General features: G+C 46.8%; 5 protein-coding genes across 11 annotated transcripts; 1 reads left to right on the top strand and 4 right to left on the bottom strand.

Moving 5' to 3' along the window:
• Window positions 1-6,118: 6,118 nt before the first annotated feature.
• MEAF6 (MYST/Esa1 associated factor 6) lies at window positions 6,119-26,489 on the bottom strand. Of its 5 annotated transcripts, none has more exons than XR_012079272.1 (8): window positions 26,311-26,489; window positions 25,029-25,144; window positions 22,576-22,663; window positions 22,381-22,426; window positions 11,683-11,875; window positions 8,120-8,177; window positions 7,450-7,483; window positions 6,119-6,945 (listed from the first exon to the last, which is right to left on the bottom strand). XR_012079272.1 is itself a non-coding variant. In XM_072974741.1 (7 exons), the coding sequence occupies exons 1-7, from the start codon at window positions 26,425-26,427 to the stop codon at window positions 6,937-6,939; spliced, it is 603 nt and encodes a 200-aa protein (XP_072830842.1). In that variant the 5' UTR covers window positions 26,428-26,489; the 3' UTR covers window positions 6,119-6,936. The 5 variants fall into 5 exon arrangements, 3 of the variants coding, with proteins under 3 accessions (XP_072830842.1, XP_072830843.1, XP_072830844.1); XR_012079273.1 differs by having other exon boundaries at window positions 26,338-26,489; XM_072974741.1 differs by lacking the exon at window positions 8,120-8,177.
• A 7,586-nt stretch (window positions 26,490-34,075) lies between these two features.
• On the bottom strand, window positions 34,076-47,530 carry SNIP1 (Smad nuclear interacting protein 1). Its single transcript, XM_006212674.4, has 4 exons — window positions 47,228-47,530; window positions 45,841-45,943; window positions 36,521-37,119; window positions 34,076-35,564 (listed from the first exon to the last, which is right to left on the bottom strand). The coding sequence occupies exons 1-4, from the start codon at window positions 47,452-47,454 to the stop codon at window positions 35,300-35,302; spliced, it is 1,194 nt and encodes a 397-aa protein (XP_006212736.1). The 5' UTR covers window positions 47,455-47,530; the 3' UTR covers window positions 34,076-35,299.
• A 774-nt stretch (window positions 47,531-48,304) lies between these two features.
• DNALI1 (dynein axonemal light intermediate chain 1) lies at window positions 48,305-56,487 on the top strand. 2 transcript variants are annotated; one of them, XM_006212673.4, is made up of 6 exons: window positions 48,306-48,484; window positions 49,023-49,168; window positions 50,944-51,113; window positions 52,105-52,283; window positions 52,602-52,766; window positions 54,675-56,487. In XM_006212673.4, exons 1-6 carry the CDS (start codon window positions 48,404-48,406, stop codon window positions 54,708-54,710), a joined length of 777 nt encoding a protein of 258 aa, XP_006212735.2. In that variant the 5' UTR covers window positions 48,306-48,403; the 3' UTR covers window positions 54,711-56,487. The 2 variants fall into 2 exon arrangements, with proteins under 2 accessions (XP_072830840.1, XP_006212735.2); XM_072974739.1 differs by lacking the exon at window positions 52,105-52,283 and having other exon boundaries at window positions 48,305-48,484.
• Window positions 56,449-76,736, bottom strand: GNL2 (G protein nucleolar 2). Its single transcript, XM_006212672.4, has 16 exons — window positions 76,543-76,736; window positions 74,819-74,903; window positions 73,811-73,905; window positions 72,066-72,205; window positions 69,282-69,466; window positions 68,700-68,766; window positions 67,628-67,786; window positions 66,961-67,074; window positions 63,595-63,723; window positions 62,758-62,862; window positions 61,815-61,973; window positions 61,442-61,555; window positions 58,403-58,869; window positions 57,970-58,052; window positions 57,301-57,386; window positions 56,449-56,637 (listed from the first exon to the last, which is right to left on the bottom strand). Exons 1-16 carry the CDS (start codon window positions 76,604-76,606, stop codon window positions 56,485-56,487), a joined length of 2,205 nt encoding a protein of 734 aa, XP_006212734.2. The 5' UTR covers window positions 76,607-76,736; the 3' UTR covers window positions 56,449-56,484.
• A 14,605-nt stretch (window positions 76,737-91,341) lies between these two features.
• On the bottom strand, window positions 91,342-116,088 carry RSPO1 (R-spondin 1). Of its 2 annotated transcripts, XM_072974738.1 has the most exons (7): window positions 115,784-116,088; window positions 115,300-115,443; window positions 105,758-106,145; window positions 95,454-95,645; window positions 93,365-93,514; window positions 92,875-93,063; window positions 91,342-92,128 (listed from the first exon to the last, which is right to left on the bottom strand). In XM_072974738.1, exons 3-7 carry the CDS (start codon window positions 105,855-105,857, stop codon window positions 91,965-91,967), a joined length of 795 nt encoding a protein of 264 aa, XP_072830839.1. In that variant the 5' UTR covers window positions 105,858-106,145; window positions 115,300-115,443; window positions 115,784-116,088; the 3' UTR covers window positions 91,342-91,964. The 2 variants fall into 2 exon arrangements, with proteins under 2 accessions (XP_072830839.1, XP_031539905.2); XM_031684045.2 differs by lacking the exons at window positions 115,300-115,443; window positions 115,784-116,088 and adding an exon at window positions 110,778-111,079.
• Window positions 116,089-119,801: the final 3,713 nt, after the last annotated feature.

The raw sequence follows: 119,801 nt of genomic DNA, 5'->3' as shown, positions 1-119,801 counted from the left end.
TGGTGACTCCAAAGCCCCTGAGAGGGACGGAGACGGTGGGGGTGCCCCAGCTCCCCACCTCACAACCACGTAAGTTTACAACATCTGCATGGGGACCCTCCAGCATAACAGCTGGCCTGACCACCCCACCCCGCTGCTTGGCAGCAGGTGCCCCAGCAGCCCCAGCCATCCAGCCACCTCTGTCTGCACACCGCAGTGGGGCCTGAAGGCCGTGAGGCCCCGAGGGAGGCCTGGAAGGCGTGGTAGGGTGCCTCCACCCCTCTGCCCATCCCACCAGCCTACTGTCTATATAGACTTGAAGGCTCACACTTCGTCCTCGACCAGAGCTGAACTCTTTGTCATTTGCTGCTTCAGCTCTGTGGGAAAGGGAGAGGGAGGCTGATTGTACAGGCAGGTGGGCTGTGGGCCTTGGGCAGCAGGTCTAGGCTGGCTGTGGGACCATCTGGAGGCCGTGTCTGGCCTTGCTGGCCCACTGGCAGACAGGGACCAGGGCAGCAGAGCCCACACGGCAGGTGCTGGGGCCAGGCTCCCGGAGGACTGAGTCAGTTCAGTGCCTTGTCATCTGTGCCTTCCCGGCAGCCTTGGCCTGGCTGGGCTGGCTGTCCAGGGTTTGGAGCCTCCCCTCCAGGCCTCTTTCTCAATCTGGCTTCCAGGCAGAGCCACTCAGAGGCGGCCAGGCCCAATGCCCAGGATTTTCCTTTCCCACGACTTGGGTTTTAACTGCAAAATTCTGCCCACCACCTTCAGCCCCACCCGCTGAAGCATCTTTCTTCACGAGGCCTCAGCATCCCCACCTGTGAAAGGAACACGACGATTCCACTTCTCCCTGGAGTTGACAAGCGGACACCTCAGTTTGTGTGGTGGCAGGATGAGAGAAAGAAGCCCTGGGTCTGGGTCCCCCTCACTGGCAGGGTGGCCCTGGGCAGCTCACTTCCCCTCCAGAGGCTCATGGCAGGGTTTTTAAGTGTGAAGGAGAGGGTGGCCAGCCCGAACGTGACCCTGAGACTGGAGCCACTGCCACAGAGGTGCTGGAGGTCATGCCCTGCCTGCACTTTCCTCCTTTTGTTTTCCTGGTTCCAGGAGCTGAGAAGCCAAAGGGGAAAGCAAAGCATATGCAAATCATGCCTGATTGGGAAAGGATCCTGGGGCACTCACGGAGGAGGGCCTCCTGCCAGCCCTTCCTGGAACCTCCACAGGCCCCCCAACCCCACCCCAGGGCCCTCACCAGTAGGGGCCTGACACTGAGTCTTCTCGCAAGTTCTGTCCTGCACATGTGTTAACCACGCTCTGGGTGCGGGATGACTGGAAACTTCGGCCTCCCTGGAAGAGAACGAACTGGGTGAAATTCCCTGCCTTGGATGTCCATGCCCACTCTGTCCCCATCCCACTGCACCAGCCTGAGGAAACCCTTAAAGACCTGGAGAACTAACCTAGGAGGAGGAGGGCTTTGGGGGCCCCAGAGGAGCAGCTCCCAGACCAGCCTCCACCCCCACCCAGTGCTGCTAACACCCCAAACAACGCTAGTCTCTGGCAGGGTGGTGTGGGGAAGGGGCTGGGAGAGGCCACCAGTCACTGCACAGCTCTCTCCATCCTCCTCCTAAGCCTCCTGGAAAAGCCACAGTTTGTCTCCCTGACTCAGAAGGGCAAGCCCCCTGCCCTGAAGGAGGGGCTGGACAGCTCTCTATGGAGACAGTGAGTGAGCCCCAGAGAAACTGGGATTTAAAGAGATTCAAATCTAGAGTTGAGGGGAGGGGTGGAGTCCCCAGCGCAAGTCCTGGGCCCAGTTGGTCCCCAGGGGCTCCTGTCCCTAAAGAAGGCAGTCCTGGACCCTAACACTTTTGTCTCAGGGCTTCTCAAACCTCTGGCTCATTTTTTTTTTCTAGACCATCTAGCAGAGTGGGTGGAGGGTGGTGAGTAAGAGCCTGTTCTGGGGACCTCCTAGTTCATGGGAAGGGTGTGGAAGAGTTGGCAGAAAGGGACAGGAAGTAGGGCCCTGCGATTAAGGAAACCAGAGCCATCCCAGGCCATGGTATGTAAATCCTTCCGGCTAGTTCCTGGAGCAGGGGGAGGCCCCAGGCTGTCATCCCGGGGTGTGGCCTCTTGAAGCCCAATTCAAGGCAGCTGCTGCTGATCTTAAACTGCTCACCCACGTAAGAAATGGCTGCAAAACTAGAATTGGGCAACCCACCCCACCCCCCAGCTAGGCTTGTTGCTGGGAGGCAGGTCACTGGGAAGGGCCCAAAGGCTCTGATTGTGGCTGCTCACCAGCAAAGAGCCTCGCTAACAGCCAGGGGTGCTGCGGTGCTCTGCCTGCCACCTGCTGACGCCTTCTGGTATGACTGTCAGGGGAACAGGGGGCTGGCTTAACTCCCAGGCCTGAACGCAGGGTCTAAGGACCAGAATGTTCTGCAGGATCCGAACAATATGGAAAAGTGATAGCAAGCAGAAACTGGGAATTCTCAATGGCATTTGAAGCTCCCCCTGGAAAGCAACACCAGAGGTGCCTGCTCCAAAGTTTAGAGTTCCAGGAAACTGCAAGTGTTCTGGGTAACACATGACCCTAGAAAAACTCTCAGGAACTGGAGGGATGGGGAGGAAAGGAAAAGGAGAAAAGAAAGTACACATATTCCTATTTTTAATGTGATCTGGAAGACAGTCATGAGGAGACCCATGTATTTTTAACCCTTTGGCTCAGCAATCCCACTGCTAAGAATTACATTTGCAAAATGATGTGTGTAAGGCACCACGACACTGTCCAGAACAGCAAAGATGGGAAACAACATAAGAACCATCAACAGAGGACTGGGTAGACGGATTCTGGTACCAATGGATTAGGCAGCCAATAGAAATCAGGCCGCGGCACTTACAGAGCATTTCCTAAGCTGTATTTCTAGTCGAAAAAAGTATGCTACCATACATGTGCGTACTGCTCGTACACATCCAAGGTTCATCTGGAAGGCCGCACAAGAAACTGTCCCTGAGGACAACTGGGAGCAGAAGGGCAGAGGGACTGACTTTTCATTGACTGCACTTCAGTACCATTTGAATGTACGTCATGTGCATGTATTTCTTATTCAAATTTGCTATTTTAAAGCCTCCTTGGCTATAGAAATAAGTTATGAGGGTGGGGTTGGGGATCAGAGGAGGGCTGTGTTGGCCAGGGGTCTCTAAAGTTTAAACTTGTACAGGAACAGTAAAAACTTGGGGCATACCGACCCGCAACGTGTCCATGCTGTTCAGTTATCCTAACTGCCGTTTGAGGATCAAAATAGTTGACTGTTAGGGGTTCAACCCACTGTCATCTATAAATTACCTGCATGTACTAATGAACTAATATTTTTGTCTATTATATAACACAAAGCGGGGAAGTCAGTAAGCTTGAGCCTGAAAGTAAACATAACAAAGGCCTGGTCTGTTCTCCCCACCCCCCTACCCCTTCCCCCTTGGGGACCACTACCTTTTGAAGCGAGGATCAGAAGCCACTCCACCACAGCCCATCTCAGTGTGGAAAACTGTAGTTTGTCAACTGGAAAACTGTTTCAAATCACGAAGCTTACTGCTTATAAAATTTAGGCCTGATAACATTAATTTAGGTGAACATGGAAATGAGAAGCCCGGTCTCTTCTTCTTGTCTCTGCATCTTCCATGCACATCACCCTCGCAGGCACTGACCACCACCCCAGCCTGGAGAAGTAAACGTGTACACAGCACAGTCCCGCTCCCTCTCCACACTGCACCCCAACCAGGGCAGCACTCCCCGAGTCGGGCCCCAGAGGTGAGTTTTTTAGCATAATATTGCCTCCTGTAATTCGGAGTAAGGCTAAGGGGTAGAGGAGTCAAAATAAAAGCAAAAACTAAGTCACAGAGCTTCAGAACAGCAAACTTACTGCTTTTAAGCTTAGGCCATTTAGTACTTGATTTAATTCCCTTATTTAGCACAAGGGTCCCGATGTCAAGAATACCCCTAGAATACATACAGAGGACTCAAGCCACCCCAGCACCCAAAGGCTCAACCTCACAGTCAGAAATAACGCTGATGCCTGCCTCCTCCTCTCACAGGAAGGGATTTTATTCTAAGAAAAGAGTGTAAACTCCGTTACAGGGAGAACTAAACTACTTACGGATCAATTCCCTAAAGTGCTCTGAGGGCCCCAAGATGGGGAGACAGCAGCTTCGACAGTCTGTGCCACCTCAGCCCACACTGGCCGTGTCCAAGGGCACGACCCTTCCCTCAGGCCCTCCCCGAGGCCCCCGAAAGCTTCTTATCTTCTACTTGTGGGTTGTTCCTGTGGGTTCTCCATGTTCAACTCTCAGGGTCTGACGGTGTTTCGAACACTCTGAGTTTGAACAGAATAAACTATTTCTTCAGCCCCTGGAAAGTGTACTTGAGACTCCTCGTGAGGCTCTATATAGGCACCATCCTCCCAAAATAAGACATAAAGGGCTGGCCTTTTTTAAGATGTCTTATAATGACCAAAAGGAGCAACGAACAACCCATTACCACCTTAGAGATGAGAAGGTTAAAGACTGGAAGCCAAGTACTACTCCAAACCCTAGCAACCTGGGGAGGGCTTCACCTCCTCAGTGCCCCCGCAGTCCTTCCAGGTCAGGGTTGCGGGTGGGGGCTGCTAAGACAGGAGGACGCTGGCCACCCAGCAGACCACCTCCACCAAGAGTTACCATGCGAACTGCAAGGGCAACTGTCAGTAAGTGTGTCCCTCCGTTGGTCCGGTTGTTCTTCTAGTCAATAACTTGACCAAAGTCATGACCTTATCCTCTTTTAAAGTTAAGCAAAAGTAAACTTAGTTTATAACCAAAGTTACAAATATCACAAGCATGGTAAGCAGGGTCCCTTGGCCATTTTTTCCCCAAACCACCCCAATGTAGGGAAAACATTTTTTCCCTAAGCAACATTTCAAGACTCTCGAGACTTGAGGATCTCCAGCACACCTGGCCAACTCACAGGAAACTGGGGGGAGGGCCCCTAAGCAATGATTACACTTTATACAGAAAATAAGTATAAAGCAAGCAGCCTGTCTCTAATCTTGAGTATATGTACACACAGGTATTCACACACATAGATATGCTTTTAAATAATACCTGAGTAGTCCTAACACAGCTCTAGCAAATGTCACACTATGAGAGTCAGGAATATTTTCAGATCTGCCATATGCTTTCCTCAGAGTTAAGGAAACTGCAGGGATCCTACCTCCCTCTCCCAGGAAAGGAGACAAACTAACAAAAAAGTATACAGAAAGCTCCTTGTTTTCACTGTTTTTAGTTTACAGTTTTGTTGTTGCTGTCCTAAGGAACAATCTATACATAAGAAATCATTTCCTTAAAAATCCCTGACATTGAAGCTCTGCTACCAAAGACACAGCCAAAAACATCTAAATAGGCAGAGTCCAAAAAAAAGTTTATTTGAGAACAAGAGTGAAAGCTTTTGCACATCTGACAAGGTAGATGTGTTCTGATAATAGACACCATCCATATTTCAGTTCTACCAATATTATCACAAACGGAATGTATTTTTTCTAACAAAGATACGGGCATAAGTAAAGGACTACGACTAAGCAGAATCAAAGGAAAGTTGAGGCCCCAAATCTTATCCCTTAAACGGATTCACAACATAGGATTTAAATTGAACCACCCAGTCTCCTAATGCAACGGTTCTCGACTTGGCTTCTTACCAGAATCCCAGGGACTCCTTGAAAGAATGCCCCCACAATACTAGACTGTACCCGAGTCACAATCTCAGGGGGTAGAACCCAGGCATCAGTACTTTCTTAAGCATCCCAGGTGATTCCAATGTGCAGCCGAGGTGGATCACCACTGCTCCAGAGGCAGGTAACAACCATCAGCCGGTTCGTAGCCCATCCACCCCTGTAAGGAAAGGGCATCCGTGGGCATCGCAGCCTCTCGTAGATCCTGTCACTCACTCTGCTCAAGATCTCCAGACGTTATCGGCTTCGAGGACAATTTGGGGCCTTTCCATGTGCCTTAGTGATTTTTAGAGCAATTTTTAATCAGGCAAATACCAGCAAAGAGAGAAAAGACGGAAAAAGAGAAATTTCCATAAGGCATGATACGAATAAATAAGTGAAAAAACAATCTCGGGTTTAAAAGTAAAGCATGAGAAGACAAAGCCTGTGAAATTTTATTTATACAAAAGAATAAAAATATCTATTTTAAAAAGACTGATTTAAATTTATGTTTTTCAGCTTTTCCTGTTCCTTGAACATGAAACTGCTTCCAACTCAGAAAGATTTAAGATAGGTAAATATTAAATAAACATTCTTTACCTTCCCCCTGCAGAAAAACAAAAAGCCAAGTCCCCATTTTACTTATGGTAAACCAGATTGTTTTCAGTTAAGAGTATTGGCAACTGCACGAAACAGATGATCAGATATGTCAGCAGGAAGATATGAGCTGTACAATGGCATTACAAAAAGTCCCAGAAGAAAATAAGATGGTAAAAACAATAATAGAAAAATGATAAAACACGAACAAAATAAGAAAACACCAGATATTTACAGCCTCCCTCTGAAATGTGACCTGCGTTCTAGTTTCAGGAAGCCCAGAGAACACTGCTTGATGCGTATCACGGACGAAGCTGGTGCCAGCCAGTTTTAGGGGGGAGACATTCATTCTAAGAAGGGAGAAGCGCACGGTTAGCAACTTGCTGGGATTATAACCATGTCTCGGGCCTTTCTGCAGTTCTGTTACTAAAAATGACACAAAGTAAATGATCCGATGTGGTCTTACAGAAATGACTTGTTTGTCACATTTCAGAAGAAACTACTCAGAGTCACAGGCGCCGGGTCTGGGGAAGCAGCGGTGGACGGTCACGCACTCGGGTGAGGGAAGCTTCTCTCTGCGAGGTCGGAGGAGGGGAGCAGGGCTCTACGGCCGGGGAGCTCGGGCATTAGCAGTCTTCTAATAGTCCTGGAGAGAGAGAGACGAGGTCCCAGCTTACCCTCAGCAGAACACTGGTTTGAATCTAAGAACAAAATTCTCATGAACAACTCTGCCAGGGGATTGCTTGCTCTGTAGCCAAAGATTCTATTTCAAAATATAACAGACAATATTTCACATCTGAAAATGGCCTGTATTCTGAGTCCACAAAGGTACTGAAACCTGAGTTCTGCCCTTAGGAGACCTTCTGAGAGCTCACCAGTCGGGGGCTGGGGGTAGGGGAGAAGCTAGTATTAACAGTTTATTTTTTAATCAAAGGGAATTTTTCTTCAGGAAAAATGTGTGACCCCTTTCTTGCTCCAAAATATAAAGAAAAGAAACCCAAAAGTTGAAGTGTATCCAGATGGACACCCCAGACTTTAAAATGAGAGCTGGGACCCCAGATTAGGAAGACTCAAGCTCTGAAGACAAATACATTTTTCTAACCATCTACAAAAATTACCAGCTTTCTGAAAAGGTTTGGCTGATACTTACAGCTCGTGGTTTTTTGTTTAACTTCAGATCAATCCTGTGATAGGAAAGATAAAAGATATTTGCATTTTAATTTACAGAAAAGGGATCCAAGAATCAGCTACTGCATAGGGCACAAGCTATAACAAAGACTACCTGGTTAAGTAGAATCCACATTCTTCATTAGACTATGTCATGTGTATTTGTTTACCCAGATATTATTAAGCAAGTATTTATTAAAAACATGAGCAGATACTCTTGCCACAAGGTAAACTTAAATGACTCAAAAAGAAACATACTACAGCAGTTATGAAAGCCGTATCATTTTTAAAAGTTACTCCAAAATTACACGTTAAAGAGATTGGATTAAGAGGGCATGCTCTACGTTAACAAACGTGTTAGCTCTACAACTGGATCGCTGATAATCACTGAGACCCAGAGCGATTATGAACAGGAAAGAGGCTAGGAGTCTGTGTTTCTGGACATGAGACACAAAAGAAATCACACAAATTTCAATTTTTAAATTTTCCAAAGCACAGTATCACGCTCTTCAACTATTAACCTCCTTATGAAGCAAAGCCAGGAAATCAATTTAAGTATGAATTAAAGTAAAGGTTATCTATTTTTAAAGAAATTAAAATGCATAAAAGTGAAGTTTACTTAATTTTGCTTAAGTTATTAAATAAAATGTTACCTCCATCACGTTTTTCTGTTTTTAAAAAAAACTTCCCAGCCTAACCTAATATACATACCTACAATTAAACAGATAAACTACGGGTTAGAAAGGTCTCAAAAAGGCATATTGGTCTCTACACACTAAACAACACAGCACAAATACTAATTCAAATCAAACTTACTCAAAGTCATAATCAAACATGCCAGACGGGCTGAGGGGCAGCATTTGAAAGGAAGAAAGCAGTAGAAATTAATATACTAATTCAACAAATTAGTCGATTAGCCACCCTAGCAAGATTTGTAGAAACAAAATCAGTTTTAAGAATCTTAAGCCATAAAGGTTCAAACATCAAAGCACCAAAGATTTTGTGGTTGGGAGATTCCCTTCCCTCAATGGAGTTCGTATCAGAAGGACAGGCTATAAAAAGACAAGTTATTTCATTAGAAAACTAGATACCTGCAGGCCTTCTATTAGCTTCCAGATTCAGAGTTAGAACTTTTAAAATATTTAATTGTAATGAAAAGTAAACAGGGCATTAGAGGAAATAGAGAAAGCAGGGTTTAGTTGTGTAATGAAAGGTGCTTTGAAGGCTACGTACTAACAACTCAGCATAACATACTTGCAGTAAAATGAAGGATTAAAACATCATAAATTTTTGAAAAAGAAAACATTTGGCAATTTCTAACTCAAGTTTTATGTTTTAAGTATGTCCAAACACGGTCCTCCTTTTCTCAGCATTTATACTAGAAGCCAAAGGTCAAATCAGTCTTGTCCCAGAAACCACAGGGCCATGTTACTCTGCCCCTGAACTGGAGAGGGCAGTTAACTGTTTATGTCAGGGCTAGGGTTATGGAACACCAAAAGCCACAGTGCCCCTGTTAAAACAAGGGGGAGTTGACATCCAAGAGCACGCAAGCCTCAGGGATCAGGAAGGGAGCGACCCAGGGGAGGAGGCGATTTCAGGCCAGCAGTGCTGACAGACCCTGGTCTGGACAGACCTCCAAAGCATCATTGACCCGGAGCATGACATTAGCTCCTTAGCTGGCTCCAACACCTTTCCGACTGTAGGCAGGTGGTAAAATATGCAAAGATGGCTGTTACTTCCTCCTAGCCAATGTTTGTAAGAGTGAAGCTGGAAGAAAGCTTAACGTCAATATCCCTTATGTAACAGTGTCACTTAGGACACGTGGGAAAAGTATACAGTAAGTGTACAAACCGGGAACTATCAAAACTTTAACTTTCAGCCTACTTTAACTTTGTTCAAGAATTAAAGTGGACTGTACCTACTTAATGAAAACTTCACAAACCACCTTGAAGAATTAGAGTCTGACGTAATAGTAAAAACCTGTAAGAACAGCTACAGATTATGATTTTAACTTTTTTCTTTAAAGACACTGGGACTTATGGCTCAGATATCATGTAAAACACAAGAATTTAGAACACTGTGATCATTTATGAATGCTAGAAATCATGTGATCAATTGCCATATTCCTGAAGAGGACAAATTCAAAGTTATTCCTTCTTGCTAAAGTACCGTACATTTTTCCACTTTGCTTTAGTCACCACTGCTCAGTGCCTGGCACATTGTGGGTATTCAGACTTCTGTTGAAATAATTTACTGTTGACTTCATCTGACTAGACAGGGTGGGGCACGCTGGAGGGGAAACAATACTGTAGCAGGAACGACTTTACAAACAAATGCTTCATCCCCACCTCCAACCTATCAGACCCACTTAGATACCAGTCAGGGAGCGAGGGGTCTGGGCCAGAAACAATTCTTGACTAAAGAGCAGGAATCTGAGCAGGTGCACTAAACCTGTTTCCTTTGGTAAGAAGGCAAATCAGCTCCAATCTCCTCCCCTGGGGCAGGTGAGTCCCTAAGGCCAAAGAAGGTGACCAGCCAGATATCAAACCAGGGGGATGGCGAAAGGCTCCTACTTATCAAAGAGAAAGCCCAGCTGTGAAAGCAGTAACTAACACCAAATGTCTTTATAAACCCAAGGATTTTTCTGGAAGGCATTAGCACCGAGGGTCAGGAAAAGAGGAGGAAGTGCGTTCCTATGGAAATCTAGCAACCTGCGAGAGGAAAGTTAAGGTCAATGCCTAATTCCCTTTTATCAGCTGATGGTATCACTAGGGAAAATAAGGTATTACCTGAAACAAATAGCTGTCTAGAGTCTGCTGCCCCAGGAATGGGAAAATATAATTTCCCAGAAACTTTCAAGGAATTTATCCCCTACTCTAGATACTCTGAAATAGCTACACCCTCCCCTGTAAGCTGGCACCAGCCCTATCACAGTGATCAAATAACCTGTAGACTTAGCACCAAAAAAAAAAGGCAACTTTTGCTACTTTTTACTGTACTTGTGAGACTGGCATGGTGATTTCTGGTTTGCAGAAAAATGTTAAAAAGCAGTCCTTAGTTACTATCTGGAAATATCATTCTGCAGTCTAAAAACCACCACCACTCACAAGAAAAACTCTAACAAGAATTAAAGAAATCAGCTGATGCCAAGGAGGCTTAACCCCATCAGAGTTAATTCTATGTGATCCCTGTGTGCCACAGCCACAAAGCTAACAATTTTAACACACGGAGTGCGTGAAGGAATGTTCTAGGGGACAGTGTGGCCCAGGAGCAAACTGGGGGACAGGGAACCCCACCCATTCCTTGCCTGCCCCCTTTCATCTCCTCAGCATGCAGGCTCCTAAGAGGAGCAGGAAAAAAGCCAGCCTTTCGGATACCTGGTGTGCATGCCTCCCAGAAGAAGGTTTGAGGCCAGGGCAAGGTTCCTTCCTCTAGAAATATGCATTACCCTCTCTTAGTGCAGCTGTCTAATTTCCAGTTATCTGAGGCAAGAGGCCCTGGCATTAGCATACAAACCCCAAGCAGAGTGAACGCTAATCCTCTCTGGGTATCACCTGACCCCTCTGGCTACTGATGCGATTCCTATCTCATTGCGCACTGCAAAAAAAACAGTGGACAAACACAGTCGAAGAAGGCACTCAAGAATCTTACAGCTTTTACACTGCTCCTCTGATACTGAAAATCAGCATACTGCAGAGATACATAAACATACAGAAACCATGAGCAGTTGAAAAACTTGTATCTAAAAAGAAAAAAAGGCATGTCAGATCAGTTCTCTCTGTCCCCGAGGGAGTAAGAACAGGAAGAAATCAGGGATTAAGAGCAAAAGACTTCAGCAGCTTCCCAAAATGTCCCAGAGGCATTTTCCAAATACTAGTACACAGGTTCCATTTCTATTTCCCTCTTCCTCTTCTAAAGGGATTTCAAATTCACTGTATTCCTCATGGAATCAAACTCTTTTGTACTAGAAACAGTGAGAAGGATGTCCTTCACAGTTATTCTAATGCCCACCAATTCCTCCCTTAGAGAGAGAAAAATCAGCCTGCTTCATTTGGGCCAAATGAATTTCTTCCCATCAGCAACCGAAAGACTGCACCAATCCTGAAGAATGTTTACTCTAGCAAAGTCCCTTCACAGCACTGGTCACGGAGGCTCTGGGTGGGTGGGGACAGGGTGGGGGAAAGCAGGGTGGGGAAAGGTGGTCCCTGCCACTGACCTGTGCCGGTTTTTATTCTTTCGTTTTTTGTGGCTGCTGTGATGACTCCCTGAGGAAGTAGAAGAAGCAGCCTTCTGAGGTTTCACTCCCTGCACAGATCCATCCAGATCCTCGGGGTCCTCCTGGCTGGGCTCATTTTCCTGATTGTGGAAGTCCGGAGAAGTATCACTTTCCGTCCCACTTCCTGGCTCCCCTGGAGGGAATAAACACAAGTCCCCCAAGGCATCGTCAGTACCCCACTGGCAGTCTCCATCAGTGAGGAAAGACTGTTCTGAGCACTAATATATAGAAAAAGACCATTTCCTATCCTCAAGGGCTGTATACTCTAAATGACAGGATGACACATGCAGTCAAAGCATCAAAGTCACCAGAGTTCCTGAAAAATGCGTAATCTGAAACAGTGTAACCAGAGGCAGCAGATCTAAGGACAGTGGCAGACTGGACCTTATAACCAGGATAACCTCATTGCATAAAGGTTATTTTAACATAGATTACACTAATGGGATTAATAATTACATGAGAAGCATTACCAAAAACATTACAAAGGTCTTCGGGAAATAAGCGACAACCTTGGGAAAACATCCTACAGCTGTCCCTGGTTCCTTCCCCAAACCACACAGGAATCCTGACTTCCCATCAAGAAAAGTGGCCCAAGAGGAGAGAAGCCCTATTACTCTGAGAAGCCTTAAGAATATTATTTTAAAAGTGGTGTAATAATTCGCTTCAGCTGACACACGTTCCCGATTTTAAAATATCCCTTCAACGTATTAAATAAACAAGTTCAAGAACAATCTGTATAAACATGTTTTTAAGAAAAATTACATATATTTTGGTAAATGTATACTTTTTCTTCCTGAATGTCTTGAAACTCTTAAGGGGATGCAGGAAGACTTTCACTTTACTGAACTGTTGAAGAATCCTTAATATGTACATTAGCTGTTTCTAAAAATAATCAAAAGGCATGATGTGGACAGCAGGACCAGGGACCAGCTTCCTTCTTTTTATGTCTTTGTATTATAAACTGCTGGGAAGAGATTTCAAGTTGAGTAGCACGTGGATATGAGAACAAAAAGAAAGAGGTGGTCCCAAAAAAGCAGAAGAGAGAATTAGCACCAGCCCTCCCTCAGCAATCAGGAAATCCTACTTTTGAACACTTCGTGAAAGCAACAGAAGAGGGCGCTCCAGGATTATGATGCTAGAAAAAGTGTATTGACTAACTCTGTCCTTCTGAAGTTTAGGAAAACTGATTTCATATAAAAGTGAACAGAAGAACTTCAAAACTTACTACACGAAGCTAGAATAACCAAAGCCACGTGGTCCTGGCATTAAGAGTAGATACACAAGTCAAAGGAACAGAATTCAGAGTCCAGGTATAAATCCTTACATTTATGATCAAATGATTTTCAACAAGGGTGACAAAACAATTCAATGAAAAAAGAACCGTCTTTTTGATAAATAGAGGTAATTGGATACATCCACACACAAAAGAATGAAGGTGGACCCCAACCTCACACCATACACAAAAATTAACTCGAAATGGATCAGAGACCTAAAATGTAGAAGCTATAAAACTCAGAGGACCCACTGGATTAGGTAATGGTTTCTTAGATAAGGCCACAAAAGCAAGCATGACGAAAGAAAAAATGTGTACAGTGAACTATCTCATTTATATAAAATGCCTGGGCTGCAAATATCACCAAAAAAGTAAATGAACAGGCCACATGGGTGGGGTAAAGGCAAAATGGGTAAAGGGGGTCAACTGTATGACGATGGATAGAAACTAAACTTTTGGTAGTTAGCCCGCTGTAGTATACATGGAAGTCAAAATATAATGTACATATGAAACTTACATGTTATAAACCAATGTTACCTTCAAAAAGAAAAAAAAAACACAACCTACAAAATGGGAGAAAACATTTATTTGCAAATCATACAAATACTTGTATACTGATAAAGACTTGTATCAAGAATATACAAAGCTCTTAGAATTCAATAATAAAAAAAGTTTTAATCATAAGAGAATTTGAATAGACATGTCTCAAAAGAAGATACACAAACAGCCAATGAGCACATGAAAAGATGCTCAACACCATTAGTCATTAGGGAAATACAACCAAAACTGCGATGAAGTAGGACTTCCTACCTACTGGGGTGGCTTTAATGGAAAGACGAGCAGTAACAAGTGTTGGTCAGGATGCAGAGAAATTGTAACCCTCATGCATTGCTGATGAGAATGTAAAATGGTACAGCCACCTCGGGAAACAGTTTGATGGTTTCTCAAAAGGTTCAACATTGAGTTAGCAAATCACCAGCAATTCTGCTCCTGAGTATAAATCCAGGAGAAATAGTACGTTCACACAAAACCTGTCACAAATGTTCACAACAGTACTAGTCACAGTAGCCAAATGTCCATCAACTGATGAATGCATAAATAAAATGTGGTATATCCAGGCAACGGAACAGGCATACCTCAGAGATACCAGGGATTCAGTTCCAGACTACCACAATAAAGTGAGTATCAAAAAAAGCGAGTTAATTCAGTTTTTTGGATTCCTAGTGTTTATGCTTACACTATACTATTAAGTGTGCAATAGAATTATGTCTAAAAAAATGTACGTATCTTAATTTAAAAATATTTTATTGCTAAAAGATGCTAACCAACATCTGACAGCACAGGGTTGCCACAAACCTTCAATTTGTTAAAAAAAAAAATGCAGTATCTGCACAGTGCAGTACAGCCAAGTGCAATAAAACAAAGTATGCCTGTATTGTTCAGCACTGAGAAGCAATGCAGGTCCAATATACATTCTGTTTAGGGTTTTTTAAGTGTGATTATAGTGTAAAGGGCATTTACATAACCACCATATGATCCAATGATCCCATTTTCTGGTATTAAATCCAAAAGAACTGAAATCAGGATCTTGAAGAGAGATCTGCACTTCTGTTTACCGCAGCATAATTCAACAGCCTACATGTGGAACAGGTTTCCATCAACAAATGCATAGAGAAAATGTGGTATACACTACAACGGAATACAGTATTCAGCCTTAAAAAGAAGAAAATCCTGTCATATGCCACAACACAGATGAACCTGGAGGACATGATGCTGAGTGAAATAAGCCAGTCACAGGAAAACAAATACTGCACAGTTCCACTTCCATGCAGCATTGAAAGCAGTCAAACTCACAGAAGCAGAGAGAATGGTGGTTGCTAGTGGCTGAGGGGAGGGGGAAATGGGGAGGTGCTGTTCAATGAGTATAAAGTTTCAGTTATGCAAGATGATTAAGATCTAGAGGTCTGCAGTGCAACACTGTACCATTAACAATACTGTATTGCGCTCTTAAAAATCTGTACATCTCATGTTTAGCATTGTGGATGAAAAATGTCACCTGCCGTATCAGTCAACAAAGGACGCTGCAGCCAGCAAGCCTTCAGCCACTGGAGCCACCCGCTCTGAGGGGGTCAGGATGGAAAAAGGCAGGATGCTGGCCCTAGAGAGTTAAGATGGGCATCAAAGGAATGATTTCGGTGAGCCCGGACTCTTGCATCTTCCCATATATAGAAAAGAGCTAAAGTAATTAACTTCAGAGATCCGGTCTTTTTTAATTAACAGTAATCTCTTGATGTTCCAACTACCTGGTTTTTGTTGCAAAACTCCCTAAATACCCTGGCTCCTCCCTTATCTCTTGGGAGCTGTCCCTCAGAGCTTTCTGAGAGGCTGTCTTCTGGGCTTAAGTCCTCAGTTTTGTCTGCCAAAAAAAACATAATTCTCAACTTTTAGGTTGTGCTTTTTTTTTTTCAATCAACAGTGTTCTTACCACAATTTAAAAAAAAAAACTATCACTTGGAGATACATAGTGAAATATGTATACAGGAAACAGTGGTATGATGCCTGGGATTTTCAATATAATAAGGGGGGGAGGTGGTGAGAGTAGGCAGGGTGTGGACAGGACAGGATCTGACCCCGGGTTGTGGTGAAGGAAAGTGCAGCATTTAATACAAGGAGGATGGGTGGCTCCTGCTCTGAAACTCCCAGGAGGGTTTCAGCAAAGCATCTTTTAAGGCCAGGTGGGGTGGGGGTCCCAGGGTATATGATCTGCTCGTGCACAGTTCTGACTGGCTGATGGCGAGGTAACAGGGCGGTGTCACGGGGGTTAACATTATCAATCCTTAGGCTCCAGTGGGCCTGGGGGCTTTCAGGGGAAGGGTCTGCCCTGGGAAGGCCCCATAGGGTCCTGCTCAGTTACAGATGGCCATGATGTGATAGTTTGGGGCAGTGTAGTACATACACAGGGAATTAATTACTTTGTCTGTGTTTGTGTAGATTCAAATTCATTCTAATAAAGAGTTTTAAAGTAATCTTTTCCCCACTTATTTTACCCCAATTGTTAGGTAGTTAGATAAGTGGAGGCACTGGGTAGATAGGCGGAGAGAGGGAGGGGATGATCCAGATGACATTATGCCTACCCCCAGCATAAAGGGACTTCACTTCTAAATGAACCCGACAGCCACGACTGCGCAGTAGCACAAAGGACTTAACTGGACAGACACACTGTTCATTGTATTATAATTAACACTGTGGTTTAGGGCTCCCATGGGTTTTTCTGTGTACACTTTGGGTAAGGACATGTGCAAAGGGGCCAAACATGCCTAAACACTCCAGAGACAGGAAATGTCAATCAAAAGACCACCTCTAAATAAGGGTACAAGAGAAAGGGGAGACAAAAAAAAATGCCGCTTTTTGTCCCTTGGATCAGCCTGCCTCCCTGTTCTTGGAGGTGTACTTTTCCTTTTTTTAAATAAATCTTTTGAATCTTTGCTACACAATGCACCGTGTCCCAACTGTAAACTTACCTTCCCAGTATGACAAGAACTGGGGTCTTTACCTTTTGGGGGAACACAGTGGTATCTGTAACAGGCCTTTTTCCAAGGTCTGCCTTTAAGAATGGGAATGGCAAGACTGTCTGGAAAGCCCAGGGTGTATTTCAGCACCAACAGCCAATTCTCTGATTCCCCAGACACCAACAATTCAATTTATTCTGACACTAACTATTGGAGTCAGGGTAGACCCACAGTTTAAGGGCTCAGTCCCACAAGAGCTCCCCCCTCTCCAGACGCCAGCTGTCACAAGTCCTGGGCCTCCCATACTTCTGACAGATTAGCTGTACATCAGGCGTGCCCACAACCCCCTCCTCGGGTTCAATCACTTGCTAGACTAGCTCACAGAGCTCAGGAACACGCTCTACTTACTGTTACAGGTCTGTTATAAAGGATGCAACTCAGAAACAGGCAAATGGAAGGGGCGCTTAGGGCAAGGTATCAGTATCGGGGAGAGGAGGGGTGCAGCGTTTCCCACCCTCTCTGGGCTCTGGAACCTTCCCAGCACCCGCCGTGTTCTGCATCGATTAGGGGCTTTTATGGAGGTTTCGTTATGCAGGTATGATTAAGTCAGCAGCCACCGGTGATTAGCTCAAGCTGCAGCCCCTCTCCCCACCTTGGAGGCTTAGGGGGAGGGGTAAGGTTGAAAGTTCCAAGCTTCCAATCAAGGATTGGTCTTTCGGGTGACCAGCCCCCATCTGAAGCTATTGGGAGGGCCGGGCAGCCACCAGTCATCTCACTACTCTTTTGTGTGCTGGCCTTTCTTATCATTCTGGAGATTCCAAGGGTTTTAGGAGCCGAGTGCCGGGAAAGGAAACAAAGACCAAATATGCATTCCCCATTACACCACAGAAAGTAACTGGGTTATATTTATGAAAATCACTCTTGACACTGTAACAGCACTGTCATACAGAAATTAAACCTCCACTACAAAAAAGCACGTGCGTACGAGGAGGAAGTTTACCGCTGTTCAGAGTGGGAAAAATGGAGACAATGTGAATATTTATCAACAGAAGGCTCACAACCAGAGCAGGAGGTATTTTTTTCACTTTTAAAAAGAACACCATGGGGGAAGGTCTAGCTCAGTGGTAGAGCTCATGCATAACATGCACACGGTCATTGATTCGATCCTCAGTACCTACATTAAAGTAAAAAAATAATAGTAATAAATAAATAAACCTGATCACCTCCCCTCATAAATAAATAAATAAGAACAGGAGGTGCTAACAACCCTACTATAACCCAGGCCCTATTCTACACACTTCAAATATATTAGTACATACAACCCTCCTAATATGACCTCCATTTCACAGAGAAAGGAGCTGAGGGCTAAAGAAGTTAAGGGACTCGCCCAAGGTCACACAGCTAATAAGCAGTACAGTTGGGATTCAAACCAGACGGGCTGGCTCCGAAGTCCATATCTTTATCACTGCTCTACACTGCCCCTCACCGTATGCACCGAACTGGCAGGGGTATGCGTGCCACAGCAAGTGAAAAGCAGGCAATACGCACAGATCCAATTTCTCTATTAAAAAAAACCTCCAGCTGTGTGTGTGTGTCTCCAGAAATATGTTAGGATAATACCAAACTATTAATGTTGGCTACCTCTGGAAGTTACTAACCTTTTTCATATTCACCTCTAAATAGTTTGACTTGTAATGAAAATATATTATTCTTCTTGTTAAAAAGTCTAATGAAATGTAAAAAGATGAGTCTAAGATGGAGAGGTGTGGTCAGGATAGCCTTCCTCTCCCACACCCAGTCTTATTTATTTAGGTAAAAATATCATCTCTGAAAATGCAAATGATGGAGGCACTGGTGGCAGGGGCGGTAGGGGGGGACAGGCTGACAGGGCGTGTGGTCACAAAAGCTTTGGATCACAGGACGACAGAAGGGACACAGGACTAACGGAGGAGGGGCTGGGCACAGGAGGAGACAAGGGCTAACTAAAAAGGTGAGAAACAAATAAGAAAGGCAAGTTCGATATGGGAAATTTTGTCTCTGTTGCCATTCTATTAAAATTTATTGATGAGCCAAAAGAACTGTTGACTCGTTTGGGGGCAGCTGGCATGGGAGTACTGAGTAAACAGATGAGCCAGTAATATTCCATCAGGTAGGTACCCAGGTACACGCACACACGTGCAAACACATACAAAGTGGTGTAAATCAAATCAAAGCCCTAAGAACAGAGTCCAGGAAGTAACCGATGTCCCAAAGGGCTGATGTGGACACTAAGAATTATGGGAGTCAGAGAAGGAAGAGCAGATTATTCAGGAAAAGCTTCGTTGAGGGCATAGAATTTAAACTGGACTTTGAAACATGAGAAGCCAAAGTTAGTACAAAAAACAGCACAGGCAAAAGTGCAGAGGTGAGGAAAAAAAGGTGTATTTTGAGACAAACAAATCAAATATCTCAAACAGAGAGCCTAAGAAATGACAGGTGAAATGGAAAGACACAACTGTCCAATTAAGGGATCTAATCTAGGGAGACAACACGAGGTGATGTGAGAAGAACTGACTTGTTGCTTAACCTTTCTGAGCCTGTTTCCTCACCTGTAAAATAGCAATTCTTTCTCTCACGTGTTGAGTTACCTCTTATGGACGAGACATTGGCCTGGATACTTGGGGCTCCAGCCATCAGATTTGAAGTTAAATAAATCTACAGATGAGACACTCTGCTTATTACAAGGAAGAATCAGCTGTTGAACACTGCGAGGCAGGAACTGCTGATGGGCGTAAAAGGCTTAAACACAGAAAGGAAGACGCCCAGTACAATGCTCACGCAGCCAGTCACTTACCTGTGCAACGCTGTGGCTGCCGGAGAGGTCTGCTTTGGTGAGAACTTCAGACGACTCCAGTAAACAAACAGGAGAGACTGCTGACCCTTCATCGGAAACTGGAGAAAATCTGCCTATTTTTCTTTTTACTTTATTCTTCTTACAAAAATATACAATGCTTCACTAATTAGCATAGAACCCCCCGTTGGGGACCACGCTAATCCATTCCTGTTCTAGTGCGGGCACATCAGAAGCCAAAGGAAGCAAAAGCAACACATTTTGGGGGAAATTTTTCAGAACAGTTTGAAAATAAATGCCGACCATGCAAAGCTCCAAAGCCCCTGAGATCTAGGAATATACAAGTCCAAATTCTAAGGGAAAAGGATATTTCTTTCATTGCCACCAAAGATCAAAAACACAGAAGTCATTCCACAAGATTTGCTGTACAAAAATTCTGAGACAAGGGGGAGATTCTGTACAAAGGAAAAAAAGAGTGAAAGGCAAAGCGGATCGTTCCTCTCTTGGAATTAAAGCTTGGTGTGAATCATCTGCATCTTTGGGGGACCCTCAAGTCTTGAACTTGGTCCAAGCAGTCCTAGCAGAAGCAAACACGGTCTTTTCTAGAAGACAACACCTGCATCCTAGCCCTCAAATATTCTACAAATACTTTCAATTACAGTGAGCAGTGCACCGTCAAAGACAACCACACATTTAGGGAGATTAGATTTCATAAGTAATAACCAGAAGAAACAACAGACAAAAAGAGGTCTATAAAGACTTTAGAAACTGAAATTAAATACAGAGTACAGAAAAACTATGCTTACTATACTTAAAGAAGTAAAAAATGTGAAGTTTGAAAATAGCTGCCAAGAAAGCTACTGGAAAATTACATAGCCAATCTTTAAAACAGTTAAGTAGAATTTCTAGAAATTAAAAATGTAACAATAAAAGGTTTAACAGTAAATCAGGACTCAATTGAAAAGCAAATTAGTGAACTGGTAGATCAGAAAAAAATTACTCATAATGCAGCACAGAGACAAGAAGATAGAAGAGAGATAATAAAAGATACAAAAGATGAAATGAGAAGGTTTAACATACATCTCACCAGAAGAAGAAAGCGAGTATGGAGCAAATGCAGCATCCAAAGAGGTAACAGCTGGGAATTTTCCAGAGCTGATTAAAAAACACCAAACCACAGTTTCATAAAGTCCAATGAAACCCAAGCCAAATAAGCAAAAAGGATGAAATCCAATAAAATAAATTCAAAATGAGGGAAGTAAAGCAAACAGAAATAGGAGGAAGGGAGCTGGATGCAGCACTAAGATTCACTCCCAAAATGCATGCTATAAATTCCCATTTGCTTTCTAAAAAGGAACCACAAATTTGACTTTAAGCATATTAGCATCCATACAAAGAGGGAAACGGTCAATTACCAGATTTTCAGTAAAAACCAAATAGTCGTTCAGGGAAAACTACTCCTCCTGAAGGAAATAACGGTAATGATAACAAACAACACTTACAACATCCTCTTCCAATAATAGTGGCACCTTGTGCAGGACCAAAGTGCAACCGAGCAAATGAAACTTTACAGGGAAGACTGAGGAATACCAATATGATGTATTCCAGAGGTGGGGCTTAATCCAGGGGGAAGATCTTAGGGGCATGGATGGCCTGCATACACTTTAGAGAATCTTTAATACAGAAATGTGTGCCTCAGTCAAGCTGCTGAAAGCAGTGGCTTTAAGATCCTTCCTGACAAGTGCCTGGGCCCACCCCTCCTATGTGGGTAATTAGGTACAGAATCATATACTAAACTATCTCCTAAGCCTGGGGCAGGATAACAGGCTTTTGTGAAAATTAAAAAGGCAGACATCACTCCATCTCAACTCATAGGAGTGAGGTCCAGAATGCTCCTTAACCGGTCCTGTTACTCCACAAAGCAGACGAAATGGCTCCATAATCTAGAAGTGATATTAACTGAAAACAAATAAGATTTAACTGACAGTCATAGTGAAAGAAAAATCAAAAGGACTTGGTCCAACTGATCAGGTTGGCAGAAAGCAATCAGAGATGCCTACCAACTTTTGAATGAAGGAGAACAGAAGTACTGTAACAAAACAACTGGGCAGATGCATTTTGAAGGAAATAGAACAGCTCAGTGTTAGACAAATGCTTGAGTCCGACTATCTGAGTGGAAATGTCTGAAAGACATTTTCTAGAATTTTCTAGAAATGCATGAGTAAAATTCAGGACAGGAGCTAGGAATAGGGCTAAAAACTCAGAAATCTGTACACAGAGATAATAATTGAAGTCACTGAGTAGTTTGAATTTCCAAGCTACTAAAATCCTTTTTCCCCAAACCACTGCCCCAATGCAAACAGAAGAACTGGATCCCACAAGATCCGCCATCTGAAGGTACACAGCCACAGCACAAAAAGCAGGGTGTATTTCAAAGTGACCGAACACACAGGGAGAGCACCTGATAACAGCTCCACAGAGCCTGACTCAGAAAGATAAACTTGCAGATCTATGTCTCATCACTACAAATTAGAAAGGAATTGAGAGTACAGCTTACACACAGAGAACAATACAATTTCTCTACAAAGTAAATACTATCTGCTCTCCAGTTTACATTTAAGAACACACAGGTACATTCTGTTCACAAGATCAGAATTTCCTAAGAATTATTAAGCTGGGCACACGGGAATATATTAAATACGTCTGAAATTTTCCATGATAAAAGGTTGCTTTTTTTTTTAATTCTCTAAGACCGATCAGGAGTAAAGACATCTCTCTGTGTCCTCGAGCAGCTAAAGTCAACCTTCATGTGACTGAAAAGGCAAGAAGGACAGGTCGTTTCTTCCTCAAAAGAAAGACGTGATTAAGGATACCCAAAAGGATTCCTGACTTCTAAAAAGAAGAGGCAAAAATATAAGAGACGCAGTCCTCAGATACACAGCTGATAGGAATTAAAACATAGGGGCTATGGTGGCTTAAAAATAAACTGATGCAAAAGTGAAAAATAAATAAATAAATAAACTTACTCTTTTCAATGAGCTGGTCCTGAACTCCTGCCAATGCACTTACTGCCTAAAAGAAAAAAACCACTAGTTACTAGGAAAATGATCACAGACCTGAGGAGAGCACTCCCCAACAGAAAGGACAGAGAAAACTCACAGAACTTTAACTCAGGTCTTCCTGCACAAAGGGCCACAGAAAGATCTCCCCACCCCACTTACAGCTGCTGAAGTCACTGAGGATTTACTGAAGAGCCGCTCCGCTTCCTTGAACTTCCGGTTCCTCCGATCGTTCTTGCTGTTGGAGTTTCTAAAACACACACAAGAAACTCATTATAAGCACCAAGCTATGTCTAGGGCTCAGGCTGAGGACGCAGACGCCCCAGGACAAATATAAGGAACTCTTGTTCATTTTTTAATGATCAATTTCCATACAGAAATGCCTCCCTACCTACTTGGATGGACCACAGTGACCTTTACGCTGAATGCCTATGCAGACAGCGAAGCTCTCCAAAGGACGGTATGTGCTCCATGGTGGCACAGGGGATGACTTTAGTTAGTTCACAAACGGTTTCATTTTAATATGTATTTATTTTAATGCCTATTATTAAAAACATCTAGCACAGACTAGTGATATGAAGTTTCTCTGTTAAATAACCTTAATTAAAAAATTTTTGAAAAACCAGGGCTCCTTAGAGAACTGACAGATATCAGGTCTGGAACAAGAAAAGGACAAGGTGACAGAACGCAATGAAGTGCCCAAACAAGCGGGTCATGTCAAAAGGACAAAGGAGTCAGCCTGAGGAGGCTCCCTCTGGCCACATTTTGGGACAAATTAAACATCAAAAAGAAAATGATGGGTGTGTTAGCTTTGTGAAAAGTCAGGGAGCTATATATTTATGAGTTGTGCACTTCTCTGAGTAGATTCCAGTAAGTTAATTTTTACAAAAAATTAAAACTTTACAATAAGTGATAGTTCTAGATCTCAACATACTGATTTAAAAAAAAAAATCCCAGTGTCTATCTATAGTGATGCTAAAGAGAGAAAGAAAGAGAATGAAAGGGAGAGAAGGAAAGAAGGAAAGACTTCCTTTAGAATGCCAGTACTAAATGTAAAAGGAATGGTAAAATTAGAATCACTGTTTTGCAACTCCCATTTTAATAACTGACTGAGATAAGTATCAACAATGGATACCAAAACCAGTGATTAAAAACTGAGGGGGGGAGCAGCATAGTCACACTGCCAAAAAGGATAACCTCCGAAATTCCTTGTTAATTACAAAGAGAAAAAAATGAACTTTTACAATGGTGAAATCACATGATCAAATTTAGCAGCACCACTAAGGGGGCAATCTGACACTATGTGCCTCCTGATAAAACAGAGCTGAACAACAAGAGGTACACAAATCACCAACGCAACATTTTCGCCAAAAATGTTTAAAGGATCGCTCATGAGGTCACAATAAGAAAAACCTGGAAATTGGGACATTCTACAAGGCAATGAACGTCATAAACAACAACCTCACCACCAAAAAGAGTGTGACGCTCCTAAACTAAGAGAATAAAGAGACATAACAGTTAAAAGCAAGGCCCAAACACTGACTGGATCAAAAGGTAGCAATGCATTTGGGGACAATTAGAGAACTGTGAATAAAGACTCTATTAGACAATACTATTAACGTCGTGCTAATTTTCTGGGCATAATAACTGCGGTTTCGTAAGAAAGATGTACTTATTCTTAGGAGGGAATTGCTGACATAATTGGGGGAAGTGTCATGATATCTGCTTTTAACTTTTAAATGGTTTAGCAAAAAATATATATATATGTGAGGGAAAGGGGAGATATAACTACAAAGGAGGTATGAGAAGTATTCTTCTATGAGGAAGATCTTTGTGGTGAACAGTTCTGTATCTGATTGCAGTGGTGGTTACAGGAGTCTACACACATGATAAAACAGCAAACTACACATACACATTGTACCAACATCAATTTCCTGCTTTTGCTATTGTACTATATAGTTACAAAAAACCCAACCATTGGGGAAAACTGGGTGAAGGGTACATGGGCCCCCTCTGTATTATTTTCGCAACTTCCTATGTATCTATAATTATACCCGTAGATACAGGGGTGTGTGTTAACATATATTATAGAGAGAGAAAGAGAAGAGACAGAGAGAAATTAAATGTGGCAACAAGTTAACAACTGGTCAATGTGGTGAAGGATATCAAGAGATCATGAACTGATCTTTCAATTTTTCTAAAAATTACAAAAATTTCAAGAAGTTAAGAAAGTTTTCAAGAATACCACTAAACAAACTATGGCACAGCTGGCACACAGGTATTGTAAATCTTGTGAGGATGGAACTCGTGACAGATTAAAATGTGTAAAACACTGACAGGAGTCCTGATGTGTAAGGTATTGTATGCTGTACTTCATTTAAGCCTCACGCAACCCTGCTGCATTGGCCAGACTTCCCCTACTGTACAGACGCAGGATTTGTCCAGGATAACTCAGTGAGGCAGTGGCTGAGCCAAGGTCCAAGCTCAAGTCTAGACTTCTTTCCACCCGACTTTACTACTGCCTCCCTGCAAAGTCACAAAGTCACTACCAAGAACACACATAGCCCTAAACACAAATATTACTAGGGCAAATACTACAGGCTTCTGACACTCACTTTTGGTTGGTCAGATACCGATCCCAGCCACGAATAATATTGCCATACATCTGAGTGTCTTCCAGGTAGCTTCCTTCAAAAGCATAGATCTGTCTCTCCAAATTTGCCAGTGTTTCCTGAGGATGAAAACCAAGGTAGTGGTTAATGCCTTCTACATGCCAGCATTAAGTCTGACCAAACTGAAACCCTGATATCAGACTTACAAACTCAAGCTCAACTACACCAAACCAGACTTGTGCAGAGAAGGATGACATGGGCAGTGGCGGGCTGTTTCAGACTAAAGACAGTCTAGACCTGTCCTGTTGGATCCCTCTGAGAATAGAATGGAATAGAGAGAGCCTGTCCCCAGAAACATGTACACCCATGCAAAAGTTTGCATATACTCGGAGGCTTCGTGGAAACCCAGCTGTCAAAATCGCCGGCAGAGGCAGAACGTGAGCAGTCTCCACTCCCACGCAAAAAAGGTACAGCTACAGGGAGGGAAGGGTGAGCCGCCTTCCAGCGCCAACTCGCTCCTCTCCCCGCACTCTCGAAAAGGCAGCCTGCAGAGTCAGTTGCTATGGAAACCTGGAAGGGCAGCGTCAGGTGAGATGGGCCTCCCGTGCTCAAGCCAAAACGTGAGGGGAGGGAGGGCTTAGCCACCAGGGTGCACAGGACCCTGGATGTGTGTCGCAATTCCTAATTCCCCAGACTGAGTCCGTTCCCCTCGCCTATTCCCTTCTAAGCTGTTCCCAAACACATCACATCCCTGCCCATCAAAAACCCCATCCAACGGATCTACCCCTAGTCCCCAAAAGGACATGCGCCCCTCCATCCTCCAAAGGCCAGAATGGATATGCGGGTCTCCCTCCCTTACCCGCCTCCTACCCCACCCTCCGCAAAACCCACGAGCAAACCCGTATCAATCTACAGCCCACGAGACACTCGCTCCCCGCCCCTCAAAAGATCATAGACCCGCCCGCCCCCGCCCACCCCCGCCCACCCCGTAAAGCTCGCGGACACTTGCCTTTCCAGGGCTCCCGCACCGACGCACCCACCCCCAGGCGCCATGCTGCTTCCACGCCCCCGCCCACCTAGTCCCCCTCCCCCTCCCCGGCTCCGCGCCCCGCCCCCGGCCCCGGCTCCGGGCTTCCGATCGGCACAGGCCGGCGCCGAAGGGCCGCGCAGTGCGCAGCCGTCCTCAGGCCGCCGGACTCCCGGCCGCCGCGCGCCCGCGGAGTAACGAACGGCCCGGTGCGGCAGGGCTGGAGCCTGGAGGCGGAGGCAGGCGCGGGGCTCCCACCTGGGCGCCCCGGGTGCCAACCCTCACCGCCAGCTCCTGCTTCCTCTTCACGAGCTCCGCCAGCTCCCGCCGGGTGTCCGGGATCTGCGGCGGCGCCGCCTTGTTGTGCATCGCCATGTTGGGCTGAAGCGGGCGGCGGCGGCGGCGCCGGGCTGGGGGCGGTCCCTGTGCGCCGCCGCCCGCCAGGGGGCGCCCGCCGCCGCTCTGCGCCTGCGCGCGCGGCTTCCGGGGCGCGCGCCTCCGCGCCGAGCTCCCGCCTTAGGGCTCGCGCGCTCCCTGGCAGGAGGACTCAGTGACGGGCTCTTTTCTTGGACCCAGTCAATTTTTTGCACAACAAATATACTGTGCCCAAAATCAGACTTCTCCGAAGTCTCCTCAGTGAATGACTTTCATCGTCCCCCGAATTGCCCTAGTCAGAAACCTGGGTACCATCCTTCTCTCCTTCACCCCCTTGGTCCATCCAAAACCCAAATCCTGTGGACCCCGGAAGAGCCCGCAAATGTATTTTCTTTTGTCTGCCACCTCCCTCGTTCATCCAGGTCCTCCCTATTCTGGCGTACATTATTCCAACAGCCTCCTATTTCCACCCTTAGCTCCATTTAATCCTTTATCGACAATGATACCAGGATGATTTGTTTTTGGAAAACAAATGTGTCACTCCCCTGATTAAAACATTTCAATGGCCTCTCATTGCCCTTTGGAGGAGAAGAATGTGTGTGATGGTTAAAAACACAAATGAGCCAGAACTACCTTACTCAAAATCTTACCTCTACCATTGATAAGCTGTGCCCCTTTGGGCGGGTAACTAAATTTCACTGGTCTCAACTTCCTCATCTACAAAACGGAGTAATAACAGTACCTGCCAAATACAATCGGTCTGAGGATAAATCACTTAATGTAAGGGGCTTGGAAAGTATTAAGGCCTACTTAAGTAAAATCGTAAATCCAATATTGTTAACTTTGTTTTCACCTGCCCCCTGATTACTTCTCCAGCCTCAGCTCTCTCCATTTTTCAGGGTTCTGCAATTTCACTATCATGAATCTAGGCAGGATTTTCTTTCATTTCCTTCCCTCCTTTCCTCCTTCCTCCCTCCTTCCCCACTTCCTTCCTTCCTTCCCCTCTTCCCCCCTTCCTTCCTTCCTCCCTCCTTCCTTCTTTTTTTCTCACCTTGCTTTGAAAGTCTTTTGTGTTTCTTCAATCTGTGGATTTGCACTTTCATAAGTTCTGGGAAATTCTGAGTTATTTTTCTTCATGCCCCTCTGCCTTGTTTTCGCTCTCCTTTTGGAACTTATACATAAGAATCATAAGAATCCTTTTTTTTTTTTTTAATTTTACCCACTGTTTTTTCCATCCTTTTGTCTCTCTGCTACATTCTGGATAATTTCTTTTATGTGTTGATCTTGTAACCTGGGGTCTTGATGAACTCCTTTATTTATTTACCTAGGAGTTTTTTTTGTAGATTCCTTGGGATTTTTTAGGTAGACAATCATTTCATTTGCAAATAGGGAGTTTTATTTTTTGTTTCCTTTCCAATCTGTGTGCTTTTTATTTCCCCTTCTTGCCTTACTGTGCAGGCTAGACTTCCAGTGCTGTGTTGAATAACAATGGTCAGAGCACAAGGACCTACTGTATAGCACAGGGAACTATATTCAGTATGTTGTAATAACCTTTTGTGGAAAACAATCTGAAAAAGAATACATATATGTATATATTTTTAACTTTATCACTTTGCTGTACACCTGAAACTAACACAACACTGTAAGTCAACTATACCTCAAAAAAAAGAATGGTCAGAGTGGAAATTCTTGACTCGTTCCCTACCTTAAGAGGAAGATATTCAGTCATTCACCATTAAGCATGATGTTAGCTGTGGGTTTTTTGCAGATGCCCTTTATCAAGTTGAGTGAATTCCCTTCTATTCCTGGTATACTGAGAGTTTTTATCATGAACGAATATTGAATTTTGTCAACTGCTTTTCCTGTATCAATTGACATGATCATATGATGTTTATTCATTAGCCTCTTGATCTAGTGGATTACATAGATTCATTTTCAAATACTGAAGCAGCTTTGCATATCTGGAATAAACCCCTTAGCTGTGTTGTATAATTCTTTTTATATATTGCTGGATTCAATTTACTAATATTTTATTGAAGATTTTAGTAGCTAAGTTCATGGGATATTGGTCTGTAGTTGTTTTTTTGGTACTGTCCTGTATGTTTTTGTATTAAAATAATAATGGCCTCATAAAATGAGTTGGGAGGTATTCCTCACTTTTCTAATTTCTAGAAGAGATGATGTAGAATGGTGCTAATTCTTGAAATGATTGATAGACTTCAATGAAACCATCACCATCTGGGCTTGTATATTTTTTGGAAGTTCTTTTTAATTACAAATTCAAAATTTTTGATAGTTATAGGTCTGTTCAGATGATCAAAATATCAGGTGAATTTTGGTAGTTTATGATTTTTGAGGAATTGATCTATTTCCTTTAAGTTGTTAAATTTATATGCATGGATAATTTCTTTTGACCTATTTTCCAGTTCACTAGGTCTCTCTGAAGTTTCTATCCATTGATGGATTTAGTTACTGTCTTTTTCACCTCTGAACGTTCTAGTTGATCTTTTAAATAACTTCCGTTTCACTTATTGCCATTTCTTGTTCCCTATGGGTATTTTCATTAGGCTTTTTTTAGGGGGGGAGATCATTAGGTTTGTTTATTTATTTATTTCCTTTTAGAGGAAGTACTGGGGATTAAACCCAGGACTTCCTGCATGCTAAGCATGTGCTCCACCACTTGAGCTATACCCTCCCCACCCTGCAGTTCTTTTCAAGTTTTGTCACTTATTTCTTTGAAAATAATAACCATGAACATTTTATAGTACCTTGTTTTTGTTTTTGTTTTGTTTTTTAGACATGCAAAGATTTTATTAGGGTAAATGACTGAGTGAAAAGAAGGAAGGAACCAGAGAGTTGTCAGGTGATTCAAGCCTGACCCCAAGTGAAGAACAGTGACGGTGTGAGGGCCTTGTCTTAGACCTGTGTAAAGCCTAACGTTCTGCAAAGATGTTAGGGAGTTCTTGAGCCTAAGCAGCTACCAAAAACTTTAAACAAGGGAAAAGGAAGGGATTGTTAGAATAATCAGAGTTTCGTACACATTAGATTGGTTAGGAGATCGGGCATGGAAGGATGTTTTCTCTTTTCTATAATCAGCAATACTGGCTTTTTTTTATGGCATTTCACATGCATATGATAAAATTTGAGAGTTATAAGAAGTTATAGAATAAACATTAGGTGGTCTTCCCTTGTGTTCCAGCCATATGCTGGTGAAGTTTTAGGAGTCAGGAATGACCCAGAGAATGGAGACCTCACTGTCAGGTGAATCTTTTGCATTCTGTCCTGTTCTTACTTCTCCACTGCAAACTCTGTTTCCCTGCTCATCTCTCTTCCCTACCCTCACCCCAGCTGTTCGATTTGATTCCGGGGCCTTGCCCTCTCACACTACATGTTGCCACTCTTCCCATCCCATTGGCCTTCCCGAAGACTCTTAGCATCTTTCCAGGACAGGAACACTCTGCCTGATCTCTTCTTGCCCTTTGGACTGGGATCTTGCACTAAAAGTTTCTGTGCTGCATCTGTAACTTCTGAATGGCCTCCAACTTTGAGAGGTTAATCTCTCCACACTGCCTTTATCTGTTGGAAAGTCTCCATATAATCCTGCAGTGAGGTCCATATGGAAGATTTAACTTGTTTGAAACATTTACTTTAAATAGTAAGCAACCTTGCTCCACATTACACCAAAGAAATTCAAACTTACAGTATCGTGTAATTCAAGTAAGTACCTGAAGTCTTTGACAATCAGTTTCTGTTACCCATTACTTCTGTTGATGAGAAACTTTTCTTGTGTACTTAAAATAAAATTGTATCTTTGCAGGAAAAAATGTGGAAATAACTGGGGGGAGATAAAAAGTTCCCTTCCTCCAAAGAGTAATTTCATTTATTTCTATCAGACACCTGGAGGCACTGATAGTACAGGGTCACCTTAAATCAAGCTCAAAGCTTGAGGTTTTCTGATCTCCCAGGCTGCAAATCTCTGGGAGGATTCAATTTTTGATCTACTCTCTTATTCTGAAAGGTATAGCCCTTTGGTATGCCAGCTTTTTGTGGGAAACATATTCTATTTGACTAGTCATTGTATGAGGGCTTTGGGTTTTGATTTCTGTCCCATTCAACCCAGGGTGAGGTCTGATTTGCTAGAATCAAATACAGTTTGCCTTTAGATCTAATAAATTTTTAGGCATCTGTGTTCCATTTCTCTCTGGATTATTGTTTATCTACACTTCTGGCCTGATAACTCTCTACTTACTTGTCAATTTTTGGATGCTTTAAGAAAAATTTTTGCTTATATTTTATCGAGAAGTTTTAGCTGTTTTCAGCAGGAGGATTCAGAAAAATAACTAGTTCATCACTAATAGACACCAGAAATCTCAGTCACCCTCTTTTCCCCTATTCAACTTCAAGTGCTTCCGAAGCCTCATTTATCACCTTAGGCATTTCTGAGTGCTAGTCTCTGCCTAGAAATATTTCCCTCTTTTGGCATCTGCAAACTGTGATGATAATAGAGGCCTGCCTCACAAGGTTATGAGGATGAAATGAGTTAATGTATTTGTGCACATGTAAAATGCTCAGAACGGTGCCTTGTATGTAGCAAATGCTGAATATTGGTCAATTTTATTAGAGGTCTCAGTACATGACATTTCTTAGGCCCCTGATTATTGAATATTTGTCTATTTTTGTGAATTAGCATGATGATTTCCAAGTAGCTCTGACTATGACTTGGTGAAGTCAGAATTTGCCTAAGCCACTCCCTACCCGTGAAAGTCCCACCCCCTGGGGTTTCCTTGAACCTCCTGTGAATCAGGAAGCCTAATGAACCAGCTATCTTTTCCCTCCTCAAACCTCTCCATGAAACTCTGCTAGGGAGGTGGGAGGGAAGACTCCAGAGGAAAGACCACTGAACAAGGACGGAGGTGATTACCACCCCAGCTCTAGCACAGCCTTGCTGAGGGACCTCAGGTAAATGATTTTATAGGATCCTCTCCACATACTTCACTCCAGTCCTGCTGTCTCTCGGACTGCTCCGTCTAAAACAATGCCCTTCTCTACCATTGGTTTAAAATCTACCTATTCTCTGGATAAAGAAAATGTGGTATATGTATACAATGAAATACTACTCAGCCATAAAAAGGAATGAAATAATGTCATTTGCAACAACATGGTTGGACCTAGGATTATCATGCTAATTGAAGAAGTCAGTCAGTCAGAGAAAGACAATTATCATATGATATCACTTATTTGTGGAATCTAAAAAAAATGACACAGATGAACTTATTTACAGAACAGAAAGAGACTCACAGACATAGAAAACAAACTTATGATTACCAAAGAGGAAAGGGGGAAGGGAGGGATAAATTGGGAGTTTGGGATTGGCTGATACAAACTACTAGGTACAAAATAGATAAACAACAAGGTCCTACTGTATAGCACAGGGAGCTATATTCAATGGCTTGTAGTAACCTGTAATAAAGAATATGTATGTATGTGTATAAATCACTATGCTGTACATCAGAAACTAATACAGCACTGTAAATCAACTATACTTCAATTAAAAAAAAAAAACACAAAACCTCCCTGTCTCTAAGGTGTACCCCAAATACCATCTCTTGCACAAGGTACAGCCCACCTCCAAATTAGTGCTGCATTTCTAACTCATAGCTGTAAACCAGTTGCTAGCATAGCAAGCTTATGTAACCATTGATTGGTTGGATTAATTCACTTTAACTTTAGAGTAAATATGAAGGAATCCACTGTCTTTTACAATGATGTAAATGTACTAGGAAGTTTACCCAGGAGACCAAATGGAGCTTTAAATTCCAATGCTTCAATTTAAATCAAGTAGCCCTTTCACTTGATATAAACTTACCCAGGAACATCCTATAATCAGAGCATTATCTCACAAGGAGGCATTGCTGGTGTGTTACGTGCACATCACACTTAGGCTGATTAGCAGGGTATCATTTTGTTCCTCACATCCACAACTAATTTCCACAAAGGGAAAGATGTTAAAAAAATACAACCATCTCTGCACAATACCAAATAATAATCAACCTGAAATATATATATTTAAGTTCTAAGGCTTTAAAAACGAAGCTATATAGATGTATGTTGGAGTCTCAGTACAATAATATAAAATTTTAAGAAAAATTTTCAGTTATTTGAATTGATTACCCTGCTTTCCCTTATCATCAGGATACGAGAAAGTATTTAAGAGTTCCATCACCAGTTGCGCTTAATGAGCTATCCTTTGTCAATGTCAGAAATAGGGAACTAGAAAATGACTGGGTAGAGGCTTACGGGGACAATCTGATGATTCTGTCCTGTATCTCAGCAGAACGGTAGATGACCACAGGATTTGGGGCAGGGGCTCAGAAGCAAAGGGCTGTTTCGCAGATCACTTGATTTTGGCACCTTGACTTGCTGACAAGCTAGCTAGCCAGGGTGGAGAAAAAGGTGGGGAATAAAGCAATTGCAAATAGCTAAGGTGAACATAAGTTTCTAAGCAGTGAATTAATTCAAAAAGAAAGGTTTAGAATTATGTCAACTTCAAATGAGAAGTCTGCTGATGATATCTGGCTTTGGAGATTAGTGTCTTTGACTCTCTCTCTTAAAAAAAAAAAGTGTGTCTGTGTGTGTGTAGAGGGGGCACCTTCCCAGATATTTTGCATGAAGAATCTGAAGAATCTCTTAATCCAGGAAGCAAACGTTTGCTACCCAATTAGGACCTTTTATTGAAAAAATGTAGACAAAGTGCTCATCTATCACAGTGCCCGCCAGGCTGGTGCCTGAAGCCAAGCCCAAGGCTCCCTGGGAGCAGTTGTTACACAAATTCAACAAGGAGTGCCTGGAGTGAGATGCCAGGTTAGTGCCTAATTCCAGAAAGAGAAAACCATCACCAGTCTGGATCAAGAGGAAAACTCATCAATACAAAACCTTTCAGACATGCACATATGTAATACATGATCTATGGCATATATCAAAATCAGGAAAACAGCAGTTATAGTGGCCAGTATAGAGGACACTGGGGGACGATGCCAACTGTGGCTTCCCTCATCTGACCTTTCACCTAATTGACCTTACTCACTGTTCACTCCTCCAAGGGGATCTTTCCATTTCTTTTGAATAAACAAAAAGTCAGCTGCCCCTCCCCACACTGGTCAACCTTTGACCCTGAGTACACAGAAGGATGTGAGACCTTAATGGAAAAACAACGGTAAGGAAGACACTCTCATAGTATCATCAGTTTCGACCCAAGAGGAACAAGTCAGCAGCAGCACCGACTGAGCTGCACCCTCTTTCCTTTCTCCCCGCCCTGCTCCCCCGTGACCACCGGAGGGTGAAACAGCAGGGACAAGGGTAAACTGGTACGAGGCCCACTATGTATAGCCTGCCCCACCTCTGACTATTCTGGGAGGAAAACCCCTTCACTGCCAACTCAGAAAACACTGCTGCTTCCATAGGACCAAGGCTCACTCCGGAGATTTGAAGATCTCGACTCCAGTGCAGGTGTGGGTCTCCTCACCTACCATGACCCCCTCTACAACTGTCTACTTCTACCGCAAAGATACTGCTACAAAGATTTCTTTAGCAGCAAATACTCCTATGGATACAAGGTCCTCAATGCTTGGAAAGAAGATACACCTTGAAATGGGGTTATATTTACAAATTTTATTATTTTTTATTCCAAAAATACATATAAATGAAAACCTGCTCTTCAAATGCAGGGAGGCCTTTGCCTATGATGTAGTATTACATTTACATCACAAAACATTCTCATGTGGAAATCAATATGCAGCTCTTTCACACACAATTTTTTTAATATATATATACACACACACACGCACACACAACAGATGTAAGTAGTTATGACTTTTCTACTTACACATATTCCTCTGGTGGAAAATTAGGAAATTGGGCAATTCCCATGCGCAATTCCAGCCTTGGGAAGGTAAAACAACCTCTCTGAACATTATTTTAAAAAAGATGAAACATGTAAACCACACAACCTCCTTTAGACACATATACGTTATTAGAATAAAGCAAGGACCCTGCCACATAAATGACAGTGTGTTTCTCAAAGAAGAAGATAATGTCTAAATAAAAATGCAAAATTGAAGAACAGATTAGATGACCAAAACTGTTATGTACATGCTCCAATCAGAGTTCTCTCACAGGAAACAGAGCCACGACCCACTTCAGCCTCTTGTGACACTGAATCAGCACCTGCTGGCAGTGGCCATGATCTTCCTGTACAGTCAAGTTTAAGCAGGCTCCACATAGCGTCTAAGCCCAACAGTCAATAATGAGGTCATGTAGTAAATCCCCCCGCCCCCACCTCAAATAACGAAGTGCAAAATCAATTTCTATGACTCAAGAGCTCAATCAGGTCAAAGCTTTGGTATGTTCTGGAGGCGGTTTTGGTGATAACCAAAGCTTAGTAAGATTCTCTGTTCAGGGGTCTGCCCCCAAAATGAAAACAAACCCAGTCCACGAAGCTTAGCGACTATATAAATAAAGTAACTATACAAAGAGAACAAGCCACAATTCCCCTTTAGCTAAGGGTTTATAGTCTCCTAGGCAGCAGTTCTGAAAGCACCAACTAAAGCCACAGTGCTTCTACTAGAACACGATGGGTTGGTGAGACTGCTCTGAAAACAGATGCCCACAGGCGTGCGGCTGCTGCACCACAGAAAAAAGTTCAACCAAACAGAAGTCAAAAGTCTTGCACTGGAGCAGAAGCTGGTCAGCAACAGAGGAAAGACTTAAGGCAGTAAGAGGCATTACAGAGAGCACCATGGTGCCCTTTGAGTCAATCCCAAAGCCTTCGAAGAGAAAACCGGTCTCTCGAGAGTTTGGGCTGTTTCCCAGTTTGCTAGCTGTCAGACACCTCCTCCTCCTCCTCGTCATCCTCGTCTTCTTTCCTGTCCACTTCAGAGGTGTCAGAGGACTCGTGAAGCAGAACATACTCTCTGCTGCTGAACCCAAATTTCAGTACATCCTTTTCCTTCAGTTCGTAGTATCTCTGTGGCTCAATTCGCTTGTTGTTCAGGAACGTTCCATTGCCTGAGCCAAGGTCAATGATATAGGGCTTCACCCTGCGGCCGACTGTCCCATCAGCACGGGTGTATTCCACAAGCCTAGGAGAGAGAAAGGAGGGAAACCTGTAGGTGAAATCCTGCCTCAGATCATCCAGCTCTTTTTGCTGCGTAGCCAAGATGATGTCAGTAACCTCACTTGGACACAGTTCAAGTTCAAACTCTAGGAAGTCGAGGCGAAGGCATGGCCATGGATTTGGAAATGCAGAGCAGGTTACATATACTTAAAGAAAAACGGTGAGAACTGGTCACTGGGGAATGAGGGAGGGACTTCACGGTAAGATCAAAAGCTTAAAAGGCAGAATCCAAGGCCTTTCGTCATAATTAAGTAATACATTTTTTGCACTGTTTATAATCAATACAATGTTTCTTTCATCAATTTTTCAACATATTTTAGCTCCTGTCCTGATGGAAATAAACCAGCAGATCCTTCAGGGTCAAAGGAACAGACAAGATGATCAAAACTGTTCAAATCAAAACCGATTTGAGCCCAAGTTCTACTACAGCAATTATTTACTAGGGATGCGCTGGGCTTTTTGCTAGCTTCATCTTCTCATCTGTCAAACGGGGTTTTAATACTTGTCGTAGCCTCCTCACAGGACTGCTGTGAACATCCAACAGTAACAGATGTACCACAGGAACTGTCCAGATATAGATTCAGCTAACACAAGCCAGGCATCCTCATAATAGCCCTGTGAGGTAGCTAGAAACTGAGGCCCAAAGAGTGACTTGCCCCAGGTCAAACACCTGGTCAGTGGCAGTGGCAGTGGCAGGATTCAAAATCTGGATTTCTGCCACCAAGGTCCATCCTCTTATACAAATGTGAAAGTTTATATAAGGTGATTATTTGTTAGATTAATAATACTCCTTAAGACTAGTATTCGATAAGAGGGGTGTGGTCTGCTTCTGCACACACACGTACACAGATCTTAGTAATCGTAACTGACCCAGACAGCCGGCTTCTGCCGGCACTTCAGCTTCTTTCTGAGGACACTCACCGGTACTGAAAGACGGCGTGCTGCTTTGAACATGAGGGGTGATCAATGGGAATGTCTGCGATGCGGCGGTGTCGGCCCAGGAGGTAAGCGCTTTGTCGGTGGATGTACATCACTGGAAGCACCTCATCGTTTTTAAAGGGGTAGAGACGCCACCGTTTCTTGGGGATACGTGCTTCTGGGGGCTCGCTGTATTTAATGACGACACCCCGGTAGGTGTTGGTGTCCTCAAGAAGGGCCCCAGAAAGTTCAAAGCTGGGCTTTTCTTTAGCAGGCACCTCCTTGTCTTTGTTGTTGCTGCCAGGCCGAGGAACCGGGTCCTGAGACGCATTCCCACTGCTGCTAATGTCATTCTTCTGCCGGTGCTCCCGGCGCCGGGCGTTGTGAAACTCCCGCTCTGCTTCCTGAGCCTGCAGGTTCTGAACGTCTCGATCCCGTCCCTGAGGCTGCCCGCTCCCAGGCCTCTCGTTCGAGCTTCTCCTCTGGTGGGAATGGCCGTGACGTCTGTCTCGGTCACTGTTCCGGGCTCGTTTGTGCTCCTGTCCTGATGGCTCTCGGTGCGGCCGATCCTCCCGGCCTCTCCGGGGATGATCCTCACGTTCCTGACATTCAAACAGATTCCAGAATTAAAGGTGGTCCACAGTCTATGACCAAAGCTGCATTCAGAAAGTCACCTGTGATTTGGACGTTGGCACTCAGAGTAAAATGTCCCTCAGAAATAAGGTTATCAGTGGTGGTCATGTTCCCTGGCAAGGCCACCACATAGAATATGGAGCCCCGGCTGCTGCTGTCCATCAATAGTCTAACAAGGCAAGTCCACATTCAGGGCCCAAGAAACAAGAATACCTATGGGCAAGCTTATACGGAAAACAGAACTGAGAGTTAAGTAGTCACATACAAGATAAATACATGAAGAAAGCAAGCTAGCTTTCTCTTATGCCCAAAAATGTAATAGTAATTTTAAAGATCTTATTTCAACAGCAACAAAAATTATTCAATACCTAGGAATGAAATTAAGAAACATGCTATTTACAATAGCCAAAACATGGAAACAGCCTAAATGTCCATCAACAGGTGACTGGATAAAGACGATGTGGTATATTTATACAATGGAATACTACTCAGTCATAAAAACCAACAACATAATGCCATTTGCAGCAACATCGATGCTCCTGGAGAATGTCACTCTAAGTGAAGTAAGCCAGAAAAAGAAAGAAAAATACCATATGAGATCGCTCATATGTGGAATCTAAAATACAAAAACAAAAACAAACAAACAAACAAAAACAAAGCATAAATACAGGACAGAAATAGACTCACAGACAGAGAATACAGACTTGTGGTTACCAGGGGGGTGGAGGGTGGGAAGGGATAGACTGGGATTTCAAAATTGTAGAATAGATAAACAAGATTACACTGTATAGCACAGGGAAATATACACAAAATGTTATGATAACTCACAGAGGAAAAAAATGTGACAATGAGTGTGTGTATGTCCATGAATGACTGAAAAATTGTGCTGAACACTGGAATTTGACACAACATTGTAAAATGATTATAAATCAATAAAAAATGTTCAAAAAAAAAAAAAGAAACATGTAAGACATATAAGAAACCTGTAAAAAGCTAATAGTTAACCCTTCCTCCGAGCAGTTGCAGTCTGCCCTCTGTACACATGGTTCCTCTGTACTCGAGGGTCCGCATCTGCAGATTCAAACGGGATATGTATTACTGTAGTGTTTGAAAAATATCTGCATTTAAGTGGCCAGTGCAATTCAAACCTGTGTTGTTCAAGGGTCAACTGTAATAGATATATTTTTTATAGATCTGGAAAAATGAAATGTACCACGTTTTCTTTAAAAAGACTCAGTAATGAAAGTCAGCCCAGTAGATAATAGGCAAAGGATATTAAACAATTTTCAGAGGAAAGCAATATCTAATGGAGACCCGAAGATAGGATTATCCTTACTAATCTAATAACCAGAGCATCAGAGTTCCAGAGCAGGCCGTGCACACTTAGGAGCAAGGCCTCCTGGGAAGAGGTAGAGAGGAAATCCTGAGCACCAGGATGAGACTTTGCCCCTACTCCCCCACCAAGGCCTTCTCCCTGCCATACACAGGGGTCACGTAGTGGGGCCTGCTTGCTCAGAATGCCCAAGGCATTCACCAGCTTGCCACCACCTTCTGCCTTGAGTTCTCCAGGACTAATCTCATTCTGCCCTTTATCCCCAATTAAATGAGTCGATATAAGAAGTCACAGACTCCAAGTCATTACCGCTACCCTCTTGTATTCTAATCCGCGTAAGGCTCTGTACAACCAGGATTCTGTCCCCAAATCCCACCCTTTGTCAACTCCTGAAGCCACTGTACTAGCGAATGGACAGCTGGGCAAAACCAATCCACATCCTCCACGTTTTCTCAGACAGTTCTCATCCCTTTTTGCTCCAACAGAACCCTGGCTCTGCCCTGAGCGCACTGCTCCCTTGCAGCTCTCTCAAATGGAAGCTGTTTCTCTCCCACTGACCTCCCCTCAGCTCCCACCATCTCTGGGTTGGGACAGATGGCAGGCGTCATCCGTGCTTCTCACTGCTGTTCTAGAACTCTCCCCATCCTTCTCTTTCTCCCTAAAAAAAAAAAAGAAAAAACTGCAGCTCTGAATCTCACACCAGACTGCTGTCACCCATTATGCTCACTGCTGCCATCACAGACTAATCCTGAATCATCTCCTCTCACTTTGTGCCAGCTGTCCTACCAGCTCAAGTCATTCTCCCCAGCATTACTCGTGGTGGTTTCAATAACACGGAGGTGCCTCTTCCAACACGCTGGCCTCTCTTTGAGTTTCTCTTCCCACTGTCTTATTTGTCTCCTCCCTTCACCTCAACCACTCACCCCCATGGTTATACACAGAACTTTTCCTTTCCAATACCTGCAACCCTCTATAATTTCAATTTCAAGCAGTCCTCTCTCTGCTCACTTTCCCAGCTCGTATTTTACCCAACTCTAACAGCCCTTATCCTGGTAAGACTCACCCACACCTCTGACACTCTTACCTTTGCACAGTCCCTCACTCTTTCAGCCTCTCTTCCTTCCTGCCTAACTTACATTCCACAGTCACACAGTATGATCACTCCCTTGCAGACACATTCCAATCTCTCCCCTGTGCCATTATGTTGCACTGTCCTGGCAAAACCACAACCAGTTTTAAGCACAGCAAAGTGGCTAGAAAAAAACACAAACCATTCCGACTGGTCCCACCTTAGAAGTATGACCCCAAGCCGCCTTACTGATGGCTCAACAACTATTCTGCATTTTCCTGATCTATTCATTCTCTCACATGACTATTTCATCCCTCAAATCTCCCACATGGCCTTCCCCACCCCTTATTTACTCATAAGGTATTTTCTACATCTACCCACCTACCAGTATCGACACCCAGATACTCTTGTCTTCCCTTCCTGTGACCATAGTAAACTCTCTGTGCTTCTATCTAAAGCTAATTCCAGCACCGGGGTGTGTTCCTCTCAGAGCTATCCCTCTCATCAGGGATATTACTCCAGTGAGTCTCATCTCTCTTGTACATAATCAATTTCCCCAGTCTATCCTGGATCATTCCCATCAGCATGAGCACCTGCTCTCCTCTAGGGTCCATTCCCTATGTCAGTTTCCACTCTATTTCCTCCCTCCTTCTTGAGTAAAACTCCTCAAAAGAGTTCTATTTTAATCAGTCTCCAGGGGTGGGGTATAGCTCAGGAGTATAGCTCAGGTGGCAGAGTGCATGCTTAGCAAGCATGGTGTACTGGGTTCAAAAATCCCCAGTACCTCCATTAAAAATAAAAATAAAAACAACCCAATAAAAAAATGGGCAGAAGACCTAAACAAGCAATTCCCCAATGAAGACATACAAATGGACAATAGGCATATGAAAAAATGCTCAATACTGCTAATTATCAGAGAAATGCAAATCAAAATTTCAATGAAGTATCACTCATACCAGCCAGAATGGCTATCATTAAAAAGTCCACAAAAAAATTTTTTTTCTAATTTAAAAAATTTAAAAATTAAAAAAAAGAAAAAAAAAAGTCCACAAACAATAAATGCTGGAGAGGGTGTGAAGAAAAGGGAACCCTCCTACACTGTTGGTGAGACTGTAGTTTGGTGCAGCCATTATGGAAAACAGTACAGAGATTCCTTAAAAAACTAAAAATAAACTTGCCATATGATCCAGCAATCCCACTCCTGAACATATATCCGGAGGAAACTTTAATGCAAAAAGACACATGCACCCCAGTGTCCACAGCAGCACTATTTACAATAGTCAAGACATGGAAGCAACCTAAATGTCCATCAAGAGATGAGTGGATAAAGATGGGGGGGGTGCATGCACACACTGGAATACTACTCAGCCATAAAAAAGAATAAAATAATGCCATTTGCGGCCACATGGATAGACCTGGAGATGGACATTCCAAGTGAAGCCAGGAAGAGAAAGAAAAATACCGTATGATATGACTTATATGTGGAATCTTAAAAAAAAAAAGACACAAATGAACTTATTTACAAAGCAGAAAAAGACTCAGACATAGAAAACAAACTTATAGTTACGGGGGGGTGGAAAGGAGGTGGGAAGGGATAAAATAGGAGTTCAAGATTTGCAGATATAACTACTATATATAAAATAGATAAATAAGTTTCTTCTGTATAGCATGGGAAACCATATTCAATATCTTGTAGTAACCTACAATGAAAAAGAATATGAAAATGAATATATATATGTGTATGTATGACTGAAACATGCTGGTCACAAGAAATTGACACAACATTGTAAACTGACTATACTTCAGAAATAAATAAATAGAAAGAAAGAAAGAAACAAAGAGAAAGAAAGAAAAAATAAAATAAGAAAAAATAAAGTAGAAAAAAAGTAAGGCCAGACTATTTGCCATAACAATAATAAAATAAAAATAATTTTTTTCAGAAGTCTCCGATACTTCTCCCATCTTCTTTTGAATCATCCAATTAGGCTTCACCCTTATTACTCCACTAAAATTGTTAAGTCAAAGTCACCAATGGCCTCCATGTTGCTAAATCTAAGGGGCCATTCTTGGTCTTCATTTTTAGTTAAGTGTATACCAGGCAACACTGGTAGAAACTATGGAGAAAATATGACAAATCAAATAATCAGGTAACACAAAATAACTAAGATGTCAAGCATATACCTTCAATTATTAATAAAGTGTGATAATGATATAATATGGTTCTTTTTTCAGAATTGAAGTCTTTGCATAGAATACACACACACGCACCAAAACAAAAAGGAAAAGAAGAGAGCATAAGTATAACAGAGCCTTGAAGTATAAATATCAAACTATTAAAATGGCTACCCCTGGGGAGTGAGGTGATGTTTTTGTTTGGGGGATCAGGTGCAATCCGCGGAGCAATGAGAGGAGTAACCATATACCACATACACCATACTCTCTCTTTTTATTTTACAGATTTCTGTGTTATTATGATGAGCATGCAATTAATAAATTTTTTTAGTGGTGGCTAAGTGGTGGAGAGAATACCTGTAAGCACAAGTCAAGCTTGAGTCACAAGCTGTGTGCACTCCTACAACTCACGTGAAAGCCACTGAGTGTCAAATGCCTGTCAAGCCCTCAAGCCCTTTTGCTTGAGAACCATTTCCAAACTTCTAGCTAATTAATACAAGCAAATCAGCTTTTTAAGAGATAATCTGGTATACCTGAAACTAACATTGTAAATCAACTACACGTCAATAAAAAATAAATCAAAAAAGACAGAAATTGACACAACATTGTAAACTGACTATACTTCAATAATATTTTTTTAAAAAGAGATAAAGTCAGGAGACAAGTTAGCACAGATAAGCAAACTAAGACACTTCAAAATAGTAAATCACAGAACAGTTCCACGCTAAAAGCCCCAGAATTTATTGTGAAATGTCGATTCAGAAACTAGAGGTAAAGAACTGCAAGTCAAACCTGTTATTTAAAAAACAACAACAAAACCCAGGGAATAAAATGGTGGTTACTAGGGGATGGGTGGTGGGATGGTGGGAGGATAAGACTGATAATATTTAAGGGTACAAACTTGTACTGATTAGTAAATAAGCCATACAGATCTAATGCACGGTATAATGAATATAGACGGTAATACTGTACTGTAATGGTGTAACCTGATAAATACTGCTTCAATGGCAATCACATTACAATACATAAATGTATCAAAGTAACATACTGTGCACCTTAAATCTACAAAATGTATCATGTCAAATTTATTAAATCAAAAAAGTTGCAAGTTGTGCATAAACCTAGACACACACACACACACCCCTACCTACAAGTGGTAGGAGAGGTTCAATCTGAGTACCGAGGTGCCAGTGGCTGAATTCTGAGATAGCCAAGGCAGTGCCTGACCAACTCATACAACAGACCACCAAGACTGTCTGGCTTTCTGTCTTTAAGGTAGTAGAAAGTTGGCCCATAGTCTCTCAAATTAAGAAAATCCATTGTCTCTATTTGCACTTTGTAACACAGGATTTCTGTAAAAAGAAGACTCAATGCTTGTCCCTCAGGACTGAGGACAAGGCAAGAGGGTCTGCTCTCACTACTCTTATTTCACATGGTGCTGGAGAGGAGGGTCTAGCTCAGTGGTAGAGCACGTGCTTAGCATGCAGGACGTCCTGGGTTCAATCCCCAGGACCTTCATTAAATAAATAAATAAATAAATAAATAAATAAAGCCTAATTATCTCCCCCTACAAAAAATTTAAAAACAAAAAAATGTATCTGTATCCACATAGTGCTGGAAGTCTTAGCCAGTGCACCAAGAAAGGAAATAAAATGCATACAGATTACAAAGGAAGAAATAAAATCGTCCCTATTTGCAGATATGATTGTCAATGCAAAAATTCCCAAGTACTCTACAAAAAAAACTCCTAAGATAAATGATTGAGTTTGGTAAAGTCACAGGATATAAGACAAACATACAAAAATTAATTACATTTCAATATACTAGCAGTGAGTAAGCAGACACTGAAATTTAAAATATCACTTACAATCACTCAAAAAAGTACTTAGCTGTAAATCTAACAAAGCACATATAACAGTTGTATGCTGAACACTACAAACGCTGATGAAAGAAATCGAAGATCTAAATAAATGGAGACACACGTAGTGTTCATGGGTTAGAAAACTCAATATAATAATATTAAGAATTTTTTAAAGAGCCAATACTCTCCAGAATGCAAGTTTAACACAATTCCAATCAAATCCTAGCAAGATTCTTTTATAGATATAAATAAGATTATTCTAAAATTTGTATGGAAAGGCAGAGGAAACAGACTCACTAAAACAACTTTTAAAAAGTGAAAGAATCAGTCTATTTGATTTTAAGGCATTATACAGCTACAGTAATCAAGATTGGGGCACTGGCAGAGTGACAGATCAGTGGAACAGAACAGAGAACCCAGAAATAAATGCACACACATGCCCAACTGATTTTTGACAAAGGAGCAATAGCAATTGAAGGAAAGAGCTTTTTCAATAAATGGTGTTGGAGCAAGTGGACATTCACAGGCAAAACAATGAACCTCACTCTAAGGCTCACACCTAATAGTAAAACAAACCCTAAACAGATCATGGACATACATGAAAAACTTTAAGGAAAAAACATATCTTCGGGATCTAAGGCCAGGGAAAAAGTTCTTGGACATGAAACCAAAAACATAACCTAAAAAATGAAAAATGGACAAGCTGGACTCCACCTAAATTAAAAACTTCTTTTCTGAGAAAAACCTTGTTAAGAGAATGAAAAGACAAGATACAGAATGGAAGAAATTATTAGCAAATCACTTACCAAAAAAGGCCTAGTATCTAAGAATATTAAAAAAAAAACAAAACAACCTCTTAATACTCAATAGTAAAAAAATCCCCAAATAATCCAATTAAAAAATAGGCAAAAGACCTGAAAGGCCATTTCATCTGAGAGAAAATACAGATGGCAAATAAGCACATGAAGAGATGTTCAACATCATCAGTTATCAGGGAAATGCAAATTAAAATCACAATGACATAGCACTACACACCTATCAGAATGGCTAAAATTAAAAAAATGGTGCCAATACCAAGTGCTGGTGAGGATGAAGAGAAACTGGATCGCTCACACATTACAAGTGAAAATGTAAAATGGCAGAGCCACTGGTATGGACTGAATCGTGCCCTCTCCAAATTTATATGCTGAAGCCCCAAACCCCACACTTCAGAATGTAACCACATTTTTTGGAGATAAGGTCTTTAAAGAACTGATTGAATTCAAATGAGTGAGACCCTAATCCAATATGGCTGATGTTGTTAAAGGAAGAGGCCTGAGCCAGGGATATGAGTGCACAGATGGAAGGCTATGAGGACACAGCCAAGAAGATAGCTATTCACAAGCCAAGGAGAGAGGCCTCAGGAGAAACTGAACTGCTCTTCTCACCTCTAGAACGGTGTGAAAATTATAGCTTCTGTTGCCTGGGGCAGACAGTCTGTGGTATTTTGTTACGGAAAACCTAGCAAACTAACACAGCACTCAGGAAAAGTTTGGCAATTTCTTAACAAAATTAAACATGCAACTCCCATACCATCTGGCAATTATACTTTCGGGCATTTGTCCCAGAGAAATGAAAACATGTTCACATAAAAACCTACACACAAATATTTATATAGCAGCCCATGTCTTAATAGCCAAAAACTGGAAATAACCAGATGTTCTTTAATGGGCAAATGGTTAAATCCATACCTTTGAATACCACTTAGCAATAAACAGAGAGATGAAACAACCTGAATGAAGCTCCAAAGAATTCTGTGGAGAGAAAAAAACCAATCTCTAAAGGCTTCATACTATATGATTCCATTACATAACGTTCTTGAAATGACAACATTGGGAGTTGAGGGGTAGGGATGGGACGGAAGTGGGCATGACTATAAAAGGATTACAGGATAATCCTTTTTGGTGACTGTAAATGTTTTGTATCTTGACTGTACTGATATCAGTATTTTGGTTATGACATTGTTCTGTAATTCAGTAAGATATTACCATTGGGAGAAACAGCTACTTCTATATTATTTCTTATAACTGCATGTGAATGAACAGTTATCTCAAAGTAAAAGGTTTACTTTAACAAAACAAGCAGGGGTAAAAAAACAGCCCAGTTTTTAGAAAAGTTCGTTGCAAGTACAGATGTACACATACACAACACTCTTCAGCTATGATGGGAGAGGCTCTCGATTTGCAGCCAGTATGACAACATCTCAACCCACTCACCTGTTTTACTTTGACTGTTGAGTGGTGAGGACTTCGGCTTCTTTTACTCCGGGGAGACTTACTTCTTCTCCCTGAGGACTTGTTTTTCTTTTTGGCTGGGGACCTATTCAGAGAATGGTACACACAGATGTTATCTAAATTTTCATTCCCTCATATAAATTAGCTTCAAGTATCAGGCTTACGTACTAATACAAACACCATATTTGTGAAGGTGTCTGCTGATCATACTAGAATCGGGAGCTTCACTTTTCTAGCCCTAATGTCTCCCCGATATATAACTCCCTCCTGAAACTTCTCACTTTAATATAACTGCCTACTGCAATTTGTCAGATAACATAACTCTAGAGTCCCAACCCTCAAAAAACTTTTTCTGTCTTTACCATCTAGGTAATCGGCATCACCATCTACCCTGTTCCTCAAGCCAAAAACCTAGAAGTCACTCTTGATTCTTTTTTTTCCCTCACCAGCAACAGCCCCTCCACACAACTCCATCCACACAATCACTCAATCAATCAGCAAGTCCTCTAGTCCCATCCTCCCTCTCCTGCCTCATTTCGACCACTCTCCTTTGATCACTGGATAACTGGACTTCCACTTCCACCCCTATTTCTAGGAGGATCACAATTAATTTCTTCAGGTTCTTTGCATGGGCTGTTTCCTCTGCCTAGATCTTTACAAGGCTGGACTGTTCTTATCATTTAGGTCTCAGCACAGATGGCTGACTTTTCAGAGTGGTTCAGGAGAACCACTTCCCTTGCTCTCTCACCATTACATTACTGTTTTAACCTATCCCTAAGACTTGTTACTAACTGAAACTATTTTGTTTATTTGTTTGCTATTTCGTCCCAGGGCCAGAGAACGTCAATGTCGCCACAGCAGAGACCATCTATCATGTTCACCCTTGCAGCCCCAATACCCAGAGCAATCTTTAGCACATAATGGGTACTAAGTAAAACTATGTTGAATGAATGAATGAATAAAGGGACGAGTCTAACAAGAGACAACTTTTTCCCCCTTAGAGTATCTATAGCTAGATCGCCTAGGCCCTCGATGTGTAAACTTTTCTGTGCAGGTAACTTAAAACATAACGCCCGCACTCCATCTGCAGGCAGATGGGAAAAATCTTTCAACTTAAATTATCAGGGCTATCGACCGGGCCATACTCAGCCAAATGCTGGGCACACAGAAATGCAGGGTCGAGATGCTGCCCATCAGGCATGAGGCGCTTAACGCCCAACTATAACGCAATGACAGGTACCGGAGTAAACGTTCTTTAACACAAGCACGACCGGTCACTTCCATCGCTTTAGAATGAAGCCCAAGTTGCCGCGTCCTCCTTTCTCAATGAGGCCGACCTAAGGTCCACCCCGGGCTGCTTCCCACTTACCGGCTGCCTCCTCGGGCTCGGTTCCCGCGGTGACCGGGGCGGCCCGACTCGCCAGCCGGCGGGGATGGGCTACCGCCGGAGGAGTCCGGGCGGCGGTGGACGGGAGGCGCGGATTCCGGGCTGAGGCGCTCCTGCTTCACCACCACCGCCGCAGCCGGCGCCACCATGTCCTCGTCCCGGTGCCTTCGCCGACTCCCCCGCTCCCGCTCAGTCTTCACCTCCTTCATGCTGAGATTCACGGAGCCAAGTAAAAACAAGTCCGTTGCACTCCTCTCCCTGAAGGAAATGACGGACTTGACCCTTGGACTTCCGCTTCCGGGTGCGCGCTCTCCCAGAAACCCTCGCGGCGGAGATAACGCGATACGATGCCGGAGTGGGCGGGACCTTAGTCACCCGACTCGGGTGGCGGGACTTTAAAGTTTCCTCCAAAGCAAACTTTCGGGGAAAAGTTACTCTCAGTATTGTTTGGTGCCGCGTTATTAGTCATTACTAAACACAGGGACAGCCCACACTCCTAGCAGTAGGAAAGATGTTATGCAGCCTTTCGCAATGCTATTTATAAACTCTCTATGACAAATGGAAAAAAACCCTGGCTTGTTAAACCGAAGGAGGATATAAAATTGTGCGCAGATTGTGATTACATTTACGCTTGGAAATACGAAGGAAAAAGGAAGAAAAGAAAATGCAATCATAGATGGTAGCCCATGGGCAAATCATTAGTATTTCCCCTCTGTTCCTACACTTTCTGTTATGTGCCATTTCTCCATTTAATTAAAAACATACTTTTTAAAACCTGGGAACTTTAGATGCCTTCCTCTGGGAATCGTCCCCACTCATCACTGAGGAGTCAGATTTTGCAGGTGACAAAACCGAGGGTCAGCGAAGGTGATCTGCACCTTATTCAAATCGCGAGCAAAAACGTAGCGCAGGGATTCAGAATCCTTGTTTCCCCTGCTTCCGAGAGTACCGAGGAGACCGGGTGAGCTGGCGGCCTGACAAGATTAACACGGGAGAACTTTCCGGGAAAGCCGCGCAGAGAGGAACTCGCGCGCTGCTGGCCCCGCCCCATTCCGAAGCCCCGCCCAGGCCATGAGGGTTGAGAGAAGGTTTCCATGGTGACAAAAAACAAGGCCTTGGCTGGAGGGCCACTGCTGGGCTACTACCCCGGCCGCCGCCATGATCCCCCCTGCAGACTCTCTGCTCAAGTATGACACCCCGGTATTGGTGAGCCGGAACACGGAGAAACGGAGCCCCAAAGTAAGGACGGGTCTCAGAGGGTGGGGGAGCAGAAATCTTCCATGGGAAAGGCAGATCCTTGCCTTGAGGATCAGGAGTCCCGAGGAACAGAGGCTGTAGCGACTGGGAGTAAAGGAAATAGGACTGGGGAAGGAGGTTGGGAGAGCTGTACAAGAAGCCCAAATGTTAGGTGACCCCAAAGGGCAGATTTCGGGTGGGGAAGAAAGTCACAGGGAGATGGTTGGGGCTCACCCTTTATCAGGGTAGCAGGGTCCAAGAATGGATTGGGCAGTGATTGCCCCATCACTAGACGTGTGAAAGCAGAGGCCTGAGCAACTGTGCCAGAAATATCTGTTCAAGGAGCTACAAGCATTGGGTTGGGGTAGGACAAGAGACTACATGGCTTACTTCACCTCTGAAACATAACTTCTGCTGAGAAGACAGATGAGGGAAAGTGATCTGGGAATAGGGGAGAGTTGTGCCGGAGATCTGGAGCAACCCAGAGGGCCAGGATGCATGGAATTGAGTGTCTGAATCATCTCCTGCCCTAAATTCACAGGCACGGCCACTGAAAGTCAGCCCCCAGCAGCCTGGACCCTCAGGTCCTGTCCCACAGCCACCAAAGACCAAGCTCCCCTCAACTTCCTGTGTCCCAGATCCTACAAAGCAGGCAGAAGAAATCTTGAATGCCATCCTGCCCCCAAGGTAAGAAAATAGGAGCAGTGGCTGGGAGGAAGCCCAGGCCTCTCATCCCAGGACTTGGGAGTGTGAGAGGAGGTATCCTGTCTCTGTTTCTGGCTGGGATTTCCTCCCAGCAGTCCAGAGTTCCTTGAACTTGCAGGTGGCTGGATCCTGGGAGGGTGTGGGGTGATGATCCCTATCTACCATTGTTTCCTGAGTGCTCTCACTAGGCCTGTGGCTTTAAATACCATCTATATGCTGATGGCTCCCTCCTGTCTATTTCCAGCCCTGTTCTCTCCCTTAAACTCCAGATGTATATATTCTGCTCCTTCCTTATTACCTTCATGAAGATGTCTAACAGACGTCTCAAACTCAGCATGTCCAAACTAAATCATAATTTCTTTCTTCCCCTAACCAGCTCATCCTCGGTCTGCTCCTTTCCACTAGGGGTTCAGGCCACCTTTCATTCCCTTTGGTCTCTCACATCATGTGTCCTATTCTTCATCGGATTCTTTTGGCTCTACCTTCAAATTATTTTCCAGATCTGACCACTTTTCACTCTGCTTCCATTATCTTGTTCCCATCACTGTCACCCGCACTACTGCAACAGCCTCCTACCTGAAAACTCTACTTCCCCTCTTTGCTCCTATAATCCATCCCCACACAGCCCTGATATCATAAGTCAGATCATGGCAGTCTTCAGCCAGAAAATCTTTAGTGGCTCCCCATCTTTCTCAGATGAAAATCCAGAGTCCTTACAGTGACCCGGAAGACCGGGCATGATCTGGCCCTTGATGTATCCATGATTTCATGTCCTGTTATTCTCTTCCTTGTTCACAGTGCTAATGCCACGGGGGCCTCTGCTTGCTGTTTCTGAAACACTTCAGTGACTTTCCCCCTGCCTTAGGACCTCACTGCCCATGATCCTCTTCCCCCATATCCACCTGGTTTCCTTGTTTCTTCATTCAGATCTTGCTCAAATATCATTGCCGTGAGGAGGCAGGCTTTCCTTCAGATTCCTTTACAAAAGGAGAGCCCCCTTCTTCACCATCCCCTCACCATGCTCCTTTCTTCTGCAGCCACATTGATCACCATCTGACATGCCTTTCAACTATTTTTATATACTAAGTTGACAGCAGTCTTTAAGTTATGATGGAAAGGGGAAACAGTAAAAGACAGACCACAGTCTCCTCTGAGATGGAGGGGAGGGTGATTTTTCACTTGATTCCCTCTCAGCTACGCATGGAATCCTCTCCCTCGTGGCGGTTCTGCCCTCAGCCTCCCCCTCATGATTCCAAAAACTGGCTATGTCTCTGACACATATGGAGGGCCCCTATACGTACATCCTCCCAATACATATGTTCATCTCTTTTTGGCCGGCACAAGGGTCATGGTCCCCTGTGTCTCCCACCCCTCAAGTCAGTGGAAACTCCCATTGGACCCTTGTTCAGATTAAGCAACAACCACCATAAATCTGTCCTCAGAGTGTTAGGAGCATAAGATCTGGGCCAGGGGTGATAACTTCATGGAGGATAGTGGGAGGGTGAAGATTGCCCAGCCCCAAGGTATTGCCCAGCCCCAAGGTAAGGGCCCTGTGGAGGGTGCACAGTGGGTGTGGCTTTGGAGCTGCACACTCCTCAAGGAAGAGAGAGAGAGAGATGGAGGATTCTGGTGGGTCGAGGACAGAGCTGCCCCTCACTCCTGGCAGGCAGAGAACACCAATGGCCATCTCTGCTCATGGCCCAAGGACCCTCTCTGGTGAATGGGGTTGGCTCAGCCTGGCTGTGTCTGTGCTGCAGGGAGTGGGTGGAGGACACGCAGCTATGGATCCAGCAGGTGTCCAGCAACCCCAGCACCAGGATGGACGTGGTGCACCTCCAGGAGCAGCTGGACCTGAAGCTGCAGCAGCGCCAGGCCCGGGAGACCGGCATCTGCCCTGTGCGCCGGGAGCTGTATTCACAGTGTTTTGGTGAGCCATCTGCAGGGGAGGGTACGCCTTCCCTTCCCCTAGCATGGAACCAGGCCCGGAGTCCCTGGAGCTGAAAGCCCATCCTGGAATGTCTGTCGCCCCCCCTGCCCTACCCAGGAACTGCTAACTGCACCCTCTTCCCCCTCCCAGCCCGCCTTCCCTACCAGTTACCGTGTTCCTGACAACCGGGTTCTTCATCCCTGAGCAGCTGTTTGGAGTAAGAACTTCCATTTTAAATCTTTGTTTTTACCAAAGTTTTCTGTAACAAGCACGTGTTAGTTTTTTAATCAGAAAAAGTTAATGTTCTGTATTTATATTCGTCCTTCAACATTCAGCCCTTGGTCTAGAAAAATATCGCAGGGTAATTTGTTGCTAACCAACAGACACAGGGATTTGAGATCTCCCTCCTCGGGTGCTGGTGTCAGAGGGCGGGCCCTCAGTCCAGTCTCACTGGCCCACGGGTACTTGGAAATGCAAAGCACGTCCAAACCCTGAGGCAGCTGCAGGGGGCTTGCGGGCTCTCTTCTGTCCAAGTGTGATTCTGGTCTGAGTGTGGTTTGCCCTCCAAGTCAGCATTTATGGAGATGGGTGGGCAAGCCCTAGACCCTGTTTCCAGCCCCAAAGCAGTCCAGCCAAGGGGGCCCATCGGATTTCCCAGCTGCTTTAAAACAGCCACCATCTTCAAATTGAAAAGTCAGATTTCTTTGAATAGCACCCAGTTTCTGCCTGATGGTGGAAGAGGAGTCCCATGGCTGCAAACAAGCCTGGGCTCGTCTCCCATTGTGCCGGCCAAACGGGGCTTGCTGATGGCCTGTACCCTCAAGTGCCAAGTTCAGAGCAGTGGCCACATGGCAAGGCCTCGGGGGCCACTGAAGTCCCCTCCCTGAGGCCTCTCCCATTGAGGAGGACACACACCAGAGTGTGTGGTTTGCAGTAGACTTTTCCCCTCCCACCTGCCTTCTGTGACCTCGCTGTGTGTGTGCCTTGGAAGATGAGCTGATCCGTGAGGTCACCATTAACTGTGCGGAGCGAGGGCTGCTGTTGCTGCGTGTCCGGGACGAGATCCGCATGACCATCGCCGCCTACCAGACCCTGTATGAGAGCAGCGTGGCGTTTGGCATGAGGAAGGCGCTGCAGGCCGAACAGGGGAAGTCAGACATGGAGAGGAAAGTGAGTCGGTTCCCCAGGAGCCTTTGGCCTCTGCGACTCTTCTGTGCATCCCAGGGCCACATGTGGTCAATCCAGCACCAAATTCTGCCCCCCCTGGGGGCTCTCCCATCAGTGAGGACCCCTTAGTGCACAGTGTCACAGTCATCCGGATCACGGCAGAGTCGTCTCCTGTTGGACGTGCCCTGCCAGTCACTGACCTCCCACTGGGTGGCAGCACAGCCCCGGCAATGCCTCCGATTGGACAGCTGTGTCCCAAGTCCCCCCGCACCCCGACACTCACTTGGCGACATCCCAGGATGACTGGGGTTCTGTCCTCAGATTGCAGAATTAGAATCGGAAAAGCGAGATCTGGAGAGGCAAGTGAACGAGCAGAAGGCAAAATGCGAGGCCACGGAGAAGCGGGAGAGCGAGAGGAGGCAGGTGGAGGAGAAGAAGCACAACGAGGAGATTCAGTTCCTAAAGCGGACGAATCAGCAGCTGAAGGTAATGGATGCGCAGGCCTGGGGCGCTTCCGCACCCTCGCCTCACCAGCCCAGCAGGCCAAGCACTCAGTTCCCTCTCCTGCGATGCCTTTCAGTACTTGCCATGCGTGCTCCAAGGGGTAAAGGAAGCTGACCTGGGGAGTGGGAGGAAGTGAGGGATCATTACCAGGATTCTCCATCCAACTGGCTCTGAGGGGGGCTCTTTTCTCAACTCTGAACCCCCATAACATCTCGGCCTGGCTCTCCAGTGGAGGATTTCCCCGTCTTGGATAAAAGCTGTCTATTGTCCAGGAAAGGCAGGTATAGCACAAAGCAGACCGTCTTGCCCACAGCAGCTGGTGCTGTGGAGCCTTCTCAGAGTGGCCTGGGGCCCTCCAGCGGGCTTCCAGGGAAGTGCTTTCCCACCTGTACTTCCCACCGAGGCACTGCATCTGGGGTGGGCAGGGAAGGCCCTAAGGGACAAAAGAACCACTTCAAATCAGGGACCTTCCCCAGGTGTGTGGTCAGAGGAACTCAGCTGCAGGCTTTTTCACCAAAGCCTCTCTGCCAGTGGCATATGTTTATCTGACTGAGCTGAGGCAGAAGGGGGAAGCTAGTGAAAAGGACAGGCAGCAGGGCCAGGCCTCTGAAATTCCAGGCTCTCTGTCTGGTCCAAAGGTTATTAAAGGTAGGGCCCCAGACCAGGATCAACTTCACCACCCAGCAACTTTTAGAAATACAAATTACTGCGCCACCCCAGACCTACTGAATCAGAAACTGCAGTTGGAGTCCAGCAAGCCAGTCTAACAAGGTCTCCAGGTGATTCTGATGCTTGCTGAAGTGCGAGAACCTCTGTTCTAGACATATGGCCTATTGACATGGAGTGGCTGTCTTCCGTGGCCCTGGCCAGAAGGGGCCCCTGGGTGTATCTCCCTCTCCTCCCTGGTCTCATAGAAAGCTTACATTCTTGAGACTGGCAGGCTTGTTGGTGCTACAAGCCAAGAAGGCCAGGCGTTTGAGATAAAGTAGGGCTTGTGTTAACTGCTAGTGGTGGATGATGCAGATTTTGTTGCTGAGTTTAACAAAACAAAGACACTTTCACAGCCAAATGTGAATGTTTACTTAGTGGTCTCTGGAGCTGCCTCCCTTATCTGCCATACTGTTTTATCCCAAGCCCAAGTCCCCCAGCTCCTCCTATGGTGTTGGCGGCGAGAGCAAAGCCGAATACCTTGGCATCTCTAACGTTTACAAGCAACCTTGTAATCCCGAGGGTGAAGGACTCTTTAGAAGTGAGTTATTTTTATTAGCTCAAAGCTGCATTGCAAATAAAGCAGTGTTTGCAGTCCCCAGGATAGACCTACTTAAAGATCTGTCCACACACCATGATAGTGAATTATTTTACTGGCTGCCAGAAGAGCAGAGTAAATAACTCCCAAGTGTCTGAAGCTTTACATACAAGATGGACAGCTCACTACTCACTGGTAGCAATTTTCTCTAATTGGGTGTCAAGTTGTCTCAGTGGCCGAAAATTTGCTGTTTCCTAAACCTCTTGTCCCAGCACAAAGATCCCAGGCTCTCAAACCAGACAGCCCAATGTTTAACTTAGCAGACATAGTCAGGCCTGAAATCTGAGCCATGAAAAACAACTATTTCAACAACTTTTATTCAATTTCCCTTTCAATGCCTTGTATTATACACTGAGCAGCTATTGTATGGAAACCGGGACAGCTCCCATTTCTCCTAATGCAGCAAGACTGCAAGCCAAGCCAGAAACCAGCTAATCTGGAAAATACGGAGTTGGGAACGAAGGGAAGAAACACTTAGAGTGGCAGCATTTGGATTATTCTTCCCAGAGACTTTTATCACCTCTCAGCTATTTGTGTTAGGCTGCAAGTTTCCAATACTAATGGAGTTTGTTTTTGTTTTTCAGGCCCAACTGGAAGGGATTATTGCACCAAAGAAGTGATAATTTCCATCTGGGTCTCAGCAAGCACTACTATCCCGTCATAAGACCTTTGTAATAAAAAGCTAGTTTCCTGAGTGAAGAAGCCGTACCCTCCCCCTGATCACCACCTACATATTTGTCAGAAGTCACACCACTGCCCCAAGTCATGAAACATCTAAGGTCTGGCAGCCAGGATCCTGGCCGGACGATGGAAGGCAGAGTAGCCCGGGTCGTCTCGGGATGCGGCCAACCTTGTGATTTGCCAGCTCAACAGTGAGACTTAGAATTCAGTCCTTCTGCAGTAGCCGCTCAAGTGGAGCAGCCGCTTTCTCATCCTCAACGCTCCATACCATCCCTTATTTCCAGCCAAATGAAGCTGCTTCTCTGTACCCCGCCCCCTCACCCCCCCACTTCTGGTCCACATCTTGTTCCTTAACTGGGGCTTCTCTGGCCTCCATCTTTCCTTTATTTGATGTCTTTTCATCATCCCCACTGCAATTCAATTCTAGTACCTCCTTTTGGAGTTTGGGGTTTATACCGTATCATCTTATCCCCTCCTGCCAAGTCACTAGACACCTTCCTCCTTAGTTTCGGACTGCCAGGGTGAGGAGGCAATGGCAGGGACTCAAACCTGTAGCTTTTGAGAAAACGTTTGCTGGAAAGAAACAAGTCAGTGTCCGCTGTGAGTAGCCTGGACCTCGGCTCCTCCCCGACCCTACGCTGCAGAAAATCCAACCCCGCTACCCTACACCCCCTCTGATGAGCCCAAGCCTCACCCGCAGTTCAACGTGTTAACAACAGGACCAGGGCAGGGAGACGACTACACTTGACTATTCCCCATACGCTAGACTCAAAGTTTGGAGGCTCAGGACTCCTCTGGTTTCGGGGTCCCAGAAGACTAGCTTAGCACATGAATCTTCGATTCAGGGCAGACCAGCAAGCTGAGCGAGTTCCATCATTCAGTCGGATTCTACCAGTAGCGTACCTCAGAAGGCACTAACCCCTCCCCTCGGCTGGAAGGCCTCGAGTGCTCCGTGTTTCCCTGAAGAGGTGCTCTGACCTGATGCCGTCCTGGTTGGGGCTTGAAGGCTCAGTGGAAGGACCGCAGTCTGCCCAGAAGAGCTGTGTTCCACTGAGTCTTCGAGCATGCCCCCCAAACTCTAATCTCAAGCTTGAAGTCACAGCTTTTACCCTTCTCCAGGTGTCCTGAGGAACTGATGCCAAGATTCCACTAACACAGCATGTCCGTGCTGTCATTTTCACAGGAAAGAATTCTTACCCATCGAGATGTGCTAGTTCCAAGACTCCCTGACAATACAGCACTGGTGTCCTAACTGGGTCCCCCTAACAGATTCAATGAAGGACAACAGAATTTACTGTAGCTTTTTCTTCATATTTTAAAGCCTAGGCTATGTACACGACATCCTTGGAATTCTTTTTAAAGTTCTAATCCAAAGAGCTGCTGTTCCAAATTGCTCATTGCCAGTACAAGAGAAATACCACACTCCGCATCTTCTAGACTGCATCCCTGTTTCCGTCAGACATCCACACGGCAGGCTGATACTCTGAGGAACTCAGAGGGCTAATCCAAGCATCAGAAGTTCCGTGGACCCCATCACTGAGACCCTGGGGCGTGAGGGCCTCATCTTTATTGTCACTAGCACTGGTGAATTTCAACTAACAGACCTCAGAACAAATGCATTACGACCTTAGAAACACCAACTGAGCATGAGGAAAATGAACACAGTTTCTAATGGCATATTTTTGCATAATTTAATAAACAACTTTTAAAATGTTACTGCTTATGTTTGAACTTCTTGTGTCTGTGTTTCTGCCCCTCTGAGTCATTGGTCTTCTTTCTGTTCCTGTTCCTGTTTTTCACATTGTGTGTTTCATAGTAGCGCACGCCGACTTTTCTGGATTGCTGCTGCCGCGCTGCTCGCCTCCGCTGTAAAAATGGGGCACACGCACACACACACACACGAAAGGCAGAAACACCAGTGAGTCACAAAACAGGTCCCTCGGTGCTTCATTCCCACGCAGCTCCCACGACTACCGGAAGCAGTGCCGACAAGGAGGGAGGGGCCCCCTCAGACCCAAGTCCCCGCTGCCCTGTAACTTGCAACAACTCTAACCCAGACTGGCATTCAGTCCGACCCTCATCCAATGCCTCCTTTCTCCTGCACTCCTGACATCGAAGGCTGACCACTCTGATAACAAGCTCTTCACCTCCCAAAGGGGCCCGCGCCAGCTCTGGAGAGCCCAGCAACAAAGCAGAAAGTCACAGAAGGCAGCGATCCATCCACCTGCACAGCTCTGCTCATCGTGTGTCATTTCCCTGGGGCCACATAAGCCCAGTGGACTCTTCCAAATGCTGGCCCACATGTTTGAGGACAGCGATCAGGAACTCCTAAAATGTCAGACACAAACTCAAGGACCTTCGTCCAGTGGGCCAGCTCTTGATCCTATTTATCTGACCTCAACCAGGTCACTTCGGACTGGGGTTCCTTGATTTCAACTCTAGACCATTCGTTTTGGAAAGAGTGGGTCTGAAGAGATAGACTCCCCCACTGCTTCACGCCCAGGTGATACTTAAGACCAAAACACGTACTTCCTTGGATGTAAGCGTCCTGCGAGCCTTATTCGAATGCTCCTCTTCCCTCTGTGCCTTCCTCTTCCTTCCCTTTTTGGTAGGTGCTGGAAACCATACACAAACACACAGAGAACAGAAACAGGAATTCTCTTATTTGAAGTATGTGTATGAATCCTAAGGTGGGAACATGTTGCAGGAGAAGACAGAACGCTGGTGTGACTGGAGTGCAGAGAGCAAAGCGGAGTTAAAGCAGGACAAGGCTGGGAGCTGCCAGACCCGGGGGACCTCACCGGCCTTGGCAGGCTCTGCATTTGTGTCAGGAAAACACACTCTTGATAATAGAAATCACCAGTCCAACCACGTTAAGGATAAACAGACAAATCATCCACTCCCCAACCCCAGAAAAAAATTTATCTTCAGACTCACCCCTAGATCACAAGGTATTTTTAATAATGTATTCTTTTTAGAGGAAGCTCCCTGAATTACCAACTTAATCCCATGGAATGTGCAGAATAAAAAAGCAGATAAGCTAATCCATGTGATAAACAGTATGTGAAACCAGGATAATCTGCCAGATTAAATATGTGTGGATGACAGTATAAGAGAAAATCTGGAGATTAAACTTAGATTTCCCAAAGTTCTAAATATGCAAATCACATCTACATGACTTAAATAATTCAACTTTACCTGTATCTCCTACATCTTCTTCAGCTGTTCTTCTCTGTTCTTCGGGTTTTGCAAAAACCTTTTCACTTAGGCCCTTGGCTATCCTGAAACCAAAGAGCAAAGAAGCTGGCCGACACTCCCCGCCACCGCCCACATCTCATGCCAACGGGGAGGCCGTGACAAGCTCGCAGATTAAAGAAACCCAGACTCCTCTTCACGCAGTTAATGCCACTGGTAGGAGCAACACCATTTCTGCACCCCCATGGACGTCTGTAAAAGACCCAACTACTAAGCCCCTCATACTTAAAACTGGCTGGATTTTAAAAATGTACAGATCACTTTTTAGAAGCGGCAATACCCTCCCTCCCCCTATCAAAACACTGCTCCAACCCTCGCAGCAGGTTCTGGGAAAGGGACGAGCACACTGCAATTCGTGAGAAGACGAGAATGCTACCTGACTGCTGAAAACTTCTTAGCCTTGGCTTTGTTTAAAAATCTCTGGTACTTAGCGATCTTCTCATCCAGGGCTTGAATAACGGCCTTGGTGTCGTTTCCTGAGTGTTCTTCCTGGGACTCTGCATAAGACTCTTCCTCGTCGTCTCCTTGGAGCTCCGGTTCCTCCTCCTCCTCCTCCCTCTCTGCAGAGAGGCTCTCAAGCTCTTCATCGATGTCGGACATCTCCAGAGGAACCAGGTCATCCTCAGAAAACTGAGGCACGACGTTGATTTTGCCGAAGTTCTGGCGGACCCGCGCGAGGATCTGCTGCATTTCTGAGTCGGCGCTGCAAGGACCGCACTCCTCCTCCTCCTCCTCCTTCTCCACGACAACCTCCGACGCTCCACCTGCGCTTCCTGTGACCTCCTCTTCTGGGGTGCTCTGGGCTGCTTCTGGGGCAACTTCCAAAGATGAGGAGGGTGGATGCTGATCAGGCCAAAAAGGGATGGGGGTGGGAGAGGAATGTAATCAGAAAACAAAACCTGAATTTCTGATCTTACACACCTTGCTCTCAAACGAGACAGCCCTCTTCTCAGGACTAAGGGCAAGTATGAAAACACCCACATTTGAGTCATATCACTGATCTACTGTAGGTCAAAGTGCATTAAACCCTGGATCCAGCACTGAAGGACCAGAGGAATGTATCTGCGGTTCCAAAGGATGTGCCAACTGTTAAGAGTATTGAACCATCGACTCTGCACTGTCGACAGGTGAGATTCCCTGTACCTTCTCTGAGGACTGCACAGAAAGTGGGTTGCGGAGAAAAACACACCCAAAATGAGCACACAGCACACCGTGAGAGGGAAAGCCAAGCTGACGGGTCAGGAAGTGTCACGAGCTAAGGGGAGGCACTGAGGAGGCACCTGGAAGGAAGTGTGTGAGCAAAGAGGAGGGAAGCTCCTGCAGAGAGCTGGAAGGAGCCTTGGGGCGGTGCACACTGACATGCCGGGCCGTCCTAGGGAAGGGCGCTAAGAGCAGTGTGAGCTGCGCCGGGGCTGCGGCTTCACGGAGGGAGCATCACTGTATTCTCGCAACTGCGACTCGCAGAACCTCAGTGGTTTTCCACAGACGAGGGTGGCTGTGCAAAGCACTAAATAAATCAGGAATCCACAAAATTCAGGAAACTGTATACAAAATACATCTGTACATTTTTATGTATTTTTCTGGCAAGGTAATTTTTAGCTTTTGGATTCTTGAGGGTTTCTGCCACTATCAAAAAAAGAGGAAGAAGAAAAGGCAAGAGACTCACAGTGTGGGGAATAATTATCTAAACTTAATGACTGGACGTAGAGGAAGAGTTCGAGAAAACCCCACAGAGGGTCACAAGGGAGCAGAGACGGACCTCCTCGGAATCAGAGGCTTCCCGCCACATCGGCCTCCCCTTGCCCAACATGGTCCAGTCCTGTGACTTCCTTTCAGAACCAAACCCATCAGGCTCCTCCCGCCTCAGGGGCTTTGGGTATGTTGCTGAAGGCGAACATTCTCCTCTCAGACATCCGCATGGCTCCTGCCTCCCATCACTAAGGCCTCCACGAAAAGGCCACTTCCTCAGAGGCCGTCCCTGACCACTCCACATATAAGAGCACTCCTCTGTCTCCCACAACCCCCAACCCTGTTTAGTTTCCCTCACAGCAATCAGTGTCTCCTGACACTACATATCTACCTGTTTACTATCTGTCTCCCCGTAGTATTATAAAAATACATATTTGGTCTCTGACCCCCAGTTCCTGGCAGAAGAGCTCCTAAAACCCTTGGAATTTCCTGCGCAAAGACAGGAGTGTCTTTTGTTATTCATAATAAGCCCCTTTTCCCCACACCAGAGTTTATGCTGATGAGATGACCCGAGGTGGTGGGATCGAGCTTCAGAATGGGGGCTGGTCAAGCAACCAATGCGAGGGCTGGAGATTGAGCCCAGTCACCAACGGCCAGTGATCACATCAACCATGCCTAGGTAATGAAGCCTCCATAAAATCCCCGAAATATGGGCTCTGGGGAGCTTCTGGGTTGAACACCGACGTGCTGGGAGGAGTGGCGTGTCTGGGGAGGGCATGGCAATTCCATGCCACCCTCCACCCTGCCCCATGCACCTCTTCCATTTAGCCGTTCCTGAGTTGTTCCTTTTACAATAAATCAGTAATCATAAACAAAGCAGTTTTCTGAGTTCTGTGTGTCCTTTTAGCAAATTATCAAAACTGGACACCCCTGAACTTGTAGTCAGGTGGGCAAAAGTGTGAGTAGCCTGAGAAGCCCAACTGTAGCTGGCATCTGAAGTGGGGGAGTCTTGTGGGACTGGGCCCTCAACTTGTGGGGTCTGCTCCAACTCTGGCAGTTAGTGTCAGAATTGAACTGAATTACTGGACACCCAGCTGGTGCAATCTCAGAGGACTGAGAAACAAAACTTAAAAGTCACCTCTTCAAGAGACCTGGCTGAGTTCTGAAAAAGACCCCAGAAATAGAACGGCAAAGTGCCAAAGTTGGAGCCCTGCGTAGTCCACTGCTTGGGGAGGCAAATGCAACAGTAGAGAAGCCTCTCAACCCAGCCCAGAGGCCCCCAAACTGAGATGTCTTTCCCCGAGCACTGACTGTACTGCTCTCCTTTCCCACTGATCACGAGCGTCTGGAGGGCAAGGGCTACGGTATTTATTCCTATGCTCCCGTGCCTGGCACGTGGTTGGGTGTAACGTTTGTGAAACAAATGAATCCTGGAAATGCTACTGTCCTTCAAGCAAAAGAAAAACACAAAAACTGCAAGAGCACTCACATTTAATGAGCCCTCTTTTTTTCAAGGCTAAATACCTCAAGACTGCAATTTACACTCGGTCTTCCATCATACATCTACTTCCTGGTCACCCCCTACAAGGTCCCAGCAGTGGCACCTGGGATGGGTGACACTACAGCTGAAAGGCCCACCCCAAAGGAAGAAGCGGGCAGGCCCAAGACACAACACACCCCGGTCAGTAACCACAATTTCCCAGAGGTGGGTCCGCCCTGTTCTTACCTGGGGGGATGCAGGGGGTTCCGCACTGGGTGGCTTGACGAAGAAAGGAATCCGGCCCCTCTGCCAATCATTGAGGACCATCTTCCCCACAGTCCTCAGGTCGGGCTCCCCACCCTGAAACATCACAGGAAGACACCCAGTTAAATTCAAACCATAAAACCACCTCCTGGTTTGGAGGCATGTCAGCTGCCCCAGCTGTCCATCACCACCTACTCACCAAGTTGCATACTTCACACTGCTCACACACGCAAAAAAAGGTCCAAGCCACACACACACACACACACACACACACACACACACACACACACACACGCGTGCGCGCACGTATGCCTGCAGCACATCCCAGGCTAAACTCTCACAAACCCTGGCTCACCTTTAATAACTTCCCTGTCCGGAAAGCCAGCTTCTCAAGAAAGTCCTCAGCGTTCTCCCACGAGTCAATCTTGTACGTCTTGCTGATATATTCTGGCTTTGCTCGTTCAAGTACGGCACCAACGTGGTCTTCAGGAGTCTTAATTTTCTCAACTTGAACCTAGATGTTGACAGGAAAGCTCTCGCTTACAAATTCTATTATGGAAGGAGTAAAGTTTCCAGTGTTCTTGGTAACAATATCTGAAAACAGATCTCAATGCCCCAAAGCCAGCGGGGGCCTGGCAGGAGCTCGTCCTGGAGGCGGTGAGACACGGTTGGCGGAGGGCGCCAACCACAGCCGCAGAGCCCAGAACTCAGCTCTAATCCCAGTTCGCCACAAACTGACCGTGTGGCTTCCGCAAGCAGTTAAAACTTGGACTGCTTCATGCTACTGACTTGCCGAAATGGTTAAAAGTCTGCGGATGCCAGGACATGGAGAGAAGGGAACAGTTACAGGAAGGAGGGGAGGAACGGGCACAGGATGTATAGCCAGAAGCACTGGTTGAAGTTAAGTGGAACCATTTAAAGTTTTCGGTCCTCTTCAGAAACAAGTGAGGAAATGGCTGAGTTCCAAAATGACTCAACCCATAAACTCACGAAGATGAATTATCACTAAGCATAAACAGGCCCCGCTTCCCTCTGGATCCTGTGTGTAAACTACAAACTCTTGTGGGATGACACTGACCAGATATGCCCACAGTTCCACTAACTCCTCAAACAGGCTTAAGTGGAATGGAGAGGCCGCCCTGTTCAGTGTCATGCTCCTCAAGTTTGGTCAGACAGGCTAACCCCAAACTGCCTGTTGTATGAGTAAAAAGTGAAGGTATCCAGTGTTCCCCACGCTCTCCCCGACTCACGCCTCCTCCCCAGGCAAACAAAGAGCCTATCTGGACCGAAATACTCACAACTCCTTTTAGCACAATGTCTGTCTCTGAGTCCTCTGAGGGGTAAACCACACCTGGGCAGTCGATAAGGAATATCCGACGCATCAAGGTGATGTACTGCCAGACCTAAGACAGAAAAAAGTCAGAGACTTCGTGGGTCAGTCCCTGAGAGTGATTTCACACACCCCTGATGCTCACGAAGCTGGGTTGGGGGTGGTGGCAGTGAGGTGGGCGGGTGGGGTATGTCAAACACGAGCGATCTGCTGAGTAATTAGCTATGAAGCCTCCTCTCTCTTTGTGCCGAGCATGAGGCACTTCATGAGCCATAAACTATAGTTTCCATCAGCTAAGGGTCTAAAAATATGCAGAGGCAGGATCTCCATCTAGTGTTGTGCAATAATATCCAGTAAACCTGCCTTGATTTTTAAAAGTGCTCTTGGAAGCTTAGTACTGCTTGGCCCCTGTTCCTTTCCACAGAACCACGCTGCTCCCCAGACACTACATGTTCCAGGGTCGGACCCCCAGCTGCCAGAATCTCCCCTAACACTGAGTTTTCTTTCTTAGCACAGGCACCAAATATTCTTGGGTTAGGTCTGTTTATCAAAATAAAAGGCTGGAGTGACAATTTCAAACAGACTCAAAGGGCACATACCAAATCACGCCAAAGTCAGGCAGTGGTACACAAAGTCTTACCAAAATGGGCAGAAAACAACTCCAGTGCATTCCAAACTACTATCTGGAGACTACGCGGTGATGTTCATCCAGGAGAAGCAGACAAAAATCTCCATGTCCTCAACAATCACCCTCCATGGTAATAAAACATCAGAAGAAAAGAAGACCTCTTCCAGCCAGACGTACCTTTGTTTCACCTGCGATGGGGGCCACATTGCAAACTTTCTTGGAACGCAAAGTGTTTATCACAGAGCTCTTGCCAACATTTGGATAGCCAATGAACCCCACACTGATCTGTTTCTTGTCAGTATGCAACTGTTCAAAAAAAGAATGCACACCTCATACATGCAGCCATGAATATCCCTTTAGACAAACAGGTGGTGTTACTTCGCTAACATAAAGAGAACAGCGCAAAACTATTGCTACCACTTGATTTAAAGCCCAGTCATGTATCACCTGCACAGTCTAAGCGGGCTGCAAACATATACTTATTAATAAATCAGAGGTCAGTCAGCTCCTCAGTCACACGTGTGAAATTATTCTTGAATGTTTTAAGGTTGAAAGTATGTAGGTCGAGAAACAAAGGAAGAAATAGCTTGTTAGTTATCAGTTAAGCAGAACACCATCCACGAACAAAACTCCTTCAGGGAACAGGACCTCAGCAGATGCTCCAAGTGGCAATGCCATGATCCATCCCTCTTTTCCTTTGTACAAGACATTTTGCACTTTTTATCGCCTAAAAATAAACAACAAAAGAAAAAAAGGCAGCCTCCAAAGTTAGACCACTGGGTGAAAGTCTCAAGGACCTTCAAGCCCAGGAAAAGAGTTACAAATGGACAGGGGCCTCGGACTAGAGAAGGCGGATGTAGCATCCACGCCCTCCACAAGCTCCACCAGTGACAGTGGTGGGAATGAACACATGTAAACCCATAAATATGTAAAACCAAAGCATGAGCTGGAGATGAGACAATACAAACTATGCGTGATGCTAACAAAACACCAACACCTAAAAAGCAGTGTCTAACCTGGCCCGCTACAAAACAGGAAAGCTAAGTGGTTGCAAAGGTAGAACAGCTAAAAATCTAGCAAAAATACTGCCAGTGTATCACAAAAGGCAGTACAGATCCCTCCAAGGGTAGGACTGAAATCAAGAGGACTGACCAGCGGAGGGTCTGTGCAAACAGTCACACCTCTCCATCCCCTCCCCACCTCACGCAGCGTGGGCACCCAACTTCTCCACCCCAGAGCCTTAGGAGATGATGACTTTTTCCAAAACTCTTTATTTTCTGGAAATATCTTTAATTTTCAGACCTCAAAGGGACTCTAGATTTAGCAATAACAGTAGCTGAAGGCAAGCGTTCCCAGAGTGATTAGTTGAAAGTCTAAATATTTACTAGTAAGACCCTCAAGGCCCTACTCCCACTCAGTTCCCAGAAGCCTGGCAGCCAGGCCCATACACCCTGAGCTGGAGACTGGACAACTCCTTTCTAGGGAGACTCACAGGCCCAGGAGTAAGACCTACAGATGGTGAAGTCTAGGGTGTCCCCTAACCAAATACAGTGAAGTCTATCATTCAGCCAGTCCACCTGCTGCATAAAATTTCTACTGCCTTTTTTTTGGTGTCTCACACTTAAATATGAATGGAGAACCAAGAATAAACAGGCATCTGAAGTGACTTTGGTAGCATAGATAGAAAAGCAAACTTGGAGGAAACAGAGTCAATGTAGGACAATGTAGAGAAAAATTTCAAAACAGCATCAGCAGCATCGTTTTCGGAGACAGGGAAGCTAGCGTCCCCATGAAATAAGAACGGGCTGTAATGGGGGGCAGGGCAACTTGGAGTTAAATAAGAGATCTCAGAAATTACAAATTAAAAGTGAGAGGCAAAATACATTTTGCGATAGAACAGCTAAATGACCGAGTCACGGAAATGGCCCAGAAAATTGGGCAGAATGTCATAAATGTACTGAAACAAAGAAGTGATAGGAAACTTCAAGAATTTAACCAGGAGACAAAACCAAATTCCTCAATGAGAAGAGAGATGACTTGGGGTGGAGGGGGCAGCGGTTTGCAAGAAGTATTATAGAACCAGCATCAGACAAAGCCCCCCAACGCCTAGCTCACAGAGCGACACAAAGCCCTTCTTAAAGCACGTCATTAGCAAACTGCAGAACAGGAATTTTATTTTTTAAGGATCCCAACCACAAAGGATTAGGAGTCAGAGTGGCCTCAGATTTCACAACGGCAACTCCAGAAGCCAGAAGACAATGCAGTGGTGCCTTCGACATCCTGAGAAGAAATCATGTGAGGGCAGAGTGAAGACATTTCCAGAACGCAAGGTCTCAAAAGATGTTCCTTCTAAGCACTCCTTCTCAGGAAGCTTTTGGAAAACACGTTCCATCAAGAGGAAGGAGAGGAAACCAAAAAAGGAAAAGGGATCCAGTGAACAAGGGAGCCAACACAGGATGCAGCCTCGGGAATTCTCAGGTGACAGTGAAAGGGAATCGCAACAAGAAGAGCCTGCAGCTGCCGGGGAGCCGCCCGTCCCGCCTGGACGGGAGGTGCCAGACATTCTGCAAGTTCCCACTCCACCAGGGGATCTGCGATACGTCAGTGACAAATAAAACAGACCTACTCAACACCAGACAAAGATCCTGTTAGAAAGGAATTAGAACCATAACACCATGTGGATCAGAGGGGACTGACATTTCAGTCATAATGACATAAACACTGAATGAATAATAGTTTAGCCGAAGTCATATAATAACACGAGGAGAGAAGCGGGAGGGGAAATGTGTGGAGGGAGGTCGGAGTGAGACACCTGATCCTCCTTTTTCATAGCAGAAACTTATTAAATACCTAAAACTGGGACTTCCTTCTGAGCACTGCTCAGGAAGCTTTTGAAAAACATGTTCCGTCAAAAGGCAGGTGGAAACCAAAAAAGGTGATAGACGAAGAAACAGAGTCATAAGCATGTATAAAACATACACAATACCAGCGGTACCAACTCTGAGTCGGAAGCCCTTCTTCTGGGAAGTCGGGAGGGTGGGACAGAGGACACGTGTCTTTTGCTAGAAGCCAGGTAGGATGGACTGAACACAGGACCACAAAGTCTCAGGCCAGAACGCTGAAGCGGCGACACCACCTGTTTGTGTGACTCCCTGACCTTTGACTGGGAATCTGATGCTGGAGTTTGGCAGGGTGCCTTCCAGGCAGAGGGGAGAGAAAACTGCATGGCCCTGAGAGCCCAGAGTGGGGAACATAGTGTGGGGAGGGGATCCATCGTCAAGCAGAGGCTGGGCCACCAGGTGCCAGGGATACAGCAGAAAGGGAAGCCATGGTGGTCAGGGATCGGGGTACAAGCTAGAAAGTATTTCCAAATCTCTTGTGATCCTGAGGCTCTGAGTTTTTACATCTCCAGGACACTTCGTTCTCATGACTGGGAAGATGTAGGGAGTGAGGCTGGCAACTTTCTGACACATCCTGGGAAGAGAAATTCTCATACAGACCACACCAGGAGGACTCCAGGAGGAACACGTCTAGTCTCAATACCTTTCCAAACTGCCGCAAAAGCTGAATAAAGGCTCCTTTGCCAAAGGGGTTAGTAAGACTTGCATGGAAAGCAAGTGTCGGGTAATCCTGGGAGAGGACAGCAACCCATCGTTTCTGAAGGGAGAAAAGAACAGCAGCTGGTAAGTTGCAACCTGTTTACTTACAATACAGGAAGAGCCAGAGCTTGAATGACAGGACAGCACTTCAAATACACAGTCGCCTAAGGAAAATGTTAGCTGTAATTCTTTGAAATATTTCTTTCAAGTATGACAGTTAATGCTTTGTCTTTTGTCTTATAAACACAAAACAATATTCTAAAAATGCCTTCATTGCTACTAAATACAATTAATGTAACATAATGTGAAACAGGCCAGGGGCTGTGGCAGCTGCCTCTTCTGAAGGGACATACGTCACTCATCCCGTGGGTACCACAGCTGTCCCATTACCAACCACTGGAGGATCAAAGGGGACTTTCGTCATCAGTGAAACCCTCCTGAGTTCTGTTTTCAATGAGGACACTTGAATGACTGCACTCTCAATAGCGCAACACACTTTAACTGCTGCCCCCAGCCCGGCAACCATGAAACTGACTGACTTCCGGACAACCCACGACCTGCGCGAGTTGCGTGGCCTTGGCCGTCTGTTTTGGATTGGCAGCTGTACTTACTGTTGCCCAGGTCGGAACAAGGTCACATTTGTTGAGAACAAAAATGAGGTGTTTCCAGGGTTTTTCCTTTTTCAAGTAAGTCTCAATGTGAGGGGAACGGGTACCCATGGGATCTCTGGCATCAAGAACTTGAACCACAACATCTGACGAATCTATCACCTGCAAATTCAGAGAGGCAAAGTGACCTGCTACAGGACAAGGGCAAAATGAAAGAGAGATTTAAGGGAACTTGGGAAAAATGAGGAAGGAACAGAGATAACCTCAAAACAGCCTTATGAGGAGAGCCGGTTGCAGCCAATCCCAAAGCCCAGTGATGAGTATTCAAACCAGCATTTTCATTCTGTGGGTATTTGCAACTTGTTGTATTTCAAAGAGAACAAGTTGGATAAAACCAGTCTCACTGCATGACTACTATGCATTATTGAGCGGAACCACTAACTTCTCAGACTTTTAAGTTTCTATGTTACAGGTTTTGTGTATTTTACAAAAACTAAAAAAATTTAGTTTGCTTTCATAGTACGAGTTTCCTACTACGCTACCCTTTAATGACAAGACTATGCCTGAGAGCCTTTGTTACCGAGAATATTACTGAAGTGTGGACCTAAAACTCAGCTAGTTGAGGAACACTGGATCAGGACTCAGGATATACAAAGCCTCTTCCCTTAACCACCTGCGTGAGCTGGGAGGCTTGCTAGACGTGCACTGTCATCTAAAAAAAAAGAGAGAGCTGAACTAAATCACTCAGAACTTCTCATGCAGCTCTCATCACGTTTAATAAATCGAAACAGGAATATCACTTTAGCAGGTAATCCAAAGAAATACTGACAAAGAATATATGAATCTACATAAGGTGGCTGTTACTATTATACGAGCAATAAAAAAATGCAGTCATCCAGAACAACGGTAGTATGTGCGAGGCCACGTCCGTCCTGGTTTCTCCGTCGGGGGAAGAGGATGGAATGGGCAGTCTGTGCTTTACCTGACAGAGCTTCAACACTCCCATGTCAGCTTTCTCACAGAGGACCACAAAAGCCGAAGGAACCACTCAGTAAGAAAGAAGTTAAAGTCTTACCTTGTAGAGCTCTCCCCATATCCTTCTGGACTGCCCTTTTTTATATATCTCTTCTTGGGCTTCATTTCTAAACAAGAAAGCACCCAAAGTGAGGAACTGGAGCACAAGAAAGGTTAAAAGGATATTCCAGGGAAAAATCAACAAGTACCAAGGGAAAAGGATACTGAAACTAGCTGAACATGGACCAAAACCAAAATTTAAAAAGTGACTCTATCCAAATCCCCGTCAACAGATGAATGAATTAAAAAAAAAAATGTGGTGTATACATAATTGAATACTGTCAGCAATAAAAGTGAATAAAGAACCGATACAACACAGGTGACCCTGAAGGCGTTATGCTAATGAAATAAGCCAGATACAAGAGGACAAAAGTCGTACAAGTGCATTTAGAGGAAGCGCTATTCAAGAGAGCAGTCAAACTCGTAAGAGGCAGAAAGTAGAAAGATTTTTCTAGTTAATGGAAGAGACTAACTCTCCATCTATGAGTTAAATGACCGAGCTTCTTGCAGGTAAGAAAGTGTGAAGAAGATGTCTGTTGCAGGAAAGCAAGTGCTGAGAATCACACGAACTTCAAAACCGTACCTCACACCAGTGTCTTCGGCTACCAAATCACGATCCTTGCCCTGGTCATAACTCTCAGTGGACACTTCTGCATTTTCTACAAGTGACTGCATATCACTTGCAAATAAATTCGGTCGCTTCCTCTGCGCTTTAGGGCCAAACGTAGTTTCAAAGCTTTCAGTATCGAGAATGTGCACCTTTGAGTTCTAAACAGAAAGGAGAATTACAGGTAAAACTAAGCAAAGCACTGAGAAAAAGCTGAAAGTTCAAAACCTACCTGGGAAAGGCTTTCTGCTTCTGTTTTGGCGAAGCTCAAGCCATATCAAAATCTACGACATGGGTGCAGCCTGACTGCAAATCAGAAATGCTTATTTAATTCGCAGAAACACTTGTGTCCCTCTTCTGAAGTTCTGTAAGCTCCCTTGGAGAAATACAGAAGTAATACAAATAGTCAAAGCAAATATGAAAGCTGTGTAAGACTTGCCAAAAACTCTGCTTTATTTCATTTATCATAAACTCCAGTCAAATGTAATTTAGGCTACAATGATGAAAATGAACTTCTCTTTTCTGACCTTTTTTTTAAAGCTTTCAAACAAGTGCATAAAATTCGCCAGATTCACAGATTTTGTCAAGGACAATCATGCTCAAACTTGTGTTTTGTTTTTTTTAAACCAACTGTAAATGCCAACTTTTTCTTGGAAGTTAATTTCTTTCATGGCTAAAAGGAATTGCTTGTTTTGTAAGATGCATTTTAGTTTCAGATAACATTTTCCCTAATTTAGGTAACGTTTTTATTAAATGCACATGGAAAGTCTTCAGATGAAAAACATCTAGCAAAGGTCCAAAATAATAGTTTAGATGTGATAAAAGGAACCTGATACTAACTAGAACTTGATGTGCCTGTAAAGGAGTTACGGGCATAGGAATTTTTGAAGCAGGATAAAAGTCAAAGTCTGAGTTAGGATCTATCACGTAACAGAATGTTAACAGCCGGCAGAGAATATCTTCAAAAAAAATCACCCTCTGCCCCTCAGTACAAGCTCCTCTGTAAGCACCAGCTACTTACTAAACACGAAAGACAGAACAACCCCTCAGCTCCTGAAGATCTATAAGCTATTAACATCTTCCCAGATTCCCTAACCCACTTCTTAGTTTCGTTTTACTCACTACCCTCCAACAAGGAAACATCCCCAAACAGAACTGTCATGTTTCACGTGAGAACTAGGTTCTAATGCCACTGGGAAAATTATGACCAAAATTATCCTTAAAAACCTCTTAATCTATAAAGCATCGTATACATGGGTCTGCGCATATAAACCTATACCTTGGTAAGTACAAGGCAGTAATGTGCAGTATATAATAAAATACACGTGCAAAATTAGTTATAGTATTCTGACTGCAATATTGCTCCAGAAACACAGTAATTATAATGCACATACAGGTGAATGTGCAAAAGTTAAAAGCATATCTGATCTGACTCCACCGTGCAGCAAAACTCAGAATGAGATTTTATAACAAGTAGTAGGTATCACACTGAAATAAAACAGGTAAGGGTTTTTCAAGGCCAAAGCAGAACACTCATCAGTTACTCTAAGTACCTGTCTGCACCAAAATAATGCTGACTGCCGCAGCTGCGGACCCTTCACTCTACGTATCAGACATTTAAGCACTGAATTTTAGAAGCACTGAACAACTGGTATGGGCAACAAGGCAATAAATCCATAATAGAACTTCTCTGTTCTTCTCATAAACAGGATTCAATAGTTTGTGAAGAGATAGCTTTAGGGAGAACAGACAAAGAGAAGAAGGGAAATGAGCAACTTATCTGCGGTTCATGAATTACACTCATCTGTTTCCCTGAAAGAAAACAGCCACTCCACTAATAGGTGCCATTCTTCTAGTCTGTCGTAAAACAAAGCATAATTGACAAAACCTGAGGCAATAACAGGCCTTAAGCTTTTTTTTGGTTCTGCAAGTAAACACTTCTCTTTGAACTGTTTAATCCATGTATGCATGTCAATGTCCTCTTCCCCTCCTCATGTTGGAAGGGAGATCCGTGCTGTACTTACGTGCATTTCTGGGAATTACAATTCAATGCAAGTAAAAACGTGCAGGCAAACATTAGGCCACCTCCTTGGATCCGTGTGAAACTCATTCCTCTCAAGCCAGATTCTGTCCCTATTCTCCTCCAACTTCAGTGATTAGCAACCAATCTGACCGGCACCCTTTCCTTCAGCTGAAAAGACTCTCCAGGGATCTCAGAGAAGCTGAAAGTACTTAACTCCAAAGGTCTCCCTCCTACCAACCCAGTCCTAATTCTACATTTCCCCAAAGTTTGATGGCTTTACCACTTAAACAAGTTTGCCTACCATATACATTTAGAAACAGTGTTGGCAATAGCCACGATCTATTTAGCTCTAGTTGGATGGTGGCCTACGTGCTTGCTAGGTGCCAAGAGCCTTAAGGATGTTTCATCTGCATCCAAAACACCTGAGGAAATGGGTCATCTTGACTTTCCAGTTGGGGAAGTGAAAGCTCAGGGAGAAAGCTAAGGCTGCAGAAGGGATAGAGCAAAGACGGAAATTCAGGTTGGACTCCAGAGCCTGTGCTTTGGTCCACTGTGCTACTGAACCTCCCTGGCAGAGTTCGATTCGTACTAGAGATGAGAGCGCTCACAAAGGCGAAAGGCAAAGTCTCGGTAAGCCCATCGGTCCTGCACCAGGCACTATTCTCTACCGGAAAACAAGAGACAAATACGGTAGAGAGGGATCTGCGTGGAGTTTGCCGGGACATCCCCCATCTTACATGAGGCCGGATTCGATCATGGAGAAGAGACATGGGTAACTTGCTTTGCTTCATGACAACTTTGTACGGATCCTTCAAGACTGTGTCCATTTCCTCTTGAAATTTTTGTAATGATGACTGCTTAATCACACGTGTATTTCCTGTTTCACAAAAGAATGTTGCCATTTAATAAATAACTCCTTTTTGCTTCTGCACCCACCTTCCCAGTGACGCAGTGAAAGGCAAGGTTTTAAATTCCCCTCTCACCCGCACACCTGACACACCCATCCCATGGAGCCATTTTCAAACTTAAAAGAAGAAAAAAAACAAAATCCAAAAACAAAAAAACTGCCTTTCCTGCACTTATACACGATTAACTAATCCACCAACCGAGACACAGAGAGCATTTCAATAGTTTTCCAAGTCCAATTTCCTGACTGGATGAAACTGAAAAACAAACATCACTGAATGGAACTGAGATGTACAAATGTCCTACTTTCTGCTAGATCTGGAGCCAATCACAGCTGATGTGTCAGTGCACTCAGAGAATCCCAAAGCACGGAACCTAAGAGTCACAACTACTGTGTTCAGAGAAATGAGAGTTTGAAGAGACTACTGGAGAACCAATAAAGCCATGCAAGGGCACAAAATAAAGCTCTACAGCACTACCTAGAGAATACCTTGGAAGTGACAGAGCCTGAAGAACACATTCACTAAACAGCGTGCTGCAGCACAAATGCCAAACTCAAGGTGACGACGACTACAATGGCGGCGACGGTGACAGCGGCCAATGCTTATATGGTACTACTTGCTAGACACCATTCTAAGCACTCTGCATACAGTATTTACTCATTTAATTACCACAACAGTCCTATGAAATGGCTGCTATTTTTTAATCTTCATTTTACAGATGGAGAAATTGATGAACAAACTTGCTCACGGTCACAGATACGGCAGAACTAGGGTTCAAACCCAGGCGGTCTGGCTCCAGAGTCACGGTCCCTTGCCACCATGCCAAACGCCTCCCAAAGGAGTTCTCCTGGATACTTGTCTGTGCTGCAGTTTCCTAGGGGGCATCCGTCCCATCAAAAGATGCAAGAGATCTTCAAAGGTAGTTGCCATCTGCCTCCCAGCAGAGGTCAAATAGCAGGCAGCAATGGGGTCTGACCATCTGACGTGCCCACACGCCTGGCAGCGGCTAAGGGAAAGGCTGAAAGCCCAGGCTGAAAAGGTAGAGTTTCCAAAGGAAGAAATCCTGCTTCCCCTGCGCCTCTGGAGATACTCTGCTCACTCCTGGGAAGGACCAACGAGAGGTCCTTTCACTGGCACTCAGTCCGAATACAACCCCATCAGGAAAAAGTGTTTCAGAGGAACTTCAGGCTAAGACACTTCCTCTTCAAGCTAAAGGCACAAACAAACCTGCAAGGCACCTCTTCAACAGTAACCTCTCCCAACAACCAGAAATTAAGAGATGAGAGTTCCAAGGTCTGAGCACGCTAGTCATTAAGGATGGTCACATCTGTTTAAAAGGGTTCACTCACAATCAACAGTGATGAGCTCTTTTCAAAAGAAGTTATTTACAAAAGCCACCCCTGCTACTTTTCTCAGCATTTTTCCTGCTGCAGGGACTCGGCTCACCCCTTTCTCATACAATCCGTGACAGCTTCCCTCACCCCAGACACCAGGCTTTTAGACACCTGAACAATCTGTCTTTTTCCATACGGCACACATTTCCCAGGACAAAGGCAGCAGAGGACAATACTCACCAAACCACTTAATGTTTGGCTCCACTCTCGCCACTGTGCCGGAAGCCACCGTTGACTGATACTGCAGGGGCTTAACCACTTTACCACGGCTGTTCCTAAGTTGAGAAAATAACAGATTTTGGTTGATGACAGAAGAAAGGCAACGGCAAAGTTGGGTTTACAGAATACCCTTCCCTTCAAAAGGACCTCCCCAGCGCCTGCCCCAGTTTTAAATGATCATGAGATACAGACTTTGGTAAACAAGAAGTACTTCTACATTCGAAACAGACTGCCCAAAAGCCATTTAACCTCTTGCAACAGAGCACGTAATGATTTTCGCTCTATGAATAACAACTAATGCCCATGTTTAAAAATCTGTTTACTCTTTATTTGCTTTAAAAAAAATCACATACTTGAGTCTTTTGGGATAATTATTTGAAGGCTGGTTTAAATGAATTTTAAGTAGAGGGTGATTTATGCTGGAACTCAAAATTCTAAAACAAACTGCAGAGTAGGTGACTAAGGCAGATTAAGTTCATTGACGTTTGTGTTTCAGACACATCTTTTAGAAGGGATGAAGAATCCAATTACCAAACAAATTAAGACCAGCTTGCAAAATGCCACACTCAGCAGGTCCCTGTGGTAGAGGCTGCCTCAGCAGAACTCAGCGTTGTGATGGGTTTCCAAGTGCCACAATGTTGTGATCTAAAGTTTGGCATCAAAAAAACAACTTTTCTGGCTGCCTTCATGACACCGTCCTATCTGCTTTGTTAAAGCAGATACCTATTTGATGGGTATTTACCTTGAGATTTAACAGGTCATCGGTAGAGGCAGAGGCTGTGAGGGGCAATACTTCTAATTGCTGTGGAGGACCGTGACATAATTCAGTCTCTCATACAAAACGATATTTGACAATACACTACTCCTGTCTGGGGAGAGTAAGGGTGGGAGTATCAAAGGCCTGACGGGTGTCTGCTACGAGTCAAGGGCACGCAAGGAAGGGCAGAGGACAACAGTGGCCACACTCACCTGCGCTCCTTCTGCCTGTACATATTCAGGCGTCGGATTGTGGCCCGGTCCCTCATGTTTTGGCCTCCTGCTCCCTGCACCCGATCTAGAAGACACAGGAGAACCAGCAGGTCTAAGTATAGCTATTGCTTCAGACACACCAACTAGTTCACTCAAAGTAGGCTAGCTACCACCTCACTGCAAAATCTCCACTTTCTTAATACGCTGCTCCAAGAAAATCATTACCAGAAGCGACACGGTATGATAAAGCTGATCTACTCTCGAACCCTCAATAGGATTGTTTGATAATGATAATAGGTAATATTTCTGAGCCCTCATCATGGCCCTGTGCCAGCCACATTATAGGCATCATCTCATGTAATCCATACAATAATCCTACAAAGGGACACATTATCCCCATTGTGCAGGTTAAGAAACTGAGGCACGGAGGGCAGACACCTTGCACAAAGTCACAAATGGCAGAGCCAGAATTTGAACCATAGCACTGAATCACCATCTGTGCTTTTAACCACTAAGACACCTACCTCTGTGTCTCAGTTTAAAACCTACTGAGTGCCTGTTCTGTGCAAAACATCATGAAGACTATGGCTATAATACACAAGCGTTCCCGAAGGACCAGTTTCTTAATTTCCTAATGTTTAATTTTGGTTTAATCAACAGCAAAATAGATAGTAATCTTTGCCTCACATCTCAGAGAAAGGACAAACTGGCATCATAATATTGGCCTAGCTTCTCATTTGGGGATCCCTTCAAGACACCTGTCTACCCTCGAAGTGATGCAGTAGAAAACAGGCTGAGATGACAGACTGGTGGCTCTACGACTCACTGTGCCAAATGTGACAAGAAACATCCCCTATTTTGGCTCAGTCTCTTCAACTGTGACATCATGATCTCTAAGGGCCTTTTGGGGTCTAAGATTCCAGTCTACACACATTAAATAATGTATCAGCAATTCAGGGAAAACATTCGACATGAATTAAAGTCAAAAACTTTAAACCATATTTTAATACGTGTTAATAACTAAACCCAAATGGAAGGGACTCCCCCAAAGGCTATCTTGTTCATCCTCCAGTGGAACCTCCACAAAATTCATACACCTCCAAAAATGTCTTTACTGAAATGATTGTATTTACGTATCTGTAGAGTTTTCTATGCATTTTACTGGATGGGATGACTTCAAGAGCCAAATCTACAATCCCTTTCTCATTTAAGTGGTCAAAGCTAAGGTGCAGGCAAGTGTGGTCAAGAGTAAAAGGTCAGCGGGGTTGGTCTCCAACACTTTCAGTCCGACTCTGCCTAATTCTAGCAATTCCTTGAACTGCAGAGCTGGAATCACACGACTGAACTATACTGGGGGAAAGGCTTCAAAACCTGACACACACAGGAACACAAGAAGAGGTCAAGTTTAACTGCCCTTCCAACTCAAAGTTTCCCAGTCTCTGCACCTCACAGTTGGAGACTCCCCCAGGCTGCAGGCCTGAGTGTTCACTCTTCCCGGCTTTAGATCTGGTACCTGGCATCTAGCTTTGACAGGTGTGCAAAAGTCAGCCCTCCTCAGTACCTCCAAACAGGAGATCATCTTCTCCCTTCTCACCCCCAAGGGCCACTGCCTGAGGTCACTCCAAGCCATGCCACCCAGGGTCCCTCCTCCCGCTGGGTCTCCTCGGAGCCCTCCCCGCAAGCTTCCTCCAAGCTCCACCCTCCGCGAACCCCGCCGCCTGTACCGGGATTTGTGCTGGCCTTAGACGGGTTGATGGAGCTCCGTCCTTTGTACTTGGGCTTCACCATCTTGCCGACAGGACGGGGACCGGAGCGCTGGGTCCAGCCTATGTCGGGTAAAAGAGCTCGTAACTTCCCAGGCCAGGCCGAAGTGACCCGCCTGAACCACGCTGGACCACGTGTGCGGGGCTACGTCACTTCCGCTCGCACCCTTCCCTTCCCCTGCGCGACTTCCTGCGAACGCGCGGCGCGCGACGCCGCACTCCTGGCTCCACCCCCGCCCCGGCCTCTTAGACGTCGCTCTGCGTCGAGCCCCGCCCCCTCTATCCCTAGCAACCGCCAAGCCGCCCTCCATAGCAACCGCCTAGCTTCCCTGGACGCACGGCCCAGAACTCCTAGTTGGGTCTACCCGCAAACGTAGAAGTCTCTTCTCTGGCCAATGACACAAGCTTAAGTTTAATTATCTTCTGAATTTGTCCTCTAAGCCCTTCCAAAAGTGGCAGACCACACAACAGCCAAATACCAATCAGAACTTGTCACCCTTCTTAAAACTCCAATAGATTATTATCACTCTCAGGGTTAAAGGAGAGAAACAGAAACTCAAACTGCTTGCCATCACTACAGAATTCTGCAGGATCTGGCCCCTGCCTATTTATTTGACCTCATTTGTACCTTCCTCCCTCTGACATTTACACTGGATATTCTCTCTTCCTGAATCATCATTTGCCTAAACCTTTGCATAGCTAGTTTCTTCTGGTCATTCTGTTCTCAGCTCAAATGTCACCCACTGGTAGGGTTGCAAGATTTAGCAAATAAAAATACAGGATGTGGGGGAGGATATAGCTCAGTGGGACAGTGCATGCTTAGCATCCAGGAGGTCCTGGGTTCAATATCCAGTACCTCCGTTAAAAGAAAAGAAAAGAAACTAATTGCCTCAACCCCCCAAAATAAAATTTTAAAAATTAAAAAACTTTAAAAAATACAGGATGATGGCTCGTTAAATTTGAATTTCAGATAAACAATGGAACACATTTTAGTATAAGTATATTCCATGCAATGTTTGGAACATACTTATGCTAAAAAAATTAATTGTTTATGTGAAATTCAAATTTAATTGGGCATCCTGTATTTTATCTGGCAACCCTTCCTCCTGGGAGAAGTCTTCCTTGTCTAATCTGTGTAAATCAGCCACCTCCCACTCTCCTGCAGTTTTTCTGTTACAGTATTTGTTTTAATTATTCATGGAATTTATTACTAGCTGAAATTATGTTATTTACAAGCTTATTGGCTGCTTCCTCTAGATTGTAAGCTGCTTGAGAGCAGGAAACTTGAAAGTTTGTTCATTGCTGTGTCTTCAAGACCTTGAAAAGCACTTGAAACACAGTAAGAACTGAATAAATATTCACTGAATAAAGAGATGAATAGATGATGTCTTAGCTCAGGCTGCTGTAACAAAATACCATAGACTGAGTGGCTTAAACATTTATTTCTCATAGTTCTGGAGGCTGGGAAGTCCAAGGTCAGGGTGCCCACCTGGTTGGTTTCCTAGTGAGAACTTTCTTTCTGGCTTGTGGACAGCTGTCTTCTCACTGTGTCCTCACTCGTTGGGGAAAGGGGGAGGGTTCTGGTGTCTTCCTCTTCTTATAAGGGCACTAATCCCATTATGGGGGCTCCATCCTCACAATCTCATCTAAATTCAATCATCTTCCTCACCTCCAAATACCATCACATCAGGGATTAGAGTTTCAAAATATGAGTTTCAGGAGGACACGTTTAGTCGATAGCAGATGGGCATGTCTCTGCATTCCTGCGGGGGAATGAGGACAGGAAGGCCCAGCAGTTTCTGTTTTTGTCAGCCAAATAAAGTCTTGAGATGTCTGTGTTTCAACAAAGAAACCTCCTTCTGTTTTGGTGCCTCAAGTTGTCAGGACATGTCCATGACTATGCCTTCAGGATAGGTCGGAGAAGAGGTAGTTAGGCAGCAAGAAGATGGATCCTGTACTGTGGGGTAGCTTATTCCATCAAAACAAACAACCTGGTATGAAGTGAGGTACTCTAACTGTGGGAGGGATGACTGAGTCTTTATTTCTCTGAGTCTGAATCAAACAAACCCCAAAACATTCTTTCTAGAGTAAAAACAGGCCATGTCCTAGACAAGAGTGGGAAATACCTTCTTTCCCCTGAGACTCACTTTTATTGCCCCCAGGGCAACTATCATGAGCATAAACACGACTTTGCTAAGATGGCCCTGACCTTGACGTGGTGTTTCAGGAAGTCTCTGAGAGCAGGTCAGAAGCAACTTCATACCTAGTGAAGACCCAAAGATGTCCCCTTCTGCCTCACGCTGTCCCTCCCCACCCCCTAACAAGGGTGCAATAGCCCACTTCCGGAGAAAAGACTAGGCTAATGTGTTTCTGATGCCTCAATTTGGTTCAAACCAGAATAAACACAAATGGCAAAAATCAGCCCATGAGCTCATTCAGGCTTTGATCAGAGACATAATTTCATTATGAAATTTTGAATCAGGCTGTTGTGAAGTCTTGCCAAGGAGTTTCATTTTCCCAGATGATATGGTGGGTTGTTTCTCTCCTCTTCTCATACTCGACTTGCGTATAACATACGAACTTTCCATCTAGTTTTATAATCTGATCCATCAATCTTTTTACAGCAGTATTTGCTGATGCAAACAACCAGCCTCAATTCTACCAGCAGATAATAAGCCTGATCAAAGAAGGTCGAGCTAAAGATATTGGTTTAGTTTGTCTGCCCTGCTCATCACATGTGTGATACATTTTTCACATACATCCTTCCTGATGTTATGGTGACCAGAAGAGGCAAGACATACCTCCAGGCCTATAATTTCTCAGCTTTAAAACAGACCTATTAATTTAACTACCCGGAAAGACTGCAGTGTAGTCATATGAATTACGGGATATAAAAAGCATTGTATACCCACTACACACAATGCAGATGGGAAGCTTTCTCTGTTCCTCCAGACCCATGGTGAGCTCCTCATTCCCTGGAATCTTGCTCCCAGTAACCACAGGGTTGTGTGAATGGGAAGATCCCAACAGAAATGGAACAAAAAGGTGGCTTGAAATGCCACGTTTTTGTGGGGGAGGGTATAGCTCAAGTGGTAGAGCTCATGCTTAGCATGCAAGGTACTGGGTTCAATCCCCAGTATCACCTCCAAAAATAAATAAATAAGCCTAATCACCTCCCCACCCCACAAAAAAAAAGTTGAAAAAAAGTAAATAAATAAAGTCACCTAAAAAATGTAAAGAAAAACAAATTTTAAAAAAATAATTTTTTAAATTAAAAAAAAAAGTGCCACATTTCTGAAACAGCTTTGTGCCCAGTTCTGGTAGGAAAGAATGGACTGTTTTCATGGGAAGCAGAGATCCTGAGCTCACTTTCTTCTTCATTCTGTACAAACTTTTTCATTGGGATCTAATGGACAAGTAGAAGCAGCTTCTAATGAGGGACTTTTCAAAGCATGATCTGAGGACCACCAGCATCAGGAAACAGTTGGGGGAGCTGGTGTAAAATGCAGACTCTTGGGCTTCACCCAAGAGCTACCGAAATCAGACCCTCTGCTGGTGGGGCCCAGAGAATATGCATTTTTAACGAACTTCTCAAATGATCCTTGTATACACAGAAGTTTGAGATCTGAAAAGCAAAGTCTTTCCCGAAAGTCCCCCTGAAGCTTTCTGATGAGCTGACCAGAAGGCAGCCCTAGGAAGACGCAGCACCTTTCCCATCTACCTTAAATCCTCTCTTTTCTTCTCAGCAGAGCCAGGCTGCGGCAGGCTGCGGCAGTGTCTAATGCACTCTGAAAATATATGTCTTGGCTCTGCCCCAAATGCCTTGATATTTATGCTGCAGCCCGAGGGTCGTTATCCTTTGGCAAAGCTCCATTGTAAGGCCATTAGCTCTTAATTAGTGCCAGCTTGTTGGTTTATCCTTCCCAGTTGAACTGAGAGCAGAGGCTCCTCTGAGTAAGCCTCCCGAGTCTCTCCTCTGGCAAGTCCTGATGAAGTGACCCCTACCTGCTGGGGCTAAGAGTTGGGCCCCTGGAGTGGCCGCTTCTCCAGGTAAAACAGTTACCAGCCCCCAAGAGGGGCTCCGGACCCTGGAAGAATGGAGAAGCACTCAGAATATGTTTGGAGGATTTTATTATTTTTGTTGCATTCATAGCAAACCAGAAGGAAGAGTCCTGGTTTAGACAACCTCAACAGTGTACAAGGGAATATAAGAAAAGAAAGGTGCATTGAATTGCAGCTTTGTGGACCAAACTTCCAGTTCTCAGTCTAGGATGCCAGGGAAGTTTTAGATGAGCGTATAACAAGCCAGTGGGCTGGGGGGCTGTGAAATGTGGCTGAGAGACTCACCCCTGGGAACCCCAAGAAACTTCATGGCTAATGGATCTGGTCACCACTTCTAAGTGGGAAAAACGTAGTCTATATTGGTCTTGGCATTCGTCTCATTGCTGGAGAAGGAGCTCTTCAAAAAGATCCCTAGATTAAGCTTTGGAAAAATAACTAGCAGCATGTTGCTCCCTCCTATCACTGAATCCCTGTAGTCCTCGGCATATTCTGCTTAAGAAAATCTGAGAAGCAATTTTATGAGATGCTATTAACAGCCTCTAATTTTCAGCCTGGTTAAGATAACGCAGGACTGCTGGCTGTGTCTTGAGAGGTGGATCCAGAGCACACAGTGATGTGGGAATATGAAGTCTCATTCCAAATCGTAGATAATTGTTTTAGCTCCAAGGAGGCTGGAGGGCCCATATTAAGTCATCTCCCCAGGATCAGTGTGTTTCCTATTACACTCGATGTCTATCTGTCCAATGATCCTTCTGATTTTTACGCCGTTAGACTAAATCTTTGTATAATTCTTTCCCCCCTCCTCCCTTGCCCACCTCCCCCCATTTCCTTAAGAAAACACTTTTTCAAAATGTTAACCAGGTACCTTAGATTGTTTCCAGAAGAATAAAAAATCTGAAGTCAACTCCTGACACCAGCGTGTCAGGGCGACCTCTGCCTGTCAGAAGGGCAGCCTTGCCCCAGGGGCAGCTTCTGCCCGGCAAGACACTGAGCTTTTCCTTGGCCTTCTGTATCCCTCTTGCTCCTTTGTCTGGTCTAGTCTAGACTGGGAACACAATCTTACTTCCGAAGGAGAGACTCAGGCTGAGGTATGGAAGAAAGTTAGGACGAATACCTTCTCAGGCAGCAGAGGAAGAAGTGGTCAAAACCTTGATTTATGTGACTTTTAGAGCCTTGATTAGAAAAAGGTAAGTCAGCCAACTCTTGTATCTCAGAAAAAAAACAATCCTTCCAACTCACTCTGTAACTAGGTTGGAAGAATCTTCCAGATGCTTTAAATGTCTATTTGGGAGACTTTAGAGATGTCAGTTTTGCTTCCAGCCAGATTTGGGCATATCCCTAGGATGTTTGGCCACTGTGCTCAGGACCTGGGGACTCAGGTTTCTGCTGTGTTACCCCGCCACCACCCTTACCTCATCAGGGTATCAGGCATAAACCAAGTAGCTTATCTCCGAGGGCAGGGGTAAGCAAACTTCAGCCCTCCGGCCAAATCCCACCAGCCACCTATTTTTACAGGGCTCATGAGCTAAGAATGGTCTTCACATTTTTAAATAGTTGAAAAAAAAATAAGGATACTTTGTTGTGACACATGAAGCTGATAAGAAATGCAAATTTCAGAGTTCATAAATAAAGTTTTATTGGAACACAGCCACCCTGTTTGGTCTACAACTGCTATTGCACTACAAAGTCAGAGATGAACAGCTGCCCTGCAAAGCCTAAAATATTTACTACATGACCCTTTACAGGAAAAAAAGCTTGTCGATGACCCCTTCCTGGGGCTCTGGTGGGAGTTTTGCTCATTGAAAAGGGGTGTAAGTGACCAGAGCTGACTGTCAGTCACCATTGCCCTCTGAGAGTGACCTCTAAGAGTGAAATTTCCCTGTCCCAGCATGGAGGTGCAGTTCCTTTTTTTTCTGCCCTGGGGAAGATGAGGGGGTTCCCTATACATCGGAGTGTAGCTGATGCTTTAGTGGGCCAGCAGGGGGCTCTCTGAGGAGGTTTACATATCATGGGGAAGGGGGCAGAAGGAGCCCATGTGGAAGAGAAAAGGGGGTTCGGGAAGAGCGACACTGGCCTGTCAGTGTCTTTCAGCCCTAGGAGTTTTTTTTTTCTGAGCTCAAAGGAGAAGGGGGCTTCAGGCAGAAATCCAAAAGCCCCTTTGTCCAGAGTCTTTGTGAGACCGGCTTTGGTGATCTTGAGACAAAGCACCACACATGTAGGGGAGAGAGGCTCTCTACTTCACCCAGCGAGATTTAGGTGCATCTGGGTCTTCAAGGTCTGCGCCCAGGGTGGGCAGCTCCGGGAGTGTCCCAAGGCAGCCCCCCAGGGCCCAAGGCTGGTTCATGTGCTGGCAGTCTCCCGGTGGCAAAGTGGTCTTGAGCAGCTTCATAGCAGTGGGCGCTGATGAGGGTCTGGAGGGGAGAGGCAGGGTCTGGTAGATGCCCGGGAGGACCCTATGGCGTTAATGATGAGCACATGTGGTCCATCCTCTGGCTCCCCCTCCTCTTCCTGATAAAGGAGTGAGACCTGAATGGGCTGGGTATCATGGTACACAGGTGGGGAAAAGGACGTGCAAAATGTGAATTTTCACACAGCTAGGTGGTAGCACAGCCAGACTCCCTGAGTTCAAATCCTGGCTCCACTATTTATTAGCTGTGCATCCCTGCTCACATCCCTTCACCTCTTCTTGCCTCAGTTTCCTCATCTGTCAAATGGGCATAACAAAGGTACTCACCTCATAGGGCTGTGGGGAGGATGGAGTGAGGCAGTGCAAATAAAGGGCTTAGAAGAGAGTAAACACTATATAAATGTTGGCCATTGTTATTATAAGTATGTCTCCAACTGCACCCACAGCACTGTGAGACTTGAGGAAGGACAGGAAGTACAAGAAGGAATCCCGAGAATATGAAAACAATCATATGTATGTATATGTATGACTGAAACATGATGCTGTACATTGGAAATAGACACATTGTAAGTGACTATATTTTTTAAAAATTAAAAAAAAAAGAAGAAGAAGAAGGAATCCCATAGTCCTTGCTCTCAGGAGCTAACATTCGGCTGGAGACATACATTTAGATATGAAAAAGGTGTATAGACAGTCCATAGAAACACAGACGGAGGGGCCAGTAGCACAAGCACCTTCACATACTAATTCAGTGTGGGCATGAAATATATATAGATCCCCAGATGAGAGTGTGGGGAAGCACATTCTAGGGGGAGGGAACAGCATGGACAAAGGCACTGACATTTGAAAGTTCATTTGAACTGGGCACCATTGAGTAGTTCTGGGTAGAAGAGGAGATGGGATGCAGGATGTGAGCGGTGGGCCATGACTCTGGAAAGCTCGGTGGTCACAACCAGCTGTGGCCTGATGACAAAAATATCAAGGTCAGGTTGCCTTTGGTTCAGGCCCTAATGAACTTGGCTGCTGGCCTTATTTGTCCTCCCAGGAGGAGAAAGGAGCAGGCGTGATCCAGAACTATGATCTCCAGGAATAATATGAAAATAAACACGTTCAAGCGAGACCTTTTCATTCATTTGCTTTTTTTCATTCATTCAACAAACATCCGGCCCATGATAACAAAAGACAAATGCAATTGGTGGAAATTACAGGGGGCAGAGGAGCTGAGCGAGCCATGGTTGTGAAGGGCCTGTGGCTGCGCATTGAAAGGAAAAAGATGCAGGAGGGCTGTGGGAGGGGGCTGGAAAAGCTCTGGAGAGAGCAGAAATGTCAAAGCTGGTCTTTAGAAAAAAGAGGGAAATGGGAGGTGGGGAAACCAGGGGAATGCAAAGAGAATGTGTTGGTGAGAAATTGAGATGCAATGTCTGTGGACATTTTGTTGATTTGGTGGCAGGAAAAGAATTGTAAATATGCATGGTTGGCAAATACCTCGCACAAAAAAATACCTTGTGAGAATGAATGGGAGGGCATGAGAGAAACCAAGCACAGTCCTCAGTGATGGTCCTGCCCTTGGGAGAAAAGCCAAGTATATATTCAAGGCAGTTGTTGCCACTATCCCAGCCCTGGGGGCAGATCCGAAGTCTGAACCAGATGGGTTTTCTGTGTCTCTCAACTGGTGTGAGCAGGTGATGGGCCATCATTGGGCTTTTCCGTCCAAAGCGGGGAGGCACTGCTCTCCTCCTTCTGCTTAGAGCCCAGCCCTTGAAAGATGGCCAGAGAGGCCAGGGTTCCACTCAGTGGCCAAAGAGAGATGGCTCCAGCTTTAGGCCAGTCCTGAATGTGGCTCACTTTGGACTTTGCTCTGTCTTTGGCGCCCCAGCCCTGTGGTGCATCAGAGCAAGTGAGTAGAGAGCAGTCTAATGCCCTTCAGGATGTGGCTTGCTCATGCCCCAGGTGGTGAATCACGCAGAAGCGAGTCACGGGCTCAAATTAGGAACCATTACGCAAATGTAAAGCCCTCCAAGATGAATCTAATGAATGAACTGTCGCAATTAAAATGCTAGGTTCTGCCATCACGAGCCTGCTCTTCACATGGCCTTGACATCTGAGGCCTCCCTGTTTGAATCCTCCAAGATGAGACCATGGACTTTAACTGCGCACGTGGCCCTCTGCACATGCCCATCAGGCAGTCCTGGGGCCAGTGGATTCGGTGCTCATGAATTCACCAACTCAACTGCCCCAGCCTCTTTTCACGTCCATGTGTTGCTCCAGCTCCCAATCCTTGAGAGGACATTTCTCCTGGCCCCTGGGATTGTGACACCCTCACTGTCACCACCATTGCCAAGTGAGCCATCCAGGGCTGGCCTGGGAAAGCATTTCGCTTTGTTCCTTGAGCTGCCAGCTTGTTTGACAGCCTTGGATCTGGTCTGGCTATTCCAGCATCACTTAACCCCCTCCCCTGCCTCAAATCCCTGTTCCCCCTCCTCCTGTTCCCCTGCCCTGAAGGCTGCCGGCTTATTCCTTTTGGAGATGAACTCATTGTTGACTTTAACTCACTTCGATGTTTCCCAGGGAAGCAGGCTGGCGGGAGGCCCACCCCAGCTCCTAGAAGAAGACAGCAGGGTCAGTGCCAAGACTGGGTGCCAGGGGCCTTGGACCTGCCAAAATGCCTCCCATTTTATGGACAGGCCTGGCTCAACCTGAAGACATTCCAAGTATTTAATCAGCAGCCCATGGTACATATTGGGTTGCAGAGGGAGCCCTCAGAAGCCAGCCCCTTTCAGGAGAGATGAAATTCAGCCAGAGGAAGGAGCCGGCCTTCTCCATGGGCCAGGCTGATGCTCCACAGATGGAAAAACTCTATCCCAATAACAATAATCAATAACCAAAGGCTGGCAGCTGCTGTGGCCTGGCCTGAGGGGCCCCAGGGGGGTTGGCTCTGCCCTTTTTCCCACACAGGACTAAGTCCAGCCAGAAATCCAACTCACCCACCACCCCGCACCAAGCTCTGGGAGAGCGAACAGGCGAGGGAGGAACCATATTTCACATACTTTCTCTTTCAAAATGTAGCCCTGTTTCGCAATTTCCTACTTAAGCTCTGGAAGGCTCGAGGCTAGGACCCAAGCCACCTTCTCCAGCCACTGGCCTGGGTCTCTTCTCACCAGCAGCCTTGGAGGGGAGGGGAGGGGAGAAAGGTTGAGGCCCACACTTAGCTGCTCTCCCACCATTCCCATCGGGGCGGCTGACCCAGGGTCTATTTGATGCTGAAGCCAAGCAAGGCTCCAGACAAAAACCTGTTTATTCTTCACCCTGGGTCGGCTCTTTCCCTCGGGAGAGCAAAGAGGTACACCACACCAAAGCAGGTGCACCCAACTCTGGTATGCTGGGTCTCAGCAACCCCTGCGGCATCTAATCTTCCGATCTCCTTGCTCCCCTATAACTAGGCTTTTGTTCCACATCATTTTTACTAGCCAGGCACTACTCCAGCCCCTTTGCAATGAATCCTTTTAATCCTTCCAAATGGAACCTGTTCTCTCTGGTTGTTTTTCTCCTTCCGTACCACCTCTCACCAGGGTTGCCACCTGTTGTCTGCTTCAATCCAGTCTGGACCACAGCTGGAGGAGTCAGGGGGGAAAAAAAAAAGCCAGCACCTGGATTCCTGGCCCTGTGTCAGGGACTTGCATCAGGGCCCAGGAAGGTGACCCTTTTCCTAAATTCTCTCTCAGTTCTTCTAAACCAAACCAAACCAAACAAACCAGAGAAGGGAGAAAACTCCACTTAAAAAAACAAACTCGGAAAACACAATCCCATCACCCGAAATCTTGACATGGAAAACAAATGCATTCTCTAGAGGACTGGTCTGAAACATACCCAAGCTGGCACTGGGTCAAGGGGCCAGAAATGTGTTAGTCTGAGCAAGTCTGCTACCCTGTAGAGGAAAAGTTACCATTTTCCAAATGACACAGAAGCCAGTTAGCAGGCGCAGACACATCGTGGGCTGTTGTTGCTTAAACCTGGGAGTAGGATTAGGAATCTTGGCATGACTCCTCTCTCTAGCACCCCCTCACTTGGAGAATCACAAAGTGTGACATCTCATCAATCCTTGTGGTCTCCGGCCTCAGGTGGGCTGCTTCTAAGGCTGCGAGCGGGTAACTGCTCCCCAACTTAAAACACGCACTCTATCGCCAGCTCAAAAAAACAAAAACAAAAACATCGTTAGTCTTGAAAGGATGGAGTGACACAGACAGGGGTAGGTTCAGGTGTGGCCGTTTGCAAGGATGCACTGGGATTGCACCTGGACGCACAGTGTATCAGTATCAGGAGAATTCCCTCCTACCGGTAATTCGGCAGATATAAACACTCAGGACCTCCTGAAGTCCCTATTTAGTTCCCTCCCTTAGCTGCCTAGAGCATCAGGAGCAGCTTTAGGAGGGATGCAGAGAAGCCTAATGCCTCAGCATCACCCAGGTGATGCAGGAGATATCGGAGGATCCAGCTTATTCTTTGATTCTAAGATTCTGGGGTTTTGTTTCCGTGTTCTGAAATGTTTCACTTGTGTGTGAATTACCTGGGGAATCTGTTACAAGGCAGATTCAGATTTCTAGGTCTGGGAGGGGCCTGAGAATCTGCATTTTTAATGAGCTCCCAGATGAGGCTGAGGTTGCTGATCCGGAGCCATGCTTTTAGCAGCGAGGACCTGAGGTTCTGGGAGATGGGGACAAATCAGAGCCAGAGACGGCCAAGACATGCAGGGACTGAGGACCGATATCCAGACAGAGACAGAAAAGCAGAGAAACAATGGTGCACACACATGGGGTCAGAGGCTGAGGAGGTGGGAACAGAGAAAGACATGGTGACAAAAAGAGGGACAGAGAAGAGGGGAGGGTATAGCTCAAATGGTAGAGTGCCTGCTTAGCATGCACTAGGTCCTAGGTTCAATCCCCAATACCTCCACTGAAAAAGTAAAAAAATAAATAAACCTAATTACCTCCTCCTGCAAAAAAAAATAAATAAAATAAATAAATAAAACTCTAAAAAAAAAGGGGGGGGGGGACAGAGAAGGAAGAGTCAGAGAAACAGGGAGGGGCAAAGGTGGAGAGACCAAATTAGAGATGGTCGAAGGGTGGGGCCAGAGAGACCAGCAAAGAACACAGCCAGGATCAGAGAGAGAAGGCAAAAATAAAAATAAAAAAAAAAATACAAAGAGAGATAGAGAAGGCAAAGTAAGGAGTTTGGGGAGAGGCCGGAGCAGCCGTGGGCAGCCTGTGACCACACAGGATCCTGACTGTCAGCGTAGGGTCTCAGAGCTACGGGTGGGTTGAGCCCTACAGTGTGTCAGATGCACAGACCTGAGCTCCCCCACCTTCCAAACCTCCCAGGCTTCTCACACCAGCAGCACCCTCTCCTTCTCCTGTAGAGCTGTCCCTCCCACAGAGCTTCCCACTACTAGTGTTCCTCTTCCGGCTCCTGTGTGTTCAACCTCTTCTTAACTGGACCCCTTCCCAGCAGGTTTTAAACATTTTCAAGTCTTCCCCACCTAAAACACAAAACAAAACAAAAAACAAAAAAAGGAAAAAACTCTCTCTTGACCCCAAATCTCTTTCTAGCCCCGTCCTATTTTTCTGTTTCTCAGGGAAACTTCCCGAAAGAATTTGTACTGAATTCTGCCTCCATTACCCTCTCCAAACAGCTCTTGCAGAGGCTGCCACTGGCACACACACTGTAAGTCCAATGGTCAGTTTCCAGGCTTCGCTTTCACTTGTCTCTTAGCAGCCTTTGGTCCTCATGATCTCCCCTCCTGCTTGCTGGCTTCTGGGACGTGATGCCCTCCTGGTTTTTCTCTTGCCTGCTCTTTCTTTGAGATATCCAAGGATATCTGATCTTTATCCTCGGAGGGCTGCACAGCTGGGTCTGAGCCCCCTCTTCACCCAGGGCTTTTCCAAACCTGCAGCCTCAATGGTCTTCTTGACACCAGTTGACATTCCAGTTCAGAGGTCCCCTGTGTACTCTAGATCTATCTTTGTGTTATCACAATATCTACCCACCATCCTTACCCAGATGTCTCACAGGCATCTCAAACTCAACATGGTCAAAACCAAAGTTTTGTTCTTTCTCCTCCTCCCAAACTGGTCTTCCTCATGGGCTCTCCATCCCAGAACACAGCATCATCATTGGTCTGGGTTTTTGAACCAAAAATGAGGACTTTGTCCTTGACACCTTCCTCTCCCTTTCTCCCCTCATCCACATCTACTTTATCACCAAACTCTTTCAACTTTATCCTCCAAATTCCTTTGGCTTTGTCTTCTTCTCTCCATTTCCACTGTCACCATCCTCATCCAAGTCTTCAACATTTCTCACCTGGATGACAGCAACAGCCTCCTGAGCAGTTTCCCGACCATCTGCTTTCTATACTACAGCCAACAGATTTTGCAAATCTGATCATGTTGGCCTGCTGCCTAAAACTCTTCAGCCTCCCTTGGCTCTGAGAATAAAGACCTAACTCTAAGCGACTTTTCTGGGATCATCTCACCTCCCTCGCTCTCCAGGCCTTCCAGTTCTACTGGCCTTCCTTCATTTCATTGAACACCAAGCTCTTTTCTGCCACAGGACACTTGCATGTGCTTCGTCCTCTATGTAGGATTATGTTGTCCAATACAGTAGCCACTAGTCATGTATGGCTAGTGAGCACTTGACACATGGCTAGTACAACTGAAGAACCGAAATGTTAATGCTATTTAATTTCAATGAATTAAATCAAAAACTTGAAACAGTTCAATTCAGTTATCAGAAAACTTAACTACTCTTTAAACAGCTTGGGTGTGTGAATCTATTTTTCAATTTTTGAATCTACTTTTGAATTTTTATTAAATCTAAATACTGATCAAGTATTTCTGGTGAAAATTTAGTGTCTGAATTAAGATATGCTGTAAGTGTAAATATACACACCAAATGTTGAAGACAGTTTAAAAAAGAATATAAAAGATCTCATTAATAATTTTTATATTGATTATGTTAATAGATAATATTTTGCTTATATTTGGTTAAATAAAAGACATAATTAAAATTAACTTCATCTGTGCGTTTTTACTATTCAAATGTGGCTACTAGAAAAAAAATTTTTTGTTTTTTATTTAAAAATTTTTTTGGCAGGGGAGGTAATTAGGTTATTAATTAATTAACTAATTTTAATGGGGGTACTGAGGATTGAGCCCAGGACCTCATGCATGCTAAACAGGCACTCTATCACTGAGCTGTATCCTCCCTCTAAGAAAATTTTAAATAAGATTAGTGGCTCATACTGTATTTCTATTGGCCAGCACTGGTTTAGAACTTCATTCCTCCTCTTTGTGTTAACTCCTTCTATTCATCCTTTAGATCTTAACTTGAATACCACCTCCTCTGAAAAGCTTCTCAGAGATAGAATCTTTTATTTGGTTTTATTTACTTTCAGAGCTATGTGTGTGTTTCAGTGGTTGCCTGCCTTTAACTCCACCCATTTGTAATCATACATTTATTCGAAGGATTACTTAATTCACCCCTGTCCCCCCACCAACCTCTAAGCTCCATGAGAGCAAGGCTCCTGTCTGGCTCAGCTCTGGAAACCCAACATTGCATTTATTTGGTTAAATAGAAGATACATTTAAAATTAACTTCATCTGTTTCTTCTTTTTACCCTTTTAAATGTGAGTCCAGAGCTTGGTGCACGGATGGCTGCCAGTGGACACTTCAGAATGCCACAAGAGGTGACTGCATCCACTGTTCTGCCTTCAGGTCCAACTTTCACCAACCGTCTCAGAGGGCCTGAGCATGGCCTCCCCCTAGAAGCGCCACGGTAGCCCTTCAGTTTAGAGTCTGCTTCTCTCAGATGGAAAGTCTCCCTGTATAGCTGACTACAATCCCTCCTGCTGCAAGCTGGCCGAGATCTTTGTTCCATCCTTAGAGGCAATTAAAGGAATGCGTCTCAAACTTGAATGAACACGCCAGTTACCTGGAACTTTGTTAAAATGCAGACTCCGGTTCATCAGGTCTGGGATGGGACCTGAGGTTCTCATTTCTAACAAGATACCTGATGATAATGTCGAGGCTGGTCCACAGACCACATTCTGAGTAACAAAGATGTAGAGAAGCTGGTTATCACCTTAAACAGCCTCAAAGTTTTCTTCCTGCTCTGGAGCCTCTGTCGAGGAGGCCAGGAGGGGTCTCTTGAGATTCAGCCCTGTCCCTTTCTGCTCCCATGCGTACTCTACCAACCCCCATACCCTGAAAAGGAACGTGGTACCTGTGGCTTCTGTTGGCATTTGGTTTTTGTTTTTAATTTGAAATAAACCTTTAAGCAGTTTTCAGAGTCAGGGCAGCCCTTATACGGATCATGGATGTGTAACAAAACTCTCCAAGGATAAAGTCACACAGCTGGAGATGCGGAACAGTCTAAAGCTTTGGCTCCTGTCTGCCACACCAGGCTGGTCCTATCAGCTCCTCCAGAAGGCTCCACTCTGCCAAGTTTGGGCTTGGATGCTGGAAAATGTTGTCTCTGAGGCGTCCGTCCACTGAGAGCATCACAAACCAAGCATATGCCTCTGGGCCCTCTGCTGGGCAGCGATGACCCCTCCACCTCCCCACCCTGCTCACACAGTGTTGTCTGAGGGCTAGAAGGATCTTCCAGTAGCCTCTATTGTGTGTGTGTGTGTGTGTGCGTGTGTCTGTGTGTGCACACATGCGCACATACATACACACACATATTTGTATGTATGTCGGTTACATATTTGGACACAGGGTCTGTGTGCATGTATCTGTGTGTTCCTGTATGTATGGAGAGTGTGTGGACGCGCTGCCTCCAGTGCTCAAGTTCAGTAAAGCTCTCATCACACAGAGCGGTGCTGGACTCTTGCTGCATGGGCCCGGAGGCTGAACAGTGTCCCTAGGTTGTCCCCGCAGAGGTGACCGGCCCCACTGTCCCTTGCTGCTGCTGTTGTTGGCCCTTGCGTCTCCGAGCGCCAGCGCCCACCTCCTTGCTCTCCTTCCGGCCCGGGTTCCTGTTGGCATTCTCCCGCCGGCCCTGGCCGCCCTTCCTCCTCTTCTGCCCTGTAACCCCAACAGCAGGAAGAGTCAACAAAGGGTGTCCTGACAGTAGGGAGGCCCTGGGCATGACCAAGGGCCCAAGGAGGAGCGTGGTGAGGAACCTGGGCAGGGGGAGGCAGGAGGAGGCCTGGAGATGCTGCCCTTAGGCAGCAGGGGCCCCCTCAAGGCCTCTTCTGACCAGCAGCCACTGCAACATGGGTACCAAGATGGGGTCCCAGGAGCCTCTGTACCTTCCACCCCTCAATGAACCAGACCTCCCCCACTTCCTTGTGTCTTCCTCAGACCTTGGATCCCAAGGGGCTGAGAGCATCTCCCAGGTCATCACTATAGCTCTCCCAACAGACAGGACGGCCCTCAACTCCTCCACCACACACCACTGCTGCATCACTGCCAACTGCATGCTGTGTGACCTTGGCCAAATCACTGCATCTCTCTGGGTCTTAGCATCCCCTTCCATGCCTCTGTCTGACCTCTGAGGTCCCTTCCAGTGCCAACATCCCCTGGCTCAGAATAAATGGGGGAACTGAAGAGATAACCACAGAAGCTTTTGGTCCCACCATACAGAGCTGCTGCGGGGGCTGCTCTCTGTCTGGCACCGGGTTGCACAGCATGGGGGACCTGAGCTGGGGACTCCCCATCTGGCCCTGGCCTGAGGCCGTCTCCTGGGCCATAGACAGGAAGCAGAGGTGTTCAGACCTGCCATGGCTGTGCTGACCCCCGATCCCAGGGAGGTGGAGGCTATAGCTCACCCTCCGAGCAGGGTGTCCTCCGCACAGTGCACCTCCGGGTCTCCTTGGTGTCGGAGCAGACGGTGTGGTCCCCGCCAGGGGCCTGGAGCACCCTCCGTGTCCGCTCCTCCAAGCCCCTCCGGAAGCCACAGAGCTTCTTCTTCTTGGAGCACGGCCCCCACAGAGACCACTCGCTCATTTCACATTGTGCTGGCAGGAGAGGAGGGAGGACGGAGAGAGGCAAGAGAAGGAAGGGGTCACATCTCCTCATCTGGCCCCGGGTACCCCAGGGGAGCCTCTCCCACTTGCTCTCTGCCTCAGCCCCAGGCCAGAGGCATCTGTAGTCCAGAGGGCAGAAAAGTCCCGGGAGAAACCTCAGATGGTGGCCGTGGGTGAGCTTTCTCTGCACAGTGCCTGGCCCACGCTTTCCCTGGCCAGAGCCACCCGGCCCGCCCCCTCTCCAGGGTCCTGGACCCTCGGCTGCAGCGCCCGCCACGCCTTACCACCTTACCAGGGCTGCTGCACTCCATGGTGCCGTTGGCGGCCACCGAGCCCTCGGGACAGGCGGGATAGCAGCGGCCCTTGTGCAGATACAAGTTCTCCTTGCACTTGGTGCAGAAGTTGTGGCTGAAGCAGGCCTCGCAGTGCTCAATCTTGCATTCTGAGGAGAAGGCCAGATTGGGGGCCTCTGCTTCAGCCTTGGATGGACACCTCCCCTCATCCCCATGTCCGGTGCCCACGCATCCTGCACAGGGGTAGGACCGCACCCTGGAGCTGTGATTACCGCAGAGGAGTCTTGGGATGCAAGGGGGTGGGGGAGAGGAAGCCAAAGCAGCCTCTTTCCAGGGCAGGCTGGGACTCTGGCCACAGTCAGCCAACCCTAACCCCAACCCAATCCCAGGCCCTGGAACCCAAGCGGAGGACCAGGAGAGCCAGTTTCAGAGGAGAGGAGGGTGCCAGCATCTCCTGGCACACCAGAGGGCCACCTAATCAGAGTTAAACTGGGGGATACAATAACCCCCAAGAGTGGCTATGTGGTCTCCCCAACTGCTAGGCATCCACAACACCCCAAATCCTGTTCCTCCTCCTGCCCGGGCCAGCAAGAATCTGCCTGGAGGAGAGGGGAGCAATCCCAGGGCAAATTCCTCTGCCTCTGCAAGGCCAAGTTCCAGGAACCACCTTGGTTGGACTCCTGGGTCCCTCCCTGATGTCCTCCTGCCAGCTCTCCCTCCTCTGGGGAGGTGGGGGGAGGGTGGGTTGCCAGGCTAGGCTGGAAGCGGCTGGGGTCTTTCACAATCTCTCCCCTCCCAGATCATGGGTGGAGCTGACCTCTTCCCCATCTCTGCCCCTGAAGACTGGGTGCTAGTTTCCCAGGAGCTGGCACAGCTGGGAGCTCCCTACCCCAAATGCCTGAGGACCAAGAGGCAGCCCCAGGGTCCTACCTCCATCATCACAAGTTCCCCACCCTTACCCACCCTCCTCTGTGCCTCCGGGCTTCTGATTCTTGAGTCTGGTGGCAGGCAAAATACAAACAAAAATGAGAATAATGGCAGCTACATTTATTGTGTGCCAGACAGAGGGCTTACGTCTGCCTCTTACAACAGCCCCCGGGGTACAAGCGAGCACCTGCATTCTGATGATGAGATTTTGAGAGGCTGTGACGTGCCCAAGGTCATTCAATGAATAAACAGCAGAGTTGGGATTAGAACCCAAGCCGGCAGATCTTGGGTCAGTCATTTCCCCTGAGGCTTCGATGTTACCAACTATAGAAAGAGTCCCCTCACTTAGGTCTGTCTCCCTCCAAAGGTAGTTGTGAGGCTCAACCAAGAGGAGGTCTGGAAATGCATTCTAAACCCCAAGGCGCTGAACAGACTGGGAGGGGCTTTGGAAGTGTTGACGGAAGCATGTTCAGTGCGCATGCCATAGCTGACCTGGGATGGAGGTGTGACAGCATGTGCTTGGAGCACGTGGGACTATAGTTGGTGTGAGAGCACGGAGCAGAGTCGGGAGGTGGAGGGAGAAGGGTGCAGAGAGAAGGCTGGCTGGGGCTTGAGTTTCCCTGCAGTCAGTGGAGCCAGCTATGACTTTTAAGAAGTGTGACTGGATAGACTGTGTTTCTCAGAAGCATCCTTCTGGCTGCAGTGACGAGGGAGGGTTGATGGGAACCAAATGAGGGTCGGGGGACAAATGAGACTATTGCAATGGTCCAGGAGAGAGGTGATGGGAGCCTGGATAAGACAAAGGCAATGAGGATAGAAAGGAGATGTATGAGGCACAGTTTGGTTATCGGATGGATGGTGGGTGGGGCATGAATGAGAGGTTGGCTCTCAAGTCTGTGAATGGGTGGTGGGTTGGGACACTAATAAGAGTGACCTGTGAGAATATAGGTGGGTACAGGTCTGGAGGCAGGAGATGAAGTGATGATAGAGGTTTGAAATGTGGGTGGGCTGTCTGGGGTTGCCCGGCAGCTGGATATGTGAATCAGGGACTCCCCGCCTCTCTGTCCCCTCTACTCCTCTTGCAGGCTGTCAGCAGTTCAAAGCCCCCTCCCCCTGAGTCCATAGCCTCCGGCACCCCTCTCCAGCCCTGCCCACACTCACTGATGCACTTGTTCATGTCGGGGTTGCGGGCATCGAAGTATCCAGGTGGGCAGGACGGCAAGCAGACGCCCACCTGGCGGATGTCGTTCCTCTCCAGCAGGATGAACAGCTTGGGCGAGCACTTAAGACAGCCGTTGACCTCCGAACAGAGCTCACAGCCTTTGGCACAGGCTTGGCTCCCCTCGGTGCTGACTGGAAGGATGGAGCGAGGGTGAGAGGCAGCCAGAGGAGAGACCCCTGTCCTTCCCAGGCCCCCACGAGGATCGCAAGTGAGTAGACCGGAGTTTCAGCCTACAGAATGAATGTGCTTCTCAGAAAGCACAGACCGGGCAGGCAACTCTTGGCAAGGCTGCTTTATGAACCTCCCCAGTATCCGCTTTCAAGGGAAACAGCACAGCAAGCGCTGCCATCCACCCTAAATTCCTGCTCAGCTCCGGGCACCGCACAAGCTCATCCTCCAGGCTGGCTCCATCATCCCCAGAGAGGCCACTGACGCTGCACCCTTCCTGGAATTTACACCTGCACCTCCCCGGAGGAAGGAAAGCTCAGGCTCAGGTATAGGAGGAGGGCTTTTAGTCCTTGAGAACGCTTCAAGGACAAGAAGGATAATGGGTTAAACAAACCGAGGAACAGCCACCTGCCCAGAGACAGAAGACAACCGGAACAACCTATGTCTAGAACAGTGGTCCCAACCAGAGATGAGTCTGCTCCCCAAGGGACATTCGGCAAAGTCTAGAGACATTTCAATTGTCACACGAGAGTAGGGGCTTTTCAGTGGCATCTGGGGGTTAGAGGCCAGCGATGCCGCTAAACCTCCTACAATGCGTAGGGGCAGCTCCCACCACAATGATCTGGTCTAAGATGTCACAGGCGTGGGGGTTGGAACCATCCTTTGAGCCAGTGTGGTCTCCAGCCCCAGCCTCGAGTCGCAGACCTTTAATCTCGTTTCCTCCTTCGCTTGTTCAACCAACACTCACTCGGCCCCTCCCAGGTACCACATGCAGTGTGAGCGCTAGGGACGGGGAGGCAAAGATGCCTGGCCACTGCGAACTGACCTCTCAGTGGTGCAGACAGACCTGTAAACATGCACAAGCTGGCAGCCGCGAGGCCAAGCAATACAGGAACCAGCAAGAAGGGAGGGGAGGCGTCACAGGGGAGGTGCCGTTTGGGCCAGCTCTTGAAGAAAGAGTAGAGATGTGTCCATTAGGAAGTAGAGACAAAGGCCCTCTAGAAGAAAGAGGTATAAAATGTTGAAGGAATTGCGGGTAATTTGGGGTACGGGAGAGGTGGGGTAGGGGAGCCATGAAAGATAAAGTGTCCTATCTTGAAAGGCCTTTAATGTCATGCCAATGAATTTGAACGTGATCCTGCCAGGCAGCGTTTCCCAACGAGTATTCCTTGGAACATGATTCCCCTAAATGTTCATAGGAGGATGTGGAGAAAAGGCCACTATATCAGGTAAGACTGACAACTACCAGGTCCAACAAGTCTAAACCAGGATTCTTTCCTGCGGGGCTTTTTGCAGTCTCCGTTATGCTCCTGGGACTTAGAGTGACTCCCTAAGATGGGGACAGAGTGAGCTGCATTTACCAGACATTCTGGTTTTGCAGGGTTTGGGGGAGACCTTTCTCAGAGCTGATTAGAAAACAGGGAGTCATTGGCCAGTTTTAATCAGGAGCAAGACCTGATCTGATTCATATGTTGGAAAGGTTCCTCTGCAGCCTGGGGAGAGACAAAGACTGAAGGACCATTTGGGACGTTCAGCTGACCTGATTATCCAGGTGAGAAAGTCCTAAACCAAGTTCTGTTCAGTGGTGATAGAAAGAAAACGATTTGAAAGATGCTTAAGGAACGCAATCAGTACGGCCATTGTGACCAATCTGAGGCGGAGGAGCCTGGGCGGCTTCCCAGGGTTCTGGCGTAGGGGAGGGGTGGGACCAGTCACTAAAGAGGGACCAGGCAGCAGGGCGCTGCAGAGACAAGCTGGAGGCAGAGAGCTGAGGGAATCAGAATAGAGAAGACAGGAGAGTGTGCAGCAGAGAGGACCCAGAGCTCAGGCTTCAGAGTCGGCTGGACCTGGAGCCGAACAGCCAGCCTGGGACCCTGGGCGCAACATGCATCTTGTGGGTCTCCCTCCCCACCACCAGAAACGGGAGATGAAGATGCCCACTCTGCAGGGCTACGGAGAGGAGCACCTGCTCCAGGAAGGATCCCTGATTTCAGGACAGGAGAACGAGTAAGACAAAGGCGAGCAGAAGAGACGAGGGGAATAACAAACGACAACGACAAAAGCGACAACGTCATAGTCACAATCACGGCAGCTTGTTACTGTCACTTATTCTGTGGCGGGCACTGCTCTCGTGCTTTTCAAGTATTAACTCATTTAATCCTTACCACCCATGAAGCAGGTGCTACTGATTTATTTTTAGCCCTCTTTTTTACAAATGAGGAAATGGAGAGGTTGAATTTCTTGAACAAAGGCTTCACAGCCAGTATGTGTCTCAGGCAGAGGGAACAAAGCTTATGAAGGCCAGGGGTAGGACAATACAGGGTGACATGGAAACTGAAAGGATGGCCAGACTGACTTTTTTTTAAATAGAGGATTTATTTATATAGAGTCAATATTACCATTTAATTAATCACTGAATTTTAAAATGGTAATTGTAAGCAAAATAAAGACTCCAAATGTTATGTTGATGGTATAAGGGAGGTCCCTGGAGGATTTTTATTTCACTGTTGATAATGTTTAATTCTTAATTTGGATGGTGCCTGGGTGATTAATTTCCTACTTCGGGCCTTCGCTCAGCTGTATCACAAATTAAGAAGCCACTGTAGAGTCCAGGTGCCACTTCCACTTCAAAGAGATTAACTAGTCTATTACCCGAGGTTTTTGCTTCATTCACTGTTGGAGTTTATCAAAAGTTTTTTTCTGCATCTATTGAGACGATCCTACAGTTTTTATTCTTCAGTTTATTACTGTGGAGCCATCACATTGATTGATTTGTGGATATTGAAAAATCCTTGTATCCCTGGGACGAATCCCACCTGATCATGTGTATGATCCTTTAATGTACCATTGGATTGGGTTTGCTACTTAACCTATTGTTGGAATGTATCCTCCCTCTAGGTTCTTCCCTTTGTTTCAACAACCAAAGTCATCCAGGTGCCCCCCTCGCAGGCCTCTACTGTTGCATTCTCGTACTCATTTATTCCTTCCTATCACTTCTCTTAAGGACAGATTTGCAAAAGGCCTTCTCACAAGCCTGCTCCCTGCCTCCCACTCAACCAGCAACAAATCTCCGTGTGTGTTTCCCTTCGGTGCTATCAATGACGCGCGAGACAAAGTGAGGCACGTGGCGGATCTGAAGTGAGCTCAGTAATTTCAGTGGAATGAGTGGAGAAGGAAGCAGGGGCCAGGGAAGGAGGGGCCTTGAATCCATCTAGAGGAGGGCGGACACTATCCTAAAGGCAATGAGAACTCCTTGGGGGTTTTAAAACAGGAGACCTGGCCAGGATTCCGTTTTAGAAAGATCACTCTGCAGTGGGGAGAACAGATTGCAGGGAGGGCGAAACTGGAGGCAGGAGGACTCCAGGGTTCAAAGAGAAGGAGCTGAACCAAGAGGATGGAAAGCAGTAGACACAGGGAAGATATTCAGGCTGTAGCATCAAGAAGATGAGGTGATGGACTGGACGTGGAAGTGAGGGCCCCAGGGAACGCGTGTGTCGAGGACAACGCCCAGGTGTTGGGCTTGGGTGAGGGGGTAGCTGTCGGCTTTTGATCAAGAAAGAGAGAGGGACCGGAGGAGGAGGAGCAGATGTGGGTGGGGTTAATGATGAGTTCGTAAGTTTTGCACGTGTTGGGTTTGTGGGTCCCGTGGGATGCCCAGGGGAACGTGTCTATTCAGCAGCTGAACCTGTGGGTCTGGAACTCAAGACATATTTTGGCTGGAGATTGAGACATGGAGTTCTTAATATGCAACTGTCATCAAAGGCTTGGAGGGCCATGAGATGGCTGGGAGAGTGGGCATAGATGGTAAGAAGAGTAATTTGACATTTAAGAGAAGGACAGAAAAAGAAGGGCCAGCTGAGAGGCCAAGAAGGAGCCACCAGACAGGTAGGGGATATTCACAGGCATGTTGTATCATGGAAGCCAAGGGAAGAGGACACTCCAGGAAGGAGGGAGGGGTCCAAGGCCAAATGCCGTGGAGATGTCATGGTGCCCTGGTTGGGGGTGGAGAGTGGAGGGCGGTGGTGGAGGAGTAAAGGGAGGTGAGGATGGAGAGCTTCGCATTCAAGACACTGGCTGTGGAGAAGGGGAGAGAAACCAGTGATCCGTCCTGGGAGCTGTCGTTGGTGGCTCACTCCCTGGGAGTGGAAGGCATCCCCGGGGAAGGAGCTGTGCAGCTTGAAAAGAGGACCAAGAACGGAGGCCTGGGCGGCCCTCGCATTCAGCAGACAAGCAGAGGAAGGGGCCGGGAAAAAGGCTGAGAAGGAATCTCTGGAGAGGCGGGAGGACATTGAGAGATAAAGAGTGGATGGAAGCTGAGTGGGAAAAGGAGAGGTCTGCAAGGACCAGAGCTGGGAGGAGACCTAAGCCCGGGAGCTCTGGGCAAATCTATGACACGTGCACTAGAGGGGACTGGGTGACCTTAAGAAGGGCAGTTTTGGTAGAGTGGTGGGATGCAGGCCAAACCCCGGGGGCGCTGAAGAGTCACTGGGGAGGATGGAGGTCAGGGGTAAAGTGAGGAGAGAGACAGAGAGGGTCAGAGGCCATAGAAAGAGACGGAGAGGAGAGACCAGCTGGGAGCGGGAGTGTGATCCCAAGACAAAGAAAGGCACGGGACGTGCTGACGTGAAGACCCAAGGATACGGGAGGGTCAAGATACAGATACTGCCCCGAGGCTTGAGGCTGGGGTCAGAAACATGGGACCAGGGACTGAGCTCCATGAGGTCTGGGGACTCAGGAGGGGGGAGAGGTGCTCCGCAAGGAGGAGGGGGGCTCAGTGATGGGCAGGGACAGTTCAATGAGGAAAGGGATGCTTATCAAGGGGAATGGGAACCAAAGGGTGTTCTCAGCTCACAGAGGCAAACAGATGGGCCGCAACGGGACGGGGAGCCAGAGGGGAGTGGGGCTTTGTGCTGTGTGTGGGTGGTGTCCAAGGAAGATCCTGGGTCTGGGCAGAGGTTACATAGTGATTCAAAGGGAGAAATCGAGGCTCATTCATTCCACAGACATTCACTGCACACCTAATGCGTGTCCAGACTTGCTAGGAGCTGGGGATGTGGAGGTATGGCAACTAATGCCCACCTCGGGCTGGCTGCACACTGTGGGGAATGGGGGAGAGGTGGAGGGTGCTCCTTTACCCAGCAGGCTAGGTGAAGAGGGTGTGCAGACAAAAGAAACAGCCTGTGCAAATGCTCTGAGGCACCAAACATCCTAGCTTGTCCATGGAATAGAAAATAGGGCTTTATTCTGTTAGCAAGGAAAGGGAGCTCAGAAGGGCATGGTGGGATTCCCAATTTGAAATGCTCCCTCTGGCTTCTGTGCCTGTCGTTGGAGGGTGGCGTGCGAGGGAGGCAGCCTTGGAGGGCTGAAGCCTGGCTGAGCAGGTTGGGTGGGCTCAGGGCTGGGGAGGGCACTCAGAGAGATGATGGAGACTCCTTCTAACTTCTTCACAAAACCCCCTTCCACAGCTCTGCCCTTCCCACCCGCTCACTACTCTCTCTGCTCCGAAGCTCCCAAGCACTCAGTGGAGCCCCTTGCACTGAGCCAGGGAGGCAAGGCCTTTCCCTTGCTGCTTCCCCTCCTCCATCCTTGCCCCAGCGTGGCCCAGCCCCCACCCCACTGAAGAATGCTTCTGGCCACAGTGTCTCCTCCCCAGGGCTTCACTTTGTCCAGGCCCCCAACTTTCTCATCTTGACATCTTTCTAAAACCAAATTTCTGATGGTGTCACGCCCCTGCCTAAAACCCATCAATAACTCCCTATTGGCTGCAGAATTAAGACCCAGCTCTTCCACCTGGCCTAAAAAGCTTCCCTGAGCTGATTTCACCCACCCCATCTCTTAACACTACCTCTAAGCAATATGGAACTATGTTTTTTTCTCTGAGCACATCACACTACTTCAGACCTCTGGGCCTTTGCTCCAGTTGGTCCTTCTGCCTGGCACACCCTCTGCCTCCTCTCGAGCCTCTTTCAAGCCTCAGAACTAAAGTCACCTCCTCCAGGAAGTCTCCCCCAATCTTACCTCTCTGTAAAATCTGGATGGAGTATTCCACTGTGTTCCCTGCCCCCAGTACTTGAATCCATCACGGTAGACATCACCTTGTGTTGTTATTGTCTGCTAACATGTCTTTTTCTCCCACCAGAAGGATCTTTGGAGGGTGGAGCCTGTCTTGTTTCTGAATGGGAGCCCAGTAAGGGGTGAGGCTTCACAAAGAGATAGGACTCCCCACGAACGTAGGGCTGAGGATTCGGTGAGTAAGACAGAGGCTCAGGGAGCGGGGTGCACAGAGGTGCTCACTGAGTGTTCAGTGAAGTGTGGGAGTGGGACTGGATAGGATTAGGGGGTTGAGTGAGGGTCAGAGATAGAGGGAGAGGAACTCTCCATGACCCAGAAGAGGGTTGATCTTGATCTTGGGGTGGTTTCTAGCCTTAGAGGAATGAGATTCAATGAGAGAGCCCTGAGTGATGCGGGTGGGAGTGAGGGCGGGGTGCGGGGGTGACAGAAACCAGGGCCTCACTGGGCAGGCTGAGGTGGGGGTGGTGGGTAGGGAAGGGCCCTTCTCAGGCTACAAGCTACCCCAGGAGATGTGTCTATTCCTGGTGCCCTGGTGCCCTGGGCACGTCCCCCTGGGAAGGCCTGGCATTCTCTACTTCAACCATGAGCTTGGCTTAGACCTGTGCTTTTCCCTCATCTGCACCCAAATAGGGCCTGTTTGCCTTCCACCTTGAGCCACCTCCCCTCACCCACTCCTGCAGCAGGACCACACCGCTAGCCTGAACCTCTCAGTGGCTCCTCATTACTCAGAGCGCAAGTCAGGTTAAGGGCAAATTTGGTAACTGGTGGGTACCAAGCGCCACCATCTGACCTCTGCGCACGTCTGTGGCATCGCCCACAGGAAGGCTCCCTCAGCCCCAGGCAGCTTTCCTTACTCTGCCCTAGTGGGCGTTAGGCATTTTGTTTTAGCAGCACAACCGTTCTTTTCAGTAGAAAAGGACCTCCACGTAGAAAACAGAATGAGCAGAGCTGCTTCTGTGAAAACCCCAGGACCCCCTATTTCTCCAGCTACTCCTGGCTGTTTCCCATTTCCTGCACCATCTGTGCCTTGTCCAAACTTCTCACATTTAGACACGCTGGTCTCCTGCTTGAAGTGCCCTCCCCTACCTCCACCCCTCACTCCCCAGCCTGGAGATCGCCTACTCATCTCTAGAATCACAACTAAGAAGTCACTCCCTCGGGGCCCCCCCTGGTTCCCTCTCACATTCACTACACTAGATTGAAATTGTCTCTTCCCCCCTCACCTGTGAGCCTCTCAAGACCCATCTCTGCTCCACAGGGCTGGGCTCTGTGGGTTTGCAATGGACGGGTGGGAATGGCCCACGGAGTGAATAGGGCTTCAGCGATGGGACTCTATAGATGGTTGATGTGGGAGGGGATGAATGCTCCAGATGGAGGATGGGACAGTGAGAAGGGGCAAAAAGGGGAGTCTAGCTTCCAGAGGAGTCAGGGTTCAGTGAAGGAATGCAGGCTCCGTGGGGGGCAAGACTCAGGGGGCCCAGGAACCAGATAGGAGAAGGGTCTCAGTAAGGGGAGGGGTGCTTAATGTGAGGGGTGGTGAGGGAAAGAGGGCTCCACGTGGGGCAGGAAATCCAGGTGTGAAAATGTTCGCGAGAGGGTGAGGGCCAGTGAGGATGAGTGGAGGGGGCTCAGGGAGAGGAGGGGTCCTCAGTGAGCAGAAGACAAGGAGATCGCCCTGCCTGAGTTTGTGGCTCACAGCTAAACTTCTCCCCCTCCACGCAGGGACACCATCACTCAGACCTGAGATCAGACATTCCTTGGCTCAAAACAGGTGTGTGGCTCTGGACCAGAGCTATATTGGATGGCTTCTGGTGGCCCTTACCGACATGCAGTCACGGGATGGCAGAGTCCACAGACCTGAGGCTCATAAATACAGCAAGCCTACCTCTGCCCCAGCAGGCTGCCCCGCCCTTGCACGTGCTGGGGGACCAGAGCAGCCACACACGCTATCTCGGTCCTTTCTTCCCTCCCCCACTCCCCTGGAAACCCTGGGGCAAAATGGTCCACACATAGTGTATGTAACAATGATGTGCATGCAGACCGACCACACAGGGCTTGCTATTTTACAAAGATTTCACCATGTCTACATAACCATTGTCTCATGTAACTCTCCCTGTGTTCCTATGCAGTCACACTTGCAGCTTTGTGGTTATGATTTTGAAAGTACTGCCTAGCACATCTACTCTCTTCTCTCTCCGAGTCTCTGTCCACTTTGGACCCTCGTTGCACCCTGAGTCTTTCCCACACCTCAGCACATCCTTGTATCTCACCATCGAGGATGTCCCTCACTCACACCACTTGGTAATAAACCCTGGGCTACATGCTGCCGAGGCTGTGAGACGTGACTGTATCAAAAGTGGACGCATCAGAATCACCACATTTGATTGGCTGTTGCTAGGACTGGCCCATTCTGATGGCCAAGCTGGTACTTTTTTTTTAAGTACAAAAGATGAACCCAGGTCTTCTGATCTTTGGTATAGGTGAGCGTGTGGCTCACCCGTGGAAGTGTGACCACTAGGGCATCTCGCGTGAGTGTGAGTGGCCTCTCCCATTCTCTGTCTCTCATCTCGGAAATAGAGGAGACCAATTATAAACTGCTAAACCACATCTGGCCCATGGAGTCCAAAACACTGGCCGCAGCAGATGAGAAGGGAGGAAAATCAAGGCCTCGCTGCTGATTAAACCTAACTGTCTCTAATTGTTTGTTAAGCCAGGGATTTTCAGCTTCACCAGTTCTCTGAGCTTCTCTCCCTGGGCTGAGTTCTGGCCTTGGCCACTCCCGTGGAGACCCAACAAAACCCCCACGGTCTTTCAACCTTTTCTGGCAGGCCTTGGTCTGCTGAAGGCCTCAGAAGTGAAGCAAGAAGTGGTCGGGCTAGACTTCCGAGGACCTGCCTGCCTGGGGGCATGACATCTTTTCGGGGGGGGGGTGTTGAGAGACAGACAGCCTTGGGCTGGGCATCCACCCCACTCCCTGGCACAGTCCCTCACACACAGTGGCCACTCCTCTAACGTATGGCAGGTACAGAACCCCCATTCCTGGAAGCATCAAGCAGAGGCTAGGGGGCCTGCTTTCAGGACTGCCTAGGATGGGATTCTGGGAGGGATGGTGAGGACAGTGGGGCCAGATAAATCTTGAACTCCATCAGGCTCTGTTTTCAAGAAGAGAACAGAGAGACCTCGGTTCCAATGCTGACTGTGTGTCCTTGGGACCGTCATCTCTTCCCTTTTCTTAGCCTCAGTTTCTCCATCCATACAATGATAGGATTTATTATTATTATTAATTTACGCTGAGAACCCTTTCTTCTAATGGCATCTTACATGGAATCTTCCCGAAAGCAGGGAAGGTGAAATTGCTCTGGTTTGAAGGGCAGTGGGGCCAATCTCCTGCCCGCTGCTTCTCCTTCACCCCCTAGTGCAGCTCCCTGAATCCCACCAGACAAAGTTAAAAACCGCAGCAGTGGACTGTCCCAAAACCCTCCCTGCTCCACTGTTCCTGCCCCATGATCTGAGCAGGGAAGGCTGTTGCCCACTGCCAGGCTGTGCGGGGCTCCTGGCCCCAAGGGGTTGAGGGCTGCACTTCAGACTAAAAGAAAGGAGCCCTGAACTGTCCATGAGGTGGGGACTGAGCACCCTGGGGGGAACCGGGCCAGGAGGCATCTCCATGGATACCACACAAAGCTGGTGTTACATCAAAGGGGATAATCCACAAACTGGATCTTCACAAGAGAGGGGTTAATCTAGAAAGCAGGGTCTACAAAGGGGAAAACAGACAAAATGAGAGATCCACAGAGTGGGTAGTAATCTAAACAAACCCATCCACAAATTGGATAATCCACAAGCAGGGTAATCTACTGAGTAATCTACAAAGCTGTAACAGACAAAGTAGAAATCTGCAATGGTCATCACAGAACGAAATGACCAAAGGCCCGCATCCCCAGACAGCGCCCTCACCACCACCACTCCCAAGGCCCACGGTGGTCCAGCCCCATCCATTACTCACTCCGCCTCTGCCTCTTCCCCTTGATCCCCCGGCTGCCGGCGGCGGTGGCGAGATGCATCCAGCTCAGAACCAGGGCCACCACACACAGCCCAAGCCGCATAGTCACTCGCCAGCTCCAGGCCCCTGGTAGGAGGGGTGGTCTCTGCGGGGGGGGGGGTGGACGGCGCAGGGCTCTTGCTAACGCCTCCGGGGCTGGGTCAGCAGCAGGAGGCCCAGGCCTGGGCTGTATCCCAAATCCACCATAATCTCAGCTGGGGACAGAGAGGGTGTGGGGAGCCCACTTCTCCATCAGCCCATGAGTAGGTCCAGAGAGCTTTCCTCAAAGGCACCTCAGGGTGTCACATGGGAGAACTCTTTCACTTCAGCAGGGACACCTCCAAAAACCAACCTGTTGGGGGAGGAGAGAGAAGGGTTAATTCTGGGGTACCATAGGGCCCCCCAACCTATGCCTCCTGCCCTCCCACATAGTCCCCTACCCAGGAGACTGTGAGAACTCAGCATGTTTGGACATTACGAGTCACCCACCTGGCACCCCTGTAGAAGAAACTTGCTCCTTCTCCTATCTCACAAAAGCCCCTAACCTGGGATTGGAGCTGGCTACCCAAGTAGTTGGAATATGGTGGACACTCAAATCAAACTTGTGGATCACTGGAAACCAGCTGCCTTGTTTCTACCCTGCCCAATGTTAGCCAGCTCTAGCTGGAAGTCCTTCTTTAGGTCTGCCCTATAGACCTCATGCTGCAGTTATATCATGTCTCTTAAAGAGGAGCTCTCTCTGTTCTTCTGTGACTGACCCCTCAGCCTTCTCTCCCCAGTGCTGAGTCACCCCTGTGCCTTTCACTTGTCTGGAGCTAGAGCAGTGGCCCCCGACAAGCTGGCAGACCCTGCATGGCCCTCTGGGCTTGGCGGGAGAAAAGGAAGTAAGGCTTCCCCCGGCCACAGAAACTCTGACACAGCAGGCCCGGCGGGCCTGGCCTTTGTGAGAGGATAAAAGAGGCAGCAACTCCCGCCCTGGCCAGAGACACAGAGAATGGGGATAATCCCCCAGCCCAGCGAGAGCCAGGTCTCTGGACCCGCTGGCCCGGGTAATGGGGGCAGGGGGAGCTTGTCCCTCCCCGGTGAAATGTGTCTGGGAAGTTGGAGCCCAACCTGGGAGTCAGGGCATGAAAACTTGCTTCATACTCAGGATCGCATGCTCTCACAACACAGGCCTGCACACGCATTGGCCCACACACTTGCCACACACACATCCGCACTCACACAGGGGCAGAAACGGAATAGCGAGCCTTAGGGACACTTTGTAGATGCAAAGGAAGCATTGCCCTCCCACTGATGATTAAGACACCTTTGGACAAGTCGCTTAGCCTCCTTGAACCTCAGTTTCCTCATCTATAAAATGGGGATAAATATGCCCATTTCACAGGCTTGCTCTGAGAGTTGGCTGAGTTTGGGCTTACTAATGAGAAAGCTGAAATGCTAGAGTGGAGGTGCTCCTCCCAAGCCTGTTCCAATCCTCCCCCTTGGCCTCTAGGGAGGCCCCAGGAGAACCCACCTGCATGGGAGATAAATCATTATCCCGCGAGGGAGTTCGACACCCCCTTCTCGGCCTCTCCCACAGGCTTTGAAGGCCAGACACACTCAAGTGGTTAAGCTGCCTGTGAGAAGTGTTTACATGAGACTGATGGATCCCACCTGGAGCTGCGGCCGGAGCCTGCGGAGATGCCCCCAGCCACCCCCAAGTGCCCTGTCAGCTGCCAGCCCCTACCTGCCCCTCCAGTACTCCCTGCGTGACCTGCCAGAGCCATTCCATCTTTCCCAGCCCCCACTACACACTTCCATCACCCACCAACTGTGAAAGCTTCGGCTGAGCTTATCAAACTGGGGTCTTCAGCCCCAAGTATACAATCCCAGAGGTTGGCCGTAAAGCACTATGGTTAAGGGCATAAACATCAGAATCAGGCTGCCCGGCTTTGAATGTTGCCTCTGCTACTTATTAGCTATTACCTTAGGGCTAGTTGCTTAGCTGGTCTGAGTCTCAGTTTCCTTATCTAAAAGAGGATTGTTGCTGTTTTTAAAGTTTTAATGAGTTAATACACGGAACTGTTTAGAACGGTGCCTGGCACATCATGAGTACTCAATAGTGTTTTTCTATGACCAAGACTTCACTTTGAGTCTACATTCCAATGGTCATCTAAAGAGCAGTAGAAACAGTTTTTGTATCACCTGGCTACTAATCTTAACACTGAGCATTGTTGTGCAATTTCCATATTCGCATTTTTTTTTTGGTTGATTGCCTTGGCCCCACTGATCACTCAAAGTGATAGGGTTGACTTTTACTTGTTTATTTTTCTTTCTTTTTAAATCTTTTTTCTTTGTGTGTGTGTTTTTGTTTGTTTTTTCTTGCTCTGTGGACCTATGTGGAGAAGGGTTAAACTTTAATTGTGGCATTTCTCAAACTGAGGTCTGTGGACACCCTGGCAAATACATTCTCAGGGTACCATGAATCCTTATATTTGACAAACACTGGAGGAGAAGACCACATCAGACAAAGCTGGTGTTAAATCCTGAGTCTGTGAGGCTTTGGTCTCACTGTGTGATCGGTACCCCTGGGGTCCTTGGGGCAGAACAGGTCTATGCATCTCTGCACTCCCTGCACCTGCCAGGCATGGTGTCTGGCCCTTTGGGAACAGTGCTCAACAAATGTTAGCACCCTTCCTCTCCCTCCCTCTATTTCCCTCTAAATTCCCCCTTGGTCCTCCCAGGTCCTCGCTTTCTGTCTGGCCCTTGCCATGCTAGCCCAGTCCTAGCCGGCGAGGATCTTCGGACCCACTCCCACCTGAATCACCACCAACCCATGATCTCAGCAGGGAAATGTGGAGGAGGATCCAGATCTGAATGTCAATGGAGCAAGTGACACTGGCCTTCCTCACCCATCACTGGATGGGAAGAGTTGCAATATAGAATCAACCCTGAAAAGGAGCTAAGTGTTCATCCTATCAGGGATACAAGCAACAAATAGGAGGCATGCTGGGCGTAGAGGGGGTGAACTGGAGGGCAAATGCCCCATCTAAAGGGAGCGTCGGCTAGTCCACTCCAGCTGACTGTTGATAGGCAGAAATCCTGGCTCCATATTGCTAGATCTTCTGCTTTTTTAAAAAGAAGTTGAAAACTCTGAATTTTATGTGAAATCTGATTTTAAAAGCAGGACAGGTCTCAGACTAGGCACCCTGCAGTACCCAGCCCCAGAAAGTCACAGGTCTCTGCATTCCCATCCCTCCAGCAAGTCCCTGCCCTCCCCGCCCCAACATGCAGTGGGTACACACAACCTTGGACCAGGGCTAAGAGAAGGGATAGGCACCCATGACTTTCTTTTAAGTAGCCTGCCTTATTTCTATTGGTTCCTCCATCTGAGTTCCTTTGCCCCTTGGGCTACAGGGCACAGGCAGGTCTTTTTTAGAGGCCCATCACTGCACAGGCAGAGCCAGCAATGGGAACTGCTGGCAGCGACCATGACCTCAGGCATCCGTGGGGGTGAGGAAGGGCGTTTTGTCTCTGCCAGGGTGGGGGTGAGGGATTCACACTCATGACGTGCCTGCACCACCTGCCATGCTCCGGACCCTCATTGACTCCTCACCAGAACGCTAGGAGGAAAGCGGGAAAGAATTATTCCCATTTTATTGGCACTGAGAGGTTACGGGTCTTGGGGTTAGCAGCTCGTGACCGGGATCTGGAAAGCCCAGCAAGGGGCAGGGAGCGGAGGGGTGTGGGGCAGCGAGCGGAGGGGCGTGGGGCAGCTTGGGGAAGGAGTGGGAGGCAGGGGCAGAGCTGGGGCCACTTCGAGAGGCCGAACATGCTAGGTGGTCCGTGGAGGGGAGGACAGACTGGGGAGGGGGACATAGCTAGGAGTGGAGCGGAGGGCGAGGATTCAGTGCCCCCAGAAGTCTGGGATAACTTTCACCTTCTTGCCTGCAACACTATCTGGATAAATTGGTACTCCATCCGGGGCCAGATACAGACCCAAAAATGTAAACCATCCCGATAATTTCTCATTGGCCCTTCCCGGGACCAGCTACGGGTGGAGCGTGTTGGCCGCCAAGCGGGCTGGCGGGCGGGGGCAGAATTGCTGGGTGGGGGGCGGGACCAAGTACGTGCCGGACCGACCTGTCTGGATTAGTGTGTCCGCCAGAGCCAAGCCAGGTGCTGGGACCGACCCACTCCCCCGCCCCCAAATACCAAGGGCAGCGGGGAAAGGCTCCTTCACGCCCCTCCATCACCGCGCGCAGTATTCCTCCCTATTCTCCCGAGAGGCCCAACAGGTGCAGGGGGAGGGGAGGCGGACTTGAAGTCCCCCTGACTGCCCCCCAAAATCCAAGAGAACTCTCCAAGTCCAAGAAGCGGGTTTCACAAGACAACCCTTGTCCCAAGCGCGCGCATCCGGAATCCGTCCTAGCCCTCCTGGGAGCCCTGGGCGAACAAATAGCCCCCAACTCTCCCCAACCAAGCAAGACCATCCGGCCCTCGGCGCCAGACCCTGCGGGCCAGTGAGCCGCGCCACTCCGCAGCGCACTGGGGGCCGCCGCGCACGCCGCCTGCCACGTCGGACCCGGGCCAGGGCTGTGGGGGGTAACCAGGGGTCGTGGGACTCGGGAATCACAGGTGAAACCATGAATCAAGAGTTTCTGGACTGGGAGTGGTGGAGAATAGGTCTGGTGGATTTGGGGAGTGGGGACTATCACCGGGGGCTGCGGGGTTGAGGGGAACCCAAGGCAGCACCGGGTGAAGGCTGCCCACTGGCTTGAGGGATGCCCGGGGTGGGGGCAGCAGGACTTAAAAGAGGGGCTCCAAAAGGTGCCCTCTCCCACCCTCGCTCACCCGAGAGCAGTCAGAAGTCCCCTTCCTCTGGCGGTCTCCCCCCCCCCCCCCGCCCCCGGCACTCAGCTCGGCCGAGCCCGGATAAGAGGGCCCGCGGCGCCCCAGGTCCTGCTAGGGAGGAGGACGGGGCAGCTCCGGGGAGACTCACCTCCGCGCTGCCAGCCGCGGCGGGGGCAGGCCCGGGAGGGGCGAGGGCGCGGCCGGCTCACCCGCCCGCCGCGGAACTGTCCTGGGCGCCCAGCGCGCCCGCGCTCCGCCCGCCGGTTTCCAAGTTGCTCAATCTGCGGGCGGCTCACGCCCTCCGGGGCCAGCGCCCCACCCGGCGCATCGGTCCTCCGGGGCGGCCCGGTCCGGCCCTGCTCTCTGCAGTGCCCAGCTCAGGCGGTCAGCTCCCCACAGTCTGCCCGCTCTGGGGTTCTCCGTTGCGCCTCGGCTCCACCGGAGCTCCCGGCCGGGAGAGGGGCTAGTCCTCCGTGCGCACGAGGGAGGGAATCCCCCTCTTTGCAGTCCCACCCCCGAGCCGGCCCCCCTTCCCGGGATCCGCAGCAAAAAACGGACTGGAGCGCCAGGCCCGGGAATTCGTAGCCCCCTCCCGCACACCCTTGCCCTTAGCTGGGTCGCCGCGCTTGGAGCGCAGGGCTGGCAACCGCACCCTTCGTCTGGACCCTGACACAGACCCTCTGTCTTTGCCTCCTCCCCTTCCCCAACCCCGCACCCCAGAGATTCCACGCAGCCAGAGCCCCAGCTGCAGCTCCAGGCGTCTTGGGGGCAGAACATGGCCAGGGAGTCTCTCGAAACCTCAGTTTCCCTGTCAGGAACCTGGAAAGTGACAAGGAACAGGCTTAATTGGGCCTGCGGTCCTGGCCACGCCCTCCTCTTCTCAGAGTCAACTCTTTAGAGCATCTTCCTATTTCAGATGAAATGTGAGACTCTAACATCCCCAGAACCCAGGTGAGGACCCTCCACTGGGAGCTGGTGCAGGAGAGCAAGGTAAATTTTGCAATAAAACCTAGATCCAAATCCCTGCTCCATCACTTACCAGCTGTGTGGCCATGCCTAAGTTACTTGACCTCTCTGAGCTTCAGGGTTCTCCTCTGTTTTGAGGGACAGTGAAATGAAGGGTGCAAGTTGCCAGTAAATGGTAGGGACTCTATAAATGTTTGTGGAATGGGTCTTGAAAGGCTGCAGACACCTGCAGTGACCCAGATGATGTTGAAGTCAAGCCTGAAGAAGGAAGGGAGGGAGGAAGCTTCACTCCTTAGGGTGGCAAACAGCTGTTCTCCAGCGTCTTGTCAGATTGGGTAAAGGGAAATGGGCTAAAACTATAGTTAGCACGAGTTAAGTTAGAGTAGAAAAGCTATACTGATGGGGGGAGGGGGAGAGGGGTAGGGGATGGCGAATAATCAAGACAGGCTGTGGAATCTCCTCAGGAGAGGAAGGGGGAGCCCTGAATATTGAGACAAGGGCACAGAGTCTTTTATAGTGACAGGGAATGGATGGAATGACCCCTGGTGTGTCCTGATGGCCAAGGAGCAGAGGTGGTGGATGGACAGAGGAAATGAAGCAGTTGAGTCCCAAATGCCAGTGTCTGGGCTCATGCAGCCAGATCCTTGCCAAGTTTGAAGGGGGCAAACAGCCATTGCTGAGTTGGTCCTGGGCCCCCTTCATTCCTCCCCCCACCCCACCCCTCCCCTCTCCCCTCTGCCCTGAGCTTTCCCTCCATCTCACCGGCCCTTGGCTCTGCTCTGTGCCTAATCAAACAGCCCCAAATGCCGAAAACTCAATGTTTATTTTATTTTATTTTTTTACACACTTGCATAACTCCCTGACAAGCCACGCCAGGCGTTGGGCTTTTTGTTTGGTTTTATTTTGTTGCATTTAGGGGAAAAAGAGAGAGAGAGAGAAGAGAATGAATAACACAAACCACCCAGCCCTAGAAGCTGTCCCAGGCCAGGCAGTGGGTCGGATTTCCTGCCTGAGGAAAAGTCTGTGGGAGTTGGGGGGCCTCGCTACTAGGCTCAGGAATGAGTGAGAAAGGGAAGAAAGCCACCTGGGTCAGAGAAGATAATGAATTAGAACCAGGTGACAAAAACGGATGAATAATAAAGAGCTTTTCTTGTGCACCTAATATATGCCAAGTACTACGTTTGCATGTAAATTCTGTTACCTAATTTTCCAACCATTTTACTTTTTTTTCTTTTTCCTATAAATGTGAATTCTGAGCTTCAGAGACATCAAGGAATTTGCTCAGAGATACACGACCCTTAAATAGCCAGCTCGGTTCCCAGTATGCTAAATGACTTGTAATTTCCCTGAAAGAGTTATGTTCATGCCCTGAGTTTGCGTGTGCTGGTTATTCTGCCTAGAAATATCTTTTTCTCTGATCCTTCTCTTATCACACCTTGAATGTCAGCCTCTGGACCTCGTGTAGACCTTTACATCACTCATCACTCGCCTGCAATCATCTCTCCTACTGCAGTGTGAGCCTCTTAAGGGCAAAGACTGTGTCTGATTCAGCCTTATAATCCCATGGACATATTTACTGATGTTTGGTAAATTGGAACCCTAGACGGCTAGGGTTTTATCTTTTGTAGATCCTGCAAGCTTCTTCAGATCATGTCCCAGGTCACTATTACTGCTCACCCAGACCAACATCATCATTCTCATTAGAAGACCAAAGGTCAATGGACCCAAGCCAGGGCAGTAGCTTCCAGAAATTAGTGAAGTTCCTTATGTTTTATGTCATCTTCTATGTCAGGCAAGAACTATTTTACCACTTGCAGAATCAGTATCAATAAACTTTCAGCTACAAGTAATGGAAGACCAACTCAAAATGGCTTAGACAGCAGGGTGGTTTATTATCTCATGTATCAGGAAGAGCTGAGGTAGGAATGATCCAGCAGCTGAGGAACCATATTAGCTTCTTTCCTATAGCCTCATTCTACCATCATCAGTATGCTGGCCACTGTCCTCATGATCACAAGATGGCTGCCACAACTCCAGGCACTACATCTTCAACCAAGTCCAGCAATCAGTAAAGCTGTCTCTTTTTAAAGAGTTAGTTAAGTGGCACTTTAAAATAGTTACAATGATAGCATTCGAGTTATGTATATTTTGTCACAATTCTAAAAATTTTTAAGAAGCTAACTGGATCATATGCCCACCACTGAACAAATCACAGATAAGAGGGATGATGCTACTAAAATTAGCTTAAACCAGTCCAGATTTTCCTGAATTATGTGGGGAAGGGTGTTCACAGACAAAAGCAGAATTCTGACAGCACTGAAGAAGTGGAAATGGGCTTTTGTGTAGGCAACCAACGGTGCTGCTAATCACACTGTTATTCAAAGAAAAGATGGCTTTGTTATTGTCAATTTATTGCAGATTCCCCCACCCCACAAACCTTAGTTTCCATGACCCCATTGTTTGATGAGATCTTGTCATCCTCCCTTTCATGGAGGCAATGCAGGAGAGTGGTTAAGTCCACTCCACAGACATTGGAATTAGCCTTGTTTGAGTTTAAAGTCCATCTCTACCACCAGCTAGCTCAATGTCCTTGGGCCAGTCACTTCACCTCCCTGAGCCTCAGTGTCTTCATCTGTAAAATGGGTATAGTAATATTATCTGACCCACCACAGTTCTTAGGGGCATAACATAAGGTAACGCATTTCAATAGCTTACCGCAGTGCTAGGAATCACAGTGGGTAATTAGTACATGCTGGCTCTTATTATTAGCTATAATTTTGTCATGTTATTCATAAATATTAACTGCTATTGTATCCCAGGCCCTGGGCTGGGAATGGAGGTTAGAGAAATGACTATCACACTATCTTCCTACGGAGCTCCTGGTCTAGTGGGTGAGACAGGTTTATAAGATAAGGTAGATGAAGAAGACTGATGGAACAAAGAAAGGGGCGGTCGTGACTTCTTGACAGAGTCAGAAAAGCTTCTCCAAGGAGTTGATTCTCACTTGAAAGACTTGGCATTTTCTAGGCCCAGGAGATGAAAAAGGTATTCCAGGCAGAGGGGTTGGCACGTGCAAAGGCCCAGAGGCCTGATGTATCATGATTCCCTTTGGGTCATAAGTAGTTCTGCTTTGTGGGGATTTAGGATGAGAGAGGTGGGATGGAAGGCAGCAGATGAGATCCTTCCATGAGGGTCTCATGTACCAGGCCAAAGAGCAAGGATTTACCTTGAGGGCAGTGGGGTTTCTGAGGTGGATGAGAGGCAGGATGGAGTTGTGCTTTCGAAAGAGTGCCTGGCAGCTCCTGGAAGGCTGGCTTTGAAGGAGAGTTTCTGGAGGGGTGAGAGGCCCCAGTGAGAGAGGATAAGGGTGGATATTCCAAAGAGCACGGCTCTACCCTTCCTCTTTTCTCTTTCACCATCCCTTCCAGAGGGCCAGGGTGTCCTCCGCAAGCCGGTGACCACCATAAACCCACCCTCCCACTTCCTCTACCTTGTTGTAACCGAGCTTGGGCTCCCCTAACTCACCCCTGGGATGCCACAGCCCTCACCCCACAGGATCTGGAAAACCTACTCATTCTTGCCCACGAGGCACATGAGCCATCAGCCTTCATTCCCTTGCCTGCCTTCATGGCCCTCCCTGCACCATTCTCTGAACCCTTCTGCTCTTTTCCATCCCCACTGTTCTGCCTCCCTCCTCTCCTCACCTGGGTTACCTGCCATGTGCCTTCCAGTGCCTTCTTTGGTCATGCAGGACTTTGATGTCTGCTTCAAGGTCCTCTTCTCCATCACAGGTGCAAGCATCGTCTCGGGGACCTCATGCTCCATGTCAGTGCCACTTCCAACACCTCCTGGACGTCCCAGACAGTGTCAATAGTCTACTTCACTTGAACCTCCTGCTTACGTGGCCACTCCCTCTGGCCTCACCCAGACCACTCCATCCCTGAGATCATAGACCCCCAGATCCGCACCATAACCTCCTTCTCCCTCTGCCTGTACCCCGCCTCCACACAGACTCCACACAATAACCGGAGTAAACTTTTAAAATGATAAAGCAGATCCCATCACTTGCTCCCCTGCTTAAACCTTCCAGTGATTTTCCATCGCACTTAGAATCGAATCCAAACACCATCCCTTATAAGGCCACATCCCTCTGGCTTCATCTAGCGCCTCTCTTGGCTTCAGTCTTACTGAGCTTCTTTCAACTCGTTGATCACTGGGGACAGACTCTTCCTTGTCTCAGGGCCTTTGCACAGGCCCTCTGCTGGCTCACCATTCCCATAGCCCTTCAAGTGGGCAGCTTCTTATCTTCCTTCCAATCTCAGCTTAAACATCATTTTGTTCAAAGGGCTTTTCCTGTCTTCTCCATCCAAGTAGCTTCTCCATAATCCCCTCTCACAGCTTCCTTTCTATTTCATTGGACATTGTATTTTGTCATTATTTACTAGCTTGCTTCCCTATTGGACTTGAGTTCCCATTGCTTGCACGTGAAAGAGCCCTTCTTCCTTTCATAGTCTTCACTCTCCCTGAGAGGTTCGTCGCTAAGGTCTCCAACAACCTCATAATCGTCGCGTTCTGTAACTCCTTTGTCTTCCTTCTCAATCTCTCTGCAGCTCTTTATACCCCATCCTTCTTGGAATGCTTCTCTCTGCCCTCCTGGTTCCTGTCGTTTGTCCTGCCTACCTCTCCTCCCAGCCCTTAAAAGTTATACCTGGCCCTCTACCCTTCTGTTTGGCCAGGAATTAATACAGATAAAAAAAAAAAAAGCACAATGTTCGATAGTAAGAGAAGTAAGTGTGATGGTTAATTTTATGTGTCAACTTGGCTAGGCCATGGTGCAAACATTATTCTAGATGTTTTTGTGAAGGTATTTTTTAAGATGAGATTACCATTTAAGACTTTGAGGAAAGCAGATAACCGCCATAATGTGGGTGGGTCTCGTCCAATCAGTTGAAGGCCTTAGTAGAATAAAAACTAACCTCCACTGAGCAAGAAGGAATTCTGCCAGCAGGTGGCCTTTGGAGTTGAACTGCAACACCAACTATTTCCTGGGTCTCCAGCCTTCAGGCTACCCTGAAGATTTTAATCTTGCCAAGCCCCCACAATTGTGTGAGCCAGCTCCTTAAAACACACACACACACACACACACACACACACACACACACTCACTATTGGTTCTGCTTCTCTGGAGAACTCTACTAATGCATACAGTAAGTATTAACTAAATGTAAACTAAATGTTAACTAAAAATCTCTCAAACTCTTCTCCTTAGTGAGATCATCCTCACAGACCCAAACATGTTGGGCCTGAGCGTCAGGACACCCAGGTGCTAGTCCTGGGTTTGCCACTTGCTGGCTGGGTGACCTTATCCATGTCCCTTGACATTTCTAAACCTGCTTCTCCCACAGTTTTTTCCATCTCAATCAACAGCACCTCCAGCCACCCAACTGCTGGAGATAAAACCCAGAGGCGTCCTGGGTGCCATCTTTCCTTACTCCCCACATCTACTCCATCAGCAAGCCATTGTATTTCTACCTCCAGAGGGTGTCTGGATCCATGCATTAGGCTCCATCTTCTCTCCCATCACCCTGGTCCAGGCACCGTCATCACCTGCCTGGTGAGGCTGGTCTCCCAGCTTCCCTTTTGCCCCCAAATCCACAGCAGCTACAGTGATTTTTTAAAAATATAAGTCAGATTATAGCACTTGCATGAGTTTCCTATTGCTGCTGTGAGAAATCACCACAAACTCACTAGCTTAACACAGCACCAATTTATTATCTTACAGTTCTAGAGGTCAGAAGCCTAATATGGGTTGTTAGGACTGCATTCCTCCTGGAGACGCCAGGGAAGAATCTGATTCCTTGCCTTTTCCATCTTCTAGAGGCCACCCACATTCCTTGGCTCAGGGCCCCTTCCTTGCATCACTTTGACCTCTGCCACTGTCATCACTTCTTGTTCTCTGACTCTGAGCCTCCTGCCTCCATTTTATGAGGAACCTTGTGATGATTTCAAGCCCACCTGGATGATTCAAGATAAGCTCTCCACTGAGATCCTTAACTTAATCATATCTGCAAAATCCCGTTTGCCAAATCAGGTAACATATTCATAGGTTTTGGGGATTAGCATGTAGGCATCTTTGGGGGGCTGCCTAGCACGGCACTCTTAAGTCTTCCCACTGCACTTAGAATTAAGGCCAAGCATTTCTCCTGATTCACAGAACCCTCGGTGTCCCACCTCTGCTCACCAGCACTGTTCATGGTGGCCTCTTGCTGTCCCCTGAGAGCCCCAAACCCAATCCTGCCAGAGAGCCTCTCTCTTGCTTTTCCTTCTGCCTTGAGTGGCCTTCCTCCAGGTCCGCACGTGGCCTGCCCTTCTTCTGATTTATGTCTCGGCTCAGAAGTTACCTCCTCGGAGAGGCTTTCTCCTGCCTCAAGTAGCTCTAACAGGCCATTTTATATTATATCCTTCATAGCACTTTATTTCTGTCTGATGTTTTCTTGTTTATTATTTATTTGTTTGTTGTCTGTCTCCCCCATGGGGATACAGGCATCTTCAAAGCTAGGATCTTTTTTTTTTTAAATAAAATTTTAAAAACCTTTTATTCTTTGAGGGAAGTAATTAGATTTTTTTTTTTTGAAGGTACTGGAGATTGAACCCAGGACCTCGTGCATGCTAAGCATGCACTCTACCACTGATCTACACTCTCCCCAAAGCTAGGATCTTGTCTCTCTGGTATTCCCGGCACTGAAACTCAACTAGTATTTGTTGAATGCATCAGTGAGCCTCAGTTTCCTCATTTTTCCAGTGGGCATAATAGTAATACCTTCTGTCTTATCAAGTTACTTGGAGGACTAAATGAGATAATAATAGCTGCCATTTTTTGTTGCCAATAATGAGCCAAGCATTATACCAGGCACTTTAGGCTTGTAATAGAATGTTCATGTGTTAATTCAAGGTCATTTGGTGGCAAAGAACAGAAACCCTCTCAAGCCAGCTCACGGGAAAGGAGGTTCATCAGAATGCTATGACCGATAAACTGGTGAGTATGAAGGAGAGGAATCAAAATGCAGGAGAGATGGGCTGCTTTCTGGGAACCAGGAAGGTGACAGTCATTACTCTCCATCTCTCCCTCTGTGGGGCCACATGGCCCCTGATCACCACTTCTGTCTGTGCAGCTGTGCTTTCTCTCTGAAGACCAGCTTCTTCTGCTTTAACTCCTGTGATCTTACAGCATGGCCGCCTGGCCTCTACTTCTGTCTCCCTGGGTCTCAGGCCATTCCAGGGAGAAAGTGTCCAATGGCCCCCGCAATGAGTCCATTGTTGACCCCTGGTGCCATCACCTGTGGGTGGGATGATGTCATGGGGCATATGTGGCTGCCTGGGCACGAGCCTTCAGGAGGGACTCTGGATAGAGGGCAATTCCAAGGAGAGGAGTGTGACTGGGCAGGCATCCCAAAGCACGTCTGCCATAAAACAGAGCACTTAGGACGCTCTGGCACATACCACGTCCTCAACAAACACACTCCCTTTTCCAGCTGCCCTTCCATCCTCCAGGCCCCTAGTCCTCTGGCTCCCTCATTGATGCACCTCCAGCTTGGTTCTCTGATCTTCATATCAGTCAATACTTCAAGCTGCCTGCCGTCTCTTCAATTCAACCCAGAAAAAGTCAGATTACTCTTCCCCCGGAAATGGGCCCATCTCTCTAGTTCTGTCTCTGACCCAGCTGACCTCTTCTAGGCAGCCCAACTCCAAATCTCCACACCTCCCATCACCCATCTCAGGGCTCTGGAAGAAGTCCGCACCTTCCTGACCTCTCCCCACCTGGTTAGTCACCTCCCCACCTCTTGTCTCCAGCACCCGAGAGTTAGTGGGTATGTTCTCCCACGGCATGGCGGGACCAAGTGGCTAAACCCAGTGCTTTGCAGCCAGACTCAACCAGGGCTCAAATCTCAGCTCCGCCTGTTAGTTTTGTGACTTTGACAAGTCTCCTGAACTTGACAACTTCAGTTTCCTTATGATTGGCTGTAATTATAGTTCCCCCCTTACAGGGTTGTTGAGAGAACTGATAGGATGCTTGTAAAGCAGGCATATACATGATTTCTCAATGATTGATTGATTGACGAGGTGCCAGCAATGTGCCAGGAAGTGATCCCTGGCTTTAAGAAACCTGAAATTTCTCAACAGTTCTCAATTACTCTCTACAATAACT

The sequence above is a fragment of the Vicugna pacos genome, chromosome 13 (assembly GCF_048564905.1).
Source record: "Vicugna pacos chromosome 13, VicPac4, whole genome shotgun sequence".
NCBI lineage: Eukaryota > Metazoa > Chordata > Mammalia > Artiodactyla > Camelidae > Vicugna > Vicugna pacos.
The sequence above is the reverse complement of the archived record's forward strand: the minus strand, read 5'-3'. Positions and strand labels throughout refer to the sequence as shown.

What these genes read in the sequence shown, in the direction of transcription:
- GNL2 (XM_006212672.4), bottom strand. Translation starts at nt 76,606, where the DNA reads ATGGTGAAGCCCAAGTACAAAGGACGGAGCTCCATCAACCCGTCTAAG. An exon ending in AACCCCCTGCATCCCCCCAG is followed by an intron (nt 58,870 to 61,441) that starts GTAAGAACAGGG and finishes TGGCCTGATCAG; the next exon opens with CATCCACCCTCCTCATCTTT. An exon ending in GGACGCTTACATCCAAGGAA is followed by an intron (nt 56,638 to 57,300) that starts GTACGTGTTTTG and finishes CCATTTTTACAG; the next exon opens with CGGAGGCGAGCAGCGCGGCA.
- SNIP1 (XM_006212674.4), bottom strand. Translation starts at nt 47,454, where the DNA reads ATGAAGGAGGTGAAGACTGAGCGGGAGCGGGGGAGTCGGCGAAGGCAC. An exon ending in CAACAGTCAAAGTAAAACAG is followed by an intron (nt 37,120 to 45,840) that starts GTGAGTGGGTTG and finishes TTTGAATGTCAG; the next exon opens with GAACGTGAGGATCATCCCCG. An exon ending in CACGCCGTCTTTCAGTACCG is followed by an intron (nt 35,565 to 36,520) that starts GTGAGTGTCCTC and finishes TCTCTCTCCTAG; the next exon opens with GCTTGTGGAATACACCCGTG.
- DNALI1 (XM_006212673.4), top strand. Translation starts at nt 48,404, where the DNA reads ATGATCCCCCCTGCAGACTCTCTGCTCAAGTATGACACCCCGGTATTG. An exon ending in GCTGTATTCACAGTGTTTTG is followed by an intron (nt 51,114 to 52,104) that starts GTGAGCCATCTG and finishes GTGCCTTGGAAG; the next exon opens with ATGAGCTGATCCGTGAGGTC. An exon ending in AGTCAGACATGGAGAGGAAA is followed by an intron (nt 52,284 to 52,601) that starts GTGAGTCGGTTC and finishes TTCTGTCCTCAG; the next exon opens with ATTGCAGAATTAGAATCGGA.
- MEAF6 (XM_072974741.1), bottom strand. Translation starts at nt 26,427, where the DNA reads ATGGCGATGCACAACAAGGCGGCGCCGCCGCAGATCCCGGACACCCGG. An exon ending in CGGTATCTGACCAACCAAAA is followed by an intron (nt 22,664 to 25,028) that starts GTGAGTGTCAGA and finishes TGTGTGTTTTAG; the next exon opens with AAACTCCAACAGCAAGAACG. An exon ending in GGACCAGCTCATTGAAAAGA is followed by an intron (nt 11,876 to 22,380) that starts GTAAGTTTATTT and finishes TATTCCCTCCAG; the next exon opens with GGGAGCCAGGAAGTGGGACG.
- RSPO1 (XM_072974738.1), bottom strand. Translation starts at nt 105,857, where the DNA reads ATGCGGCTTGGGCTGTGTGTGGTGGCCCTGGTTCTGAGCTGGATGCAT. An exon ending in GGGGAAGAGGCAGAGGCGGA is followed by an intron (nt 95,646 to 105,757) that starts GTGAGTAATGGA and finishes CCATCCTTCCAG; the next exon opens with TCAGCACCGAGGGGAGCCAA. An exon ending in CATGGAGTGCAGCAGCCCTG is followed by an intron (nt 93,064 to 93,364) that starts GTAAGGTGGTAA and finishes CTCTCCTGCCAG; the next exon opens with CACAATGTGAAATGAGCGAG.